At 43.7% G+C, this 144,179-nt stretch overlaps 2 protein-coding genes across 2 annotated transcripts; both read right to left on the bottom strand.

The window, feature by feature from the left end:
* Positions 1-15,873: 15,873 nt before the first annotated feature.
* Positions 15,874-24,887, bottom strand: CYP27B1 (cytochrome P450 family 27 subfamily B member 1). Its single transcript, XM_073576942.1, has 9 exons — positions 24,659-24,887; positions 21,060-21,250; positions 20,447-20,643; positions 20,134-20,334; positions 18,644-18,807; positions 18,260-18,426; positions 17,082-17,163; positions 16,782-16,979; positions 15,874-16,213 (listed from the first exon to the last, which is right to left on the bottom strand). The coding sequence occupies exons 1-9, from the start codon at positions 24,857-24,859 to the stop codon at positions 16,100-16,102; spliced, it is 1,515 nt and encodes a 504-aa protein (XP_073433043.1). The 5' UTR covers positions 24,860-24,887; the 3' UTR covers positions 15,874-16,099.
* A 4,499-nt stretch (positions 24,888-29,386) lies between these two features.
* LOC141091374 (uncharacterized) lies at positions 29,387-131,827 on the bottom strand. The gene is made up of 4 exons (XM_073576930.1): positions 131,725-131,827; positions 44,313-44,883; positions 43,294-44,202; positions 29,387-29,609 (listed from the first exon to the last, which is right to left on the bottom strand). Exons 1-4 carry the CDS (start codon positions 131,825-131,827, stop codon positions 29,387-29,389), a joined length of 1,806 nt encoding a protein of 601 aa, XP_073433031.1.
* Between the last annotated feature and the right edge of the window lie 12,352 nt (positions 131,828-144,179).

Here is a 144,179-nt window from a genome sequence, read left to right as displayed (position 1 = left end):
CCAACAACAGTGTGTGGCAACCTTGTGAAGACTTACAGAAAACGTTTGACCTCTGTCATTGCCAACAAAGGATATATCACAAAGTATTGAGATGAAATTTTGTTTCTGACCAAATACTTATTTTCCACCATAATATGCAAATAAAATGAAAAAAAAACAGACAATGTGATTTTCTGGATTTTTTTTCTCAGTTTGTCTCCCATAGTTGAGGTCTACCTATGATGTAAATTACAGACGCCTCTCATCTTTTTAAGTGGTGGAACTTGCACTATTGCTGACTGACTAAATACTTTTTTTCCCCACTGTATAATGACCACCTTATAGAAATAGTACTATAGTATACTAGGATATCATACTGCGTAGACAAAAGGTTATCTTAAATATAGGATTGAACTCACCCGAATAACCAGATATTCTTTAGGGAACCATGTATATAAACCTTTGTCCACACTGGAAAGTGGGTATCAACCTAAAGCATTCTCCTGACGTGTTTCTTCAAATAGATAGATTCATAAGGGGAGTCACATAGGTCCAAAACTTAAAGACCTATCATGCCTGTAAATGGCCAAAAGCACTCATGTATGCTGTGTTAATGAACTCACATACTTGTCGCTCTTTAAACCTTTGCGCCACAATGTCTTTGCCCATGGCATGTGACGTGCGTCCGGTTCATGGACCGCATATCCTGCTTATTGATACTCACATCCGGTCACTGGAACGCAAGGAATATCGGTGGCGACATGCAAAACATCATTTCTGGAAGATGCATTCAGAAGACAGCCTTGTAGCTAAATAATCTTGCTAAATCAGACTACAATCTACCTGAGGGCCAACCACGGGATTGTTCAAAGTCAGCCAAAGAAGAACCACAGGAAAGGGAAAACACTCTAGCACATAGCAATCGATTGATTCTGAGTGCTTGGCCCCTACCTGCAGATGTATTTCTCAAATGACCTGACTCAAGGGTGCAGAATCAATTGCGATGATAGGTATAGGTCTAGACAATTTATGAGAATTGAGAACCTGGTCCTGTATGAACTGGGTGTCAATAAGATTAAACCCCGCCCCACTGTTTAAAAAGGCTGAAATAACCACCCTATTTTCGTCAAAATGCATCTCAGCTGCTGAAAAGAATTGTGACCTACCCACAGAGGAAATATGTACAGCTGGTTTGCTAACCTCACCAAAACCCGGATTCCTTAGTTTTCCAGCGGCTGTTTGCGGTTACGTATGGATGGACGGGTACCAACAAAATGCACCTCCTTACCACAGAAAAAACAGACTCCCTCTTTGTACCGAACTGTAGAAGGACTGGTAAAACGAGCCTTCCCCTCAACTACATGAGTCCTTCGGAAGACTCAGCCCTATGCTCCATTGACCCCTGACCCATTGAAAATTGAGATGCCTCTTTATGGCTGTCATGTAGACGGCGGTCCACTCGGATAGCTAGAGACCTGGCCACCTTCAGGGAAACCGGGGTCTCATACAGAGCAAAGGCATCGTATACCCTCTCAGAAAGCCCCTGACAAAACTGACTATGGAGCATGGAGCCATTCCAAATAGTATGCATAGAGCACCCACGGAACTTGGAGTAATGCTCCTCCGCTGGCTGGTCACTCTACTAAAGCTGACATAGTTTAGACTCAGCCAGAGAGACACGTTCAGAGTTGTCATAGATAATACCCAGAGCCTGAAAAAATTCATTAACCATCTGAAGTTACTGGGAATCAAATGGGAGAGAAAATGCCCAAGCTTGAGGGTCACCCTGAAGAACAGAGATAAAGATCCCCATCAGTTGCTCCTCGGTACCCGAGGAGTGAGAACGTAATCTAAAATAAAGTTTGCAGGCCTCCCTGAAAACCATAAACTTTTCCCGACCCCCAGAGAACCTATCTGGCAATGCAATCTTGGGCTCCACCAGGGGTTGTACCCGGCGCTGAGCGCACTAAGCCAAGAGTCAATAGGTGCTGGCTGCAAAGCAACTGAGCGCAAGTCTTCAACCTCCAAGCAGAGTTGTTGCAGCTGCTCTGCCAGAGCATCCAGAAGAGCCATAATGGATTCAAAAAGGTACAGCCAGTGATAATGTCATGTAGTGGGCTGTGGGCACCTATCTGATCCCTCAAATTAGGGAAACCCTAGGCTATCCCTGTCCCTTGGATTACCCCGGATGGTGGAGACACCGGTGTCTCGTACCTTGCTATGCTGCTAGACAGAAAGGGGTAAACATGGATGAAAGAAAACTACAATCATACAAATACACTCACAAAGCAACAGTGTAGAAATCAAGGTAACAGTAGCAGGGGTATACCAAATGGGAAAGGCTTGGGATAGACACACAATACCAAACCCATGCAGATGTCATGTAAACTACACCAACTGACTGCTACTAATTCAGGACTCTCCTTCACCACTATCACTGGTGAAACTATCACTAGCAACTCTCAAGTGCCAGTGGCAAGCATGTATACCAGAGGGGAGTGGTCAACACACAACAGCGAAGACAGTTCAGGATGGAGCGCTCCAGGAGATCAACTGACCTGATTAACCCTTGCAATGACAGAGCAAGAAAAACCTGCACTCTTTATTTGGATGGTTAAGCAGTTTTAATCAGTGCAGGAGTTTGTGCAACAAAATGTTTCAATCTTCTGACCCCTCTTTGTCGCATTATCCCCATAACATACAGACTAAAGCTGTATCCCTCTGTCCTCTTTGCAACATGTTTTTTAATTTTCTTAAAGCCTCGCAAACAAAACAGCAACTGTACTGCTAAAGCTTCAGCCATCAGAGGCATATGGAGTGAAAATGAATTAAGACCGCCAATGGATTCTGGTTGTTACCACCAAACACCCTATCATCTTTTGCAGGAGGACTTTGGTACTTGTTCTATCCATTCTATTTTCCATAATGCTTGGTTTCAACCCTTGCTTTCTAATATTGTACTTCCTATGAAGAGAGAAGCTCTTTAAGAACTTTAGCCACTGATTAAAAAGAGTAATGTTGCCAACCTGGGTAGGGCCCCCCACTCAGCACTTTTCTCACATGAATCATCATGAAGAGCATGTACACATGCTAATTGTACAGTCTGTCATCATCTGCATCTTTAATCGGTCTGTTCTTAGAATCAATGGAGGTCCCAGCAACCATTTCTTTGCAATTAGTGATGTACGGTATGTGCTTTCATAAAACATATTCTTTGGAAAATCACAGCATAGAAACAATGAACACAGCCCATTGATGCATTTAGAAAGCAACAGATCAATAGGATTTAATATTTTAGTAATGCCTAAATTTACTCAAAACCTTGGAAAGTGGGTGTGACTGTTTTTAAACCCCAATATCCAATTCAGCATATCAGAACACCAAATGTCCTAGGAGCTGAGATGTAAGAAGCTGGTTGTGGAGATACTGCTTATATGGACTCAGTTTTCTGGATCGCTGCCAGGGTAGCATGGCATGATATTGAATTGTACTAGCTATATCTAACTACAGTAGAGTGCAAAGAAAAAAACCTAATATGTAAGATTGTATAAAAGTATATCCCCATTATGGCCACACAATATATTGCTAGTGATGATCGAGCACTAAATTGCTCGATTGCTCGGTACTCAAATCGAGCAGATCAGACGCTTGGATGGGTTTGACTCGACTAACAAATATAATGGAAGTCAATGGGAAATTCAACCATTTTTCTGGAAGACCCTAACTGGAGGGCTGGGGGGGCGGCAGGAAAATTGCTATAATGGATGGAAACAGAGCTCAAATTTAATGGGAGCAGCATGAGGGAGTTGACTGGACACATCTCTGACTCCCAGGTTGATGCAGGTGTAAGTTACTAGCAGGAACGCGGGATGCAGTGACGAGCAGGAGGAAGAACAAGAGTTAACGACTTTTATGCAGAGCTTAATCAGCAAACAATGCTCCACACAGGGAGTCCGCAGGTACACAATAATACAAAGATGAACAAAGTATATATAACGTTAATAACGATTGGTAAAGGTATGGATCAAATTATCAGTCTGTAGCTCCTGGAAGGTCAGGATTAAACGATCCCATGATGTCGACGCAGGTGAAACGAGAAGTCTCTGAAGCAATCCTGATGAAGTCGAAGCAATGTCTCTTGAACGAAACGGAGATTCCTGACTTTTCCAGGCAAGGGCTTCCACTTCTGATACATGGATTTTCATGGGGAGTAGAAGATGGAAAAACAAGTGGGCCACAAAGTTCCGGAAAGGAGGCTGCAGGGAGGCCTGCAGAGTCAGCGTGCTGCGCATGATCAGTCAGACACAGGGACGGATGCTGTCAAATTAGGACACGCAGGTATGGAAGTCTGCCAGGAACTCAGCGGTATCTCTACCCAGGCAATGCGTGTTTGGGAGGTTAACCTGTGGCGTGGGCAAGCTGAAAGGCAGGAAACCGTAATGGAGACGGAGTCAACCTTCTCCCTGCTTGTCCCCTGTATTTTCGCCAGAAGTCCCCCTTTTGCGTGCTCAGCTCTTTTTATCCCTACCCCACCCCCTGCAGTCAGGTGCCAAGGTCTGCTCCAGTCAGAAAGTGCTTCCCCCCCCGCAACAATGATGACAGCCCCAATGGTTCCAGCCCAGACACACAAGAAGCTGCCCCATCCCAGTCCAACTCCCTACATTCCTCCACTCCTTTCGCTCGCTATTCCACGGACAAGAATTTTCAAGAACTGTGTGGGGGCTTTCTTCTCTTCTGTATTTTCCATTGCCAGATAAATTGATCTTGCTCATAGCGATTGGGGGATTTGCCAGCGGTTGTATGTTCGGAGCGCTGTAAATTGGAAGGAGTAGTGGAGCCTTCCAGGGTGGTAGAATCTGTTGACACTGTCGGAGGCCAGGACGTGGCTGCACTCTCTGAGATATCTTCCTGGGGAATCCTGAGGGCCTGTTCTGAGCCTTCCTCATCGTCTTCTCCTTCTTTTTTAACAGGAACTGACTTGACTGCTTCTGGAATCTCTTCCACTTGTACTGGATCTTTGAAGCATGTTCCGGTGAACTACTTAAATGGCAGAATTTCTGTGTCTCTCAGATTGAATCTCATACACAGGGCCTTCAGAGCTGAGTTGCCTTTTTACCCGACAGGGGTCTTTTTCCCAGCGATTTTCCAGTTTGTCTCATGGATGTTTGTCTCGCACTAGGACACGGTCCCCAATTTGAAGGTCTGTTGCCCATGACGGAGTTCACCAAAAAGTACATTTACAAAATTTTATTAAGCCATGGACAACATATGGGAAAACAAGCAAATTAAAAACATCTAAAAGAGAAACCAATTATGGCCTACAAGAACCATACTCCAGCAACAGCCTATAATATGGCCATTGGAGATTCCAAAAATGGATGGTATGGCATATATCAGAATAGGGGGCAAAGCATGTAAACATGGACAATAATGTGCAACTGTGCCAAGTATCTAATAAGCACAAAAAACATATTGCATTATTGTATACATATTGACTTATTGTAATATCAATACTAAACTCTGCCTAGATGCCTCTAATCATAAACTTTCCCTCCACTGAAAGCAGGTAAAGGGAGTTTTACTACAGAAAGGAATATATTTAGCCCCGACAAGACCTGTTGTTATAACGGTGCAGAAGTAGTATACAAGTACTGCATTAGCAATATTAAACCCTGCCTAGGTGCCTATAATCCTAATTTTTCCTTCAGTGAATGCAGGTAACAGCAGTTTTACTACAGAAAGGAAAATATTTAGCTCTGAATACGGCCCTGACTGTTGTTTTAATGCTGCAGGAGTCGCATACAAGTACTGCAATAGCAATATTATTAAATCCTGACTATACAGTTAGGTCCATATATATTTGGACAGAGACAACATTTTTCTAATTTTGGTTCTAGACATTACCAGAATGAATTTTAATCAAAACAATTCAGATGCAGTTGAAGTTCAGACTTGCAGCTTTCATTTGAGGGTATCCACATTAAAATTGGATGAAGGGTTTAGGATTTTCAGCTCTTTAACATGTGCCACCCTGTTTTTAAAGGGACCAAAAGTATTTGGACAATTAACTCCAAGGCTATTTCATGGACAGGTGTGGGCAATCCCTTCATTATGTCATTATCAATTAAGCAGATAAAAGGCCTGGAGTTGATTTGAGGTGTGGTGCTTGCATTTGGAAGGTTTTGCTGTGAAGGAAACATGCGGTCAAAGGAGCTCTCCATGCAGGTGAAACAAGCCATCCTTAAGCTGAAAAAACCCATCCGAGAAATTGCTACAACATTACGAGTGGCAAAATGTACAGTTTGGTACATCCTGAGAAAGTCTTCTACACCAATCCTGCTCTCTCGCTGGTCCTGTCAGCGACTGACTAGTTTCTGGAAGGATCTCTTTAGCTCAGAACTAGCTCCTCCCACCAACTGTCACCTTTCTCACTCTGATTGGATGCATAACTATCACTCCACTACCTAAGCTGCTCCCACTCTACCTACCTTCTACAATAACCCCCCACACCCTTTCCTAGCCAGTCTGGGATTAGGCCATCCTCCCGAAGGGTACGCCCAGGTGCCCTGACTAGCTAATGTGTGTGTTGAGTGCAGTGTTAGGATTCCTGGGTGGTGCTCCCTCCTTACCTGAAGGTGTGATACCACACCTCTGGATGAGGTGCAGTACCTCTGTGGCGACTGGACCCTCAGGAGCGCCACAAAAGCACTGGTGAACTCATCAATGCAAAAAGACCTGGGCACCCACAGAAGACAACAGTGGTGGATGATCATAGAATAATCTCCATGGTGAAGAGAAACCCCTTCACAACAGCCAACCAAGTGAACAACACTCTCCAGGAGGTAGGAGTATCAATATCCAAATCTACCATAAAGAGAAGACTGCATGAAAGTAAATACAGAGGGTTCACTGCACGGTGCAAGCCACTCATAAGCATCAAGAATCAAAAGGCTAGGCTGGACTTTGCTAAAAATCATCTAAAAAAAAGCCAGCACAGTTCTGGAAGAACATTCTTTGGACAGATGAAACCAAGATCAACCTCTACCAGAATGATGGAAAGAGAAAAGTATAGCGAAGGCGTGGTACAGCTCATGATCCAAAGCATACCACATCATCTGTAAAACACGGCGGAGGCAGTGTGATGGCTTGGGCATGCATGGCTGCCAGTGGCACTGGGTCACTAGTGTTTATTGATGATGTGACACAGGACAGAAGCAGCCGAATGAATTCTGAGATATTCAGAGCCATACTGTGTGCTCAGATCCAGCCAAATGCAGCCAAACTGATTGGTCATCATTTCATACTACAGATGGACAATGACCCAAAACATAAAGCCAAAGCAACCCAGGAGTTTATTAAAGTAAAGAAGTGGAATATTCTTGAATGGCCAAGTCAGTCACCTGATCTCAACCCAATTGAGCATGCATTTCACTTGTTAAAGAATAAACTTCAGACAGAAAGGCCCACAAACAAACAGCAACTGAAAACCACCGCAGTGAAGGCCTGGCAGAGCATCAAAAAGGAGGATACACAGCGTCTAGTGATGTCCGTGAGTTCAAGACTTCAGGCAGTCATTGCCAACAAAGGGTTTTCAACCAACTACTAGAAATGAACATTTTATTTACAATTATTTAATCTGTCCAATTACTTTTGGTCCCTTTAAAAACAGGGTGGCACATGTTAAGGAGCTGAAACTCCTAAACCATTCATCCAATTTTAATGTGGATACCCTCAAATGAAAGCTGAAAGTCTGAACTTCAACTACATCTGAATTGTTTTGATTAAAATTCATTGTGGTAATGTCTAGAACCAAAATTAGAAAAATGTTGTCTCTGTGCAAATATATGTGGACCTAACTGTATCAATGCTCTAAACTACGCTCTCCCTCCTATATCAACTCTCTCTGAACTGCTTCCTAAACACAATGTGAATGATGCGATGCGGACGGCCAATCATAGGAGTGCCAGTTGCCAGTATGGCTACGGCATTACCGTGTATGGCGGGCAATCACCGCATGTTCATTGGCTGCCGAACAGGCAGGGCGGAGACTCGAGCATGGCGCTAGAGCACCAACAAAACTCGATCGAGTAACAAGTGTGCCTGAGCACCCCAAAGCTCAATCGAGTACCGAGCAGTGGCAAGCACTAGCTCTTCAATAATTATCCTATAATGCATTTTACACTGGAAGGCAACGTATGTATCAGACAAGTACTCTTCCCATTATTGTATATTAGTTTATAAAAAGTGTGTGGCTTTGTGCCCAGAAACAAAGAAAAGATGTAGAATTGTCAGACGTCAAACACTAGGTGAGAAGGTGTGGTACTTGACATGAAATGCCTAGGGCAATACAAAGTGTGAATTATTTCTAAATGCGTCATTCATTTCTCTTTACAAAGTTCAAGAAATGTCCTACACACTTTACCAGGTGATAAAAACTTGAATATTGTACAAAAGGATGAAAAAATGTCCTATTAGTGGATAATCCCTTTGAGGGCTTATTCTAACTTGTGAGAGACTCGCACGATTCTCATGCGAGTCTCTCGTATGAAAAGCTGGCACTGCCGCCGGCACTTGGATCGGAGCGTGCGCCTGTATAGAAATAAATGTAGCCGCACGCTCCGGTCCCAGTGCCGGCGGCAGTGCCAGGTTTTCATGCGAGAGACTCACACGAGAATCGTGTGAGTCTCTCGCAAGTCAGGGTGAGCCCTGAAAGGGATTATCCACTAATTGGACAACCCCTTCTTGAACTAAATGTTTGACCCTGATAAAATAAAAACCTATACTCACCTCCTGTGGTGGCGCCGTTCCAGTGGTGCCATCACTCGCGGTCCAGGAGCTCTTGCGCGGTGGAATGACACTTGGTGCCCGGCGCTCAATCTGTGCTGGCGTCATTGTCTCCACCTTCATACGATTGAATATGGTGAGGAAGTCAGAGATCAGCCTTGGTTTCATGCTCAATCTGTACGAAGGTGGAGATAGTGACGCCAGCGCTGATTGGGCCTTGGGAACCACGTGTCACAACATCGTGCAAGCGCCCCAGGGACAGCAAGTGCAGACACCTCTGGAATGGTGCAGGAATGGGAGGTTTTAGTTCAAGAAGGGGTTGTCTTAGTAGTGGACAACCCCTTTAACCCTTTCATGACCGGAGGTATTTTCAGTTTTGCGTTTTCGTTTTTTGCTCCCCTTCTTCCCAGAACCATAACTTTTTATTTTCCCATAAATATGGTCATGTGAGCACTTGTTTTTTGTGGGACGAGTTGCACTTTTGAACCACACCATTGGTTTTAACATATCGTGTACTGGAAAACGGGGAAAAAATTCCAAGTGAGGTGAAATTGCAAAAAAAAGTGTAATCCCACAGTTGTTTTTTGTTTTGCTTTTTACTAGGTTCACTAAATGCTAAAATTGACCTGCCATTATAATTCTCCAGGTCATTACGAGTTCATAGACACCATATATGTCTAGGTTCTTTTTTATCTAAGTGGTGAAAAAAAATTCAAAACTTTGCAAAAAAAAATAAAAAAAATTGTGCCATTTTCCGATACCCGTAGTGTCTCCATTTTTCGTGATCTCGGGTTGAGTGAAGGCTTATTTTTTGCGTGCCAAGCTGACGTTTTTAATGATACCATTTTGGTGCAGATACAATCTTTTGATCGCCCGTTATTGCATTTTAATGCAATGTCGTGGTGACCAAAAAACGTTATTTTATCATTTAGACTTTTTTTCTTGCTACGCCATTTAGCGATCAGGATAATTCTTTTTTATTGATAGATCAGGTGATTCTGAACGTGGCGATACCAAATATATGTATGTATGATTTTTGATATTGGTTTATTTTGAATGGGGCGAAAGGGGGGTGAGTTGAACTTTTATTTTTTTAACTTTTTTATATTTTTAAAAACCTTTTTTTCACTGTTGACATGCTTCAATAGTCTCCATAGGAGACTAGACACTGCCATAACCTGATCTACTCTGCTACATGCAGGCGATGATCAGATTGCCTGTTTGTTGCAGAATTGCTGACTTGCTATGCGCGCCGGCCACCGGGTGGCACTCATAGCAATCCATCTGTGACAACCATAGAGGTCTGCAGGAGACCTCTGGTTGTCATGCTGACCCATGTGTACAAACATATAGCGCTATTGCAAAGGTTTGAATTGGACTTAAGCTGCATTTTGTGATAGTCATCCGAATGTGCAATACCAGAACAGTTATGTATGTACTGTGGTGGATCTCATACATGATTGTGCTAAAATCCTCACTAATTCTTGTTTAAGTACAATTGGTGCTTACTGATACAGCAACGTCTAGGCCTAGGGTATTGCTGTCCCAGTGTGTACCACTGTATTTGCTTGTTTGTTTGTCCTTGCACTTTCACCTTATGATAGTCATTATAATTTTAAAGACATCAATTAAAAATTAGTTTTTATTCCAATACGCTATATATCCTAGTAAACTAAGTTGGCTATAATCATCTGCTGTATCTTACTATGGTATTGTGACTCCCAGCTCTTTGGGTCACTGAAATCAATCTCAAACACCTGTGAATTAGCTTGTCAGGTGAGCCCAAATAAAGGAAAACAATTTAAGAAGGACTTTATACAACAGGCCACAAATTTCAAGCAATATTGAAAAGAAAAAGGATCTGTTTGCCCAGGCGTTGTATAGAGGTCATAGAGACACGTGGAGGCCACACACGCTACTGAGCATCATTTCTTTGTCTTGAGGCATTTCCACTGAAGTTGGATCAGACTGTAATTTGATTTTCCAATTTGTTTTTAAGTATTTTTTCAAATTCATACCTCCATGTGATATTAATTTTGATTTACATTGATCATTTTTATGTTTTATTGTTCTCAACTCATTCCACTATGTAATGAATAAAGATTTGCAACTAGAATATTTCATTCAGTGATATCTAGGATGTGCTATTTCATGGTTCCCTTTATCTTTTTGAGCAGTGTAGTTTTTGTCCTTTTGTACACAAAGCTTATTTTGAGCCAGCAGCTGCTCTATATTTTTTTGGTCTACTACCCCCATATAGTTAAAAAAAAGTTTTCAAATTTCTTTTATATTAAACCAATTTTTGATTAAGCTTAATTTTCACTAAATTAAAAACATCAAGGTCAGATTTAAATAACCCTCTTGTGAGATGTTATTATCTCTTAGTTTTTAGGTCATCATGAATAAACTCTATTAGGCTGTCAATTCATTTTTATAAATACATGTTTTTGGCTATTGTATATTGCACAAACTCAATTGTGATTTTATATAGCAAATCCTGATATGAGCCATCAACAGAAAATTAGAGAATAATTAGAAAATTACTTGTTTAGCCCTTTACTATTAGAGCAGGAAATGTTGTGCTCTTATCATAAAGAGCTTAACATTTTGCTTTGGCTTCTTTTGTATTTGAATATACCTTTTGTTAAATCATTTTTAGCATTTATAAGACCAATTTGGCTTAAAGAGAAAATGTCCATGCTATGGCAGCTTCAGCCCAGATGTACACAGCAATACATCTCCTTTCTCCCATGTCAGAAAGTCAGAAAGTATATCTGTATAAATGTGAAAATGGAGGGGGGTGAATGGTACACCTCTTTACTTGCAACTCACCAAACACCAGGCATTTTGATTGTAGAGTTGGAGAGTTTTTGTTCCAAAGACTATTCAAAACAACTAAGGGTGAACATATCCTTACAGAGTTGTACTCTTATGTTTTCGCTGGCACATTCAGTAGGTGTGTGTTGGAGTTTGTTCTCATAACGTTTCCATTTTTGTGTTAGTTGAACACACCAGGAACATCATTTCTAGATGCCAACTTTCAGGATGAGGAAGTCTCTTTAAAATGAGGGCCTTTCTTAGTGCCCCCACTAAGTTCACGATAGGGTTGTAGTACTAGAAGTATTGTGGCACAGTCTATGTAGGGTTGAAATGTCTCCATATAACCATGAGTGTTTGGCACTTCTGTTGAGAGCATGCAATAAGTTCTTGAGAGGCAGACCTGTTGAGAAAATGGGAAATGGTTTTTGTCTACTTAACCGCCAAGTAGTTTGTCTGTAGACTTAGAGAGGGAAACAAGAGAGTGACTGCAGTCAGATGGGAGAGGAATCTGTCTGATTTCCATGTAATGACAGCGTGAAAGAGTGGGATAGATCTTAGAGAAGGGAGCCATCAAAAGGGTTCACTCACAAATAGATGATAAGACATAAAGGCTTATTATTTTAATTGTGTTAGAGGAGACATTGGCTTCTGTGGACTGGGCGATGATGGGACTATGGTTTAACTTGGATTCATTAAAGGAGTCTATGTCATGCTTTCAATGAAAGGGAACCTGTCATGCCCCCCAAGCATTTTTAAATAAAAGAGCCACTTTGTGCAGAACTAATGCTGCATTCTGTCAAGGTGGCTCTTTTATTTAGTGTCCCTTCCACCGTAGAAATAATCGTCTTTAAAATTGGTCAGACATACCTGAAGTTTGACCAGGGGGCAGGTCTTTCCCCCTCTGACACAGACGCCTCACATCCATCAGTCATTTCTTCCTTCAGTCTTTGCTCCGCCTCCTCAGCGTTCATTTGAAATCCTGGCGCCTGCGCTGTACTATATTTTCTTGGGCATGCACAGTTAGTGCTGCCCGTGCTCTCACATCACATCATGGCCTTCCTATCGCGCCTGCATGGACGTGCGGCCAGAGATCCTGCCCCACAGTCGCTTATGATTTATTCACACTGCGGGGCTGGGAATCTTGGGCATGAGAGCCGCAGAGAACTACTGCACATTCTGGCTAGCTGTGGGCTACTATTTTTCTCTGGGTCGCCCAATACCCATGGCCCCTTACCAACCTGAGAATACCAGCCCCCAGTTGTCTGCTTTAGTTTGGTTCGCTGTAAAAAGTTGGAGGGACCACATACCGTTTTTTAATTATTTATTTAAATAATTAAGAAAGATGGCATGGGGAGCCCTCTATTGTTGATAAACAGCCTTGCTAATGCTGACAGCTGAGGGTTGGAGCCCGCAGCTGTCAGTTTTCTCTGGTTGGTTATCAAAAATAGAGGGAAACCCCACGTCATTTTTTTTATATTTTTTCTACAGCGCAGGTGGTGCCTGATGAATACTCCCATCAGCCGTCCCTAGCTCTCGCTAGTAACAGTTGAATACAACTCTCAACATTGTCCCCTGCTAGCGCTGATCGCAGCTCAAGCAGGGGACAGTGATGTGAGCTGTCTTCTTCATCACCAGGCGCCAGGGAACTGTCCGAACAGTACCGCTGATTCCCAAGTGCCAGTATGTGTCACACTGATGACACGGGGATGTCATCCATGTGTCATCAGTATGCACGTGTGCGGGAGGTTTTGCTGCTACCGGATACACTGACGTCTGTAAAAACCCTTACTGAACTTGGTCATTTACCGAACTTTGGCCAACTTTTGTCGATTTTTAAGAAGAAAAGCTCGGGAATCTGAAAGTGCAACATTCGTGCCAAATTTGAGGGAAGGTTTTCTGATCAAGTTCCTTCCTCTCTAGTCCACACCAACCTCTCACAAAGTTACCAACTTCTCACAATTGTTCACACCTGCCCTCTGCACTTAACGTAACACATTTATTCAAGTGAATCTCCAGTTTGCCTATACTTTATTGTATTCCTGCCATTAGTGATTACCTTGCTGTAAGATACCAGACTTTATTTACATTTTTAATAGTTTCTGCTGCTAATCATTGCCCTGCTGGAAGATATCAAACTTTTTTTATTTTCTATTACATTGCTGTTCAACTATTGCTTGGTCAGAAGATACCAGACTGGATTCCTGTGATTAACCGCTTCCTTGCTGGAAGATACCAGCTTCCTGTATGGCTATTGTTCCTGTGAGTATCCACACAGCGTGCTCTGCTTCATCTGCGCTATCTGCTCTGCTTGTTTGTCTGCCATCCTGCTGTGCTGGTCCTCTCTGATCATCCCTCAAGAACAGCTCTGCTGCACTTTTGCCTTTGGTCTGTGCTGCTCACTAAAAGAACCCAAAACACTTATACAAATACTTCAGAAATCTTGCAGTTTCTACTGAATCTTTACATAATACTTTTCAGTAATCATTATTATTACAGTCAAGGTGACAATGAATGTTAATAGTTCTAAATACAGTACATTACAAAGGATCCAGCATTCACAATAGGTGATCACAGCTCACAGCTTACCTCCTCCCTTTCCCTTCATAATAACCTTTTGCCAGATCAGGGCAAGTCCCTTTTATACTTCTATGCAACTCAATAGGATCAGAGCTAGTCTATTACTGCTTGTGTCCATATGACTGCTGAAATAAACATCAAAGGTGTTGTACGGACTAAAACTCTATTTGACTGCAGACTTGTGAATCCTCACATAGCACGCACTGCACACTGTGAGTATTTTCAAGTGACGGCGTTGAGGGTGGGCAGTCATGGGACTGCAAGTATGCTTTATTCATACATCAGGCCACATCCTGACTAGACTGTTTCTGGCCTCACTCAATACACTTGCATTGTGAGAGACAAAGCCCATCTAGTTGGAATGTGGCCGAGAGTATGCATAGCTCATACTTGCCATCAGATGACCGCCATTACAGATGCTGACACCGGAGAATCATAACAGTGAACACGATGTAAGGATTCACAAGTCTGTAGTCACAAAGTCACTTCTTCACGGTCTTTAACTGATATTTAAGTCAAAGATCGTGTCCATGACTTTGATGCGGGCTCCAACGCTGAGCTGATATCTTTCCCCGCAATTGATTGCTGATTTGATCACGTGCCTTTAACAATAAGAGGCAATCAAAACATCACATCTGCCCTAAAATAGTAGCAATAAAATCGTCAGCTCAGGGCACAAAAAAAAAAATAAACACTCACGTATCCCCAGAAAAAATTCTTGCAAATTCTGAATTTTTTTTTCTCTACTTAAATAAAGAAAGAAAAAAGCTATAAATGTTTGGTATCTGCAAACTCATACTGACCTGGGGTGTCACATTGCTAGGTCAGGTTTACAATACAGTATAGTGAACATGGTAAGTAAAAAAACTATTGTGAATATTTCACCACACTTGGAATTTTTTCTTGTTTTCCAGGACACTATATGGTAAAAACAATTAAGAAATAAAAAAATGCACATATTTCTTATTGCTGCATTCAGAAATGTTCAATCTATCAAAATATAAAATATAAAACAAATCAATCAATCAGATCTGTGAACAGCTTAACGAGAAAAAAAAATTAACTCCAGAATTACATTTTTTTGGCCGCCACCACAATGCAATAAAATGCAATAAGAGGAGATTAAAACATCGTATCTGCACCAAAATAGTATTACTAAAAATGTAATCTCAGGGCACAAAAAATAAGCCATTACTAAACCCCATATCCCGAAAAATGGAAACACTACGGGTCTCGGAAAAACTTTTTTTCATACATATTTCGAGGGGTTTTTTTTCACCACTTAAATAAAAAATAAACTTTACATGTTTGGTAACTGTGGAAAATGGCCATGGCGAGCAGGGGATAAATAAAAGCCTCGTAAAACTCTTACCTTTTTTTGCATCTCAGTAAATATCAAGTTTGTGTTAAAATTCCCTTTTAAGTGTTTAAAAAGTTTTCAACAGCAACAAAAGTCAGATATATAAAATAAATATTTATTTGGACGGTATATAATAAATATATAAAAATACTTTTTTTAAAAAAACATTGACCAGAAATTATTGTATATTTGTCAAAAATTTGTGCAAAACACATAGAACTGAGCTTAACACGCTGACATGATGTTAATATCTATAAACAGATAAATAAATATATAATAAATGTTAATGTGACATATGCACAAAGCATTTTCTATAAAATCTGATTTACAGTTGAATTACAGACAGTGTGGAATGTTTTATATTATCAGTTGGTGATAAGCAAGCCAAGATATCCTAAGCCGCCCTCACACCACTAAGGTCATTGCTCTGTCATGGCCACTAACAAAAAGTCCATATGTATTTCTGTTACACTGTTCATGCTGGACTTTCCACCCTTTAATTTCTGATGAACATTAAACTTGGACAACTGCAAATGTTCTTGAGAACTTTTCACAAGTTTGATGAGAGGAAGCATGAAATTATCTCTCCAGAAATTGTAAGTTAATTTCTTTGTCCGGAACTAGAAGTGTTCTGGTCATGGGTTTCACCAAACATTCTGGATGTTCAGGTTTCACTTCAAAGTGGGTAAGAATCTGGAAAAGAGAGTATGAGAACATTAAACTAAGATAAATAAATTAATTAAGGGGGTTGTCTTATGAAAAGTTATCAAATGTCCACAAAATAATTGGCAAATCGGTGGAGATCTGATCACTTGGGCTCGCACCAATCTATGGGGAACATTTAACCAATCTACCTCACATTCTGTAGTGGTGATAAAAGTTCCCGTTTTTAGGTTGGAGATCTGGCTGGATGCAACATATACACTTGCTGTGGGAATCCTTCGTAACTATTAGGGTCAACCATAAAGATCTGCAGTGGAGGCTTGATGTAGCCTAGCCATGATACCAGTACCATTGATATTATAATGAGCTTCTCATAGAGACTCTTTTTTAATGATGGAGACATTTTATGGACTAATACATAATGTATTATTCCATAATATGTCTCCATCATAAAAATAGATAGTCCCAATGAGAAGCCCATAGGATTCACATCACTTCAGGACGCTGATGAAACTCCTGATTCTGATGAATATTTAGTAGATCAGCTCACACTGTACATGTGATTTCAATATGAGAACATTACAGTATTTCTACCCACCCTTGAAAGAGCAAGGTACACCTCTAGCTCAGCGATGCGTCTCCCAATGCAGCTTCTTTTGCCAAAACCAAATGGAATAGATGCGTATGGGTGGTGGGACTCATCTTTCTTCAGCCAGCGCTCAGGATGGAACTCATTAGGGTTGGAGAAGTACTTCTCATCTCTCGATGTGGCATAGTGGCAGAGTGTAATCAGTGTCTAAATGAAACACATTTTTGTTAATATCCTGATTAGAGTAAAACCCTAATTTGTGTGCATAGAAGAAGTATAGTAAAGAGGAGGCAACATGTATGAACTCACGTTCTTTGGTATGATGTACTCTCCTACTTGGATGTCTCTGTCTGATATAACCCGGGCATTGCCAGGAATAACTGGATAAAGCCTAGAAAAGATTTTAAGAAAACTTATATTTAAAGCAAAGTCATTTTTTTTCTGCTTAATATTTTCAAGAATGTTTAATTAAAGGGAATCTGTCACCCCATTTTTGGCCTATAAGATGCGGCCACAGCAATCAGGAGCTTATCTACAACATTCTGTAATACTGTAGATAAGCCCCTGATGTAACCTGAAAGATAAGAAAAACGAGTTAGATTATACTCACCCAGGGGTCTGGTCCAGTCCGGTCCGATGGGTGTCATCGTCCGGTCCGGCGCCTCCCATCTTCTAGCGATGACGTTCTCCTCCTTACTTCTGCTGTGGTTCCTGCTAAGGCGTACTTACTCTGCCTTGTTGAGGGCAGAGTAAAGTACTGCAGTGCGCAGGTGACAGACTTCTCTGACCTTTCCCGGCGCCTGCGCACTGCAGTACTTTACTCTGCCCTCAACAGGGCAGAGTAAGTACGCCTGCGCAGGAGCCGCGGCAGAAGTAAGAAGGAAGATGTCATCTCTAGAAGATGGGAGGCACCGGACCGGACCCCGACACCCACCACACCCGCCCCCGCTCCCTTGGTGAGTATCTACAGCTTTACAGAATGGTGTAGATAAGCCCCTGATGGCGGTGGCCGCAGCTCATAGGCTGAAAATGGGGTGACAGATTCCCTTTAAGGGTACGTTTCCACGTTCAGGATTTGCAACAGTTGTAACACTGTGTATTTATGCAGCGTCAAAAACATATTGGCCAGATGTTACAGCATAGTGGACAGGATTTCTAGAAATTCTATGTCCACTGTGCGTCTATGTGCACCCGCGGACATTGACATGAGGTGCGTTTTCAGATCCGCAGCATATCAATTTCTCTTGAGGGTATGCATGCGGATTTTCCCCATAGACCTGCATTAATGAGGGAAATCTGCGTGTGTAAAAAAAACTAAATGCGTGTTCACTAATTTGCATATTAGGTGCGGAAATGGTGCGGACATTCTGCAGCATCAAAACCGCAGCAGATCCTGAAAGTGGGAATGTACTCTAAGGGGTAAAACAATTGACAAAACTAGTACATAGAACAGCACATACAATACATATACTGGAGTGTAACTTTACCTTAGCACCTCTTTCACAATGACTTTCATTAGCGGCATCCTCGCAACATCAGCTGCTGTGGCAATATCTCGGCCTTGAAGAACATCCTGTATTTCTTGGTGCAGAGAGGCTTGTATTTTTGGATGTCGCGCTAATTCATAGAGACTCCAGGAAAGAGTACTGGAAATCTGCCAACAATCCAAAAAATAAACTTAAGCCACAATGCAATGTATAAAATGTTAATTAGTCATATGTTATAATAGCCATCATAGAACTTAATGTATACTCTAGTAGCTAACCACTGTCAATATATGCTTCACCTGAAATCTCATCACCCATCAGTAGTATCCTAACTTTTATTTGCTATTCAACAAAGCTATTATTCCGGTTATCATGCCAGCTTACCGTATCTACTCCGGCCAGAAGCAGCTCCGTCACATTGCCGTACACTGATTTCATGGGGATTTTCTCCTGAGCCAAATAATATGTCAGGTACTTTCCTTCTACTTTCTCCCCTCGGGACACTTTCTCAGCTACATCCGCCATTCTCTGGTCAATATGACCTTTAGCTGTAAAAGGAAATAGACAGGACCGATAAATTACATCTGCAGCCAGAATAACATCCTGAGATAATATATGATGATATTATTGGAAGACATTCTGTAAATTAATATATGAGGGGTTATCATTTAAAAAATGGACTAAATGTAATGCAGTGTAACAGGGGCCGACATATTAATGGTACAACCTGTGAAGGTGCGTAGGGGCCCAAGAGGTAAGGGGCCCGTTATCACCTTCATAGCAGGTGTAATTTTGCATTATAATGAACTATTTGACTGTAAAGGGCCCATATACTGTTCTTGCACAGGGGTCCTCTCCTGTCTGTGTCCACCAGTGCAGTGCAATAATACACAACCAGGTATGGTTATATCAGTATAGTCCAAGTAGCATCGTACACAGTTTTTAATGCTTAACCATGAAAGGTCAAAGAACGTAGGAAAGTATAAAGTGTCTGATGTAAAGTGATTTGTGGCCTTCAGGATCAAAATGAGGAACTTGCTTCAGACCTTGCAGGTGAGAAGACACACTCAGGATGTCCACTCAGTGACTTCATGTGGTCATACATCATATCTGACTCCCATGTTAACTTGCACTTCTCCTATTTCAATAATTCTTCTTACCCTGCCAGAAAGTCAGGAGGCCCCATACTTATTAGATCATTGGCTGGTCCCACCAAAAAAATGAAAGATTTGGTCAACTTTGGTCCAATGTGTAAATGATAACCCTGTAGTTGCCATTTTTCACTTTTCTATATGTTGTATATTCACTTTACTCACAGAATAGCTAATGTTGAAATTGATGTTTTAGTTACAGATCCTTCAAAGGTTACCATGACTTGTATAACACAACACTGGGATATTACAGCACAAAAAAGTGTATACACCTAACTTGACATTGGTCAATAATTTGAACAATTTTATCTTAATCCTTTTATGGGAGATAAATATTGCGTTTTATGGGTCATGATAACCTTTGCTACAACTTTTGCACATTATTAAGCATGTATGTAGAAGGATCAACTTTATTCTCATTTGCACAAGGAAAGACTAGAAGCAATGGGATGAAACTGAATGGGAAGAGACACAGATTAGATATTAGAAAAAACTTTTTGACAGTAAGAGTGATCAATGAGTGGAACAGGCTGCCACGAGAAGTGGTGAGTTCTCCTTCAATGGAAGTCTTCAAACAGAGGCTGGACAGACATCTGACTGGGATGATTTAGCGAATCCTGCTTTGAGCAGGGGGTTGGACCAGATGGCCCAGGAGGTCCCTTCCAACTCTACGATTCTATGATTCTATGATTCTATGATTCTATGTTGGAAAACAATCCTTACCAAAAGCAAACATGTAGTCCCAGGATTCACAGAATTTCTGCCAGGGCTTGCGAAAAATTTTGTGCAAAAATTTGGGCATAGCCATAGTTAGAAGGGTCATCACAAACATAGTGTTGATGGATTGTATGAACTTCTCTGTTTCTTTAGGAACTGTGGTCTCCAAACAGCCAATTCGAGATTCAAAAAGGACAGAAGAGATACCTAGAAAGAGGTGAACATCATAATTGAAGGCTGGGCAGAATTGTACTTGCTCTGTAAAATGTCAAGTCAGGTGTATTGATCTTGATATTAATCAGTAAGATCTAAATTTTACCTTCTAATCCGAACCTGTAAAATTCACTAGAGATGTCTTTGACAACACGTTGGGAATTTTGACTTCTCTGGTGTTTAAGTTTCTTTATCAAGTCTCCAACTACATCATTCAGAACATCGCTGTAAGCTTCCACCTCTTTAGGCTTCAACATGTGCTTCCCCAAAATGCTACGAAACTGCTGCCATTCCTCGCCCTCACTGCAAGGATGATATAGATAAAATGTCATAAAATACACCATGTATGTAGAAAAGACACAAGTATATACAGATAAAGTGTATGGTTAATGATATTCTTCAATCATATCATCAATATATTTTAAAACACCCTCAATTTAATACATGGTGGTTCTTTATTCAGGACTCAGGACCCAACGTAAAAAGAGCCTGCAAACAGTAGCTCTATAATGCACCCTGTAATGCTTTGATTATCCTGTGGGGGCACTGCAGGGAAATTATTCACTTGGTGCTGTGTTCCTTCAAACATTACTGTTGATTGCTGGGGGTCCTTTGTGATCAGCTTATTATCAGGAGACCCTTGCAACAGAAATTGATTGGCAAAAGGACATATCCCACTAACTCTTGGCATAATTCAGAGAATTTTTCTGGATACTTACGCTGTGAGTAGTCCATATGAATGTCCCCTGCACTGTCTGTAGTCTTTCCACGATGACAGATCTGAACGGATAGGGTGTTTTCCTTCTTGTCTTAAAACTTGTTCAATTAGTGATGGGTCAGCTACATGTACAGTCAGGATGGGACCAAAGCTTGCCTTCCATACTGGCCCATACTTGGCTTTTCCTTGCAACTGATGGAACACAGAAAGAAATAAGATATAGTTAGTGTTAGGCGTCAGGTTTCTGCGTCTGCTCTGCAGGAATCCAGAGCCTCACATTCTGCGGTCTCCTGCTGTCTATCTACTGCAGAGAAGATTTCTTTACAGCAGACCGTTCCAGAGACTAAGTTCCTCTGTGCTCCTACTGGGCATGCTCACGAGACGATCTCCCATTGGAGATCGGGAGTCATGTGCCCAGGTCCTGCTCCAGATCTCATTGGTCCATCTTGGAGATCAGGAAGGTCCCGCACGGCTATAAAAAGCGCGCATGACCGTTCGACCATGCGCTAGTATAGACTTTTCAAGCTAAATGTGTGAATGGTGACGGATGTATGACTCTGGTGACTGACTCATTTGAAACCCCTTCCCTCTGATATTACGCATGTGGATAGGGAATTAGTGCAGCAGTCAGCGCCAGTCAGTGGCAAGCCTTAGGCCACTGTGCACACCGCACCTCTACTCTAGCGTCCGACATTGCGCCTGCTTCCTAGCTTTGTCGACTAGCGGCTGTGTCCTACGCCGCGCTGCAGTTGCAGCCTTCCTTGGCGTCCGCAGCAGTGACGCCGCACACACGGTAGGTCTAGACGGACGCAGCTCCTCTGCCTTGGGTCCTGCTCCTGTGACCAGATAACGTGTGTGCATTTCCCTGTGGTCTGTGACACTATCAGGCTCAGCGTTTTTGTATGTTTATGTTGCGGCGCCTCTGTGTGTGAACAGAGTCCGCTTTGCGCACTTCGGGTGAAGTTGAACCCATGCGCATTATACCGCCATATTGCTCGTCTGCCATTACCTAGCAGCGGTGTAACATCTACTGCATGGTGGACACTGAGCGACGAACGCACTTTATTATTTATTTTTATTTAGTGCGTTCCGCCGTTCCTAACAGTTAGGATGTGTTATAAAGCTGTAAATTCATAGAATTCTCAATCACAGATCCAAAGCTGTGTATATTGGGTTAAGATGAAAATTTTTAACTTTTTGTGTGTTTGAATCACAGAAATTACACTATTTATATAACGGTACTTTTATTCGTTAATAATTGCAATTTTCCGAAATTATACTAATGTTTCACAGAAAACAAATAACACACTTGGCCCAATTAGGTCCTCAAGAACAATTGTGACAGGATATGGTCTGTAAAATGAGTAAGAAAGGTAAATGGAGGGGGGTGGGGGAACATCACTATACAAGTAACCTAATCTCACCCATGGCTAGCTGCGGAGGTTGGCACCCTGGTAACGCAGCTAGTGCCCACAGTCAATTATGGCTTTCCCTAATAGGCCCTATAATGTCCTGACAAAATGATCGAGGGGATCCTAATACTGCCATCTATCAACCTCAATAATTACACAAAAAGTCTCAATGACAACCCCAGTATTGAACCACTAGCTATATAAATATATAATCTATGACCACAACCACACAGTCTACAAATGAGGCCGAGTTCAGGTCCTGACATCGCAGTCCACACTAGGATTGTGAATGTCAGATGTGTGAGACCTGCCTTATATTGTACCGACCCAGAGTTTTACTGTAATTTGTATACACCTCCAGAGCTGAATTCACAATTCTCCATGATTGACCATAGCATTTCTTGCTGGCTCAATCTATTTGTGGACCATACTCTGGCATCTTCCATTACAGAAGGAGTCATCTTTACGCCAGAAATTACGGTAAGTATAATGTAAATAAAAAAAATGGATTTCACACTCCATTGTGTGAGCTCAGATAATTCTGTCGATAAGCCTGTCTACTGTTTCGAATAACTAGCAGAATTGTGAATGCAGCTCTGGGCTATAACACAGCTTATAGTTCATGAACAACATTAACACAGTTTCCAAATTTTGTACACACTAATATAATCTGTAAAATGTAGGGGGATAAATATATACTCTCTACACAGAAAAATGCAAACTGAGAGGGCACCACTATTATGCAGTGTGAATACATACTCTATGTTCTCAGTTGTCAGAAATGTGTTACAACACATGGCATTAGCTGGGAAGCCTTTAGTGACACAGCTAGGCGCTGTATTAGGCCATGGGAAGCCTTGTCCACTCACAAAGGTGCTGAAAGCTACTGCCACATTACACAACAAAACCCTCAATGAGCCCAGTTTACAAATATTCCAAATATTATTCTCATGATTATGTAGAAAGGAAACAGGAGATGACTCAAGACTGAGTATGACACAGTGTAGAGCCTGCCTGGTCTTAGCTCTGGGTCGCAGTTATTAAACTAGTGAGTAATGTACTCAGAGATGTCGAACTTTCATACAACTACCTACACGTCATTCACCTAATACATCTGGGGAATTAGGAACATCTTGGCCACTGAGCCAATGATTCATCCACCACGTTCTTACTGAGTCACCATACATAGGAAGGATGATGCGATAAGGCGCATCTTGTTGTAGTGCTACAACCTCTGTAGTAAAGCGCTAAATCTGCCATACACATCATAGTATAAGGTATAATACTGTACTGTGCAATCATTGTAGGATATATGACCCACATCATTTTAGAGAATACATTCTAACAAGAGATGCCAAATGGAGCCATGTGAACATTTTGATATTTGGGCATCAAATTGGCATCAGTTGCATAGATAGAACTGAAATATGAGATCAACTAAAAGAACAAGAGATATTGTAAAACTATATAACTAATGTGTAATAATGATTAAGGGATTATTCTCAAAATTGCAAGTTATCCCCTATCCATAGCATAAGGATTAAGTTGCTGATTACTGGAGCTTGACCTCTGGGACCCTCAGCGATCTTGTCATTGGGACTCTGGAACTTAAGAAAGGAGATCAGCAGCATCGTATTGAATGGAGCAGACGTGTGCATGTTCCACCCAATCCCCATTCATTGGCTATAGGAATTCTGGAAACAACAGTACTATAGACAATGAATAGAGAGGATATGCTGTGTGTGTACCTCTGCTTCAATCAAGACAGGAATACAAAACCCCATTCTCAGGATTACAACAGGTCCCAGCAGTCAGACCCCCAATGATCAGAAACTTAATCCCTAACATGTTACTTTGGGACCATCCCTTTAAATACATCAGGGGACAAAACTAATGCTGACATCTATGTATTCTAAGATAAGAATCTAATGCCAAATGTATTATTGTGCTTTCAGTCCCATAGTGTAATTAATATATTTCTATGTATATATTGATGACACTACAGGGCTGAAATCACAATAATACCTGTGGCATTAGATTCTTATCTTGGAATACATAGGTGTCAGCATTGGTTTTGTCCCCTGGTACACATTTGATTACTAGTGGTGTGAGCGCCCCTCAATAAACAGTCTGCGTGAACAATATCAATCTATACAGTCTACGTACAGCGTATATGAAAGCACCTTACCTGTAGCTCATGCAGCCGAGATAGCCCCCTCTTGAAGAATATGTCAGTCAAGAAGCTGGCAGAGGAGGGTCCGGGCACATCTGCTAGGGACTTGTGTCTTTTGATGATTTTCTCTGGATTTTTAAACATAGACTCCGCCAATAGCTCACTGAGGTTCCGGAATAGCGAAGTCCTATTGACCAGCTTGAGTGACTGTGCCATCCTGGGCAGTGAGGGGATGGTACCTGTGTGTGCGGCATCTTTCTCCCATGCCAACTCTCCTATTTATACTTAAGCAGAAACCATAATCCTGCTGTAAAATAGGCTGGAAAGGTTTAGAGAGAGCACACCCCTTCTCCTCATTATCACCCCCCTCCTTTTCAGAAGTTACATCATCCTACATGAGAAATACTATTCCTAGTAAGTTATTAATGGAGAGGGACAGGCTCAACAGCAGAGGCAGGAGGGGTTAATGCCCACCGCATGCCCTCCACGTGTGCGGCTTGTGACTGCCACAGTGTGCATAGAGGGGCAGAACACTAGTGGGATCTGCATTAACCATTAATGGAACTTACCAGCCATCACCTTCAGTCCAAAAACAAATTGAAATTTACTAGTTGACTCATTCCGTAATCAACGATGGTAACACGTACTGGGGATATCATGTATCTATGTCCATTTTGCCGAATGAAATGCGTTACGGTCTTCCAATATATCGTTATATATTACGGCAAACATTTAACATTATATAGTAACAACTTTCGGTTCCGGACAATCAGACTGCTTCATTCAGGCTCATAAACAGGTTCGGACTGGCCCATAGGGGAACAGGGGAATCCCCTGGTGGGCCCCGGTGCAGATCTGGGCCCCTAACACCACTCTATGGGCAGTACTTGGCATAATTCACATGATTTACTCTGTACAGAAAAATGCAGCATCTCATCATTCAGTAACCAAACTACCCAGGTTATTATTATTATAGAGATATAGGTAAATTTGTGAATTAGGGTAGTGTAATATTTGTATGTAAGTGAAAAGTGGGCCCCCAAAGTCAATGTTACTGGTGGTGGGCCCTTGACACCACAGTCCAACACTGCTCGTAAAGATATGAATGATATGACTTGCATTCTACTGATAAGTGTGACATGGTTCGGAGCCTAGTAATTAGTTTTAGTAATGTCCTCTCTAGAGACACAAATTATGTTATCTGGCTACTGATTTTGGAACATTGGTGTTCACAGTCACACTGGTCATACGAACCATCAGAGTAGATTTTGCTATGATCCCATTCGGATTGTTACTGATGCAATGATAGCACCTTGGGAATGGGAAGAAATCCTTCTGTCCATTACTTCTCAGGAGTATTAGGAAACGTAAAATGGTCATAGTCAGTGCGAAGATTATCATCAAACCAATTATATTCACATTTACGGAATCTCTGCCGATAGGAGAGAATTACAGATTGGTTAACCCTAGTCCAGTAAATAGAGGTTACTGCCCTCAGACAGACTAGGATCAGTGTCTGACCTGAATCAGTTCTGCTACAACAAGCCTTCAGCCTGTAGGGTTGTAGCTAGGGGTCCTTTTAAAAGATCGGATTAGTTAAGAAGTAGATTTCTGTAAACAAAAATGGCAAAACGCATTTTCACCCAGATTCCAAGAGTTTATGCCTTCTGGCTTAAAGCACTTTGAAAATTCTGCAATGTTTGCAATTTTAACCCTAGTTTAGATTGGTTCAATGGCAAAATTGACATAGCTGGGAAGGAGCTGAGGTAGTATGGGACGTAGCTACAGCCTTCCATCAAATTTCTCAAGAGTGGCGACATGTTTTAGGGTGGAAATGTTACTCCAACTGTAGTGACATTTCTGGTGAGGCGTATAGAGGTACATGCCACTGAAAAGAAGTGCCAAATTCATTAAGTAGGGAGCACATCTTAATGAACTGCACAAATCCTATTCCGGTACGACCCTCATTAAGGCTGATGTACGAAACACCAGTCTTAATGATTCAGGGCCTTTATGCTTCAGTCCACACTTGTGCATAAGTAGTCAGAGGCTTGAGGGCGGTAATACACACTAGGTGGCAGTATTACACTTGTCAGTGGCTCCTCGCTCCCGATGATGAAGAATTCTCCAATGACTTATAACACAACCTGAACTTATAAACTAGTTAGTGTTAATTTAGGGCAGACCAATGTTGACTTTACACAAACCTCAGAGCAGAGTTCTCCTCACACAGCTCTCAGGAGTCTGCACACAGGGCCAATAACTCATCATGAGTGACTTGGTGTATCAGGAGGAGGGTCACTCTTACATCCAGCCCCAAGAACCTTTCCATAACCAAACCCTCCTACTCAGTCCAGTACACTGCAGGACTAAACTTTCTATGCTACTGGCAGCCCCCCCCGTAGTCAGAATCAGCCATAGCGGGAGGGTCGCATGGTTATATAGACCGCGTTTTAAATCAATGATTCTCTTATTATCAGGGTTATTTCCCTCAGGAGCGGTCATTGAAGGGTTAAATGTATTGGTCAGCTGTATTTATCTGTAATTTTATCTGGTTATGACCGGTTTCTTGGCGCCGTTTTTAACGGGCTGGGATTGGTTAAAATGTTTTGGCGGTCATTTTAGTTGGTATATAAACCCCTGTGTTTAGTTTATTTACCTCAGCAGCGTGTTTCCTGTGAGGAGAGAAGATCCCCCACCCTCCCTCCCTAAATTTCTTATTTTTGTCGTGATGTTTTATTCTGAGGGAAAATCTCCCATTTTTATGGGAGGATTGTGTCTTGGAATGGTAATTTATGGTTATTTATATGGATTTATCTATTTAATACTTGGTGTTATTTATTATATTTCAACCCAAAAATAAAACTCATGGCCACTTTTTACCCATTACCGGATTGTCTGGTCTCTTTTATTATTAGTTCATAAGTCGGGCTTGTATAACCATGTACAGCCATCAGGATAGTCATTCTCTGGCTACTATCAAGTAGTCTAGCAGTGGATATTCCAGAGTAGAAGATTTTTAAACTTAATTTCCCAAGAATAGGGGGCTTTGCAATGCTGACAGCCCACACTGCTTCACTGACAACCTACATAGAATAGTCTGTGGCTAGAAAAACTCACAGGACAAAAGACCACATGAAAATTGCTGAGAGAAAAGATCATAGTCTCTTATACGCTCACTTGGAAAATGGAAAATGCCCACATGGAATGTGGCCCAAACAGAAAAATGCTAACAGAGTATTTTTGCCATGCTCGAATAATATGATGAAGTCCAGAAATGTAGAGATAAATTATGTACCTAGGAAGGGGCAGATGGGACAATTGTACAATGGGCAAGGGGGTGCAGGGTGCCACCCAGACAGCGGCATTTTGCCGCCACCCACTGCTTGAATTTGGCTATTCTCCAGCTGGTTATAAAATTTACACTCAGCTCTGAGGAGGTGTAAACTTCAGACTACCGGAATCCAATTGTACTTACAGTACGTCTTTCAGCCCTGACCACTGGCACTTTCATCTCAGGGTGGCATGGAGATCAGGTCAGCTGATCCTACTGCTGATACTGATGAGCAGAGGGGAAAATGTGTGAGGAGACAATATGGGGAAGAACAAAGGTGAATGTGTGAGGAGACAGTATGAGGTGGAGGGGGAAATGTGTGACGAGACAGTGTGTCGGGGAGGAATGTAATATGCAAGGAGACAATGCCTGATAGTGCCACCCTATTACAATATCAGACATAGTGCCCCATCAAACTTCCACTTACAGAGTCCTCACCCTCCCAGTAAGGCCGGGGTCACACTGGCGAGGAATACGGCCGAGTGAGAGGCGCTAAAAGCACGCATTAGACACGGACCAATGATTCTCTATGGGGTCCCTCGCACCAGCCGTATATTTCTCATCCGTATTCTACGCTCCGTGCCAATCGCAGCATGCTGCGATTGTCAGCGTACTACGCCCGTAGTACGCCAATGCAAGTCTATGGGTGCACAAAAAATACGGATTACACACGGACCACACATGTGACTTGCGAGAAATACGCACCCGGTGTCTTTTAGCAAAGCCGGCAATTCAGTGCACGATACAGTAAACTCACACTGACAGTTTTAATAAAGAAACGAATGAATAGATATAGACACATAGAATACATATATATATATATATATGCATTCTATGTGTCTATATCTATTCTTTGGTTTCTGTTATAAACCTTGTCATAGGGCTCCATTATATGTCCATTTTGCAAGCCTGCGAGGAAATCTCGCCATACGGATGCCATACGGATTACATACGGATGCTGACATGCGCAAAATACGCGACCACACCTTGATTACGGATGACTTACGGAGCACTGTTTAGGGGCCATTCATCCGTATTACGCATGTAAAATACTGACCGTATTTTGCGTTGGTTAGTGTGACCCCGGCCTTACTCTCCAAACCACAGATATGTGAAGATGCAAACAGAAATTTATAGAATTGTTTCTTACCTGACTCCACTGTTTTCATTTGAGTTTTTTCACAGTAGTGGTATAGACTACTACCCTAAAGCATCAATAATCTTGTATTTGGCTTGCCAAAATGATGACCCACTATGCAGCTTCTCCACAGGCTCCTTAACACTCACTTTGAATCCAGCCCATAGTCTACACTCCCTGATGAACAGGCCTGCAGCTCACAAACCCACCAGTAATGGACAAGCCAAGGTCCACCAAACTCATGAATTCTGGTGTAAACCTGCTTGAAATGTCACAAAATATGGCGCAAGAAATAGCAATTGTCTGGGATCTTTACGCCAGTCTCGGCCACCTCCGCCAACTTTTGGAAAGTGGGTGGAGCTTCACAAGGAGAGCGCTTTGCAAGGCAGTACAGCCAATTCATCATACTGAAGACCACAAAAGTGGCGTGAAATACAACAGAACTGTACTCCAGTCCATGACTAGCATACATTTCTTGTTGTTGTGCATAGCAGCTGAAAGATATAACAAATTCAATAGTAGGCGTATGCCTCATAATGAATTTGGCACATCTTACTCCAGCGCACTGTTTATCAAGCAGGGAGCGTAATGGTGGAGATCAGAACTACTAACACTAATTGCTTTCTTAATAAAAGTTCAATTACATGCAGTAATAATCTTTACGTGTACAGCTGGAAACGACAATCATTGGTTGTAACAGACTGACAACTGCTCTTAGTAATTGCTTGCGCTGATTAAACATTACAGCCAGCTTTTAATCAGTGATCATGAGAGATAATACATATGCACAAACACTTTATTTGTTATACTGGGATCTATATTCCACAGATGAGAAGCATTCCTGTTGTTGCAGGATTGCCTACTAAGGCCTCTTTCACACATCAGGTTTTCGCCGTCAGGCGCGATCCGGCGCTTTTGACAGAAACCGGATCCGGCGAAATGCAATGCCGGATCCGGTTTCCCCCCCATTGACTTGCATTTGCGCCGGATCGCGCCGTATGGCCATGCGTTTCATCCGGTTTTCGCCGGATCCGGCAATGTGTCGCGATCCAGCGTCTGGAAAAAACGGCTACTGTAACGTTTTTTGTCTCCGGCGAAAAAGCCGGACACGCCGGATCCGGCACGTCCGGCTTTTTCACACAATGAAAGCCTATGAGCGCCGCAATGCGCCTGATCCGGCGAAAGCCGGATCCGGTGGCCGGATCCGTTTTTTTTGGTCTGAGCATGCTCAGTAGCTCTGCCCACAAGACATATATAAAAGCAAGACAGTGGGACCCACAGCCACACCCAACATGCCACCCAACAACCAAGCGAAGCAGGAGAAGGCAGCAGCTGGAACACCACCCACAGGCATGGAGTGTGGCCACCAGGAAGACAGCACATCATCTTCTGGGAGCCCTCCCTCGCATCGTCAGCGTTTGACGGTAAGTTTTTATTTCCAAAATCCATCATCTCTGTAATATATGTCTATTTATTGCCTTTTATTTCAAAACAGGATTCACAAGATGAAGAGGAGCTCCCAGAAGAAGAAGGAAGGGGTGGACAGACACCTGGAGTGGGCTCACAATTGGTAAGTTTTTTGCATCAAACGCAGAAACACAACATCACACTACACACAACACATAGAAAACAATGTTCTGCAGACCACACACAGCAAACAAATGCCTACATCCAAAGACATAACATTTTTTGTTTTCTTCTCTAGTCTTCCCAATCTGGTGCTCGGCCAAGAGGTCCTCGCAGTGCCTCCCAGGGTCGTCGGCGACAGCAACGCGGCGGTCACCAGCGTGTAAGTATAAATATTTTTGCTTTGTTTTTTTGCACTTTTTATTTCATTTCTTTTGTGGAGGCTAATTATGTTATTTTTGTCTTTTTCTTTAACAGCCTTCACAGCGTGCTCCCGACTCTGACGGTGAGGATGGAGGACTCGATGTGGACCACCTCATCGATCTCGTCAGAGAAAGGGAGCCGCTCTGGAATATGGCTGACCGCCGCCACGCTGACCTTATCGTTACCCGACGACTCTGGGAGGAAATCTGTTCGCTCCTTGTGGGCCGCTGGGAGGACCTCGATGTTCGGGCCCAGATTAAAGAGCGTAAGTATATACAGTACCGGTTGCTTGATGTAAACCAGTGTTTCCCGAACTCCAGTCCTCGTGGTCCCCACGGATCATGTGTTCAGGATTTCTATTTACTATGGAAATCCTGAAAACATGACCCCTGGGGACCATGAGGACTGGAGTTTGGGAAACACTGATGTTGTATACTAACCACTTTGTCCTTTCTCGTTTCAGGGAACAGAATTGTGAATCGGTGGCGGTCTGTGAGGGATTGTTTCAAGAAGGAGTTCAATAAAGAGATGCGGGCCCTGAGTGGATCTGGAGGACGCAGGAGCAAGTACAAGTACGCAGAAGCCCTGTCGTTCCTCCGGGAAACAATGGTCACTAGAAGGTAAATATTACACACCACATGTGAAAAAAAATGTTAGATGTAAATTTTTTTTTTCAGCCAGGGCCATACCATGTCAGTATTTTAATTGTTTTTTTTTTTCTCTTTATTCCACAGCACGGTGAGCAGCACTCGGGAGCCTGCACGATTGGACCCTTCTGAGGCGATCCCTGAGGAGACCGGCACCGAGGGACACTTCGACCGCCCCGGTACATCTGCACCTTCCCAGCCTTCCCACACATTCGACCCATCTGTCCCATCCACCAGCACAGGAGCATCGTGGCCGCCTACATTACATGAAGCTGCTGGTGAGGAGATCGCTTTCCCTTTACCCCACCCTTCTGCCCCTGCCACCTCTAGTACACCTGCGGGTACTGGGCGGCAGCGGCAGAGGGGTCAGGAAAAGACTTATGCGCCAGAGTTCTTGCATCTGAATGCATCTTTCCAGAACTGTCTAAAAGTCTTGTCAGAGCAAATCTCCGCAGGCTATCAGCAGATCAACTCCAGCATTCTGGAGGTGAAGACACTTCTGCAAACCATGCATTCAGAAGCAAGATCTTCGCCAAACCACACCTTTTTCAGGTCTGTTGTGGAGCGCATGGAAACGCTCTCTCCTGCCCAGCAGATGCATGTAATGCATTCATGCCACGCTGCTCTCCAGCAAGTTACCTCCCAACCTCCTCCTCCCACCACAGTAGTTCCTCCACCTGCACCCCCTCCAGCCACTTTCCATCCTCCCCCTCCTATTACATCTACACCCCCTCCAGCCACTTTCCATCCTCCCCCTCCTATTACATCTACACCCCCTCCAGCCACTTTCCATCCTCCCCCTCCTATTACATACCATCCACCTCCCCAGCACCATCCACCTCCCCAGCACCATCCACCTCCCCAGCACCATCCACCTCCCCAGCACCAGCCACCTCCCCAGCACCAGCAACCTCCCCAGCACCAGCAACCTCACCAGTACCAGCAACCTCCACAGTACCTGCAAACTCCCCAGTACCAGCAACCTCCCCAGTACCAGACATCTCCCCACTTCCAGCAACCTGCCCCGTACCAGACATCTCCCCACTTCCAGCAACCTGCCCCGTACCAGACATCTCCCCACTTCCAGCAACCTGCCCCGTACCAGACATCTCCCCACTTCCAGCAACCTGCCCCGTACCAAACTCCTTCCCCATACAACTTGCCATCAACATCATCTGCTCCTACAGTCCCTGCCCAACCCTCCACTCCACCACCCACCACCTCTTGTGCTTCCCACATGTCTACCCATTCTGTAGTTTTTTCCACACCTTCACCTCTAACTGTTCCTTCCCCACCACGATCCCAGTCCTCTCTCCACACTCCCAGTGTCGAAGTGTCCCGCAGCCCCTACAGCAGTATTTCCACCACACACTACACAGATTTATAATGTGTGTATTTAAATAAAAATGACCAGTTTTATGGTTTCAGTTTTATAGTTTCAAAGCTTTATTAAACAAGTTTATTAAAATTTTAAAAAAGTTTACTTAAAAAAAACATTTTTCAATAAAAGTTAAATTATTTTACACTGGTTGTCTGTCATTTCTTTCTGCGGCGAAAAAGGTTAAATACAGGGTATTTAAAAGGTGAAATGGTATTCAAAACTAGGTATATAACTGTCGGTAAATTTTAGCTTTTTGCCACAGTTGTGTTCCTGGTTGTGTTTGAAGCAAAGTATTTCACCTAAAAAGTTGTGTTTATTGTTGGTGATTTCCTAACAATGTACACAACTTTTGTTAAAAGGTGAAATACTTTGCATAAAACACAACCAGGTACACACCTGTGGCCTAAAGCTAAAAATAGAGACCATGACAAGATAGCCAACTTTGGTTGGCAAAGGTATATACTGTTGGTACAGAAGGTACACAAGTTTGGTTAGGGCACAAATCTTTCACACTCTGTCATCCTGCCAGTGTACTCTGCCTTGAGGTGACATAAAGTATAGTGCAAAATTGTCCCTCATTACTGAAACCGTCACATAACTTCTAGTGGTAATGTCATGGTAATCTTGCAAGGTGGTTTCTTCAGAGGTGTCCTCAATGGAAATGGGTTCCTTGCAGATAACAAAATTGTGGAGTACCACGCACGCTTTGATCACCTCGTCCACAGTTTCTGTCTTGAGGTTGATCGCAGTCAATAGGACCCGCCATTTGGCTGTCAGAATACCAAAGGTACATTCAACCATTCTTCTTGCTCTTGTGAGGCGGTAATTAAAAATGCGTTTTGGTCTTGTCAATCCTCTGCTAGAGTACGGTTTCAAAAAGTGTTCTGACAGCTGGAAGGCTTCATCCCCTACACAGACAAATGGCATAGGTGGACCAGATGTTTGCGGCAGCGGTCTAGGTGGTGGGAACTGGAAGGTGTTTCCATACAGTTTACGCCCCATGGCAGACAGTTTGAAAACTTGAGAGTCATTGGAGCGGCCATAGGCCCCAATATCAACCGCAATAAATTTGTATTCCGCGTCAGCGATGGCCATGAGGACAATTGAAAAATATTTCTTGTAATTGAAATATTCCTATCCCGATCCAGCTGGCTTTACAATGCGGATATGTTTCCCGTCCACAGCGCCCAAGCAGTTTGGAAACTGACATATCTGTTGAAACTTGTCAGCAATTTCAATCCACCTCTCTGTTGTGGGCTCTGGTAAAAACTCTTCAGCTAAGGAGTCCCACAGTGCACGGCATGTGTACTTCACAATTCCAGATATGGTGGAAATCCCGAGTCTGTACTGGAAATGCAGTGACGAAAGGGATTCTCCACTTGCAAGAAATCTGTGGGGAATTAAAAAACAATAAATTAGTTTTAAATCACAGCATTACATACCAAAACTGACCTATAACACTTGGAGATACAAACTACCACCAACAAGATTGCAGTGAAAGTGTGAGCATATCCAATAAATGTGGCTTACCTTAAAGTCACCATCAGACGCTCTGCGGGTGAAACAGAGAAGCGGCAATAGGTGTCCGCTTTTCTTATGAGGTGCGCAATGCGCTCCACCAAGTAATCAAAATTCTCCATTTTCATCCTAACATATCCAAAAAATTTATCCGGGTTTCGTCTAAGGTCCATGCAGAGTGTAGAATAGACCCCACGCGTCATTCTCTTGGCTGTGATGGGGTGGATCCACAAACGTCGTCTACGATGCCTGATGCGCTGCTGTCTCGCTCTCTCCTTCTCCAGAACAATCACCCTCAAACGATTCGCCTCCGCTGTAAAATCCGCCAAATTCTTCAAAATATTTCCAATGACAACATCCATCTTCGCCAGTAACTTGCTCTTCTCTCCAACCTGCACTTTCTCCTCTACAACCTGTCAAAGAAGGGCTGTAGGAACATGCTATATATAGTTTTCCAGTAGCCAATCCCGTTCGGAAGGCCACAAGGTTCAATTTTAAAAAACGGATCCGGCGTAATCCGTCGAAAAACGGATAGAAAAACGGATGAACCGGATGAGACGGATCCGGTTTGTCTGTCAAGAAAAAGACGGATCCGGCAGAAAACCGGATCCGCCACATCCGGTTTTACGAAACATTTGCCGGATCCGGCGTTCCGGCACGACGCCGGATCGCGCCTGACGCCGAAAACCTGATGTGTGAAAGTAGCCTTATTGCCTGCTTAGGCTTCCTTCACACATCAGGTTTTTTCCAACAGGCAGGATCCTGCTATTTGTTAAAAAAACGGATCCCGCGAAAGCTGCTGCCGGATCCGGTTTTCTCTCATTGAATTGTATTAGCGCTGTATCATGCCGTATGGCCTTCCGTTTCTTCCAGTTTTCGCTGGCTAAATGTTTAATTCCAGCATCTGTAAAAAACATCTGGCGCTTCCGTTTTTTTTGCTATAATTGAAGCCTATGGGCGCCGAAATGCGCCGGATCCGGAAAAAGACGGATTCAGCCATTGGATCCTGTTTTTTAAGTCTGCGCATGCTCAGATTAGATTGGCCAGCCCCCAGGAAACAGATATAAACCTGCTAGACGAATCCGGTAGAAAAACAGATCCGTTTCTTCACTTCTCCAAAATTTATGCCGGATCCGTTTTTTTAACAAATAGCCGGATCCTGCCTGTCGGAAAAAACCTGATATGTGAAAGTAACCTTACAGAGTCATTCTCATGGCCATGGGATGCCGCACAGGATGGCTATGAATGCAGCCCAACACAGATTCCCAGTGAGCCACAGTGCTTAACTTTATAGTGAGCTGCAGGCCCAGTTTTTACAACTGCATGCACTTTCATTTTTGCAAATGCAACAATCAGTATTGAACGCCACTGAGGTAAAAAGCTGGATTAGGTCGGAGTGCTTGCCATCTTGTCCAACTTCTGTCATCATATCTGTGTGTCTGCAGCCTGTAATCTTTCCTCATCTCCACAGTCTAGGTGGGTGTATATTCAGCAGTCCCAGTGTCTTCTATGTGATGTATATAAAGCAGTCTCAGTGTACCCTATGTTATGTATATACAAGAGTCTCAATGTGTCCTATATGATGCATACAGCAGTCCTGGGGTATCTTATATAATGTATAAAGCATTCTCAGTGTATCCTATGTGATGTATATACAGCAGTCTCAGTGTATTCTATGTGATGTATATACATCAGTCTCAGGCTATTCTATGTGATGTATACACTAGTCTCAGTCTATCCTATGTGATGTATATACAGCAGTCTCAGTGTATTCTATGTGATGTACATAGTCTCAGTCTATCCTATGTGATGTATAGACAGCAGTCTCAGTGTATTCTATGTGATGTACATAGTCTCTGTATATCCTATGTGATGTCTCAGTGTCTTCTATGTAATGTATATGCAGCAGTCTCAATGTATTCTATGTGATGTATATACATCAGTCTCAGGCTATTCTATGTGATGTATACACTTGTCTCAGTTTATCCTATGTGATGTATATACAGCAGTCTCAGTGTATTCTACGTGATGTACATAGTCTCAGTCTATCCTATGTGATGTATATACAGCAGTCTCAGTGTATTCCATGTGATGTACATAGTCTCAGTATATCCTATGTGATGTATATACAGCAGTCACAGTGTCTTCTATGTGTTGTATATACAGCAGTCTCAATGTATTCTATGTGATGCATATGGTAGTCTCAGTTTATGCTATGTGATGTACATACAGCAGTCTCAGTGTATTCTATGTGATGTATATGGTAATCTCAGTGTATCATATGTTGTGGATGCTAATCAAGTCATGTAGCAGGCTGCCAACAGGTCGTCGGATGATGGGGCTACAGATGTGCTTTACACTGAGTATTCAGTCAAGGATTAAGACATGCCCCCTAACAAATCCATTTACTTCAATAATGGAAAAGAAATCCAAAGGATAAACGTTTGGACCAACTTTCACATCCCTTTCATCAGAATCCTTTTTACTGGACACAAAAGCATAGTTTGATGTGCATTATGTTGTAAATCTCTGTAAAATGTAAGCAATTTATAAAAGAAAAGGAGAGAATTATCCCCAGTTGCAAAATTTTGCAGGTGACCAGATGTCTCACATGACAAATTGAGCCTATTCCTCTTCTCTGAAGAGAAACAAAAAAGTAAATGAATACAAATATGTGATTGTGAACATAACATATTCCTGGGCCGAGTTCTGTAAATGGATTGTAATTTTTTGGTGCAACCGCTTATGTCCTTCTTTTTGCATCCGATTTTCTCTTTGATGTTGGAACGTTCACACTTTATTAAAGCTGCAGTAAAGAAAAATGTGGAGGAGCTTCCTGTCACCGCCAATGAGATGGCATCTTTCATTTTCAATGGGGAATTTTAAAAAAAGAGAACTGAAATCTGATTATTTCATTTGGATGACAACTCTAAACTTTCCTGACATGATTAATCTTACCCATGACAGAGAGAGCTCCAACTAATACTGTAACTTTAATGTCATATTTTATCTAGTTTTAGGAACCTTTTACTTGATTAAAATGACATTGTGAGTTATAATGAGGGTTATTTATAATTACTGGCCTAGAAAAAGAGGAAAACCTTGTCATTTGAAGCATTGTTTAGACACGTGATTTTAAGATGTTTTTAATATGGGTAGATTTTTGTGTCTGTTTTATGTGATGTGTGTGCTCCTCTTCTCCTCAGCGCCACCTTGTAACCAACTATATGTTCAATAAAGGTTTTTTACTTCACTATATCTACGTTATTATTTAGGACTAAAGAGTCTGGTTCTTTGTTTCTGATTGGTTTCTGTGTTTTCCCCCCAAAAAAAGTTTGTCCAGCAGATATATGTGTACATAATGATGTATTATATGATTTTGTATATAGATTCTTACATAAATTACTTACCTTGTTCAGGATTTGTTGTTTAATGCACCCATATATAAGTCTATGGGTACGTGAAAAACATTGGACTGCACTCAGATGACATCCGAGTGCAGTCCGATTTATGCAAACACAGAAACAATGGAGAAGATGGAGGAATTGAGCTCTCCGTCTTCTCCACTCCTGTGCTGTGATTCTCGCATGCGAGAGGATAGGATCACACCAAGATGACACTTGGTTCACAAAGTCTGAGAGAATCTACAGCCGTGTGAGCGAGCCCTTAAACGCATGCATGGGAAAACTGAGATTGGAAAAAAACTGAGAAATAAAAAACTCAAACTTTTTTTTTTGTTTGAAACGTTTCCTGTGTTGGATAATCATTGAGACATGGCTCATTAACAATGTCCTGTTTGGTAAGCATTGGTCCACATTGGGGTGCTGGCCACTGGGGGCTCCCCGCCCTGTGGTTACACTTTATGTTCGCAGGCCTATCAGGCCATAATTACGTCAGATGGGGCTTGTAACATCATACCAGAGTGGTGTCATTGCACCTCCTGTGACATGCTCTGCAGCTGTGGGCCTCTGTAGGGCCAGACGAAGGAGGAGGACAGAGCCACTTAGCGTGGGAGTGGGGACTTGTAAGAGATTGGGATTTTTTTAAACGGTAAAGCACTGTGGGGGCAAACCATGAGGGCTCAATGGGGCCATATAGGTGCCTACATTAATGTATGGGGCCAGAAATGGGGGACATTATAACAATATGAGAGCCACATAGGGGGCATTATTTATGGGGCACATAATTGAGGGACATTGCAATATAGGGGTCATAATTGGGGAACATGATTTATAGGGACCAGAATTGGTGAACATTATGACCATATGGAGCCAACATAAGAGACATAACATTTTGGTGCCAGAATTGGGTGACATTGTTACAATATGGGGGCCACATTGGGGGACATAACTTATGGGATCCAGAATTGGGGGACATTATTACTATAAGGGGACCACATAAGGGGGCAATGTTAATTGATGGGGTCAGAATTAAGGGATATAATTACTATATTGGGGCCATAAGAGGGACAGTAGCACATGGAGGCCACCTAGTGGAACATTATTAATATTTTGGGGCCATTTAGAAGGATGTTATTAGTATATGGAGGCTATATTGGGGAAGTTGTTAATGTATGGATCCGCATTGTGAATGTTAATAATATTTGGAACCACATCGGAGAATATCACTACAATTTTGGGCCCATGAAGAGGGACGTTACACCTGTATGGGGCACAATAGGTGGACAATATTACTATACTAGCTGAAGAGCTCGGCGCTGTCCAGGCATAGTAACTAACTACAGTTAGTTATAACAAATTATAATGATTATATCTATCTATATATATATAAAAGTGAATGTATGTATCTGTGTGTGTATCACCAACCAATCACGAAGTATCTTTCATTTCACCAGAGCTGTTTAAAAGAAGCTAAGCTGTGATTGGTTGCTATGAGCAACAGTTTTCCTTGCAACCAATCACTAAGCAAAGAAGCTGAGCTGTGATTGGTTTATATGAGCAATAGTTTTCTCACTTCACGACAACACCTCAGCAGACACTGCCATGGTGGGAAAAATCTAATATCCCCGGGAACATAAGCTCCCAGCCATTGTCTGCCCCCAGAAAGGAGCAGAGAGCACATGACAGAAATGAATCCTCCACTCCATGCCCATATACCCATCAGACATCCTCCATCCCGTAGACACATCTTCCCTCTTAAAGGGATCTCCGGTATGGAAGTTAGGATGTGGGATATTAGTGGTAGTAGTCCGGTGGCTCTGGCTGACGGGATGATGTGGGATATTAGGTGTAGTAGTCCGATGGCTCTGGCTGACGGGATGATGTGGTATATTAGTGGTAGTAATCCGGTTGCTCTGGCTGACGGGATGATGTGGGATCAGGGGCGGACCTACCGCCCGTGCAGACCGTGCATTGCACGGGGGCCCCGGGGGAGAGGGGGCCCCTCCAGCCTCCAGCACCGCATGGCTAATTATGTCAAAATTCAAATTAGCCATGTGTATTGAATTGAGGAGAGCAGCGCTGTGGGAGGCAAAGGGGCCCCTGTGAGGCAGGGCCGACTCCACACCCCCCCCGCTCCCCGCACTGAAGGAGGCAATGATGGAGCCTGGAGGAGAGAGTGCCAGCTGATGCTCCCTCTCCCATCATTCCACGCTCTGCCTCTGACACAGCGGGTGCGCGATGACGTCATCGCGCTCTCACTGTGTACCAGGCTGTGCAGGAGAGGAGACAGGAGCCGGGAGCAACGCAGTCACAAGGAGAAGGTGAGGAGTGTGTTGTTTTTTTTGTTTTTTTTAAATCAGTGTTAGGCTAATTTCACACTTGCTTTTTTTTCCAGCGCGTTTTTAGCGCAAAAAAACGCATAGAAAAAACGCATACAAATGCATACAAACGCTGCATTTTTTTCAAGCATTTTTATGCGCATGCAGGAAAAAAACGCATCGTTTTTGTGCGTTTGTATGCGTTTTTTGTGCGTTTGCGTTTTTTTACAGATTTTGGAAAAACCCCCCAAAAAAGAAAAAAAAAACATTCAACAACACACAAGACCAATGGGACTTCATTGTGGGTGTGGTATGTTAATATATAGACCCTGTCTACAGTATTCTTCACATTTGCTTGATTCTTCTCGTGACCATGGTTCTGCGCTGGAAGAGTTTTCACTTCAACTTGGATTTGGACATCGCGATGGCTCAGGCGTATGCAGTTGCTTGCCATGAACAAAGGAAGAGAGAGAGGCAGCAAAGACGGCAGCGGCGGCGTATGTGGATACATCCGATTGTTGAACTCCGGGAGAGCCGTGGGGCATACCACACCCTCTACAGCGAGCTCCAGGCAAACCCGGAGAAATTTACAGATTATATCCGGATGTCCCAAGAAAGTTTCAGGGATTTGCTTGCTCGTGTCCAACAATCCATCCGGAGACAGGACACACAGCTCCGTCGTGCGATTCCTCCTGAGGAACGGCTACTGGTGACATTACGGTATGTAATATTTAAAAACCAAGGGGTGCGGTCTGATGGGTTTTTTTTAAATTTAGTATTCAAAACCTTGGGTAATTAGTTTTCGTGAATGTACTAATATTTTATTTTATAGTTTTTTAAAATAATATACATAAATATTAATTTTACTTCTTTGTCTGTTCACAGATTCCTGGCGACTGGAGAAACCCTATCTTCACTACACTTCCAGTACCGTATTGGAATCTCTACCTTGTCTGGAATTGTTGCTGACACCTGCCGGGCTCTCTGGAATGTTCTTTGTCCAGAATGTATGCCCCTGCCCACCGCTGAAAAGTGGATGGAAATTGCTGACAAATTCTGGACAGTATGCAATTTTCCCAACTGTTTGGGAGCTGTTGATGGTAAACACATACGGATCATCAAACCCAAAAGAACGGGATCTGAGTACTATAATTACAAAAAGTACTTTTTAATAGTACTCATGGCCATTGCGGATGCCGGATGTATGTTTGTAGCAGTGGACATTGGAGCATTTGGCCGTGGTAATGACTCACAGGCTTTTAAAAACTCAGACATGGGCCGGAGGTTGTATGGCAACCAATTTAATTTCCCTATGCCACGGCCTCTTCCTCACACCGAAGCTCCGCCACTGCCCTTTGTAATGGTTGGCGATGAGGCTTTTCAAATGTGCGGAAACTTACTGAAACCCTACTCCAGCCGGGACTTGGACCACACCAAAAAAATATTTAATTACAGGCTGACCAGGGCCAGAAGAACTGTCGAGTGTGCTTTTGGGATTCTTGTCTCCAGATGGCGAATTCTGGGCACGGCCATTAATCTTAAACATGAAACAGTCGATGAGGTGGTGAAGGCCTGTGTGGTTCTACATAACTTTGTGATGGCTAAAGAGCACCCGACCTTTGAACTGGACGATGATGCTCCTAACCCATTGCCTGAATTCACTCAGCACACTCTCAGGTCATCCGTTGAAGTTGGCCAAATGAGGGACCAATTTGCGGCCTACTTTATTTCTGATGTAGGACGGGTGCACTGGCAAGATGAAATGGTGTAATTGTTTTTGTTTGTTTATGGTAATAAAAAACCTTATTTGATACCATTACTGAGTGCACTATATTTTTTAAACTCCAATTAAATAAAAAACTTCCCATGTATAACTGAATTTTTTGATGTTCACACACCTGGGCAGGTAAATACACATATGAGTTAAAATGCAGCATTGCTAGTCTGCGTGAAATATATTGGAACGAGCAAAGCTGCAGGCCATGAATCAGGAAACCAATTTTTTTCAAGAGAAAATTGTCCAACTAGTTGAAAAAAAAGTATGTGATTTTTTCAAAACCCAACCCTCAAAACCCAACCCCAATGAAAGTCAATGGGGAATACAAGTCAGCATTGAGTGGATGAATGTAATCAGCTCAATTCCAACTGTTATTTAAAATTGTGGTAGTGTAGAAATAGACAAGTTTCTAGAGTTATTACACTAGGCCTTGGAATGACTATACTAGGCCGTGGTATTTCAAATATGAGTATAGTAGGCCTTGGGCCTACTAGTATAGTCATATGTGAAATACCACGGCCTAGTATAGTCATACCAAGGCCTACTGTAATAACTCGATTTTTACCAACTAGGATCTTGTTTCACAAAAAACAAACTGGTGAAACTTTTTAAGAAAGAAACTTATTTTTTAGACAAGTTTCAACAGTTTGTTTTTCATGAAACCAGATCCAAGTTGGTAAAACTCGAGTTATTACACTAGGCCTTGGTATGACTATACTAGTCCGTGTTATTTCACATATGACTATACTAGGCCTTGGGTTGGTTTTTAACATGTATTTACCCATCAGTGTGTGTGAGCGGCGCAAACAACATTAATGAAACTTTGTAATGGTGAACCACAAATGTAAATTTATTTTTAATCACAAAAATAAACCAAAAAATTATTTTTTCCGGCGTTTGGGGCAGATGGTTTCAATTTGGGGGTGTGCAGGGAATATGCAACACTTGCTGTTGAAGACGGTGTTTGAGGGGAAGGGGCAACAAAACTTGTGGGGGAAGGTAGTCCAGTTAAGGGAATTAAACTAGGAACACGTGGAGGAGAGGAAATCTGTTCAGGTACATTTGTTGTAATGGCATGTCGCCGTAGGCTTGTGTGCCTGGACGACTTTGGCCCAATGCCCGCCTTGATTGATTTCGCCTTGAACTTGGGGCAAATATTGAGTGTAGGTCCCCCGTCTGCTGGGGTGGCTGCTGCTGCTGCTGAGGTGGCTGCTGCTGCTGAGGTGGCTGCTGCTGCTGCTGAGGTGGCTGCTGTTGCTGAGGTGGCTGCTGCTGCTGCTGAGGTGGCTGCTGCTGAGGTGGCTGCTGCTGAGGTGGCTGCTGCTGCTGCTGCTGCTCTTGGTTGGCAGTGCTCGTCCTTGCAGGAGGACTGGTGGCGGCAGTGATGGTCCAGGTTTGCGGAGTGGTGGTGGCAGGGCTACTACATGTTGTTGTAGCGGCAGGGCTGTTCCATGTTTGCCTAGTGGTGGCTGAGCTCCACGCATGCATGGGAGTGGCGGTGGTGCTCCAGACAGGAGCAGCGCTTGCCATGGTGGTGTCGGTGAAGTGACCAGCTGCACTCAGACTTGTGGTGGTGTAACGGTGGGTGTCCTGGCTTTGAATAGAGGTGTCCGTGCAGTGGTATGCAGCACAAGTCGGTAGTGAGGTGAAGCGAGTCAATGGTGGCACAGGTGGAAATGACACCACTGACTGCTGACCGTACCGATTATGCTGCATAGCCTGCAAGAAAGCATTGTTGCAGGCCTGCAGCACATTCAGCTGTTGCTCAGGACTAAGGTGTTCCGCCATGCCCTTTTCAATCTTACTAAAAAAATGGTGTGCTGGTCTGTTGAGGTCGGCCTCCAGACGGTCAAGGCGCTGTTCTACAGAATTGAAGCGGTGTTCAAAGTGGTTAAAACCACGTTCCATGAGTGCAAAACCGCTTTCAACTCTGTCAGACAGCGACTTGAGGCTGGAATTAAAGGCCTCGCTCAAATGCATAAACTCAGGCAAGACATTCCTGTCCAAGGCCCTCTGCCGCTGGCGGGTAGTGCCCGCATAACCAGTGGCAGAGACCTGGGACAGGGGAACACCTGATGGCCCAGCTTCCTGGTCACCAGCTGTGTGTGTGGCTGACCTGCAAGGTGCTTCATGGCTGTCGGATGGCTGGGACGGGTCAGAGGACGTCCGAGGAAGGACCGCTCCAGGGCCAGGTTGCAGGGTGCTGCTCCAGGTGCTGTGGAAGAAAGGAAAATCATTACTACCATGCCTTTACAAGAAGCATCAGCTGTGGATTAGAAAAACACAGATTAATAAAAATAAAACCCCAAAATTTATAATACTTACGATCTCGTGGCAAGGACCGGTCTTAGGAACTGCAACGCGTGATAGTGACGGTATCTAGTTCTGGTCCTTGACGCAGATCCACTGCGAACCTGGCCCTCAGCACGAACATCACTGTTGAAGCGGTCCTTGATCGAACGCCAACGTGTTCGGACTTTGTCCACTGTTGGGAAAAAAAAAACAGTGCCGTCAAGGACAACAGTCACTGCGGCACAATATAGCAATACAATACTCAAAGCAGTCACTGTAGAGCCCGATGACACTGTTGGGTTTCCTGCTAGAATATACCTAGCACGAAACCCCACAGTGCCGTCAAGGACAACAGTCACTGCGGCACAATATAGCAATACAATGCTCAAAGCAGTCACTGTAGAGCCCGATGACACTGTTGGGTTTCCTGCTAGAATATACCTAGCACGAAACCCAACAGTGCCGTCAAGGACAACAGTCACTGCGGCACAATATAGCAATACAATACTCAAAGCAGTCACTGTAGAGCCCGATGACACTGTTGGGTTTCCTGCTAGAATATACCTAGCACGAAGCCCAACAGTGCCGTCAAGGACAACAGTCACTGCGGCACAATACAGAGCAGGGAAATACTCACTAAACGCCTTTTTGGAGGATGCTGTGGCGCTGTCCCAGCCATCCATCAACGCTGCGGCCACCTCATTCCATAGCCGCCGGGTCACCACATTGTCCTTGTACAGCCGGTCACGGCTGTCCCACAACGGCGCACGCTCCTGGACCAGGCTGATGAGCTGCTCATTATCCAGGTAGACGTCTAAATCCCGTTGTGGAACCTAGACAAAACACATTCATTAGAATAATCAAATTTAAATTGAATAAAAAGTTACAAAAAAAAGAAACATAAAAAATAGTAAAAATAGAAGATAAAAAATAAAGAACATTACAAATCATTTGATACATACATTCCGTATCACCACCGGGACTTGGCTTCGCTGCTCCTGCTCTTCGCCCTCAGTAGTCCCGTCCGCAGAAGATGATGATGATGATGTCTTAAAAAAGTTGAAAAAAACGTAAGAGATTTGGAGTAGCAGCAGATATACTTACCAGATGCACGAAAATAATCTCCTCACGGTCTGCTTGCGCCAATTCCTGCCGCGATGGGGAATATTCGGATTCTGAAGACATACTGCATGTAAAAATAATAAAAATCATTAGTACATACATAATTTAAAAGGACAGGCATATAATGTAATATACTCACATTCTTGACGCTGATAGAAGATGGGTTCCTTGGTGACTGTCTGCTCTCCAATCTGTCAGTGTAGTAGTGGCAGAGTTTTGGCAGGCACCTCCTTTATATAGACTTTTTTTTTTTTACTTTAGAAGTTTATAACTAGTACAACAAGTGGACACCACCAAAAAAACGCAGCGCTACAAAAAACGCATACATGCGCATGCCAGTGCGCACGTATGCGCATCCATAGGCTATAATGGCCATTTTTAGCGCAAAACGTGCGCATACGTGCGCATGCGCTTTTTTGCAGTGTGGGGTGCAGCACGCAAGCATCCCATAAGCAAAGCATCACAGAAGATAAGCATCCAGCAAAACGGCAGTTATACATGGCATGGAATTAACATTCATCTTCTCTCTTCACACAGGTAATCAACTGAGCCACCCTGCATGTATTTACTCCATTCACTGCCAGCAAGCAGCCTGAATGATACAACTTCCCACCTCTGCTGCCTCTATTCTCTGCTGTAATATATCCAAATGGTAATCAACTGAGCCACCCTGCATGTATTTACTCCATTCACTGCCAGCAAGCAGCCTGAATGATACAACTTCCCACCTCTGCTGCCTCTATTCTCTGCTGTAATATATCCAAATGGTAATCAACTGAGCCACCCTGCATGTATTTACTCCATTCACTGCCAGCAAGCAGCCTGAATGATACAACTTCCCACCTCTGCTGCCTCTATTCTCTGCTGTAATATATCCAAATGGTACAACTCCATACTTCTGCTGCTTTACCATTTTGCTGCATATTTAAATGTGCTTGCTAAAGCTTTGGTATAATTCATTTGTTGCACTGTATGTAATACTTACTGCTTTAGATCTGTGACTGGGGCCTTTCTAGATCTTATCAGGTGGAAGGTGCTATAGCATTTTGCCACATCTTGGTCTAGTGCCTTTGATCATCTAACCATCCCCTGGTGTGCTGGCCCCAGCTGCCAAATTATACCCAACCAGCTCCCACAATCCCTCTGTCCTGACCCTGTAGTGTGGCCTATATATGTAGTAGTTGCTAAGGGGAAGCACGCAGTGTGGGGTACAGCACGCATGCATCCCATAAGCAAAGCATCACAGAAAATAAGCATCCAGCAAAACGGCAGTTATACATGGCATGGAATTAACATTCATCTTCTCTCTTCACACAGGTAATCAACTGAGCCACCCTGCATGTATTTACTTCATTCACTGCCAGCAAGCAGCCTGAATGATACAACTTCCCACCTCTGCTGCCTCTATTCTCTGCTGTAATATATCCAAATGGTAATCAACTGAGCCACCCTGCATGTATTTACTCCATTCACTGCCAGCAAGCAGCCTGAATGATACAACTTCCCACCTCTGCTGCCTCTATTCTCTGCTGTAATATATCCAAATGGTACAACTCCATACTTCTGCCGCTTTACCATTTTGCTGCATATTTAAATGTGCTTGCTAAAGCTTTGGTATAATTCATTTGTTGCACTGTATGTAATACTTACTGCTTTAGATCTGTGACTGGGGCCTTTCTAGATCTTATCAGGTGGAAGGTGCTATAGCATTTTGCCACATCTTGGTCTAGTGCCTTTGATCATCTAACCATCCCCTGGTATGCTGGCCCCAGCTGCCAAATTATACCCAACCATCTCCCACAATCCCTCTGTCTTGACCCTGTAGTGTGGCCTATATATGTAGTAGTTGCTAAGGGGAAGCACGCAGTGTGGGGTACAGCACGCAAGCATCCCATAAGCAAAGCATCACAGAAGATAAGCATCCAGCAAAACGGCAGTTATACATGGCATGGAATTAACATTCATCTTCTCTCTTCACACAGGTAATCAACTGAGCCACCCTGCATGTATTTACTCCATTCACTGCCAGCAAGCAGCCTGAATGATACAACTTCCCACCTCTGCTGCCTCTATTCTCTGCTGTAATATATCCAAATGGTAATCAACTGAGCCACCCTGCATGTATTTACTCCATTCACTGCCAGCAAGCAGCCTGAATGATACAACTTCCCACCTCTGCTGCCTCTATTCTCTGCTGTAATATATCCAAATGGTACAACTCCATACTTCTGCTGCTTTACCATTTTGCTGCATATTTAAATGTGCTTGCTAAAGCTTTGGTATAATTCATTTGTTGCACTGTATGTAATACTTACTGCTTTAGATCTGTGACTGGGGCCTTTCTAGATCTTATCAGGTGGAAGGTGCTATAGCATTTTGCCACATCTTGGTCTAGTGCCTTTGATCATCTAACCATCCCCTGGTATGCTGGCCCCAGCTGCCAAATTATACCCAACCATCTCCCACAATCCCTCTGTCTTGACCCTGTAGTGTGGCCTATATATGTAGTAGTTGCTAAGAGGAAGCACGCAGTGTGGGGTACAGCACGCAAGCATCCCATAAGCAAAGCATCACAGAAGATAAGCATCCAGCAAAACGGCAGTTATACATGGCATGGAATTAACATTCATCTTCTCTCTTCACACAGGTAATCAACTGAGCCACCCTGCATGTATTTACTCCATTCACTGCCAGCAAGCAGCCTGAATGATACAACTTCCCACCTCTGCTGCCTCTATTCTCTGCTGTAATATATCCAAATGGTAATCAACTGAGCCACCCTGCATGTATTTACTCCATTCACTGCCAGCAAGCAGCCTGAATGATACAACTTCCCACCTCTGCTGCCTCTATTCTCTGCTGTAATATATCCAAATGGTACAACTCCATACTTCTGCTGCTTTACCATTTTGCTGCATATTTAAATGTGCTTGCTAAAGCTTTGCTATAATTCATTTGTTGCACTGTATGTAATACTTACTGCTTTAGATCTGTGACTGGGGCCTTTCTAGATCTTATCAGGTGGAATGTGCTATAGCATTTTGCCACATCTTGGTCTAGTGCCTTTGATCATCTAACCATCCCCTGGTGTGCTGGCCCCAGCTGCCAAATTATACCCAACCAGCTCCCACAATCCCTCTGTCCTGACCCTGTAGTGTGGCCTATATATGTAGTAGTTGCTAAGGGGAAGCACGCAGTGTGGGGTACAGCACGCAAGCATCCCATAAGCAAAGCATCACAGAAGATAAGCATCCAGCAAAACGGCAGTTATACATGGCATGGAATTAACATTCATCTTCTCTCTTCACACAGGTAATCAACTGAGCCACCCTGCATGTATTTACTCCATTCACTGCCAGCAAGCAGCCTGAATGATACAACTTCCCACCTCTGCTGCCTCTATTCTCTGCTGTAATATATCCAAATGGTAATCAACTGAGCCACCCTGCATGTATTTACTCCATTCACTGCCAGCAAGCAGCCTGAATGATACAACTTCCCACCTCTGCTGCCTCTATTCTCAGCTGTAATATATCCAAATGGTACAACTCCATACTTCTGCTGCTTTACCATTTTGCTGCATATTTAAATGTGCTTGCCAAAGCTTTGGTATAATTCATTTGTTGCACTGTATGTAATACTTACTGCTTTAGATCTGTGACTGGGGCCTTTCTAGATCTTATCAGGTGGAAGGTGCTATAGCATTTTGCCACATCTTGGTCTAGTGCCTTTGATCATCTAACCATCCCCTGGTGTGCTGGCCCCAGCTGCCAAATTATACCCAACCAGCTCCCACAATCCCTCTGTCCTGACCCTGTAGTGTGGCCTATATATGTAGTAGTTGCTAAGGGGAAGCACGCAGTGTGGGGTACAGCACGCAAGCATCCCATAAGCAAACCATCACAGAAGATAAGCATCAAGCAAAACGGCAGTTATACATGGCATGGAATTAACATTCATCTTCTCTCTTCACACAGGTAATCAACTGAGCCACCCTGCATATATTTACTCCATTCACTGCCAGCAAGCAGCCTGAATGATACAACTTCCCACCTCTGCTGCCTCTATTCTATGCTGTAATATATCCAAATGGTAATCAACTGAGCCACCCTGCATGTATTTACTCCATTCACTGCCAGCAAGCAGCCTGAATGATACAACTTCCCACCTCTGCTGCCTCTATTCTCTGCTGTAATATATCCAAATGGTACAACTCCATACTTCTGCTGCTTTACCATTTTGCTGCATATTTAAATGTGCTTGCTAAAGCTTTGGTATAATTCATTTGTTGCACTGTATGTAATATTTACTGCTTTAGATCTGTGACTGGGGCCTTTCTAGATCTTATCAGGTGGAAGGTGCTATAGCATTTTGCCACATCTTTGTCTAGTGCCTTTGATCATCTAACCATCCCCTGGTGTGCTGGCCCCAGCTGCCAAATTATACCCAACCAGCTCCCACAATCCCTCTGTCCTGACCCTGTAGTGTGGCCTATATATGTAGTAGTTGCTAAGGGGAAGCACAAAGTGTGGGGTACAGCACGCAAGAATCCCATAAGCAAAGCATCACAGAAGATAAGCATCCAGCAAAACGGCAGTTATACATGGCATGGAATTAACATTCATCTTCTCTCTTCACACAGGTAATCAACTGAGCCACCATGCATGTATTTACTCCATTCACTGCCAGCAAGCAGCCTGAATGATACAACTTCCCACCTCTGCTGCCTCTATTCTCTGCTGTAATATATCCAAATGGTAATCAACTGAGCCACCCTGCATGTATTTACTCCATTCACTGCCAGCAAGCAGCCTGAATGATACAACTTCCCACCTCTGCTGCCTCTATTCTCTGCTGTAATATATCCAAATGGTAATCAACTGAGCCACCCTGCATGTATTTACTCCATTCACTGCCAGCAAGCAGCCTGAATGATACAACTTCCCACCTCTGCTGCCTCTATTCTCTGCTGTAATATATCCAAATGGTAATCAACTGAGCCACCCTGCATGTATTTACTCCATTCACTGCCAGCAAGCAGCCTGAATGATACAACTTCCCACCTCTGCTGCCTCTATTCTCTGCTGTAATATATCCAAATGGTACAACTCCATACTTCTGCTGCTTTACCATTTTGCTGCATATTTAAATGTGCTTGCTAAAGCTTTGGTATAATTCATTTGTTGCACTGTATGTAATACTTACTGCTTTAGATCTGTGACTGGGGCCTTTCTAGATCTTATCAGGTGGAAGGTGCTATAGCATTTTGCCACATCTTGGTCTAGTGCCTTTGATCATCTAACCATCCCCTGGTGTGCTGGCCCCAGCTGCCAAATTATACCCAACCAGCTCCAACAATCCCTCTGTCCTGACCCTGTAGTGTGGCCTATATATGTAGTAGTTGCTAAGGGGAAGCACGCAGTGTGGGGTACAGCACGCAAGCATCCCATAAGCAAAGCATCACAGAAGATAAGCATCCAGCAAAACGGCAGTTATACATGGCATGGAATTAACATTCATCTTCTCTCTTCACACAGGTAATCAACTGAGCCACCCTGCATGTATTTACTCCATTCACTGCCAGCAAGCAGCCTGAATGATACAACTTCCCACCTCTGCTGCCTCTATTCTCTGCTGTAATATATCCAAATGGTACAACTCCATACTTCTGCTGCTTTACCATTTTGCTGCATATTTAAATGTGCTTGCTAAAGCTTTAGTATAATTCATTTGTTGCACTGTATGTAATACTTACTGCTTTAGATCTGTGACTGGGGCCTTTCTAGATCTTATCAGGTGGAAGGTGCTATAGCATTTTGCCACATCTTGGTCTAGTGCCTTTGATCATCTAACCATCCCCTGGTGTGCTGGCCCCAGCTGCCAAATTATACCCAACCAGCTCCCACAATCCCTCTGTCCTGACCCTGTAGTGTGGCCTATATACAGTGGGGAAAAAAAGTATTTAGTCAGTCAGCAATAGTGCAAGTTCCACCACTTAAAAAGATGAGAGGCGTCTGTAATTTACATCATAGGTAGACCTCAACTATGGGAGACAAACTGAGAAAAAAAAATCCAGAAAATCACATTGTCTGTTTTTTTTTCATTTTATTTGCATATTATGGTGGAAAATAAGTATTTGGTCAGAAACAAGCAATCAAGATTTCTGGCTCTCACAGACCTGTAACTTCTTCTTTAAGAGTCTCCTCTTTCCTCCACTCATTACCTGTAGTAATGGCACCTGTTTAAACTTGTTATCAGTATAAAAAGACACCTGTGCACACCCTCAAACAGTCTGACTCCAAACTCCACTATGGTGAAGACCAAAGAGCTGTCAAAGGACACCAGAAACAAAATTGTAGCCCTGCACCAGGCTGGGAAGACTGAATCTGCAATAGCCAACCAGCTTGGAGTGAAGAAATCAACTGTGGGAGCAATAATTAGAAAATGGAAGACATACAAGACCACTGATAATCTCCCTCGATCTGGTGCTCCACGCAAAATCCCACCCCGTGGGGTCAGAATGATCACAAGAACGGTGAGCAAAAATCCCAGAACCATGCGGGGGGACCTAGTGAATGAACTGCAGAGAGCTGGGACCAATGTAACAAGGCCTACCATAAGTAACACACTACGCCACCATGGACTCAGATCCTGCAGTGCCAGACGTGTCCCACTGCTTAAGCCTGTACATGTCCGGGCCCGTCTGAAATTTGCTAGAGAGCATTTGGATGATCCAGAGGAGTTTTGGGAGAATGTCCTATGGTCTGATGAAACCAAACTGGAACTGTTTGGTAGAAACACAACTTGTCGTGTTTGGAGGAAAAAGAATACTGAGTTGCATCCATCAAACACCATACCTACTGTAAAGCATGGTGGTGGAAACATCATGCTTTGGGGCTGTTTCTCTGCAAAGGGGCCAGGACGACTGATCCGGGTACATGAAAGAATGAATGGGGCCATGTATCGTGAGATTTTAAGTGCAAACCTCCTTCCATCAGCAAGGGCATTGAAGATGAAACGTGGCTGGGTCTTTCAACATGACAATGATCCAAAGCACACCACCAGGGCAACGAAGGAGTGGCTTCGTAAGAAGCATTTCAAGGTCCTGGAGTGGCCTAGCCAGTCTCCAGATCTCAACCCTATAGAAAACCTTTGGAGGGAGTTGAAAGTCCGTGTTGCCAAGCAAAAAGCCAAAAACATCACTGCTCTAGAGGAGATCTGCATGGAGGAATGGGCCAACATACCAACAACAGTGTGTGGAAACCTTGTGAAGACTTACAGAAAACGTTTGACCTCTGTCATTGCCAACAAAGGATATATCACAAAGTATTGAGATGAAATTTTGTTTCTGACCAAATACTTATTTTCCACCATAATATGCAAATAAAATGAAAAAAAAAACAGACAATGTGATTTTCTGGATTTTTTTTTCTCAGTTTGTCTCCCATAGTTGAGGTCTACCTATGATGTAAATTACAGACGCCTCTCATCTTTTTAAGTGGTGGAACTTGCACTATTGCTGACTGACTAAATACTTTTTTTCCCCACTGTATGTAGTAGTTGCTAAGGGGAAGCACGCAGTGTGGGGTACAACACGCAAGCATCCCATAAGCAAAGCATCACAGAAGATAAGCATCCAGCAAAACGGCAGTTATACATGGCATGGAATTAACATTCATCTTCTCTCTTCAAACAGGTAATCAACTGAGCCACCCTGCATGTATTTACTCCATTCACTGCCAGCAAGCAGCCTGAATGATACAACTTCCCACCTCTGCTGCCTCTATTCTCTGCTGTAATATATCCAAATGGTAATCAACTGAGCCACCCTGCATGTATTTACTCCATTCACTGCCAGCAAGCAGCCTGAATGATACAACTTCCCACCTCTGCTGCCTCTATTCTCTGCTGTAATATATCCAAATGGTACAACTCCATACTTCTGCTGCTTTACCATTTTGCTGCATATTTAAATGTGCTTGCTAAAGCTTTGGTATAATTCATTTGTTGCACTGTATGTAATACTTACTGCTTTAGATCTGTGACTGGGGTCCTTCTAGATCTTATCAGGTGGAAGGTGCTATAGCATTTTGCCACATCTTGGTCTAGTGCCTTTGATCATCTAACCATCCCCTGGTGTGCTGGCCCCAGCTGCCAAATTATACCCAACCAGCTCCCACAATCCCTCTGTCCTGACCCTGTAGTGTGGCCTATATATGTAGTAGTTGCTAAGGGGAAGCACGCAGTGTGGGGTACAGCACGCAAGCATCCCATAAGCAAAGCATCACAGAAGATAAGCATCCAGCAAAACGGCAGTTATACATGGCATGGAATTAACATTCATCTTCTCTCTTCACACAGGTAATCAACTGAGCCACCCTGCATGTATTTACTCTATTCACTGCCAGCAAGCAGCCTGAATGATACAACTTCCCACCTCTGCTGCCTCTATTTTCTGCTGTAATATATCCAAATGGTAATCAACTGAGCCACCCTGCATGTATTTACTCCATTCACTGCCAGCAAGCAGCCTGAATGATACAACTTCCCACCTCTGCTGCCTCTATTCTCTGCTGTAATATATCCAAATGGTAATCAACTGAGCCACCCTTCATGTATTTACTCCATTCACTGCCAGCAAGCAGCCTGAATGATACAACTTCCCACCTCTGCTGCCTCTATTCTCTGCTGTAATATATCCAAATGGTAATCAACTGAGCCACCCTGCATGTATTTACTCCATTCACTGCCAGCAAGCAGCCTGAATGATACAACTTCCCACCTCTGCTGTCTCTATTCTCTGCTGTAATATATCCAAATGGTACAACTCCATACTTCTGCTGCTTTACCATTTTGCTGCATATTTAAATGTGATTGCTAAAGCTTTGGTATAATTCATTCGTTGCACTGTATGTAATACTTACTGCTTTAGATCTGTGACTGGGGCCCTTCTAGATCTTATCAGGTGGAAGGTGCTATAGCATTTTGCCACATCTTGGTCTAGTGCCTTTGATCATCTAACCATCCCCTGGTGTGCTGGCCCCAGCTGCCAAATTATACCCAACCAGCTCCCACAATCCCTCTGTCCTGACCCTGTAGTGTGGCCTATATATGTAGTAGTTGCTAAGGGGAAGCACGCAGTGTGGGGTACAGCACGCAAGCATCCCATAAGCAAAGCATCACAGAAGATAAGCATCCAGCAAAACGGCAGTTATACATGGCATGGAATTAACATTCATCTTCTCTCTTCACACAGGTAATCAACTGAGCCACCCTGCATGTATTTACTCCATTCACTGCCAGCAAGCAGCCTGAATGATACAACTTCCCACCTCTGCTGCCTCTATTCTCTGCTGTAATATATCCAAATGGTAATCAACTGAGCCACCCTGCATGTATTTACTCCATTCACTGCCAGCAAGCAGCCTGAATGATACAACTTCCCACCTCTGCTGCCTCTATTCTCTGCTGTAATATATCCAAATGGTAATCAACTGAGCCACCCTGCATGTATTTACTCCATTCACTGCCAGTAAGCAGCCTGAATGATACAACTTCCCACCTCTGCTGCCTCTATTCTCTGCTGTAATATATCCAAATGGTACAACTCCATACTTCTGCTGCTTTACCATTTTGCTGCATATTTAAATGTGCTTGCTAAAGCTTTGGTATAATTCATTTGTTGCACTGTATGTAATACTTACTGCTTTAGATCTGTGACTGGGGCCCTTCTAGATCTTATCAGGTGGAAGGTGCTATAGCATTTTGCCACATCTTGGTCTAGTGCCTTTGATCATCTAACCATCCCCTGGTGTGCTGGCCCCAGCTGCCAAATTATACCCAACCAGCTCCCACAATCCCTCTGTCCTGACCCTGTAGTGTGGCCTATATATGTAGTAGTTACTAAGGGGAAGCACGCAGTGTGGGGTACAGCACGCAAGCATCCCATAAGCAAAGCATCACAGAAGATAAGCATCCAGCAAAACGGCAGTTATACATGGCATGGAATTAACATTCATCTTCTCTCTTCACACAGGTAATCAACTGAGCCACCCTGCATGTATTTCCTCCATTCACTGCCAGCAAGCAGCCTGAATGATACAACTTCCCACCTCTGCTGCCTCTATTCTCTGCTGTAATATATCCAAATGGTAATCAACTGAGCCACCCTGCATGTATTTACTCCATTCACTGCCAGCAAGCAGCCTGAATGATACAACTTCCCACCTCTGCTGCCTCTATTCTCTGCTGTAATATATCCAAATGGTACAACTCCATACTTCTGCTGCTTTACCATTTTGCTGCATATTTAAATGTGCTTGCTAAAGCTTTGGTATAATTCATTTGTTGCACTGTATGTAATACTTACTGCTTTAGATCTGTGACTGGGGCCCTTCTAGATCTTATCAGGTGGAAGGTGCTATAGCATTTTGCCACATCTTGGTCTAGTGCCTTTGATCATCTAACCATCCCCTGGTGTGCTGGCCCCAGCTGCCAAATTATACCCAACCAGCTCCCAAAATCCCTCTGTCCTGACCCTGTAGTGTGGCCTATATATGTAGTAGTTGCTAAGGGGAAGCACGCAGTGTGGGGTACAGCACGCAAGCATCCCATAAGCAAAGCATCACAGAAGATAAGCATCCAGCAAAACGGCAGTTATACATGGCATGGAATTAACATTCATCTTCTCTCTTCACACATGTAATCAACTGAGCCACCCTGCATGTATTTACTCCATTCACTGCCAGCAAGCAGCCTGAATGATACAACTTCCCACCTCTGCTGCCTCTATTCTCTGCTGTAATATATCCAAATGGTAATCAACTGAGCCACCCTGCATGTATTTACTCCATTCACTGCCAGCAAGCAGCCTGAATGATACAACTTCCCACCTCTGCTGCCTCTATTCTCTGCTGTAATATATCCAAATGGTAATCAACTGAGCCACCATGCATGTATTTACTCCATTCACTGCCAGCAAGCAGCCTGAATGATACAACTTCCCACCTCTGCTGCCTCTATTCTCTGCTGTAATATATCCAAATGGTAATCAACTGAGCCACCCTGCATGTATTTACTCCATTCACTGCCAGCAAGCAGCCTGAATGATACAACTTCCCACCTCTGCTGCCTCTATTCTCTGCTGTAATATATCCAAATGGTACAACTCCATACTTCTGCTGCTTTACCATTTTGCTGCATATTTAAATGTGCTTGCTAAAGCTTTGGTATAATTCATTTGTTGCACTGTATGTAATACTTACTGCTTTAGTTCTGTGACTGGGGCCCTTCTAGATCTTATCAGGTGGAAGGTGCTATAGCATTTTGCCACATCTTGGTCTAGTGCCTTTGATCATCTAACCATCCCCTGGTGTGCTGGCCCCAGCTGCCAAATTATACCCAACCAGCTCCCACAATCCCTCTGTCCTGACCCTGTAGTGTGGCCTATATATGTAGTAGTTGCTAAGGGGAAGCACGCAGTGTGGGGTACAGCACGCAAGCATCCCATAAGCAAAGCATCACAGAAGATAAGCATCCAGCAAAACGGCAGTTATACATGGCATGGAATTAACATTCATCTTCTCTCTTCACACAGGTAATCAACTGAGCCACCCTGCATGTATTTACTCCATTCACTGCCAGCAAGCAGCCTGAATGATACAACTTCCCACCTCTGCTGCCTCTATTCTCTGCTGTAATATATCCAAATGGTAATCAACTGAGCCACCCTGCATGTATTTACTCCATTCACTGCCAGCAAGCAGCCTGAATGATACAACTTCCCACCTCTGCTGCCTCTATTCTCTGCTGTAATATATCCAAATGGTACAACTCCATACTTCGGCTGCTTTACCATTTTGCTGCATATTTAAATGTGCTTGCTAAAGCTTTGGTATAATTCATTTGTTGCACTGTATGTAATACTTACTGCTTTAGATCTGTGACTGGGGCCCTTCTAGATCTTATCAGGTGGAAGGTGCTATAGCATTTTGCCACATCTTGGTCTAGTGCCTTTGATCATCTAACCATCCCCTGGTGTGCTGGCCCCAGCTGCCAAATTATACCCAACCAGCTCCCACAATCCCTCTGTCCTGACCCTGTAGTGTGGCCTATATATGTAGTAGTTGCTAAGGGGAAGCACGCAGTGTGGGGTACAGCACGCAAGCATCCCATAAGCAAAGCATCACAGAAGATAAGCATCCAGCAAAACGGCAGTTATACATGGCATGGAATTAACATTCATCTCCTCTCTTCACACAGGTAATCAACTGAGACACCCTGCATGTATTTACTCCATTCACTGCCAGCAAGCAGCCTGAATGATACAACTTCCCACCTCTGCTGCCTCTATTCTCTGCTGTAATATATCCAAATGGTAATCAACTGAGCCACCCTGCATGTATTTACTCCATTCACTGCCAGCAAGCAGCCTGAATGATACAACTTCCCACCTCTGCTGCCTCTATTCTCTGCTGTAATATATCCAAATGGTAATCAACTGAGCCACCCTGCATGTATTTACTCCATTCACTGCCAGCAAGCAGCCTGAATGATACAACTTCCCACCTCTGCTGCCTCTATTCTCTGCTGTAATATATCCAAATGGTAATCAACTGAGCCACCCTGCATGTATTTACTCCATTCACTGCCAGCAAGCAGCCTGAATGATACAACTTCCCACCTCTGCTGCCTCTATTCTCAGCTGTAATATATCCAAATGGTACAACTCCATACTTCTGCTGCTTTACCATTTTGCTGCATATTTAAATGTGCTTGCCAAAGCTTTGGTATAATTCATTTGTTGCACTGTATGTAATACTTACTGCTTTAGATCTGTGACTGGGGCCTTTCTAGATCTTATCAGGTGGAAGGTGCTATAGCATTTTGCCACATCTTGGTCTAGTGCCTTTGATCATCTAACCATCCCCTGGTGTGCTGGCCCCAGCTGCCAAATTATACCCAACCAGCTCCCACAATCCCTCTGTCCTGACCCTGTAGTGTGGCCTATATATGTAGTAGTTGCTAAGGGGAAGCACGCAGTGTGGGGTACAGCACGCAAGCATCCCATAAGCAAACCATCACAGAAGATAAGCATCAAGCAAAACGGCAGTTATACATGGCATGGAATTAACATTCATCTTCTCTCTTCACACAGGTAATCAACTGAGCCACCCTGCATATATTTACTCCATTCACTGCCAGCAAGCAGCCTGAATGATACAACTTCCCACCTCTGCTGCCTCTATTCTATGCTGTAATATATCCAAATGGTAATCAACTGAGCCACCCTGCATGTATTTACTCCATTCACTGCCAGCAAGCAGCCTGAATGATACAACTTCCCACCTCTGCTGCCTCTATTCTCTGCTGTAATATATCCAAATGGTACAACTCCATACTTCTGCTGCTTTACCATTTTGCTGCATATTTAAATGTGCTTGCTAAAGCTTTGGTATAATTCATTTGTTGCACTGTATGTAATATTTACTGCTTTAGATCTGTGACTGGGGCCTTTCTAGATCTTATCAGGTGGAAGGTGCTATAGCATTTTGCCACATCTTTGTCTAGTGCCTTTGATCATCTAACCATCCCCTGGTGTGCTGGCCCCAGCTGCCAAATTATACCCAACCAGCTCCCACAATCCCTCTGTCCTGACCCTGTAGTGTGGCCTATATATGTAGTAGTTGCTAAGGGGAAGCACAAAGTGTGGGGTACAGCACGCAAGAATCCCATAAGCAAAGCATCACAGAAGATAAGCATCCAGCAAAACGGCAGTTATACATGGCATGGAATTAACATTCATCTTCTCTCTTCACACAGGTAATCAACTGAGCCACCATGCATGTATTTACTCCATTCACTGCCAGCAAGCAGCCTGAATGATACAACTTCCCACCTCTGCTGCCTCTATTCTCTGCTGTAATATATCCAAATGGTAATCAACTGAGCCACCCTGCATGTATTTACTCCATTCACTGCCAGCAAGCAGCCTGAATGATACAACTTCCCACCTCTGCTGCCTCTATTCTCTGCTGTAATATATCCAAATGGTAATCAACTGAGCCACCCTGCATGTATTTACTCCATTCACTGCCAGCAAGCAGCCTGAATGATACAACTTCCCACCTCTGCTGCCTCTATTCTCTGCTGTAATATATCCAAATGGTAATCAACTGAGCCACCCTGCATGTATTTACTCCATTCACTGCCAGCAAGCAGCCTGAATGATACAACTTCCCACCTCTGCTGCCTCTATTCTCTGCTGTAATATATCCAAATGGTACAACTCCATACTTCTGCTGCTTTACCATTTTGCTGCATATTTAAATGTGCTTGCTAAAGCTTTGGTATAATTCATTTGTTGCACTGTATGTAATACTTACTGCTTTAGATCTGTGACTGGGGCCTTTCTAGATCTTATCAGGTGGAAGGTGCTATAGCATTTTGCCACATCTTGGTCTAGTGCCTTTGATCATCTAACCATCCCCTGGTGTGCTGGCCCCAGCTGCCAAATTATACCCAACCAGCTCCAACAATCCCTCTGTCCTGACCCTGTAGTGTGGCCTATATATGTAGTAGTTGCTAAGGGGAAGCACGCAGTGTGGGGTACAGCACGCAAGCATCCCATAAGCAAAGCATCACAGAAGATAAGCATCCAGCAAAACGGCAGTTATACATGGCATGGAATTAACATTCATCTTCTCTCTTCACACAGGTAATCAACTGAGCCACCCTGCATGTATTTACTCCATTCACTGCCAGCAAGCAGCCTGAATGATACAACTTCCCACCTCTGCTGCCTCTATTCTCTGCTGTAATATATCCAAATGGTACAACTCCATACTTCTGCTGCTTTACCATTTTGCTGCATATTTAAATGTGCTTGCTAAAGCTTTAGTATAATTCATTTGTTGCACTGTATGTAATACTTACTGCTTTAGATCTGTGACTGGGGCCTTTCTAGATCTTATCAGGTGGAAGGTGCTATAGCATTTTGCCACATCTTGGTCTAGTGCCTTTGATCATCTAACCATCCCCTGGTGTGCTGGCCCCAGCTGCCAAATTATACCCAACCAGCTCCCACAATCCCTCTGTCCTGACCCTGTAGTGTGGCCTATATACAGTGGGGAAAAAAAGTATTTAGTCAGTCAGCAATAGTGCAAGTTCCACCACTTAAAAAGATGAGAGGCGTCTGTAATTTACATCATAGGTAGACCTCAACTATGGGAGACAAACTGAGAAAAAAAAATCCAGAAAATCACATTGTCTGTTTTTTTTTCATTTTATTTGCATATTATGGTGGAAAATAAGTATTTGGTCAGAAACAAGCAATCAAGATTTCTGGCTCTCACAGACCTGTAACTTCTTCTTTAAGAGTCTCCTCTTTCCTCCACTCATTACCTGTAGTAATGGCACCTGTTTAAACTTGTTATCAGTATAAAAAGACACCTGTGCACACCCTCAAACAGTCTGACTCCAAACTCCACTATGGTGAAGACCAAAGAGCTGTCAAAGGACACCAGAAACAAAATTGTAGCCCTGCACCAGGCTGGGAAGACTGAATCTGCAATAGCCAACCAGCTTGGAGTGAAGAAATCAACTGTGGGAGCAATAATTAGAAAATGGAAGACATACAAGACCACTGATAATCTCCCTCGATCTGGTGCTCCACGCAAAATCCCACCCCGTGGGGTCAGAATGATCACAAGAACGGTGAGCAAAAATCCCAGAACCATGCGGGGGGACCTAGTGAATGAACTGCAGAGAGCTGGGACCAATGTAACAAGGCCTACCATAAGTAACACACTACGCCACCATGGACTCAGATCCTGCAGTGCCAGACGTGTCCCACTGCTTAAGCCTGTACATGTCCGGGCCCGTCTGAAATTTGCTAGAGAGCATTTGGATGATCCAGAGGAGTTTTGGGAGAATGTCCTATGGTCTGATGAAACCAAACTGGAACTGTTTGGTAGAAACACAACTTGTCGTGTTTGGAGGAAAAAGAATACTGAGTTGCATCCATCAAACACCATACCTACTGTAAAGCATGGTGGTGGAAACATCATGCTTTGGGGCTGTTTCTCTGCAAAGGGGCCAGGACGACTGATCCGGGTACATGAAAGAATGAATGGGGCCATGTATCGTGAGATTTTAAGTGCAAACCTCCTTCCATCAGCAAGGGCATTGAAGATGAAACGTGGCTGGGTCTTTCAACATGACAATGATCCAAAGCACACCACCAGGGCAACGAAGGAGTGGCTTCGTAAGAAGCATTTCAAGGTCCTGGAGTGGCCTAGCCAGTCTCCAGATCTCAACCCTATAGAAAACCTTTGGAGGGAGTTGAAAGTCCGTGTTGCCAAGCAAAAAGCCAAAAACATCACTGCTCTAGAGGAGATCTGCATGGAGGAATGGGCCAACATACCAACAACAGTGTGTGGAAACCTTGTGAAGACTTACAGAAAACGTTTGACCTCTGTCATTGCCAACAAAGGATATATCACAAAGTATTGAGATGAAATTTTGTTTCTGACCAAATACTTATTTTCCACCATAATATGCAAATAAAATGAAAAAAAAAACAGACAATGTGATTTTCTGGATTTTTTTTTCTCAGTTTGTCTCCCATAGTTGAGGTCTACCTATGATGTAAATTACAGACGCCTCTCATCTTTTTAAGTGGTGGAACTTGCACTATTGCTGACTGACTAAATACTTTTTTTCCCCACTGTATGTAGTAGTTGCTAAGGGGAAGCACGCAGTGTGGGGTACAACACGCAAGCATCCCATAAGCAAAGCATCACAGAAGATAAGCATCCAGCAAAACGGCAGTTATACATGGCATGGAATTAACATTCATCTTCTCTCTTCAAACAGGTAATCAACTGAGCCACCCTGCATGTATTTACTCCATTCACTGCCAGCAAGCAGCCTGAATGATACAACTTCCCACCTCTGCTGCCTCTATTCTCTGCTGTAATATATCCAAATGGTAATCAACTGAGCCACCCTGCATGTATTTACTCCATTCACTGCCAGCAAGCAGCCTGAATGATACAACTTCCCACCTCTGCTGCCTCTATTCTCTGCTGTAATATATCCAAATGGTACAACTCCATACTTCTGCTGCTTTACCATTTTGCTGCATATTTAAATGTGCTTGCTAAAGCTTTGGTATAATTCATTTGTTGCACTGTATGTAATACTTACTGCTTTAGATCTGTGACTGGGGTCCTTCTAGATCTTATCAGGTGGAAGGTGCTATAGCATTTTGCCACATCTTGGTCTAGTGCCTTTGATCATCTAACCATCCCCTGGTGTGCTGGCCCCAGCTGCCAAATTATACCCAACCAGCTCCCACAATCCCTCTGTCCTGACCCTGTAGTGTGGCCTATATATGTAGTAGTTGCTAAGGGGAAGCACGCAGTGTGGGGTACAGCACGCAAGCATCCCATAAGCAAAGCATCACAGAAGATAAGCATCCAGCAAAACGGCAGTTATACATGGCATGGAATTAACATTCATCTTCTCTCTTCACACAGGTAATCAACTGAGCCACCCTGCATGTATTTACTCTATTCACTGCCAGCAAGCAGCCTGAATGATACAACTTCCCACCTCTGCTGCCTCTATTTTCTGCTGTAATATATCCAAATGGTAATCAACTGAGCCACCCTGCATGTATTTACTCCATTCACTGCCAGCAAGCAGCCTGAATGATACAACTTCCCACCTCTGCTGCCTCTATTCTCTGCTGTAATATATCCAAATGGTAATCAACTGAGCCACCCTTCATGTATTTACTCCATTCACTGCCAGCAAGCAGCCTGAATGATACAACTTCCCACCTCTGCTGCCTCTATTCTCTGCTGTAATATATCCAAATGGTAATCAACTGAGCCACCCTGCATGTATTTACTCCATTCACTGCCAGCAAGCAGCCTGAATGATACAACTTCCCACCTCTGCTGTCTCTATTCTCTGCTGTAATATATCCAAATGGTACAACTCCATACTTCTGCTGCTTTACCATTTTGCTGCATATTTAAATGTGATTGCTAAAGCTTTGGTATAATTCATTCGTTGCACTGTATGTAATACTTACTGCTTTAGATCTGTGACTGGGGCCCTTCTAGATCTTATCAGGTGGAAGGTGCTATAGCATTTTGCCACATCTTGGTCTAGTGCCTTTGATCATCTAACCATCCCCTGGTGTGCTGGCCCCAGCTGCCAAATTATACCCAACCAGCTCCCACAATCCCTCTGTCCTGACCCTGTAGTGTGGCCTATATATGTAGTAGTTGCTAAGGGGAAGCACGCAGTGTGGGGTACAGCACGCAAGCATCCCATAAGCAAAGCATCACAGAAGATAAGCATCCAGCAAAACGGCAGTTATACATGGCATGGAATTAACATTCATCTTCTCTCTTCACACAGGTAATCAACTGAGCCACCCTGCATGTATTTACTCCATTCACTGCCAGCAAGCAGCCTGAATGATACAACTTCCCACCTCTGCTGCCTCTATTCTCTGCTGTAATATATCCAAATGGTAATCAACTGAGCCACCCTGCATGTATTTACTCCATTCACTGCCAGCAAGCAGCCTGAATGATACAACTTCCCACCTCTGCTGCCTCTATTCTCTGCTGTAATATATCCAAATGGTAATCAACTGAGCCACCCTGCATGTATTTACTCCATTCACTGCCAGTAAGCAGCCTGAATGATACAACTTCCCACCTCTGCTGCCTCTATTCTCTGCTGTAATATATCCAAATGGTACAACTCCATACTTCTGCTGCTTTACCATTTTGCTGCATATTTAAATGTGCTTGCTAAAGCTTTGGTATAATTCATTTGTTGCACTGTATGTAATACTTACTGCTTTAGATCTGTGACTGGGGCCCTTCTAGATCTTATCAGGTGGAAGGTGCTATAGCATTTTGCCACATCTTGGTCTAGTGCCTTTGATCATCTAACCATCCCCTGGTGTGCTGGCCCCAGCTGCCAAATTATACCCAACCAGCTCCCACAATCCCTCTGTCCTGACCCTGTAGTGTGGCCTATATATGTAGTAGTTACTAAGGGGAAGCACGCAGTGTGGGGTACAGCACGCAAGCATCCCATAAGCAAAGCATCACAGAAGATAAGCATCCAGCAAAACGGCAGTTATACATGGCATGGAATTAACATTCATCTTCTCTCTTCACACAGGTAATCAACTGAGCCACCCTGCATGTATTTCCTCCATTCACTGCCAGCAAGCAGCCTGAATGATACAACTTCCCACCTCTGCTGCCTCTATTCTCTGCTGTAATATATCCAAATGGTAATCAACTGAGCCACCCTGCATGTATTTACTCCATTCACTGCCAGCAAGCAGCCTGAATGATACAACTTCCCACCTCTGCTGCCTCTATTCTCTGCTGTAATATATCCAAATGGTACAACTCCATACTTCTGCTGCTTTACCATTTTGCTGCATATTTAAATGTGCTTGCTAAAGCTTTGGTATAATTCATTTGTTGCACTGTATGTAATACTTACTGCTTTAGATCTGTGACTGGGGCCCTTCTAGATCTTATCAGGTGGAAGGTGCTATAGCATTTTGCCACATCTTGGTCTAGTGCCTTTGATCATCTAACCATCCCCTGGTGTGCTGGCCCCAGCTGCCAAATTATACCCAACCAGCTCCCAAAATCCCTCTGTCCTGACCCTGTAGTGTGGCCTATATATGTAGTAGTTGCTAAGGGGAAGCACGCAGTGTGGGGTACAGCACGCAAGCATCCCATAAGCAAAGCATCACAGAAGATAAGCATCCAGCAAAACGGCAGTTATACATGGCATGGAATTAACATTCATCTTCTCTCTTCACACATGTAATCAACTGAGCCACCCTGCATGTATTTACTCCATTCACTGCCAGCAAGCAGCCTGAATGATACAACTTCCCACCTCTGCTGCCTCTATTCTCTGCTGTAATATATCCAAATGGTAATCAACTGAGCCACCCTGCATGTATTTACTCCATTCACTGCCAGCAAGCAGCCTGAATGATACAACTTCCCACCTCTGCTGCCTCTATTCTCTGCTGTAATATATCCAAATGGTAATCAACTGAGCCACCATGCATGTATTTACTCCATTCACTGCCAGCAAGCAGCCTGAATGATACAACTTCCCACCTCTGCTGCCTCTATTCTCTGCTGTAATATATCCAAATGGTAATCAACTGAGCCACCCTGCATGTATTTACTCCATTCACTGCCAGCAAGCAGCCTGAATGATACAACTTCCCACCTCTGCTGCCTCTATTCTCTGCTGTAATATATCCAAATGGTACAACTCCATACTTCTGCTGCTTTACCATTTTGCTGCATATTTAAATGTGCTTGCTAAAGCTTTGGTATAATTCATTTGTTGCACTGTATGTAATACTTACTGCTTTAGTTCTGTGACTGGGGCCCTTCTAGATCTTATCAGGTGGAAGGTGCTATAGCATTTTGCCACATCTTGGTCTAGTGCCTTTGATCATCTAACCATCCCCTGGTGTGCTGGCCCCAGCTGCCAAATTATACCCAACCAGCTCCCACAATCCCTCTGTCCTGACCCTGTAGTGTGGCCTATATATGTAGTAGTTGCTAAGGGGAAGCACGCAGTGTGGGGTACAGCACGCAAGCATCCCATAAGCAAAGCATCACAGAAGATAAGCATCCAGCAAAACGGCAGTTATACATGGCATGGAATTAACATTCATCTTCTCTCTTCACACAGGTAATCAACTGAGCCACCCTGCATGTATTTACTCCATTCACTGCCAGCAAGCAGCCTGAATGATACAACTTCCCACCTCTGCTGCCTCTATTCTCTGCTGTAATATATCCAAATGGTAATCAACTGAGCCACCCTGCATGTATTTACTCCATTCACTGCCAGCAAGCAGCCTGAATGATACAACTTCCCACCTCTGCTGCCTCTATTCTCTGCTGTAATATATCCAAATGGTACAACTCCATACTTCGGCTGCTTTACCATTTTGCTGCATATTTAAATGTGCTTGCTAAAGCTTTGGTATAATTCATTTGTTGCACTGTATGTAATACTTACTGCTTTAGATCTGTGACTGGGGCCCTTCTAGATCTTATCAGGTGGAAGGTGCTATAGCATTTTGCCACATCTTGGTCTAGTGCCTTTGATCATCTAACCATCCCCTGGTGTGCTGGCCCCAGCTGCCAAATTATACCCAACCAGCTCCCACAATCCCTCTGTCCTGACCCTGTAGTGTGGCCTATATATGTAGTAGTTGCTAAGGGGAAGCACGCAGTGTGGGGTACAGCACGCAAGCATCCCATAAGCAAAGCATCACAGAAGATAAGCATCCAGCAAAACGGCAGTTATACATGGCATGGAATTAACATTCATCTCCTCTCTTCACACAGGTAATCAACTGAGCCACCCTGCATGTATTTACTCCATTCACTGCCAGCAAGCAGCCTGAATGATACAACTTCCCACCTCTGCTGCCTCTATTCTCTGCTGTAATATATCCAAATGGTAATCAACTGAGCCACCCTGCATGTATTTACTCCATTCACTGCCAGCAAGCAGCCTGAATGATACAACTTCCCACCTCTGCTGCCTCTATTCTCTGCTGTAATATATCCAAATGGTAATCAACTGAGCCACCCTGCATGTATTTACTCCATTCACTGCCAGCAAGCAGCCTGAATGATACAACTTCCCACCTCTGCTTCCTCTATTCTCTGCTGTAATATATCCAAATGGTACAACTCCATACTTCTGCTGCTTTACCATTTTGCTGCATATTTAAATGTGCTTGCTAAAGCTTTGGTATAATTCATTTGTTGCACTGTATGTAATACTTACTGCTTTAGATCTGTGACTGGGGCCCTTCTAGATCTTATCAGGTGGAAGGTGCTATAGCATTTTGCCACATCTTGGTCTAGTGCCTTTGATCATCTAACCATCCCCTGGTGTGCTGGCCCCAGCTGCCAAATTATACCCAACCAGCTCCCACAATCCCTCTGTCCTGACCCTGTAGTGTGGCCTATATATGTAGTAGTTGCTAAGGGGAAGCACGCAGTGTGGGGTACAGCACGCAAGCATCCCATAAGCAAAGCATCACAGAAGATAAGCATCCAGCAAAACGGCAGTTATACATGGCATGGAATTAACATTCATCTTCTCTCTTCACACAGGTAATCAACTGAGCCACCCTGCATGTATTTACTCCATTCACTGCCAGCAAGCAGCCTGAATGATACAACTTCCCACCTCTGCTGCCTCTATTCTCTGCTGTAATATATCCAAATGGTAATCAACTGAGCCACCCTGCATGTATTTACTCCATTCACTGCCAGCAAGCAGCCTGAATGATACAACTTCCCACCTCTGCTGCCTCTATTCTCTGCTGTAATATATCCAAATGGTAATCAACTGAGCCACCCTGCATGTATTTACTCCATTCACTGCCAGCAAGCAGCCTGAATGATACAACTTCCCACCTCTGCTTCCTCTATTCTCTGCTGTAATATATCCAAATGGTACAACTCCATACTTCTGCTGCTTTACCATTTTGCTGCATATTTAAATGTGCTTGCTAAAGCTTTGGTATAATTCATTTGTTGCACTGTATGTAATACTTACTGCTTTAGATCTGTGACTGGGGCCCTTCTAGATCTTATCAGGTGGAAGGTGCTATAGCATTTTGCCACATCTTGGTCTAGTGCCTTTGATCATCTAACCATCCCCTGGTGTGCTGGCCCCAGCTGCCAAATTATACCCAACCAGCTCCCACAATCCCTCTGTCCTGACCCTGTAGTGTGGCCTATATATGTAGTAGTTGCTAAGGGGAAGCACGCAGTGTGGGGTACAGCACGCAAGCATCCCATAAGCAAAGCATCACAGAAGATAAGCATCCAGCAAAACGGCAGTTATACATGGCATGGAATTAACATTCATCTTCTCTCTTCACACAGGTAATCAACTGAGCCACCCTGCATGTATTTACTCCATTCACTGCCAGCAAGCAGCCTGAATGATACAACTTCCCACCTCTGCTGCCTCTATTCTCTGCTGTAATATATCCAAATGGTAATCAACTGAGCCACCCTGCATGTATTTACTCCATTCACTGCCAGCAAGCAGCCTGAATGATACAACTTCCCACCTCTGCTGCCTCTATTCTCTGCTGTAATATATCCAAATGGTACAACTCCATACTTCTGCTGCTTTACCATTTTGCTGCATATTTAAATGTGCTTGCTAAAGCTTTGGTATAATTCATTTGTTGCACTGTATGTAATACTTACTGCTTTAGATCTGTGACTGGGGCCCTTCTAGATCTTATCAGGTGGAAGGTGCTATAGCATTTTGCCACATCTTGGTCTAGTGCCTTTGATCATCTAACCATCCCCTGGTGTGCTGGCCCCAGCTGCCAAATTATACCCAACCAGCTCCCACAATCCCTCTGTCCTGACCCTGTAGTGTGGCCTATATATGTAGTAGTTGCTAAGGGGAAGCACGCAGTGTGGGGTACAGCACGCAAGCATCCCATAAGCAAAGCATCACAGAAGATAAGCATCCAGCAAAACGGCAGTTATACATGGCATGGAATTAACATTCATCTTCTCTCTTCACACAGGTAATCAACTGAGCCACCCTGCATGTATTTACTCCATTCACTGCCAGCAAGCAGCCTGAATGATACAACTTCCCACCTCTGCTGCCTCTATTCTCTGCTGTAATATATCCAAATGGTAATCAACTGAGCCACCCTGCATGTATTTACTCCATTCACTGCCAGCAAGCAGCCTGAATGATACAACTTCCCACCTCTGCTGCCTCTATTCTCTGCTGTAATATATCCAAATGGTAATCAACTGAGCCACCCTGCATGTATTTACTCCATTCACTGCCAGCAAGCAGCCTGAATGATACAACTTCCCACCTCTGCTGCCTCTATTCTCTGCTGGAATATATCCAAATGGTACAACTCCATACTTCTGCTGCTTTACCATTTTGCTGCATATATAAATGTGCTTGCTAAAGCTTTGGTATAATTCATTTGTTGCACTGTATGTAATACTTACTGCTTTAGATCTGTGACTGGGGCCCTTCTAGATCTTATCAGGTGGAAGGTGCTATAGCATTTTGCCACATCTTGGTCTAGTGCCTTTGATCATCTAACCATCCCCTGGTGTGCTGGCCCCAGCTGCCAAATTATACCCAACCAGCTCCCACAATCCCTCTGTCCTGACCCTGTAGTGTGGCCTATATATGTAGTAGTTGCTAAGGGGAAGCACGCAGTGTGGGGCACAGCACGCAAGCATCCCATAAGCAAAGCATCACAGAAGATAAGCATCCAGCAAAACGGCAGTTATACATGGCATGGAATTAACATTCATCTTCTCTCTTCACACAGGTAATCAACTGAGCCACCCTGCATGTATTTACTCCATTCACTGCCAGCAAGCAGCCTGAATGATACAACTTCCCACCTCTGCTGCCTCTATTCTCTGCTGTAATATATCCAAATGGTAATCAACTGAGCCACCCTGCATGTATTTACTCCATTCACTGCCAGCAAGCAGCCTGAATGATACAACTTCCCACCTCTGCTGCCTCTATTCTCTGCTGTAATATATCCAAATTGTACAACTCCATACTTCTGCTGATTTACCATTTTGCTGCATATTTAAATGTGCTTGCTAAAGCTTTGGTATAATTCATTTGTTGCACTGTATGTAATACTTACTGCTTTAGATCTGTGACTGGGGCCCTTCTAGATCTTATCAGGTGGAAGGTGCTATAGCATTTTGCCACATCTTGGTCTAGTGCCTTTGATCATCTAACCATCCCCTGGTGTGCTGGCCCCAGCTGCCAAATTATACCCAACCAGCTCCCACAATCCCTCTGTCCTGACCCTGTAGTGTGGCCTATATATGTAGTAGTTGCTAAGGGGAAGCACGCAGTGTGGGGTACAGCACGCAAGCATCCCATAAGCAAAGCATCACAGAAGATAAGCATCCAGCAAAACGGCAGTTATACATGGCATGGAATTAACATTCATCTTCTCTCTTAACACAGGTAATCAACTGAGCCACCCTGCATGTATTTACTCCATTCACTGCCAGCAAGCAGCCTGAATGATACAACTTCCCACCTCTGCTGCCTCTATTCTCTGCTGTAATATATCCAAATGGTAATCAACTGAGCCACCCTGCATGTATTTACTCCATTCACTGCCAGCAAGCAGCCTGAATGATACAACTTCCCACCTCTGCTGCCTCTATTCTCTGCTGTAATATATCCAAATGGTAATCAACTGAGCCACCCTGCATGTATTTACTCCATTCACTGCCAGCAAGCAGCCTGAATGATACAACTTCCCACCTCTGCTGCCTCTATTCTCTGCTGTAATATATCCAAATGGTACAACTCCATACTTCTGCTGCTTTACCATTTTGCTGCATATTTAAATGTGCTTGCTAAAGCTTTGGTATAATTCATTTGTTGCACTGTATGTAATACTTACTGCTTTAGATCTGTGACTGGGGCCCTTCTAGATCTTATCAGGTGGAAGGTGCTATAGCATTTTGCCACATCTTGGTCTAGTGCCTTTGATCATCTAACCATCCCCTGGTGTGCTGGCCCCAGCTGCCAAATTATACCCAACCAGCTCCCACAATCCCTCTGTCCTGACCCTGTAGTGTGGCCTATATATGTAGTAGTTGCTAAGGGGAAGCACGCAGTGTGGGGTACAGCACGCAAGCATCCCATAAGCAAAGCATCACAGAAGATAAGCATCCAGCAAAACGGCAGTTATACATGGCATGGAATTAACATTCATCTTCTCTCTTCACACAGGTAATCAACTGAGCCACCCTGCATGTATTTACTCCATTCACTGCCAGCAAGCAGCCTGAATGATACAACTTCCCACCTCTGCTGCCTCTATTCTCTGCTGTAATATATCCAAATGGTAATCAACTGAGCCACCCTGCATGTATTTACTCCATTCACTGCCAGCAAGCAGCCTGAATGATACAACTTCCCACCTCTGCTGCCTCTATTCTCTGCTTTAATATATCCAAATGGTACAACTCCATACTTCTGCTGCTTTACTATTTTGCTGCATATTTAAATGTGCTTGCTAAAGCTTTGCTATAATTCATTTGTTGCACTGTATGTAATACTTACTGCTTTAGATCTGTGACTGGGGCCCTTCTAGATCTTATCAGGTGGAAGGTGCTATAGCATTTTGCCACATCTTGGTCTAGTGCCTTTGATCATCTAACCATCCCCTGGTGTGCTGGCCCCAGCTGCCAAATTATACCCAACCAGCTCCCACAATCCCTCTGTCCTGACCCTGTAGTGTGGCCTATATATGTAGTATTTGCTAAGGGGAAGCACGCAGCGTGGGGTACAGCACACAAGCATCCCATAAGCAAAGCATCACAGAAGATAAGCATCCAGCAAAACGGCAGTTATACATGGCATGGAATTAACATTCATCTTCTCTCTTCACACAGGTAATCAACTGAGCCACCCTGCATGTATTTACTCCATTCACTGCCAGCAAGCAGCCTGAATGATACAACTTCCCACCTCTGCTGCCTCTATTCTCTGCTGTAATATATCCAAATGGTACAACTCCATACTTCTGCTGCTTTACCATTTTGCTGCATATTTAAATGTGCTTGCTAAAGCTTTGGTATAATTCATTTGTTGCACTGTATGTAATACTTACTGCTTTAGTTCTGTGACTGGGGCCCTTCTAGATCTTATCAGGTGGAAGGTGCTATAGCATTTTGCCACATCTTGGTCTAGTGCCTTTGATCATCTAACCATCCCCTGGTGTGCTGGCCCCAGCTGCCAAATTATACCCAACCAGCTCCCACAATCCCTCTGTCCTGACCCTGTAGTGTGGCCTATATATGTAGTAGTTGCTAAGGGGAAGCACGCAGTGTGGGGTACAGCACGCAAGCATCCCATAAGCAAAGCATCACAGAAGATAAGCATCCAGCAAAACGGCAGTTATACATGGCATGGAATTAACATTCATCTTCTCTCTTCACACAGGTAATCAACTGAGCCACCCTGCATGTATTTACTCCATTCACTGCCAGCAAGCAGCCTGAATGATACAACTTCCCACCTCTGCTGCCTCTATTCTCTGCTGTAATATATCCAAATGGTAATCAACTGAGCCACCCTGCATGTATTTACTCCATTCACTGCCAGCAAGCAGCCTGAATGATACAACTTCCCACCTCTGCTGCCTCTATTCTCTGCTGTAATATATCCAAATGGTACAACTCCATACTTCGGCTGCTTTACCATTTTGCTGCATATTTAAATGTGCTTGCTAAAGCTTTGGTATAATTCATTTGTTGCACTGTATGTAATACTTACTGCTTTAGATCTGTGACTGGGGCCCTTCTAGATCTTATCAGGTGGAAGGTGCTATAGCATTTTGCCACATCTTGGTCTAGTGCCTTTGATCATCTAACCATCCCCTGGTGTGCTGGCCCCAGCTGCCAAATTATACCCAACCAGCTCCCACAATCCCTCTGTCCTGACCCTGTAGTGTGGCCTATATATGTAGTAGTTGCTAAGGGGAAGCACGCAGTGTGGGGTACAGCACGCAAGCATCCCATAAGCAAAGCATCACAGAAGATAAGCATCCAGCAAAACGGCAGTTATACATGGCATGGAATTAACATTCATCTCCTCTCTTCACACAGGTAATCAACTGAGACACCCTGCATGTATTTACTCCATTCACTGCCAGCAAGCAGCCTGAATGATACAACTTCCCACCTCTGCTGCCTCTATTCTCTGCTGTAATATATCCAAATGGTAATCAACTGAGCCACCCTGCATGTATTTACTCCATTCACTGCCAGCAAGCAGCCTGAATGATACAACTTCCCACCTCTGCTGCCTCTATTCTCTGCTGTAATATATCCAAATGGTAATCAACTGAGCCACCCTGCATGTATTTACTCCATTCACTGCCAGCAAGCAGCCTGAATGATACAACTTCCCACCTCTGCTTCCTCTATTCTCTGCTGTAATATATCCAAATGGTACAACTCCATACTTCTGCTGCTTTACCATTTTTCTGCATATTTAAATGTGCTTGCTAAAGCTTTGGTATAATTCATTTGTTGCACTGTATGTAATACTTACTGCTTTAGATCTGTGACTGGGGCCCTTCTAGATCTTATCAGGTGGAAGGTGCTATAGCATTTTGCCACATCTTGGTCTAGTGCCTTTGATCATCTAACCATCCCCTGGTGTGCTGGCCCCAGCTGCCAAATTATACCCAACCAGCTCCCACAATCCCTCTGTCCTGACCCTGTAGTGTGGCCTATATATGTAGTAGTTGCTAAGGGGAAGCACGCAGTGTGGGGTACAGCACGCAAGCATCCCATAAGCAAAGCATCACAGAAGATAAGCATCCAGCAAAACGGCAGTTATACATGGCATGGAATTAACATTCATCTCCTCTCTTCACACAGGTAATCAACTGAGACACCCTGCATGTATTTACTCCATTCACTGCCAGCAAGCAGCCTGAATGATACAACTTCCCACCTCTGCTGCCTCTATTCTCTGCTGTAATATATCCAAATGGTAATCAACTGAGCCACCCTGCATGTATTTACTCCATTCACTGCCAGCAAGCAGCCTGAATGATACAACTTCCCACCTCTGCTGCCTCTATTCTCTGCTGTAATATATCCAAATGGTAATCAACTGAGCCACCCTGCATGTATTTACTCCATTCACTGCCAGCAAGCAGCCTGAATGATACAACTTCCCACCTCTGCTTCCTCTATTCTCTGCTGTAATATATCCAAATGGTACAACTCCATACTTCTGCTGCTTTACCATTTTTCTGCATATTTAAATGTGCTTGCTAAAGCTTTGGTATAATTCATTTGTTGCACTGTATGTAATACTTACTGCTTTAGATCTGTGACTGGGGCCCTTCTAGATCTTATCAGGTGGAAGGTGCTATAGCATTTTGCCACATCTTGGTCTAGTGCCTTTGATCATCTAACCATCCCCTGGTGTGCTGGCCCCAGCTGCCAAATTATACCCAACCAGCTCCCACAATCCCTCTGTCCTGACCCTGTAGTGTGGCCTATATATGTAGTAGTTGCTAAGGGGAAGCACGCAGTGTGGGGTACAGCACGCAAGCATCCCATAAGCAAAGCATCACAGAAGATAAGCATCCAGCAAAACGGCAGTTATACATGGCATGGAATTAACATTCATCTTCTCTCTTCACACAGGTAATCAACTGAGCCACCCTGCATGTATTTACTCCATTCACTGCCAGCAAGCAGCCTGAATGATACAACTTCCCACCTCTGCTGCCTCTATTCTCTGCTGTAATATATCCAAATGGTAATCAACTGAGCCACCCTGCATGTATTTACTCCATTCACTGCCAGCAAGCAGCCTGAATGATACAACTTCCCACCTCTGCTGCCTCTATTCTCTGCTGTAATATATCCAAATGGTACAACTCCATACTTCTGCTGCTTTACCATTTTGCTGCATATTTAAATGTGCTTGCTAAAGCTTTGCTATAATTCATTTGTTGCACTGTATGTAATACTTACTGCTTTAGATCTGTGACTGGGGCCCTTCTAGATCTTATCAGGTGGAAGGTGCTATAGCATTTTGCCACATCTTGGTCTAGTGCCTTTGATCATCTAACCATCCCCTGGTGTGCTGGCCCCAGCTGCCAAATTATACCCAACCAGCTCCCACAATCCCTCTGTCCTGACCCTGTAGTGTGGCCTATATATGTAGTAGTTGCTAAGGGGAAGCACGCAGTGTGGGGTACAGCACGCAAGCATCCCATAAGCAAAGCATCACAGAAGATAAGCAACCAGCAAAACGGCAGTTATACATGGCATGGAATTAACATTCATCTTCTCTCTTCACACAGGTAATCAACTGAGCCACCCTGCATGTATTTACTCCATTCACTGCCAGCAAGCAGCCTGAATGATACAACTTCCCACCTCTGCTGCCTCTATTCTCTGCTGTAATATATCCAAATGGTAATCAACTGAGCCACCCTGCATGTATTTACTCCATTCACTGCCAGCAAGCAGCCTGAATGATACAACTTCCCACCTCTGCTGCCTCTATTCTCTGCTGTAATATATCCAAATGGTAATCAACTGAGCCACCCTGCATGTATTTACTCCATTCACTGCCAGCAAGCAGCCTGAATGATACAACTTCCCACCTCTGCTGCCTCTATTCTCTGCTGGAATATATCCAAATGGTACAACTCCATACTTCTGCTGCTTTACCATTTTGCTGCATATATAAATGTGCTTGCTAAAGCTTTGGTATAATTCATTTGTTGCACTGTATGTAATACTTACTGCTTTAGATCTGTGACTGGGGCCCTTCTAGATCTTATCAGGTGGAAGGTGCTATAGCATTTTGCCACATCTTGGTCTAGTGCCTTTGATCATCTAACCATCCCCTGGTGTGCTGGCCCCAGCTGCCAAATTATACCCAACCAGCTCCCACAATCCCTCTGTCCTGACCCTGTAGTGTGGCCTATATATGTAGTAGTTGCTAAGGGGAAGCACGCAGTGTGGGGCACAGCACGCAAGCATCCCATAAGCAAAGCATCACAGAAGATAAGCATCCAGCAAAACGGCAGTTATACATGGCATGGAATTAACATTCATCTTCTCTCTTCACACAGGTAATCAACTGAGCCACCCTGCATGTATTTACTCCATTCACTGCCAGCAAGCAGCCTGAATGATACAACTTCCCACCTCTGCTGCCTCTATTCTCTGCTGTAATATATCCAAATGGTAATCAACTGAGCCACCCTGCATGTATTTACTCCATTCACTGCCAGCAAGCAGCCTGAATGATACAACTTCCCACCTCTGCTGCCTCTATTCTCTGCTGTAATATATCCAAATTGTACAACTCCATACTTCTGCTGATTTACCATTTTGCTGCATATTTAAATGTGCTTGCTAAAGCTTTGGTATAATTCATTTGTTGCACTGTATGTAATACTTACTGCTTTAGATCTGTGACTGGGGCCCTTCTAGATCTTATCAGGTGGAAGGTGCTATAGCATTTTGCCACATCTTGGTCTAGTGCCTTTGATCATCTAACCATCCCCTGGTGTGCTGGCCCCAGCTGCCAAATTATACCCAACCAGCTCCCACAATCCCTCTGTCCTGACCCTGTAGTGTGGCCTATATATGTAGTAGTTGCTAAGGGGAAGCACGCAGTGTGGGGTACAGCACGCAAGCATCCCATAAGCAAAGCATCACAGAAGATAAGCATCCAGCAAAACGGCAGTTATACATGGCATGGAATTAACATTCATCTTCTCTCTTAACACAGGTAATCAACTGAGCCACCCTGCATGTATTTCCTCCATTCACTGCCAGCAAGCAGCCTGAATGATACAACTTCCCACCTCTGCTGCCTCTATTCTCTGCTGTAATATATCCAAATGGTAATCAACTGAGCCACCCTGCATGTATTTACTCCATTCACTGCCAGCAAGCAGCCTGAATGATACAACTTCCCACCTCTGCTGCCTCTATTCTCTGCTGTAATATATCCAAATGGTAATCAACTGAGCCACCCTGCATGTATTTACTCCATTCACTGCCAGCAAGCAGCCTGAATGATACAACTTCCCACCTCTGCTGCCTCTATTCTCTGCTGTAATATATCCAAATGGTACAACTCCATACTTCTGCTGCTTTACCATTTTGCTGCATATTTAAATGTGCTTGCTAAAGCTTTGGTATAATTCATTTGTTGCACTGTATGTAATACTTACTGCTTTAGATCTGTGACTGGGGCCCTTCTAGATCTTATCAGGTGGAAGGTGCTATAGCATTTTGCCACATCTTGGTCTAGTGCCTTTGATCATCTAACCATCCCCTGGTGTGCTGGCCCCAGCTGCCAAATTATACCCAACCAGCTCCCACAATCCCTCTGTCCTGACCCTGTAGTGTGGCCTATATATGTAGTAGTTGCTAAGGGGAAGCACGCAGTGTGGGGTACAGCACACAAGCATCCCATAAGCAAAGCATCACAGAAGATAAGCATCCAGCAAAACGGCAGTTATACATGGCATGGAATTAACATTCATCTTCTCTCTTCACACAGGTAATCAACTGAGCCACCCTGCATGTATTTACTCCATTCACTGCCAGCAAGCAGCCTGAATGATTCAACTTCCCACCTCTGCTGCCTCTATTCTCTGCTGTAATATATCCAAATGGTACAACTCCATACTTCTGCTGCTTTACCATTTTGCTGCATATTTAAATGTGCTTGCTAAAGCTTTGGTATAATTCATTTGTTGCACTGTATGTAATACTTACTGCTTTAGATCTGTGACTGGGGCCCTTCTAGATCTTATCAGGTGGAAGGTGCTATAGCATTTTGCCACATCTTGGTCTAGTGCCTTTGATCATCTAACCATCCCCTGGTGTGCTGGCCCCAGCTGCCAAATTATGCCCAACCAGCTCCCACAATCCCTCTGTCCTGACCCTGTAGTGTGGCCTATATATGTAGTAGTTGCTAAGGGGAAGCACGCAGTGTGGGGTACAGCACGCAAGCATCCCATAAGCAAAGCATCACAGAAGATAAGCATCCAGCAAAACGGCAGTTATACATGGCATGGAATTAACATTCATCTTCTCTCTTCACACAGGTAATCAACTGAGCCACCCTGCATGTATTTACTCCATTCACTGCCAGCAAGCAGCCTGAATGATACAACTTCCCACCTCTGCTGCCTCTATTCTCTGCTGTAATATATCCAAATGGTAATCAACTGAGCCACCCTGCATGTATTTACTCCATTCACTGCCAGCAAGCAACCTGAATGATACAACTTCCCACCTCTGCTGCCTCTATTCTCTGCTGTAATATATCCAAATGGTAATCAACTGAGCCACCCTGCATGTATTTACTCCATTCACTGCCAGCAAGCAGCCTGAATGATACAACTTCCCACCTCTGCTGCCTCTATTCTCTGCTGTAATATATCCAAATGGTACAACTCCATACTTCTGCTGCTTTACCATTTTGCTGCATATATAAATGTGCTTGCTAAAGCTTTGGTATAATTCATTTGTTGCACTGTATGTAATACTTACTGCTTTAGATCTGTGACTGGGGCCCTTCTAGATCTTATCAGGTGGAAGGTGCTATAGCATTTTGCCACATCTTGGTCTAGTGCCTTTGATCATCTAACCATCCCCTGGTGTGCTGGCCCCAGCTGCCAAATTATACCCAACCAGCTCCCACAATCCCTCTGTCCTGACCCTGTAGTGTGGCCTATATATGTAGTAGTTGCTAAGGGGAAGCACGCAGTGTGGGGTACAGCACGCAAGCATCCCATAAGCAAAGCATCACAGAAGATAAGCATCCAGCAAAACGGCAGTTATACATGGCATGGAATTAACATTCATCTTCTCTCTTAACACAGGTAATCAACTGAGCCACCCTGCATGTATTTACTCCATTCACTGCCAGCAAGCAGCCTGAATGATACAACTTCCCACCTCTGCTGCCTCTATTCTCTGCTGTAATATATCCAAATGGTAATCAACTGAGCCACCCTGCATGTATTTACTCCATTCACTGCCAGCAAGCAGCCTGAATGATACAACTTCCCACCTCTGCTGCCTCTATTTTCTGCTGTAATATATCCAAATGGTAATCAACTGAGCCACCCTGCATGTATTTACTCCATTCACTGCCAGCAAGCAGCCTGAATGATACAACTTCCCACCTCTGCTGCCTCTATTCTCTGCTGTAATATATCCAAATGGTACAACTCCATACTTCTGCTGCTTTACCATTTTGCTGCATATTTAAATGTGCTTGCTAAAGTTTTGCTATAATTCATTTGTTGCACTGTATGTAATACTTACTGCTTTAGATCTGTGACTGGGGCCCTTCTAGATCTTATCAGGTGGAAGGTGCTATAGCATTTTGCCACATCTTGGTCTAGTGCCTTTGATCATCTAACCATCCCCTGGTGTGCTGGCCCCAGCTGCCAAATTATACCCAACCAGCTCCCACAATCCCTCTGTCCTGACCCTGTAGTGTGGCCTATATATGTAGTAGTTGCTAAGGGGAAGCACGCAGTGTGGGGTACAGCACGCAAGCATCCCATAAGCAAAGCATCACAGAAGATAAGCATCCAGCAAAACGGCAGTTATACATGGCATGGAATTAACATTCATCTTCTCTCTTCACACAGGTAATCAACTGAGCCACCCTGCATGTATTTACTCCATTCACTGCCAGCAAGCAGCCTGAATGATACAACTTCCCACCTCTGCTGCCTCTATTCTCTGCTGTAATATATCCAAATGGTAATCAACTGAGCCACCCTGCATGTATTTACTCCATTCACTGCCAGCAAGCAGCCTGAATGATACAACTTCCCACCTCTGCTGCCTCTATTCTCTGCTGTAATATATCCAAATGGTACAACTCCATACTTCTGCTGCTTTACCATTTTGCTGCATATTTAAATGTGCTTGCTAAAGCTTTGGTATAATTCATTTGTTGCACTGTATGTAATACTTACTGCTTTAGATCTGTGACTGGGGCCCTTCTAGATCTTATCAGGTGGAAGGTGCTATAGCATTTTGCCACATCTTGGTCTAGTGCCTTTGATCATCTAACCATCCCCTGGTGTGCTGGCCCCAGCTGCCAAATTATACCCAACCAGCTCCCACAATCCCTCTGTCCTGACCCTGTAGTGTGGCCTATATATGTAGTAGTTGCTAAGGGGAAGCACGCAGTGTGGGGTACAGCACGCAAGCATCCCATAAGCAAAGCATCACAGAAGATAAGCAACCAGCAAAACGGCAGTTATACATGGCATGGAATTAACATTCATCTTCTCTCTTCACACAGGTAATCAACTGAGCCACCCTGCATGTATTTACTCCATTCACTGCCAGCAAGCAGCCTGAATGATACAACTTCCCACCTCTGCTGCCTCTATTCTCTGCTGTAATATATCCAAATGGTAATCAACTGAGCCACCCTGCATGTATTTACTCCATTCACTGCCAGCAAGCAGCCTGAATGATACAACTTCCCACCTCTGCTGCCTCTATTCTCTGCTGTAATATATCCAAATGGTAATCAACTGAGCCACCCTGCATGTATTTACTCCATTCACTGCCAGCAAGCAGCCTGAATGATACAACTTCCCACCTCTGCTGCCTCTATTCTCTGCTGTAATATATCCAAATGGTACAACTCCATACTTCTGCTGCTTTACCATTTTGCTGCATATTTAAATGTGCTTGCTAAAGCTTTGGTATAATTCATTTGTTGCACTGTATGTAATACTTACTGCTTTAGATCTGTGACTGGGGCCCTTCTAGATCTTATCAGGTGGAAGGTGCTATAGCATTTTGCCACATCCTGGTCTAGTGCCTTTGATCATCTAACCATCCCCTGGTGTGCTGGCCCCAGCTGCCAAATTATACCCAACCAGCTCCCACAATCCCTCTGTCCTGACCCTGTAGTGTGGCCTATATATGTAGTAGTTGCTAAGGGGAAGCACGCAGTGTGGGGTACAGCACGCAAGCATCCCATAAGCAAAGCATCACAGAAGATAAGCATCCAGCAAAACGGCAGTTATACATGGCATGGAATTAACATTCATCTTCTCTCTTCACACAGGTAATCAACTGAGCCACCCTGCATGTATTTACTCCATTCACTGCCAGCAAGCAGCCTGAATGATACAACTTCCCACCTCTGCTGCCTCTATTCTCTGCTGTAATATATCCAAATGGTAATCAACTGAGCCACCCTGCATGTATTTACTCCATTCACTGCCAGCAAGCAGCCTGAATGATACAACTTCCCACCTCTGCTGCCTCTATTCTCTGCTGTAATATATCCAAATGGTACAACTCCATACTTCTGCTGCTTTACCATTTTGCTGCATATTTAAATGTGCTTGCTAAAGCTTTGGTATAATTCATTTGTTGCACTGTATGTAATACTTACTGCTTTAGATCTGTGACTGGGGCCCTTCTAGATCTTATCAGGTGGAAGGTGCTATAGCATTTTGCCACATCTTGGTCTAGTGCCTTTGATCATCTAACCATCCCCTGGTGTGCTGGCCCCAGCTGCCAAATTATACCCAACCAGCTCCCACAATCCCTCTGTCCTGACCCTGTAGTGTGGCCTATATATGTAGTAGTTGCTAAGGGGAAGCACGCAGTGTGGGGTACAGCACGCAAGCATCCCATAAGCAAAGCATCACAGAAGATAAGCATCCAGCAAAACGGCAGTTATACATGGCATGGAATTAACATTCATCTTCTCTCTTCACACAGGTAATCAACTGAGCCACCCTGCATGTATTTACTCCATTCACTGCCAGCAAGCAGCCTGAATGATACAACTTCCCACCTCTGCTGCCTCTATTCTCTGCTGTAATATATCCAAATGGTACAACTCCATACTTCTGCTGCTTTACCATTTTGCTGCATATTTAAATGTGCTTGCTAAAGCTTTGGTATAATTCATTTGTTGCACTGTATGTAATACTTACTGCTTTAGATCTGTGACTGGGGCCCTTCTAGATCTTATCAGGTGGAAGGTGCTATAGCATTTTGCCACATCTTGGTCTAGTGCCTTTGATCATCTAACCATCCCCTGGTGTGCTGGCCCCAGCTGCCAAATTATACCCAACCAGCTCCCACAATCCCTCTGTCCTGACCCTGTAGTGTGGCCTATATATGTAGTAGTTGCTAAGGGGAAGCACGCAGTGTGGGGTACAGCACACAAGCATCCCATAAGCAAAGCATCACAGAAGATAAGCATCCAGCAAAACGGCAGTTATACATGGCATGGAATTAACATTCATCTTCTCTCTTCACACAGGTAATCAACTGAGCCACCCTGCATGTATTTACTCCATTCACTGCCAGCAAGCAGCCTGAATGATACAACTTCCCACCTCTGCTGCCTCTATTCTCTGCTGTAATATATCCAAATGGTACAACTCCATACTTCTGCTGCTTTACCATTTTGCTGCATATTTAAATGTGCTTGCTAAAGCTTTGGTATAATTCATTTGTTGCACTGTATGTAATACTTACTGCTTTAGATCTGTGACTGGGGCCCTTCTAGATCTTATCAGGTGGAAGGTGCTATAGCATTTTGCCACATCTTGGTCTAGTGCCTTTGATCATCTAACCATCCCCTGGTGTGCTGGCCCCAGCTGCCAAATTATACCCAACCAGCTCCCACAATCCCTCTGTCCTGACCCTGTAGTGTGGCCTATATATGTAGTAGTTGCTAAGGGGAAGCACGCAGTGTGGGGTACAGCACGCAAGCATCCCATAAGCAAAGCATCACAGAAGATAAGCATCCAGCAAAACAGCAGTTATACATGGCATGGAATTAACATTCATCTTCTCTCTTCACACATGTAATCAACTGAGCCACCCTGCATGTATTTACTCCATTCACTGCCAGCAAGCAGCCTGAATGATACAACTTCCCACCTCTGCTGCCTCTATTCTCTGCTGTAATATATCCAAATGGTAATCAACTGAGCCACCCTGCATGTATTTACTCCATTCACTGCCAGCAAGCAGCCTGAATGATACAACTTCCCACCTCTGCTGCCTCTATTCTCTGCTGTAATATATCCAAATGGTACAACTCCATACTTCTGCTGCTTTACCATTTTGCTGCATATTTAAATGTGCTTGCTAAAGCTTTGGTATAATTCATTTGTTGCACTGTATGTAATACTTACTGCTTTAGATCTGTGACTGGGGCCCTTCTAGATCTTATCAGGTGGAAGGTGCTATAGCATTTTGCCACATCTTGGTCTAGTGCCTTTGATCATCTAACCATCCCCTGGTGTGCTGGCCCCAGCTGCCAAATTATACCCAACCAGCTCCCACAATCCCTCTGTCCTGACCCTGTAGTGTGGCCTATATATGTAGTAGTTGCTAAGGGGAAGCACGCAGTGTGGGGTACAGCACACAAGCATCCCATAAGCAAAGCATCACAGAAGATAAGCATCCAGCAAAACGGCAGTTATACATGGCATGGAATTAACATTCATCTTCTCTCTTCACACAGGTAATCAACTGAGCCACCCTGCATGTATTTACTCCATTCACTGCCAGCAAGCGGCCTGAATGATACAACTTCCCACCTCTGCTGCCTCTATTCTCTGCTGTAATATATCCAAATGGTACAACTCCATACTTCTGCTGCTTTACCATTTTGCTGCATATTTAAATGTGCTTGCTAAAGCTTTGGTATAATTCATTTGTTGCACTGTATGTAATACTTACTGCTTTAGATCTGTGACTGGGGCCCTTCTAGATCTTATCAGGTGGAAGGTGCTATAGCATTTTGCCACATCTTGGTCTAGTGCCTTTGATCATCTAACCATCCCCTGGTGTGCTGGCCCCAGCTGCCAAATTATACCCAACCAGCTCCCACAATCCCTCTGTCCTGACCCTGTAGTGTGGCCTATATATGTAGTAGTTGCTAAGGGGAAGCACGCAGTGTGGGGTACAGCACGCAAGCATCCCATAAGCAAAGCATCACAGAAGATAAGCATCCAGCAAAACGGCAGTTATACATGGCATGGAATTAACATTCATCTTCTCTCTTCACACAGGTAATCAACTGAGCCACCCTGCATGTATTTACTCCATTCACTGCCAGCAAGCAGCCTGAATGATACAACTTCCCACCTCTGCTGCCTCTATTCTCTGCTGTAATATATCCAAATGGTAATCAACTGAGCCACCCTGCATGTATTTACTCCATTCACTGCCAGCAAGCAGCCTGAATGATACAACTTCCCACCTCTGCTGCCTCTATTCTCTGCTGTAATATATCCAAATGGTAATCAACTGAGCCACCCTGCATGTATTTACTCCATTCACTGCCAGCAAGCAGCCTGAATGATACAACTTCCCACCTCTGCTGCCTCTATTCTCTGCTGTAATATATCCAAATGGTACAACTCCATACTTCTGCTGCTTTACCATTTTGCTGCATATTTAAATGTGCTTGCTAAAGCTTTGGTATAATTCATTTGTTGCACTGTATGTAATACTTACTGCTTTAGATCTGTGACTGGGGCCCTTCTAGATCTTATCAGGTGGAAGGTGCTATAGCATTTTTCCACATCTTGGTCTAGTGCCTTTGATCATCTAACCATCCCCTGGTGTGCTGGCCCCAGCTGCCAAATTATACCCAACCAGCTCCCACAATCCCTCTGTCCTGACCCTGTAGTGTGGCCTATATATGTAGTAGTTGCTAAGGGGAAGCACGCAGTGTGGGGTACAGCACGCAAGCATCCCATAAGCAAAGCATCACAGAAGATAAGCATCCAGCAAAACGGCAGTTATACATGGCATGGAATTAACATTCATCTTCTCTCTTCACACAGGTAATCAACTGAGCCACCCTGCATGTATTTACTCCATTCACTGCCAGCAAGCAGCCTGAATGATACAACTTCCCACCTCTGCTGCCTCTATTCTCTGCTGTAATATATCCAAATGGTAATCAACTGAGCCACCCTGCATGTATTTACTCCATTCACTGCCAGCAAGCAGCCTGAATGATACAACTTCCCACCTCTGCTGCCTCTATTCTCTGCTGTAATATATCCAAATGGTACAACTCCATACTTCTGCTGCTTTACCATTTTGCTGCATATTTAAATGTGCTTGCTAAAGCTTTGGTATAATTCATTTGTTGCACTGTATGTAATACTTACTGCTTTAGATCTGTGACTGGGGCCCTTCTAGATCTTATCAGGTGGAAGGTGCTATAGCATTTTGCCACATCTTGGTCTAGTGCCTTTGATCATCTAACCATCCCCTGGTGTGCTGGCCCCAGCTGCCAAATTATACCCAACCAGCTCCCACAATCCCTCTGTCCTGACCCTGTAGTGTGGCCTATATATGTAGTAGTTGCTAAGGGGAAGCACGCAGTGTGGGGTACAGCACGCAAGCATCCCATAAGCAAAGCATCACAGAAGATAAGCATCCAGCAAAACGGCAGTTATACATGGCATGGAATTAACATTCATCTTCTCTCTTCACACAGGTAATCAACTGAGCCACCCTGCATGTATTTACTCCATTCACTGCCAGCAAGCAGCCTGAATGATACAACTTCCCACCTCTGCTGCCTCTATTCTCTGCTGTAATATATCCAAATGGTAATCAACTGAGCCACCCTGCATGTATTTACTCCATTCACTGCCAGCAAGCAGCCTGAATGATACAACTTCCCACCTCTGCTGCCTCTATTCTCTGCTGTAATATATCCAAATGGTAATCAACTGAGCCACCCTGCATGTGTTTACTCCATTCACTGCCAGCAAGCAGCCTGAATGATACAACTTCCCACCTCTGCTGCCTCTATTCTCTGCTGTAATATATCCAAATGGTACAACTCCATACTTCTGCTGCTTTACCATTTTGCTGCATATTTAAATGTGCTTGCTAAAGCTTTGGTATAATTCATTTGTTGCACTGTATGTAATACTTACTGCTTTAGATCTGTGACTGGGGCCCTTCTAGATCTTATCAGGTGGAAGGTGCTATAGCATTTTGCCACATCTTGGTCTAGTGCCTTTGATCATCTAACCATCCCCTGGTGTGCTGGCCCCAGCTGCCAAATTATACCCAACCAGCTCCCACAATCCCTCTGTCCTGACCCTGTAGTGTGGCCTATATATATAGTAGTTGCTAAGGGGACGCACGCAGTGTGGGGTACAGCACGCAAGCATCCCATAAGCAAAGCATCACAGAAGATAAGCATCCAGCAAAACGGCAGTTATACATGGCATGGAATTAACATTCATCTTCTCTCTTCACACAGGTAATCAACTGAGCCACCCTGCATGTATTTACTCCATTCACTGCCAGCAAGCAGCCTGAATGATACAACTTCCCACCTCTGCTGCCTCTATTCTCTGCTGTAATATATCCAAATGGTAATCAACTGAGCCACCCTGCATGTATTTACTCCATTCACTGCCAGCAAGCAGCCTGAATGATACAACTTCCCACCTCTGCTGCCTCTATTCTCTGCTGTAATATATCCAAATGGTACAACTCCATACTTCTGCTGCTTTACCATTTTGCTGCATATTTAAATGTGCTTGCTAAAGCTTTGGTATAATTCATTTGTTGCACTGTATGTAATACTTACTGCTTTAGATCTGTGACTGGGGCCCTTCTAGATCTTATCAGGTGGAAGGTGCTATAGCATTTTGCCACATCTTGGTCTAGTGCCTTTGATCATCTAACCATCCCCTGGTGTGCTGTCCCCAGCTGCCAAATTATACCCAACCAGCTCCCACAATCCCTCTGTCCTGACCCTGTAGTGTGGCCTATATATGTAGTAGTTGCTAAGGGGAAGCACGCAGTGTGGGGTACAGCACACAAGCATCCCATAAGCAAAGCATCACAGAAGATAAGCATCCAGCAAAACGGCAGTTATACATGGCATGGAATTAACATTCATCTTCTCTCTTCACACAGGTAATCAACTGAGCCACCCTGCATGTATTTACTCCATTCACTGCCAGCAAGCAGCCTGAATGATACAACTTCCCACCTCTGCTGCCTCTATTCTCTGCTGTAATATATCCAAATGGTACAACTCCATACTTCTGCTGCTTTACCATTTTGCTGCATATTTAAATGTGCTTGCTAAAGCTTTGGTATAATTCATTTGTTGCACTGTATGTAATACTTACTGCTTTAGATCTGTGACTGGGGCCCTTCTAGATCTTATCAGGTGGAAGGTGCTATATCATTTTGCCACATCTTGGTCTAGTGCCTTTGATCATCTAACCATCCCCTGGTGTGCTGGCCCCAGCTGCCAAATTATACCCAACCAGCTCCCACAATCCCTCTGTCCTGACCCTGTAGTGTGGCCTATATATGTAGTAGTTGCTAAGGGGAAGCACGCAGTGTGGGGTACAGCACGCAAGCATCCCATAAGCAAAGCATCACAGAAGATAAGCATCCAGCAAAACGGCAGTTATACATGGCATGGAATTAACATTCATCTTCTCTCTTCACACAGGTAATCAACTGAGCCACCCTGCATGTATTTACTCCATTCACTGCCAGCAAGCAGCCTGAATGATACAACTTCCCACCTCTGCTGCCTCTATTCTCTGCTGTAATATATCCAAATGGTAATCAACTGAGCCACCCTGCATGTATTTACTCCATTCACTGCCAGCAAGCAGCCTGAATGATACAACTTCCCACCTCTGCTGCCTCTAATCTCTGCTGTAATATATCCAAATGGTACAACTCCATACTTCTGCTGCTTTACCATTTTGCTGCATATTTAAATGTGCTTGCTAAATCTTTGGTATAATTCATTTGTTGCACTGTATGTAATACTTACTGCTTTAGATCTGTGACTGGGGCCCTTCTAGATCTTATCAGGTGGAAGGTGCTATAGCATTTTGCCACATCTTGGTCTAGTGCCTTTGATCATCTAACCATCACCTGGTGTGCTGGCCCCAGCTGCCAAATTATACCCAACCAGCTCCCACAATCCCTCTGTCCTGACCCTGTAGTGTGGCCTATATATGTAGTAGTTGCTAAGGGGAAGCACGCAGTGTGGGGTACAGCACGCAAGCATCCCATAAGCAAAGCATCACAGAAGATAAGCATCCAGCAAAACGGCAGTTATACATGGCATGGAATTAACGTTCATCTTCTCTCTTCACACAGGTAATCAACTGAGCCACCCTGCATGTATTTACTCCATTCACTGCCAGCAAGCAGCCTGAATGATACAACTTCCCACCTCTGCTGCCTCTATTCTCTGCTGTAATATATCCAAATGGTAATCAACTGAGCCACCCTGCATGTATTTACTCCATTCACTGCCAGCAAGCAGCCTGAATGATACAACTTCCCACCTCTGCTGCCTCTATTCTCTGCTGTAATATATCCAAATGGTAATCAACTGAGCCACCCTGCATGTATTTACTCCATTCACTGCCAGCAAGCAGCCTGAATGATACAACTTCCCACCTCTGCTGCCTCTATTCTCTGCTGTAATATATCCAAATGGTACAACTCCATACTTCTGCTGCTTTACCATTTTGCTGCATATTTAAATGTGCTTGCTAAAGCTTTGGTATAATTCATTTGTTGCACTGTATGTAATACTTACTGCTTTAGATCTGTGACTGGGGCCCTTCTAGATCTTATCAGGTGGAAGGTGCTATAGCATTTTGCCACATCTTGGTCTAGTGCCTTTGATCATCTAACCATCCCCTGGTGTGCTGGCCCCAGCTGCCAAATTATACCCAACCAGCTCCCACAATCCCTCTGTCCTGACCCTGTAGTGTGGCCTATATATGTAGTAGTTGCTAAGGGGAAGCACGCAGTGTGGGGTACAGCACGCAAGCATCCCATAAGCAAAGCATCACAGAAGATAAGCATCCAGCAAAACGGCAGTTATACATGGCATGGAATTAACATTCATCTTCTCTCTTCACACAGGTAATCAACTGAGCCACCCTGCATGTATTTACTCCATTCACTGCCAGCAAGCAGCCTGAATGATACAACTTCCCACCTCTGCTGCCTCTATTCTCTGCTGTAATATATCCAAATGGTAATCAACTGAGCCACCCTGCATGTATTTACTCCATTCACTGCCAGCAAGCAGCCTGAATGATACAACTTCCCACCTCTGCTGCCTCTATTCTCTGCTGTAATATATCCAAATGGTAATCAACTGAGCCACCCTGCATGTATTTACTCCATTCACTGCCAGCAAGCAGCCTGAATGATACAACTTCCCACCTCTGCTGCCTCTATTCTCTGCTGTAATATATCCAAATGGTACAACTCCATACTTCTGCTGCTTTACCATTTTGCTGCATATATAAATGTGCTTGCTAAAGCTTTGGTGTAATTCATTTGTTGCACTGTATGTAATACTTACTGCTTTAGATCTGTGACTGGGGCCCTTCTAGATCTTATCAGGTGGAAGGTGCTATAGCATTTTGCCACATCTTGGTCTAGTGCCTTTGATCATCTAACCATCCCCTGGTGTGCTGGCCCCAGCTGCCAAATTATACCCAACCAGCTCCCACAATCCCTCTGTCCTGACCCTGTAGTGTGGCCTATATATGTAGTAGTTGCTAAGGGGAAGCACGCAGTGTGGGGTACAGCACGCAAGCATCCCATAAGCAAAGCATCACAGAAGATAAGCATCCAGCAAAACGGCAGTTATACATGGCATGGAATTAACATTCATCTTCTCTCTTCACACAGGTAATCAACTGAGCCACCCTGCATGTATTTACTCCATTCACTGCCAGCAAGCAGCCTGAATGATACAACTTCCCACCTCTGCTGCCTCTATTCTCTGCTGTAATATATCCAAATGGTAATCAACTGAGCCACCCTGCATGTATTTACTCCATTCACTGCCAGCAAGCAGCCTGAATGATACAACTTCCCACCTCTGCTGCCTCTATTCTCTGCTGTAATATTTCCAAATGGTACAACTCCATACTTCTGCTGCTTTACCATTTTGCTGCATATTTAAATGTGCTTGCTAAAGCTTTGGTATAATTCATTTGTTGCACTGTATGTAATACTTACTGCTTTAGATCTGTGACTGGGGCCCTTCTAGATCTTATCAGGTGGAAGGTGCTATAGCATTTTGCCACATCTTGGTCTAGTGCCTTTGATCATCTAACCATCCCCTGGTGTGCTGGCCCCAGCTGCCAAATTATACCCAACCAGCTCCCACAATCCCTCTGTCCTGACCCTGTAGTGTGGCCTATATATGTAGTAGTTGCTAAGGGGAAGCACGCAGTGTGGGGTACAGCACACAAGCATCCCATAAGCAAAGCATCACAGAAGATAAGCATCCAGCAAAACGGCAGTTATACATGGCAGTTAGTCAGGGCAGGAGTCAGGTAACCCACACTTTGCTCTCCCCTTTAAACATGTGCTTTATTTTTATCCTCCTGTGTTCCCTTGCCATCCACATTTATCACCCTATCCCCCCTCCATCACGACTCATACACATCAGCCCCTCTATACTTCCTTCTCCCATGTACAGCTCCCACACACTCCTCACCTTCCTGAGAAACCTCAGCCAATCTTGCCCAAACACATCGCAGAAAAAAACTACTTACAATTTCAACAACTATTGGCTCTTTATCTTCCTTCTCCTACTGATTTCAGGGGACATCTCCCCCAACCCTGGTCCACCATCCCCCAACCTCAACCCCTACCCTACCTCATATCGAAACCACAATAATCTGATTAACATTACTTGCACTCCCTCATCTCAATCTTTTAATTGTGCCCTCTGGAATCCACGGTCTGCTTGTAGCAAGCTTCCTTTCCTACACAACTACTTTCTGAACAACTCTCTTAATCTGTTGGCCCTCACTGAAACCTGGATTCAGGATACTGACACTGTCTCTCCTGCTGCCATTTCCTACGGTGGCTTACAATTCTCTCACTCCCCGACACCCACAAACAGACCTGGTGGTGGAGTTGGCATACTCCTGTCCCCACAATGCACTTTCCAGGTCATCCCCCCCAGTCCCATCACTCTTATTCCCTTCTTTTGAGGTCCACACCATCAGGCTCTTCCGTCCCCTCTCCCTCAGGGTAGCGGTCATATACCGGCCCCCAGGCTCACCCACCCACTTCCTTGACCACTTTTCAGCCTGGCTGCCACACTTCATGTCCTCAGAACTACCAACCCTCATCCTGGGAGACTTCAACATCCCCATTAACAGCCCTAATTCCACATCTGCATCCCAGCTTCTATCACTAACCACCTCTCTAGGCCTCTCACAGCTTTCAACCTCTGAGACACATAAGGACGGTAACACCCTTGATCTGGTCTTCTGCCGGCTCTGTTCAATCTCCCACCTAAACAACTCACCGCTTCCACTCTCTGACCACAACATTCTCTCCTTCACGCTCACACATCCTCGCCCACCCCAGCTCATTCCTACCTACCACACAGTCAGAAATCTACAAGCTATTAACCCTCAGACACTTTCAGATTCCCTACACTCATCTCTGTCCCCAATCTCCTCTCTTTCCTGTCCTAATCTGGCTGTTCATCACTACAATGACACTCTTAGAAGCACCCTTGACCAAGTAGCTCCCCTCACCCTCAGAACCTCCAAACACAGTAAAACAGCCCTGGCTCACATCGCAAACTCAACTTCTCCAGCGATGCTCCAGGAGTGCTGAACGCCTATGGAGAAAAACCCGCACACCAGAAGACTTCACCCACTTCAAATTTATGTTAAGAACCTATAACGCTGCCCTTCACCTTGCCAAACAGACCTACTTCACCACCCTGATCTCCTCACTAACCAACAACCCCAAGAAACTTTTTGACACTTTTTACTCCCTCCTCAGGCCAAAAGCACAAGCCCCTATCACAGACATTTGTGCTGATGACCTGGCCTCCCACTTTACAGAAAAAATAGATAATATCCGTCAAGAAATCTGCTCCCAACCACCAAGTGCTGTGACTCCCATCCCTTCCTACATCTCCCCTGGCTCACTCTCCACATTTGAACCCATCACAGAAGAAGAAGTCTCCAGACTCCTCTCTTCTTCTCGTCCGACTACATGCACTACCGACCCCATTCCCTCACATCTCCTCCAGTCTCTCTCTCCAGTCGTCACAACCCACCTAACTACAATCTTTAATCTCTCCCTCTCCTCGGGCATTTTCCCATCCTCCTTCAAACACGCCATCGTTACTCCATTACTAAAGAAACCTGCTCTCAACCCATCCTGCACAAACAACTACAGACCAGTCTCCAATCTCCCCTTCATCTCTAAACTTTTGGAACGCCTAGTTTACTCCCGCCTTACCCGTTACCTCTCCATTCACTCCCTTCTAGACCCTTCACAGTCCGGCTTCCGCCCCCTACATTCGACTGAAACTGCACTCATCAAAGTGACCAATGACCTTCTGACAGCAAAACGTAACGGTGACCACTCTCTGCTCATTCTTCTTGACCTATCTTCAGCTTTCGATACTGTTGACCACCATCTCCTACTCTCTAGGCTCCAGTCACTAGGCATTAAGGACACTGCACTCTCCTGGTTCTCTTCCTATCTCTCTGACCGCTCCTTCAGTGTTTTGTTCTCTGGCTCCACGTCATCTCCTCTTCCTCTTGCTGTCGGGGTACCTCAGGGCTCATTCCTTGGCCCCCTTCTTTTCTCTCTCTACACGGCCCCAATTGGACAGACCATCAGCAGATTTGGCTTTCAGTACCATCTTTATGCTGATGACACACAACTATACACGTCTTCCCCCGACCTTACCCCCGCTGTACTACAGAACGCCAGTGACTGTCTGTCCGCAGTCTCCAATATCATGTCCGCTCTCTATCTGAAACTCAACCTCTCCAAAACTGAACTTCTTCTGCTCCCGCCGTCTACTAACCTCCCTAAATCTGACATTTCCCTCTCCGTGGGTGGTACCACAATAACACCCCGGCAGCAGGTGCGCTGTCTGGGTGTTATGTTTGACACCAATCTCTCCTTCACATCCCATATACAATCCCTTGCCCGCTCCTGCCGCTTACACCTGAAGAACATCTCTAGAATCCGCCCTTTTCTCACTATGGAAACAACAAAAACCCTCACTGTTGCATTGATCCACTCTCGCCTAGATTACTGCAACGCTCTATTAATTGGCCTCCCCGTCACTCGACTATCCCCTCTCCAGTCCATATTTAATGCAGCGGCCAGGATCGTCCATCTGGGTAATCGGTACTCGGACGCGTCCGCTCTTCGCCAGTCCTTACATTGGCTGCCCATTCATTATAGGATCCAATTCAAAGTACTTGTTCTCACCCACAAAGCTCTCCACAGTGCGGCACCCCCTTACATCTCTTCTCTCATTTCTGTCTATCGGCCTAGCCGATCGCTGCGCTCTGCAAACGACTTTCGACTAACCTCTGCACTAATCCGTACCTCCCACTCCCGACTCCAAGACTTCTCCCGTGCTGCTCCTATCCTCTGGAATGCTCTACCCCAAGAAATCAGGACTATCCACAATTTGCATAGTTTTAGGCGCTCCCTCAAAACACACCTGTTCAGAGCGGCCTATCACATTCACTAATCAAAGTCATTCTCTGTGTAAGTGTGCGTGTGTAGCCCATTCACTATCTCCATCCATCCTTCACTCCCGCAAGATGGCTGGACCTTCATTGTAAATACACCATTGTAAATACACACCTGTACTCTGTATCTCCCCCACCTCATTGTAGATTGTAAGCTCTCACGAGCAGGGTCGTCTTATTTCGTCTTATTTTGCTTTAATTATTGTATTGTTAGCGTTGTTACTTATGACTTGTGTTTTGAAACTGTTAAACTGTAAAGCGCTGCGGAATATGTTGGCGCTATATAAATAAAGATTAATATTATTATTATTATTATTTGCAGGACCAAAAAATGCAACATGTAGCGTCTGTAAAATACAAACGCACACCCCAAAAAAACGCAGCGCATGAAAATCGCATACGTGCGCATGCCAGCGCGCAGGTATGCGCACCCATGTTAAATATAGGGGAAAAAACGCATGCGCACGTATGCGTTTTTTTCAAGCGCAAAAAACGCAAATGTGAAACCAGCCTTAGTACTGGACTATGGGGTCTTGCGGCGGGGGCTATATATCATGCTGGGCTGTATTATACCATGCTGGGCTGTTATACCATGCTGGGGGGGCTATATACCATGCTGGGCTGTATCATACCACGCTGGGGGGGCTATATACCATGCTGGGGGGGCTTTATACCATGCTGGGCTGTATCATACCATGCTGGGGGGGCTATATACCATGCTGGGCTGTATTATACCATGCTGGGTGGGCTATATACCATGCTGGGCTGTATTATACCATGCTGGGGGGCTATATACCATGCTGGGCTGTATCATACCATGCTGGGGGGGCTATATACCTATATACCATGCTGCACTGTGGGGCCATGCTGGGGGGGCTGTATACCATGCTGGGGGGCTATATACCATGCTGGGCTGTATAATACCATGCTGGGGGGGCTATATACCATGCTGGGGGGGCTATATACCATGCTGAGGGGGCTATATACCATGCTGGGCTGTATTATACCATGCTGGGGGGCTACATACCATGCTGGGCTGTATTATACCATGCTGGGGGGGCTATATACCATGCTGGGCTGTATCATACCATGCTGGGGGGACTATATACCATGCTGGGGGGGCTACATACCATGCTGGGCTGTATTATACCATGCTGGGGGGGCTATATACCATGCTGGGCTGTATTATACCATGCTGGGGGGCTATATACCATGCTGGGCTGTATTATACCATGCTGGGGGGGGCTATATACCATGCTGGGCTGTATCATACCATGCTGGGGGGGCTATATACCTGTATACCATGCTGGACTGTGTGGCCATGCTGGGTGGGCTGTATACCATGCTGGGGGGGCTATATACCATGCTGGGGGGGCTATATACCATGCTGGGCTGTATTATACCATGCTGGGGGGCTATATACCATGCTGGGCTGTATTATACCATGCTGGGGGGGTATATACCATGCTGGGCTGTATCATACCATGCTGGGGGGCTATATATCATGCTGGGCTGTATCATACCATGCTGGGGGGGCTATATACCTATATACCATGCTGGACTGTGGGGCCATGCTGGGGGGGCTGTATACCATGCTGGGGGGCTATATACCATGCTGGGGGGGCTATATACCATGCTGGGGGGCTATATATTATGCTGGGCTGTATCATACCTTGCTGGGGGGCTATATACCATGCTGGGGGGCTATATACCATGCTGGGGGGCTATATACCATGCTGAGGGGGCTATATACCATGCTGGGCTGTATTATACCATGCTGGGGGGGCTACATTACATACCATTCTGGGCTGTGTTATACCATGCTGGGGGGCTATGTACCATGCTGGGGGGGCTATATACCATGCTGGGCTGTATCATACCATGCTGGGGGGGCTATATACCATGCTGGGCTGTATTATACCATGCTGGGGGGGCTATATACAACGCTGGGCTGTATTATACCATGCTGGGGGCTACATACCATGCTGGGCTGTATTATACCATGCTGGGGGGCTATATTCCATGCTGCGGGGGCTATATGCCATGCTGGGCTGTATCATACCATGCTGGGGGGCTATATACCATGCTGGGGGGCTATATACCATTCTGGGCGGTATTATACCATGCTGGGGGGGGCTATATACCATGCTGGGCTGTATTATACCATGCTGGGGGGCTATATACCATGCTGGGCTGTATTATACCATGCTGGGGGGGCTATATACCATGCTGGGCTGTATTATACCATTCTGGGTGGGCTATATACCATGCTGGGCTGTATTATACCATGCTGGGGGGGCTATATACCATGCTGGGCTGTATTATACCATGCTGGGGGTCTATATACCATGCTGGGCTGTATTATACCATGGTGGGCTGTATACCATGGTGGGCTGTATACCATGGTGGGCTGGGCTATATACCATGTGGTGCTGGGATATATACTATGCGGCTGTGTTATATACCATGGGGGGTACATTTTACATTATATTATATAAGGGGAGGCTGTGTTACATAATATGGGGGGCTACATTATATTCTCTGGGGAGGTGGGCTGTATTATATTCTATTTGGGGCTACATTATAGTCTATAGGGGGGCTGTATTATATATATTATATTCTATGGGGGCTGCATTATATGATATGAGGAGGGCTACATTGTATTCTATGGATGGGGCTACATTATACTATATAAGGGGCTGCATTATATCCTATGAGGGGGTTGCCATATATTCTATGGAGGGGCTGCATTATACTATATGGGGGGACTGCATTATATTCTATTGGGGGGTTACATTATGTTCTATACAGATATTATATCCAGCCCTGCATAGCCTCAATATTAGATAACAACAAATAACAAATAACTTTGTTGCCCTATGAAGGGTTGGGGGGGCCCAAAAAATTTCTTGCACAGGGGCCCACTACAGTCTGTGTCCACCCCTGTGTGGGATATGTGGGGCAGCATAGTGACTCAGTGGTTAGCACTGCAGCCTTGCAGCGCTGGAGCCCTGGGTTCGAATCCCACCAAGGACAACATCTGCAAGGAATTTGTATGTTCTCCCTGTGTTTGCGTGGGTTTCCTCTGGGTACTCCGGTTTCCTCCCATATTCCAAAGACATACTGATAGGGATTTTAGATTGTGAGCCCCATCAGGGACAGTGATGATAATGTGTGCAAATTGTAAAGTGCTGCGAAATATGTTAGCGCTATATAAAAATAAAGATTATTATTATTATTTATTATTAGGGGTAGTTGTCTGGTGGCTCTGGCTGAAGGGATGATGTTGGATATTAGGGGTAGTAGTCCGATGGCTTTGGCTGACGGGATGATGTGGAATATTAGGGGTAGTAGTCCGATGGCTCTGGCTGACGGGATGATGTGGAATATTAGGGGTAGTAGTCCGGTGGCTCTGGCTGACAGGATGATGTGGAATATTAGGGGTAGTAGTCCGGTGTCTCTGACAGGATGATGTGTGATATTAGAGGTAGTAGTCCGGTGTCTCTGACAGGATGATGTGGGATATTAGAGGTAGTAGTCCGATGGCTCTGGCTGACGGGATGATGTGGTATATTGGGAGTAGTAGTCCGGCGGCTGTGACGGGATGATGTGGGATATTAGTGGTAGTTGTCTGGTGGCTCTGGCGGACGGGATGATGTAGAAGTGTGAGAGATGTGGGGAGGGTGCTCTAAAAGTCATCAGCCATAGATATCTGGGTTACATTTTGCAGAGATGAGTCGTGGCTGGAAGAAGAATATGCAATTTATTCCATTTTTGACCCTGCTTTTCTTGTCTCTTGTTGGTGTGTCTTGCTTTAAATAAAGCTGCTTTATTTTTGATACTTCATTTTTTTTTGTTTTGATAAAACTTTATTGACATATTCAGATGCGGATTACATGCAATTTTTATGTGTTTCCAACTCGCATGTGCATTTTTATCCAGTCGATTATCTGTATGAAATGTAAGTCTGTAGGCATATTTTTTTTAAAAAAGCACAAGATTTCTATAAATCCCAACCACTTTCATTGAACTTTAAGACACTGTGCTTTTGCAAGAAAAACCATACCGAAAGCTCATCGTGGGAACTAGACTGAATTTTTTTTTTTAAAAAAACTAATATTTTAGAAGACAATTATGTCGATGTAGAATTTTGGGGTAGTTAAAATTTAAAGGTGCTTCCCAGTAAACTCGAGGCATTATCAGTTCCTGAAATTGTGTCTGGTCATTACAGAATGAATAATCCACCAACTAAGAAGAGGTTTAGAAGCATCTGGTCTTAGAGACCTGTCAATGTTGTAGCGCTGTCAGGGATCATTGAACGTCAGCTCCACAGCTCCTCCGACTGTGGGAACTGGAACAGCTGCTGAGTCTGCCACCGATGAGAATGTTCTAAGATTCAGAAGGCAAATCATGTTTTCCATTAAATAACTCATTGGATCCAAACTGAAGATGTTTATTCTAGAATAATAGGAGGATAAATCTGTTTACCATAGAAGATATGTGTATACGGAGAATAAGAGATTTCTTCAGGAAAGTGCACAATTGTTCAGAGTAACACCACGGGACCCATAAAATAAGCCTGGCAATAACTACTAAGCTGCTGAGTCCCACAGTCATTTCAGATTCACTTTCTTATTACAAATTGCAGATCTAACACTTTTTCTACTTCTTTGTGTTTATGATGATGAAATATTTGTCCATCTGAAATTAGCTGTAAAATTAGATATAATGTTATCAAAGCTGCCGGCTCGCAGGAGGCAGTATTCTGGCCTACAGACAAATGTTTTACAAGCTCGTATATTATTTTCAGCCTCTGGAGTCATTTGTAATAAAAAGAAAAAACTAACTGATTCAATGTAACTAGGGGGATCCTTTCCTTTTTTTTTTTTTTTTTTTTAGAAATTTTATTGAGCAGAATGCAATAGGTTGCATTCATATAGTGACAGTTAATCAGTTGTTAGTGGTCGTAACCAATGATACCTAAGCTACTGCAATGCCCTACACATGTGATAATAGACATAGTGAATCAGAAGAACTATACTACATTTCTAATAATTATTAAACAGCGACATATTGGGATAGGAAAAGATCGGATATTGGGATAGGATCTTGGAGATGAGAATACCCCTTTCATTTTTGACTAATCAGAAGCTTTCATCTCTTACACTGCTCTGATAATTGGATGCTGCACTGTGATTGGTTGTTGCAGGCAACTACATTTTTCTTTTAGACAGTTATGAAAAATTTGATATACCGGCTATCAGTTACAGCCAGTTACTGGCTTCAACGGTTGTTTATGTATGTTTAGTAGATAAGTGTAAGGAGGTGGCAGGGAACCTCATGTGCCTCCTCTCCCCTGGACACTGTTCGCATGATTACATCAGGCACCTCATTGTTCATGTCAAATGTAATGTTTTTGTACTGTGATGTCATGTATATGTCATGTACTGTTTATATGTTTAGGATTAGGGATAGAAGTTAGCATAGAGTATAGCGGGGTTACAGGGGGCACATTAGAGAATAGGATAGATAATAGTGTTAGTTTAGGTTCAGGCAGCAAGGGGTTATTCAGTGGGCAGGAGTTAGAGCAGAGCAGCACAGAGCAGGGAGGTATAGGACAGGTACATCCTGAATAGAGGGAGAAGCCCAGGCAGCCTGTCCCGGGCAGGTTGTGTGAGAAGCAGTGGAGCAGTCAGGAACTGGCTGTGGGGATAAGTCTGCTACGGCAGTAAGGGGCCCCATGCAGAGAATAGTGCAGTCTGGCACCAGCTCAACAAGACCATCCCCAGGAAGGATCCTTGGTCTTAGACCAGGGTGGGTGCAGCTGAGATGGTGTTCCCGACACCATTCCCAATTGGAACCGGATGAGGGGCTGACAGGGAGCTGGTGAGATGGAAGGAACAGATGGGACACCGACTGTCCAGAGATGCTGCCCGGATGGCAGGGAAAAGGAAGGCACGGACAGAACAGAGTTTGACTAGAGGTACGGCAGCGAATCCCGGGAGGAAAGAGAGAGACTACAGAAAGAATAGCGTCTGCCTGGAAGGCTGGGAAAGTGCAGAATATGTGGCTCTGTGTGAATTGTGCTGCCAAGGTGATGTGTGCCCTTTTCATAAGTAAAGTTGAACTGTTGGAAAAAGACTGTGATTCTGAAGTATTTTGTGGAACTGGGAAGTCAGGAGCCAGAGTGCAAGAACTGGAAGCAACTCTGACAGTAACCGTAAGTGTTCTGCTGTGCACACTGCACCTGCAGCAAAAGGGACATTGTGTTTTATCTGTGGGGCACCAGGGTGTGGGAACCATTCAGCCCATTGCCATGACTACCACCCTGTCCACCTTACAGAATTGGCATAGTCGGCAGGATTGTGATGCCTTGAGTACAGAGAGCGGAGGAGCCTTGAAGATGGCAAAGATGGTGGCTGTGAGAGAGTTAAAATGGCGCTGAACACTGACATGAAGATGGCGGTCAGTGGTGCGAAAGCTGAGAGTGGTTCCACCCACTGTTCCCTGTTGAAAGGAACAGAGGCCACTATCTGCAGACCGGATATAACTTTAAGAGAAATGTACTATCTTCCAGGTGCAAAAATTAAAGATGTGTCTGACAGGATATCAGGACTCTTCAGACCTACCCATTCTTGCTATTACATGTGGGGACAAATGACACCGCAAGAAATGACCTGAAAACCATCTGCAGAGACTTTGAAGACTTAAGGGCATGTCACACTAAGAGATATCACTAGCAATATCGCTATAACTTGTGACGTTATAGCGATATTGCTAGCGATATCGCTGTGTCTGATACTTACCTACGACCCGCTCCCCCACTGGTTATCACTGATCGCGTGAGAACAGGCTGGACTGTTTCTCGTCGTCAGCTTCCTGCGGCGCTTCCTGCTGTGACGACGAGCGACGCGTGGAGCCGGGCGGGAGGACGCAGGATCGCCTGGTGTGACAGGTAAGTAGCGACCCCCGTCCCCATTGATGACGCTAGTGAGATCTGCCTGTGTGGCAGCTCACTAGCGACCACTTAGCGATGCACCAGCGATCCTGACCGCGTCATATCGCTGGTCGGATCGCTGGTGCATCGCTAAGTGTGACAGCACCTTTAGGCAAGAAAGTGAAAGAACTGGGAGCGCAGGTTGTCTTCTCTTCCATCCTCCCAGTGGATGGTCATGGAACAAGGAGGTGGAATAAGATTCTGCAGGTGAACAAATGGCTACGTCGATGGTGCCGTCAGCAACGATTTGGATTTATGGATCACGGAGTGAATTACCTTTACGATGGACTACTTGCTAGAGATGGGGTGCACCTTACGAAGACTGGAAAACAAGTATTTGGAAGTCGCCTTACTACACTTGTAAGGAGAGCTTTAAACTAGAACAACGTGGGAAGGGAAGCAAAAGACCAGAAAAAGCCATACACCTGACAAATGCTATTGAGAACTCTGCTATTAGAAGTGGAAAGGAAGAACAAAGACAAAAGAATCTAATTAATACAAATATTGGAGAAAGAGAAACCAATCACAAACTAAAATGTTTCTATACTAATGCACAAAGCATGAGCAACAAACAAGGAGAATTGGAACTACTAACACAGGAAAAGAAATATGATGTCATTGGAATCACTGAAACTTGGTGGGACAATACACATGATTGGAATACAAGACTAGAAGGATACAACTTATTTGCAAGAAACAGACTTGATAAACAAGGAGGAGGTGTCGCATTGTATGTTAGAAACGCGTATATCTGCACAGAGATTGAAGCTTCAGAGACCGGGAGTTCTGTGGAAACTGTTTGGGCAAGGACAGAACAATGGAAAGGACACCATTGTAATCATTTGCTACAGGCCGCCTGTGCAAGCTGAAGATATGGATGAACTCTTTATGCATCAAATGGCTAAGTTCTCCAAAAAATATGACATAGTTGTCATGGGAGATTTCAGCTATCCAGACATTTGTTGGGAATCTCTCTCAGGCAAAACTAATAGGTCAAGGAAATTCTTATCCTCTCTTGCTGATAACTTTATCTTCCAAAAGGTAGGGGAGAAAACAAAGGGAACTGTTACCTTGGATCTTATCCTTATAAACAAGGAGGAAATGGTTAAGGAGGTAAAAGTGGCTGGGACCCTAGGAGGTAGCGACCATTCTATTTTAGAATTTTGGATAACTAGAGGAGGAAGACCTGTGAAGACTCAGACGTCAAGGTTAGATTTCAGAAAGGCAGATTTTAAGGGATTCAGAAAGAGAATTGAATTGGAGGGATCCAATGGCTGGATATCCTTAAAGACAAAAATGTCCAGGAAGGATGGGAAATCTGAAAAAATGAAATTCTCAAAGCACAAATGTTAACAATTCCGAAAAAAGGGAAGAATAGGAAGCATTTAAGGAAACCTGGATGGATGAACACAGAACTTAAGCACATGCTAAAAAGGAAGAAAAAAATGTTTATAAAATGGAAAGAGGGAGGCATATCTAAAGAAGAATATAATGCTGTCTGCAGAACCTGCAGGGTACAAATCAGATTACTAAAGCTGACAATGAATTGAGGCTTGCAAGAGATGTCAAAAGCAATAATAAAGGATTTTGGGGATATGTCAAAAGTAAAAGAAAAGTCAAAGATGCTATAGGATTTTTACAGGATGAAAATGATGAAATGGTAAGACAGGATGTTGAGAAGGCCGAACTTTTAAATTCCTATTTTGCATCTGTTTTCTCTCGAAAGGAAATGTAACATCAACTGTTCTTCACTGTCCTATTAAGGGAATAGAAGAATCCAGGATATCTATAAACAGAAAGATAGTGAGGAAACACTTAGCTAACCTAAATGAATTCAAGTCTCCAGGTCCAGATGAATTACACCCCAGAGTACTGAAGGAGCTAGCAGAAGAAATTTTTGAACCCCTCTCCATAATCTTTGAAAATTCTTGGAGAACAGGAGAAGTCCCAGAAGACTGGAGAAGAGCAAATGTTGTTCCTATCTTCAAAAAGGGGAAGAAGGTGGACCCAGGCAACTATAGGCCGGTGAGTCTGACTTCTATACCAGGAAAGATCTTTGAACAAATTATTAAACAACATGTATGTCAGTACCTAGATAAGAATGAAGTGATTAAACAGAGTCAGCATGGGTTTGTAACTAATAAGTCATGTCAGACTAACTTAATTTCCTTCTATGACGGAATCACTGATTGGGTGGATCAAGGAAATGCTGTAGATATAGTATATCTTGACTTCAGCAAAGCATTTGACAAAGTATCTCATACACTCCTTATTGAAAAAATGACTAAGTATGGAATGGACAAGGCAACTGTTAGGTGGATTCATAACTGGCTTAGTGATCGGACCCAAAGAGTGGTCGTAAATGGCTGCACATCCAGTTGGAAGAATGTCTCAAGTGGGGTACCACAGCGCTCTGTCCTGGGCCCTGTATTGTTCAACATCTTTATCAACGATTTAGATGAAGGAATTGAGGGTAAACTGATTAAATTTGCTGATGACACAAAGCTAGGAGGGATAGCTAATACTAGAGAAGAGAGAGAGAGGATTCAAAAAGATATAAATAAACTGGAGAAGTGGGCAGCAACTAACAGAATGGTTTTTAACAGGGAAAAATGCAAAGTACTACATCTGGGCAATAAAAATGAAAAAAGCATATACAGAATGGGAGGAATAGGGCTAAGCAACTGCACATGTGAAAAAGACTTGGGTATACTAATAGATCACTGACTGAATATGAGTCAACAGTGTGATGCAGCAGCAAAAAAGGCAAATGCAATTCTAGGATGTATTAACAGAAGCATACAGTCTAGATCACGTGAAGTCATTATTGCCCTCTACTCCTCTTTGGTCAGACCTCATCTGGAATATTGTGTCCAGTTTTGGGCACCACATTTTAAAAAAGACATCAACAAACTGGAGCAAGTTCAGAAAAGAGCGACCAGAATGGTGACCGGTCTGCAAACCCTGTCTTAAGAGGAAAGGTTGCAGGATTTGGGAATGTTTAGTTCGGCGAAACAGCTGTCTGTGGATGGATACCATGTTTTGGCATAGGTGGTTTCCTTCATTGGAGACTGCCCTTCCTGTGGTTGTTCCTTCCTGGGGAAAGACCTGGCTAGTCATTGCTTGCGTTGAGAACATGAGATGGTGTCTCCGCGGCTTGTGTTTTGCATGTTTTTGCATATTTCCCAAAATGGATGGGGGCAGTGCTCTAGAATCACTGCGTTGAGAAACATGTGATGGTGTCTCCGCAGTGTTGGATGTTGATCTCCATGAGTTCATTCATCCTCATTTTTCACAGTCTTTTACTAGGCATTGCTCCTACCAGCCAGTTTCCTACTCCACACTGATGAGGGGCAATACCCCGAAACAGCTGTCTGTGGATGGATACCATGTTTTGGCATAGGTGGTTTCCTTCATTGGAGACTGCCCTTCCTGTGGTTGTTCCTTCCCGGGGAAAGACCTGGCTAGTCATTGCTTGCGTTGAGAAAATTGTGATGGTGTCTCCGCGGCTTGTGTTTTGCATGTTCCTACAGCAAGAGAGACTCGGTGGGTGAAGAACGTTATTGAGGAGAAGAAGTGGAAGGAGCGCTGAATTGTAAAGGAACTGCGGCGTCCCGGTGGAGGAGCTGTGCCCGGCTGGATGATCCGCGGCCTGCTGAGATATTTTAACCATACCCAAGGGTATGGATTCATACAGGAGGACGGGACCCAGGACAAAGTGGATGTGAATGTCGGGTCCATTATGCACAGTGGTCCCTTGCAAGAGTGGGACCAGCCTGGGTGCCTTACATAAACACTGACACCAGTGATTGGCTTCAGCTGTCAGGTGATTGATAAATGAGATGTCATCACTTTCGTGACTGGAACATTAGAATGGTGGCATTGGAGTGGCAGGAGATTCAAGGGGTAGAGTAATGCCTATTTCTCTACTTTGTAAGTTCTCCTACCCTTGGTCAAAGTTTGTAAAAATTATGAAAAATTAATTTAAAGGATATCCCAAAAATAAATTGTAGATGTGGATGCCACAAATGGGAGCCATATCTATCTTGAGAACAGGGACCCATTATGCGCTCATTTGGTAGAGAGGTGACCAGACATATTAGACACATTAGGACTCTGTTGCAGAGATAAATGTGCATAGGTCCCATTGGTGGGTTACATATCTACTGATCATTTACAGCATAACTCATAAATGTAGGACATGGAAATGCCACTCTAATATTTAAAAAGTATGCAGTAAGTTTCCTCAAATGGTGGCTACAGACAACCAGATATTTCATTAGCAATATTACTACATTTGTGAATTGTTGGATAGAAGAAATTGTGGGCAAAAAGCAAAAAAAAAAGGGGGCTGAATGCAATGCTAAGCAGGGGGTTGTAAATTTTTGCAGGCAAATAAACAAAGCAGATACGAGGGACTAAAAGGCCCCATACACAATAATTAGCTGTTGGTGAATGATTGGTGCGACAACTACCATATCTCTTCAGATTCCTCCATACACAAGATCACTCACTCTGCTGAGCACTCCAGTGTTGTCTACAAGATGTCCCCGTCGGTCTCACTGATGGCTAGTTTCGCCAAGAACAAAAGGAACGGCAGTCTGAAATCAGACATGCCGTTTCCTTATCTCCCCTGACATCATCTGTGAGAGGAGAGTTGTTGGGTGCCATACACATTAGCCTGACGGCCGAGCTCACTGATATTGGTGGGTTTGGCCGATGTTAATCTAATGTGTATGGTGGTATAAGTTTGATCTAAACATATAGTCAATGCTTGAGGAGGGGCAAAAGGCAAACAAATTAAGCAGGTGGCCATATAAAACTGGTCATTATAGCCATGCCACGTGCTAGGTAAAGAAAACACGAAGAATAGTCTGTGCTGAAGCCAGGACACAAGAACAGCAGTAGTTATGATTTCATCATAAAGATGGGGATGGTTTCATCACTGAGCCGAGTGGCACACAGGAATCCGTGCATGAGAGCAGTGTCCTGTGGAAGTCCTAAGGTTGACATGACTGGCAATTTACTCTTACCTCCGCCATATGTTCCAGCAAGTAATGTATACAAACAGAGATTAACTATTAAACAGCGCAGGTAAAAGATCACAACCTTTAGCTGTTGTATTAGGGCAAGAGTATAATCTTCCTCAATGATTACTGTGCTCAGAAAGAACATTTAAGTTCAATGGCCACCAGGAAAATGAACTTTACTTCTTAGAGGTCCCAAAAGATTTTACAAAGAGCAGAGAAATATCTTCATCTTATAGAGCAGGATTAATAATTGATTTAGGAGAAAGGCAATAGAGATCTGTGGTGTCCCGGATTTTGATAAATAATGGCAGATCTCATTTACATACAGTTAAGTCGCGTTCACATGTTTAGTATTTGGTCAGTATTTTACATCAGTATTCGGGAGCCAAAACCAGGAGTGGGTGATAAATCCAGAAGTGGTGACGTGTTTCTATTATACTTTTCCTCTTACTGGTGTAAAATATTGACTAATTACTGTATGAATGTGTGAATGTGGCCTTAGTCTGTCTGGATTTTGCAGAAGAAAATAGCACAGAAGATTTCTCAGTTCTGACAATCATAGTGAAGGTTGCATTCGTAATCAGCTATAAATACTATTTTAAATGAGTTTGGCTCCATTAGCTCATAGTCTGTTGGCTCCTTAATGATAGCTGCAGATGAAGTCCAATCGTAGAGTTAGTAGTTACTAACTACTTGCCCATTGTGCGCAGCGCTGATCCCTACTGGGACAAAATCATCACATACCGCTACTGCTGGTCACTCAGTGGCTTCCGCTGATGTCACATCAACAGTGCAGCGGCTTCTCTTCCACTCTGCTCTGTTGACGGGGATTGACTACTGACGTCATATTGATTGACAGCCAGCTCCCTGCTGCATAACTGCAGGGAGCTGGCTATCAGTCAGTATGACATGTGCAGCCTGTCAACAGAGCAACCCGGAAGAAGAAGAGCTGCTCTGTTGATGTGGATCAGTTGAGTCGCCGGCAGGAGCAGTCGGTGACTGCTCTGAGTTGGCTCAGGGTAGAACAGGCAGCTAAGTGCCCCTAGCCGCAATCTTCCTGTTAGTTTTTAGGCCCATAGGCCCAGAAGAATTTAGTTATAGGGGTTGTCCACTAATTGACAACCCCTTATTAATGAAAAAAAATTTGATGCCTCCTAGATGGGCTTAGTTCCTTCATACTCCCTCGCTGGTCTACTGGGATCAACAATCTAATTTGATAAAGGCCAGGAGAACATTATTTGCCTGCCTGTATCGTGCAGTTTGGTGGCGTAGGAATAATGCCATGTGGTTTTCTTCAGGGATTGATCTAGGGCTCTAGGCCTTTTAGTTCAAGTGAAAGAATATGTTAATGCTTCTGCATACCAAGACATTTTAGACATTTGTATGCTTCTCTCTTTGTGGGAAGAGTTTCGGGATATGCTCTTTTTTGTTCCAGCACAAAGCAAGGTCCATTAAGGCATTGTTGGGCGAGTTTGCTGTGGAAGAACTTGACTGGCTAAACAGAGCCCAGATCTCAACCCATCAAATACCTTTGGAATGAGCTTAAATGGAGATTGTGAGCCAGGTCCTCATATTCAACATCAGTGTTTGACCTAAAAAATGATTTTTTTTTGGATGAAGGTGAAACAATTCCCACAGATACAGTCCAAAATCTTAGAGAAAGTCTTCCCACAAAAATGCATGCTGTTAAAGCTGCAAAGGCGGAACAAACTGCCTATGGATTTAGAATGGGATGTCATAAAAGCTCCTTGGAAGGGTAATGTGTAAACGTTCCAGCACTTTTATCCATTTTGAAATACTGTATGTATTTCTCTATAAACTAACCACAAATTACTCACCCACTTCATCATTAAAGAAGGAACAATAAAAGCTAAAAGCAGCCCGAATACTCATTACTATAGTACTACAAGTGGTCTCTGTAGAAGCCCAGCAGTTCATTACCCAATGACACAGGCATTTCGAATAATGACTGAGGAAACCAAACACTGATTCTTCCAATACAGAACAGTAAAAGTAAATAGAATAGCGGTGCAGCGTCTTTATGGGAAAATAGAGCATCAGTTTGTATAGATAATTAGGTTGCACAGGTTCCTGAGATCCATAGCGTAAAAAAAAGGCTTCAAAAGATAGGATCTTGTCAGAGGAGAACATTTAATAATGTAGTGGAGAGAAAAACACTGTGGATGACAATTTAAAAACTGATATCCAATACTCCAAACTACCAAGGATGCGGTAATTAACCCTTTCACGCAAGAGCCTGTTTACATTTTCATTACCAAACAAATGTTTTCAATTCTTCTCAGTGTCACTTTATGCGGTAATAATAATTCTGGAACACTTAAGTGATTCTAAATTCCCTGTCACACAATAGCGAGATCGCTGATTTTGTGACCCAACAGCGATCTCTCCAGCAATCTCGCTGTGTGTGACATGTATCAGCAACCGACCCCCCTCGCCGGGTATTGCTGATCGTGCAGGAATGTCCTGGGCCATTTTTTAATCGTTGGTCTCCCCCTGGCCAGCACGCATCGCTGCATGTGGCAGCGGGAGACCAACGATCAGCAAGCTCCCAGCGCTGTAAGAAGACGCTGGGAGCTGGTATCCAAGGTAAACATCGGGTAACTAAGCACGCGCGTCGCTTAGTTACCCGCTGTGTGCCTTGGATACCTGCGTGCTCGCGCTGGGAGTTGGTATTCAAGGTAAACAGCGGGAAACTAAGTCACACGCGCGCTTAGTTACCCGATATTTACCTTAGATACCAGCGTCCTCGCTGGTCCTGATCGCTGGTGAGATCTGCCTGTTTGACAGCTCACCAGCGATCATGTAGCGAGGCACCAGCGATCCTGGCAAGGTCGTATCATTGTCGGGATCGCTGGTGCATCGTTTAGTGTGACGGGACCCTAAGATTGTTCTTTTTGTGACCCCCTTATACTTCATGTTACTAGTATATTTTTTGCATTTATTTATGAAAATGTCAGAATTTTTGCCAAAATTTTGAAAATTTTGCAATATTCAAACTTTCAATTTTTATTTCTTTAAAAGGAATCTGTCACTCCATTTTAACCCTATCAGCTGCCGGCACTGCCTGAAACCTTGAAAGATAAGAAAAACGAGTTAAATTATACTCACCGGGGGGGCGGGGGCGGGTGCGGTGGTTGTCGCGGTTCGGTCCGGCGCCTCCCATCTTCATAGGATGTCGTCCTCCTTCTTACTTCTGCCACGGCTTCGGCGCAGGTGTACTTCTCTGCCCTGTTGAGGGCAGAGTAAAGTACTGCAGTGCGCAGGCGCCGGGAAAGGTCAGAGAGGTCCGGCGCCTGCGCACTGCAGTACTTTACTCTGCCGCATCAGAAGTAAAAAGGAGGACGGCATCGTATGAAGATGGGAGGCGCCAGACCGGACAGCAACACCCATCGGGCCGGAACGGACCCCCGAGTGAGTATAATCTAACTTGTTTTTATTATCTTTCAGGTTACATCGGGGGCTTATCTACAGCATTACAGAATGCTGTAGATAAGCCCCTGATGGCGGTGCCGGCAGCTGATAGGGCTAAAATGGGGTGACAGATTCCCTTTAAACTAGATTGTTATATCACACAAAATAGATAATAAATAACATTTCCCACATGTCTACTTTACATCAGCATAATTTTTTAAACATATTTTTTTATTTTTAATGGAAAGTTAAAAGGGATAAAAGTTAAGCCATTTCTCATTTTTCCAACAAAATGTACAAAACCAATATTTTTAGTGACCACATCACGTTTGACGTGACTTTGAGGGGCCTATGTGACAGAAAATACCCAGTTGAAAATAGACCACATAATTTGTTGTGCAGTTTCTCCTGAGAACACAAATACCATACACACATGTGGTCAAAATTGTTGATACCCTTCATTTAATGACAGAAAAACCCACAATGGTGACAGAAATAACTTGAATCTGACAAAAGTAATAATAAATCAAAAATCTATAAAAATGAACAAATGAAAGTCAGACATTGCTTTTCAACCATGCTTCCACATTTTTAAAAAAATAGAACTCATGAAATAGGCCTGGCCAGAAATGATGGTACCCTTAAATTAATATTTTGTTGCACAACCTTTTGAGGCAATCACTGTAATCAAATGATTCCTGTAACTGTCAATGAGACTTCTGCACCTCTCGACAGGTATTTTGGCCTCCTCAAGAGCAAACTGCTCCAGTTGTCTCGTGTCTGAGGGTTGCCTTTTCCAGACGGCATGTTTCAGCTCTTTCCAAAGATGCTCAATAGGATTTCAGGGCTCATAGAAGGCCACTTCAGAATAGTCTAATGTTCTCCTCTTGGCCATTCTTGGATGTTTTTAGCTGTGTGTTTTGGGTCATTATCCTGTTGCAAGACCCCTGACCTGCGACTGAGACCAAGCTTTCTGACACTGGGCAGCACATTTCTCTCTAGAATCCCTTGATAGTCTTAAGATTTCATTGTACCATGTACAGATTCTAAACAACCTGTGCCAGCTGCAGCAAAGCAGCCCCAGAACATAATAGAACCTCCTCCATGTTTCACAGTAGGGACAGTATTCTTTTCTTGATATGCTTCATTTTTCCATCGTTGAACATAGAGCTGATGTGCCTTGCCAAAAAGTTCCATTTTTGTCTCATCTGTCCATGGGACATTCTCCCAGAAGCTTTGTGGCTTGTCAACATGTAGTTTTACAAATTCCAGTCTGGCTTTTGCATGATTTTTTTTCAACAATGGTGTCCTCCTTGGTCGTCTCCCATGAAATCCACTTTGGCTCATACAATGATGGATGGTGCGATCTGACACTGATGTTCCTTGAGCTTAAAGTTCACCTTTAATCTGTTTAGAAGTTTTTCTGGTCTCTTTTGTTACCATTAGCATTATCCGTTTGTTTGATTTGTCATCTATTTTCCTCCTGCGGCCATGTCCAGGGAGGTTGGCTACAGTCCCATGGAGCTTAAATTTCTGAATAATATGTGCAACTGTAGTTACAGGAACATCAAGCTGCTTGGAGATGGTCTTATAACTTTTACCTTTAACATGTTTGTCTATAATTTTCTTTCTAATCTCCTGAGACAACTCTTTCCTTCGCTTCCTCTGGTCCATGTTGAGTGTGATACACACCTTGTCACCAAACAGCACAGCGAATATCTGTAGCCCTCTATACAGGCCCACTCACTGATTCCAAGATTGTAGACACCTGTGATGCTAATTAGTGGACACACCTTCATTTAACATATCCCTTTTGTCACATTATTTTCAGGGGTACCATCATTTCTGTCCAGGCCTATTTCATGAGTTTTATTTTTTTTTTAAATTCTGTGCAAGCATGGTTGAAAAACAATGTCTGACTTTCATTTGTTCATTTTCATAGATTTTTGATTTATTATTACTTTTGTCAGTGTCATATCCTCACTAAATGAACCAGGATTCATGTAGCTTAACAAGCAGCTAAACCGCTATACCGGGGTCCAATAAGGGAGACTGTAGTTGAATCTGTGCTTTATTGAACATAGGGTATATTGATGTGGTGAATCAGCGATGCTCACGCAAGGGGAGTAGAGGAAATGAGATGTTCACAAAATGCAGGCTTGATATAAAATGGAGAACTGGAGGGAGAAATGGGGGCTGGACTTAACCATGATGCTTTGCAACTTACCAGGGGGCTTTGCAAACCTTCCCAAAATGCATTGTAAAGAGAGGAAAATAAAATTCAGGAAGTACAATGCATAATAATCATGCAGTTATGACTTTGGTCAGTAGATGGAGCCAAAAACAATGAAAATATTAAACTATATAGAAACCTGTACATTCTATACATACAGCAACTCATTGTATGTTGTTAAATAAACAAGTAGACAGTCAAAGATCATGAATTATGTCAGAGACAGAGCACTCCCCGTCTGGCATCAAACGGATGTCACCATTCTTATTCTCCGAAGGCAACAATAGGACCAGCTCAGTTACTGGTCTGGAGAACGTCTTAAGTTCATCCCCTTTGGCCATCCTAAGTTCGACTATGTGGACGTTGCCATCTGTACTCGGGAATGTTGCAGTCACTAGTCCAAGTGACCACTGGTTCCGATGGGCCTGACAGTCTTTAGCAAGGACGAGGTCACCAATCCTCAGATTAGGTCTGGTAGACTGCCACTTCGTCCGTGGCTGTAGGGTAGACAAATACTGTTTGCGCCACCTGTCCCAAAATGTATTGGCAAGACTTTGTACCTGTCTCCGCTGGTGCTTGTAGAGATCCTTAGCATCGAATCCTCCTGGAGGGGCACTGGATAGTCCTGTTTTCTGGGTGAGGAGAGTAGCTAGAGTCTTTGTATGACGTGTAGACCCCTGAGGGCGGATTTCAGCACCTGAATCCTCTCTCACAAGTTCAAAGGTGTCTGGACAACGTTCCTCAGTGTACAATAGTTTGTTTTTTTAAATTCGTTTATTAAACCATAAACAGGTGTACAATATACATACTGGTATATAATGTTAAGCAAAATACAAAAATATACACATGTTTCACACGACATTGAAATGTGAGGCAAAATGTGCATACCAGTTGTATACAAAATAAAGCAAAATATAATGTCAATTAAATCACAATGGTCTTGTGTTATTACTCGAGTGATGAAATCTACCTAACTTCTAAACCGAACCTACACCTACAAGAACATAAACTATTCCGCAGCCTACTTCCACACAATTAGCTATTTATTATGTGACATCTCCACTCTAAAAATTGAGGTGAGAGGAATTCCACCTCTCCCAAACCTTTTCAAAACCCTCTGTTTTGATATAACGTGCGTTCATATGGGATAATCGAATTCACTAAATTGATTCTGGACCCTAGAGATGGAGATGAACCTCCCATCCACCGCAATGCCAGTATCTTTCGTGCCATAAACAGTGTCTCCTGTAGGAAAATCCCAACATATTGACCCCATATCTCCTCATCCCATACTCCAGACAGACAGACCAGTGGTTCAAGGGGGACAGGAATTTGTACCAGAGATGTCAATAATGATGTCACCTCCCTCCAAAATTGTGCAACGATAGGACAGTACCAGATCATATGAATAAAGTCTGCATCTAATGAATGGCATCTCAAACATTCCGATGATTGGTATCGGCCTATCTTGAAGAGTCGAGTTGGAGTCAAATATGATTGATTTATAATATATAATTGTATCATCCTGTTATTAACAGACGGAGATATGGGTCGCCCTCACATCCAGGGCTGTGGGGTACTCGGTACTGGGCCGGCATCAGGGGGATGTATCACAGCAGCGGTGACCCGGTCCGTGGCCCTGGGCGCCCAAATCAATGGCGGTTGTTGTTGGTAATGTAGTAGTCCGTGACGCCACCTGTGGTGTTCGGCAAGTGGGATGTTAGGCCGACGCTGCATGCAGATCCTCTGGGGCTGGAGGTGTATTGCAGTCTAGATGGTGTAGATCCCCACAGGTGAAGCTGTAATCCCAGGGCAGTGTAGGTAAAATAGATGAATAGAGGCGCAGGCGGTGTGGAAACTGGTATCCAGATGTAGCAGTGCAGAGTGTGCTGGCACAAGAATGAATGGAGGACACCAGGGCTTGCAGTTACAACGCTTTACTCACAGTCAGTAGTGCACACAGGTGCCTGCCTCCATGCTGTGTCCTCCGGGTCAGAGACTCAGTCAATCCCTAGGCAAGATGGAAGGCTCCTCTCCAACTCTCCGCCAACATGTACCTTTCTGAACGTCTCCTCTATTGCGCCTTTAAGTGTGAAGATCTCCTAGCACTAAGTTACGCTGGAGTTCCTCCTGACAGATGTTCCTGTGTTCTCTACTCGTACGGCAGACAGCTGTAGCCTGCTTTGGGGACTCCCTTCTCCTGAGTCCCGGCTCTCTATACAGATGCTGTTGAGCTCCAAGTCTTAGATGGGAGTAATGCATTTACAGCCAACTACTCCACCGGTGTCTGCTGCAGAACCATAAGTGTCCATACAATCTCGGGGACTGGGCCCCGGCCTTGCGCTGAGAACCTATAGGCAGGGTTCCTCTTCCAACCCACATCTCCTCTCTGTTCTCTCTACTCCTTCGATCCGTACTTGTCTCTCTTTCTTATGGAAGCTTAGGTTACGGTTCTATGTCTTTCTCCTTTCTCTCCTTTCCCGTGTCAGCTGGCTGAGGTCACTGAGGCAGCTGCAGCACTCCTTCCTCCATCCCTTCTTCCAGGGATCCTCACTCCTCTCGGAGTGTCCTATTACTCCGCCGACCTTCTATCTGACTTCAGACTGGCCCCTAATCCTACACTTTCCCAATCTTTTATATGCCTTAACTCCACCCACCTCCCAGCACGTCCAGTGTTCCAAGCAGGGAACCCCCAAAGGTGCTCTGCTACTCTCTAAGTACAAAGCCGCTTGTGGATGTGCAGAACTACCCTGTGTGTGTGGGGTGCGGGTGTTGGAGCGTGGAAAGGAGTTCTCACCTTACCTGGATGGTGGGGCACTACACCTTAGGAGAAGGTGCAGTACCTCTGTGGCGACCGAATTTCAGTGGCGCCACATACACCCTGATTGTTGACTCCAGAATTTCTTCCCACTCCTCTCCCCGTGTATCTGGGATGAGCCTTTCCCATTTCCTTCTAACTGAGTCAGTGTACAATAGTTTTGTTCCTGAGAGCCATGTTGTGCTCTCTAGTTGACTTGCGTCAACTGCTCTAGTTGCATGATCTGCAGGGTTTTGGTCCGTGGGGATGTAATGCCACTGTTTTGGATGAACTGATCTCCTAATTCGTAGCACTCTGTTGTTGACATAAGCATAGAATCGCCTGGTTTCATTGTGGATGTATCCCTGGACTACTTTGCTGTCTGAGTAGAACTTGGCTTGTGTCAGGTCGATATCCATCTCGGATGCGATGAACTTTGCTAACTCGACGGCTAAGACTGCAGCACAAAGTTCTAACCTTGGTATAGTGTGCTCTGGTTGTGGAGCAAGTTTGGCCTTCCCCATAATGAATCCAATGTGGCTCTGACATTTGGAGTCCACAGTTTTGAGATAAGCAACAGCAGTAATTGCTTTGACAGAAACATCTGCAAATACATACAGTCTTTGGCTCTGTATCTCTGTAGACGGCACAGGGGTGTATGGCCTTGGCACATTCAGGTTGGAGAGGGTTGCTAAAGAGTTCTTCCACACTTCCCACTGGATTCTCTTATCAGGTGGCAGAGCTGCATCCCAGTCAGAAGTCTCCTTAGTTAAGTCTCTTAGTATGGCTTTGCCTTGTATTGTAACAGGAGCTGCAAACCCCAGGGGATCTTACAGACTGTTGATGGTAGACAGGACATCTCTGCGTGTGAAAGGCTTTTCTTCCTGGCTGACCTGAAAGGTGAAAGTATCTGACTGTAGATTGCAGAGAAGCCCGAGGTTGCGTTTCATTGGTGTGGGGTCTGACCCCAGGTCCACGTCTCTGAGACCATTACACAAGTCTTGTGAAGGGAATGCTTTCATGAGTTCTTGGATGTTTGAGGCTATTTCGTGAAGCCTGAGGTTGGAGCAAGCAAGCATCTCTTGGGCTCTCCTGAGAAGACTGATGGCAGTCTCATTTGAAGGCATGGCTTTCAGACAGTCGTCAACATAAAAGTATTTTTCTATGAATTGCCTGACATCTGATCCATATTCTATTTCTCCTTCTAGAGCTGACCTTTTGAGTCCATAAATGGCGACTGCAGAAGGGCTATTGCCAAAGATGTGCACTCTCTTGCGGTACTCTGTGACTTCTTTAATGTAGTAGGATCACTGTCTCTGTACCAGAAGAATCTTAGGAAGTTCCTGTCTCTCTCTCTCACAAGGAAACAATGGAACATTTGTTGGATGTCTGCGATGAAGGCAATGGAATCCTTACGGACGTGCATAAGTGCTCCCAGCAGTTTGTTATTGAGGTCTGGTCCTGTCAATAGAACATCATTCAGGGAGAGATCATCAAACTTAGCACTGGAGTAAAACACCACTCTAATCTGGCCCGGTTTCTTAGGGTGGTATACTCCAAACATGGGTAGGAACCAGCATTCTTCTGAATCTTTGAGAGTGGGAGCTAGTTCTGCATGGCAGTTCTCAAATATCTTTGACATGAATGAGAAAAAGTGACCTTTCATCTCTGGTTTCTTCTGCAGATTATGTTTAAGAGAGGAGAAATGTTTTAATGCCTGATCTCTGTTGTTTGGTAGACATGGTCTGTGGGTTTTGAAGGGAAGAGGTGCGACCCAGCTGTTGGTCTCATCTTTTATGAGCCCCTTGTCCATTACCTCTAAGAACAGCTTATACTATACCGACATTGCTACTTGGTTGTCTTGCTTAGTTCTTTGGAAGACTGTGCACCCCAACTGATCCTCATAGCTTCCTGACACCATACTGCTGTCATGAGTAAAGTCTATTAAATGATTGGGCAGTTGGATGCTGTGTGGTAGTTCCTTGACATGGAACTCGTTGTTGCAAGGCTGAAACAGAGATGGGCGTCCTTTCTCCAATATATTTGTTAGCATACTTGTCACAGAATATGGGGCGTGCATGTGTCCCAAGCATACATTTCCTACTATGACCCATCTTAGGTCTAGCCTTTGGGCCTAAGGAGCATTGTGGAGTCCATTGATATGACTTCTCACTTTATGAACCTGTAGGATATCTCTTCCCAACAGCAATATTATCTGTGCCTGAGGGTCGAGTTCTGGTATAAGGTGTGCTATGCATTTCAAGTGAGCATGATGGATTGCCACATCTGGTGTAGGGATTTCAGATCTGTTGTCTGGGATCTGATTACACTCGCTGATTGTAGGTAGTTGTAGGCAGAATTGTCCGTCTAAGGACTCAATTTTGAAGTCAGTGGCTTTCCTGCCTGCTGTTGTCACAGTACCTGCACATGTCTTTAATGAGTAAGGAGTGCTTGGTCCTTTGAAGTTGAATAGGTCAAAGAATGTTGAGCTAGCCATGGATCGATTACTTTGATCATCCAAGATAGCATACAGTCTCACAGCTTTGTCTCTATGACCCTTTGGGTACACTCTGACGAGGCATATTTTTGAACAAGACCTACTGTCTATTGTCCCTTTACAGACTTCAGTACATTGTGAAGTGATCTCTGGTGTAGCTGCATCAGTGCTCCTTTCCTCCCCGCCATGCTCACTGTCAGCTGGCGTGTTTTGTGCACTCCATGGAGCTGGGTCACGGTGTAGGGCAGTGTTGTGATCTGTGGTGCCACATTCTGTGCATTTTACACTGACCTTAAAATCCTTGGCGAGATGAGTGGTGGATGAGCAGCACTTGTAGCAGATACCATTCTCTTTCAGGAAGCTTCTGCGATCTGGCATAGATTTTCCTCTGAAGCCTCTGCATTTCAGGAGAGGATGAGGCTTCTGATGAAGCGGGCACTGCTTGTCAGGGTCCTGCACCTTTGTCTCTGATTGAGAGTGGCCAGCAGACCTGTAATTGGAACTTGGAGAAGAAACATAAGTCTTTTGCACTGCCACAGATGTTCTGCGTGGATTTGCAGCTGGTGGTTTTGCGGCATATGACGTTGCAAAGTCAAAGCTGGGATCATTTCTGATTGTTGCTTGTTCGTGTATAAAGTCTACAAAAACGGAGCGGAGAAGGGAGGGAATGAAACACTGTGTTTGTATTTGTACGTGGAACCACGTGTGAGCCGCCTCTCCTGTAGATTGTAGGGCAACTTTTGCACTATAGGGTTAACACCTTTGACTGTGCCAAGGTATGCAAGTCCTTGTAGGTCACCTACACATTTGGCAACTAGGACCTCCTGTAGCAGGTCACCTAGCTCTCCAAGTTTTGGGAGACCTTTGTTAGATATTTTAGGAAAGTCATTGATTCTTTTGAACAAGGCTCTCTCTATTACCTCTGCAGAGCTGTAACACTCTCCGTACAGGAGAACACCAATGTGGCTAAATAAGGATGTAAAAAGGGCAATAAATAACAAGAACAAGGCATTTAAGAAGCTAAAACAAGAAGGCAATGAAGAAGCATTAAAAAGTTATAGAGAAAAAAATAAAATGTGTAAAAAACAGACACATTTAGCAAAAGTGGAAACTGAGAGAGTCATTGCTAAGGAAAGTAAAACAAACCCCAAACTAATCTTTAATTATATAAACAGTAAAATGATTATAATTGATGGTGTCGGCCCTTTAAAGAACAATGAGGGTGAAATCATAGAGAGCGATGTGGGAAAAGCAAATGTTTTAAATACTTTTTTTTCAACAGAGTTCACACAGGAAAAGGATTTGCCAGGGGAAATGCAGAGTGATAATGTAAACTCCCCATTAAGTATTACCTGCCTAACCCAGGAAGAAGTGCAGAACCGCCTTAGTAAGATTAAAATTGACAAATCACCAGGCCCTGATGGCATTCACCCTCTGGTATTAAGGGAGTTAAGTGACGTGATAGACAGGCCTCTATTCCTTATATTTAAAGACTCTATAGAAACAGGGTCTGTTCCTTTTGATTGGCGGCAAGTAAATGTGGTACCAATTATCAAAAAGGGGTGTAAAAGGGAACCTGGAAACTATAGGCCGGTAAACTTAACATGTGTTGTGGGTAAAATTTTTGAAGGGTTTCTAAGGGATACCATTATGGAATATCTCAATGTTAATAAATGTTTAACTCCATATCAACATGGATTTATGAAGGATCGCTCCTGTCAAACTAACCTGATCAGCTTCTATGAGGATGTAAGCTCTCAAAAGGACCAAGGAGAATCATTGGATGTCATTTATCTCGACTTCTCTAAAGCATTTGACACTGTCCCACATAAAAGATTGGTAAGTAAGATGAGAAAGCTTGGGCTAGGGGAAAATGTGTGTAGATGGGTAGGTAGCTGGCTTAGTGATAGAAAACAAATAGTGGTTATTAATGGCGCATACTCAGATTGGACCAGGGTTACTAGTGGGGTACCACAGGGTTCTGTATTGGGCCCCCTACTATTTAATATATTTATTAATGATCTAGTAGATGGCTTACACAGTAAAATATCAGTATTTGCAGATGATACAAAACTATGTAAGGTAGTTAACACAAAGGAGGACAGTTTGCAACTACAGATAGATTTGAGTAAATTGGAGAATTGGGCTGAAAAATGGCAAATGAGGTTTAACACAGATAAGTGTAAGGTTATACACATGGGAAGGAGAAACAGATGCTACAATTACTTACTAAATGGGAAACTGCTGGGGAAATCAGACATGGAAAAAGACTTAGTCATCTTAGTCAATAAGTAGCTAAATTGGAGTGCCCAGTGTCAGGCAGCTACCACCAAAGCAAATAGGGTCATGGGATGCACTAGAAGAGGTCTGGGGACACGAGATGAAAACATAATTCTCCCTCTGTACAAATCACTAGTCAGACTGCACTTGGAGTATTGTGTGCAATTTTGGACGCCGGTGCTCAAGAAAGACATTACTGAACTTGAAAGGGTTCAAAAGCGGGCTACTAAAATGATAAATGGAGTTAGTTCACTACAATACCCAGAAAGGCTATCAAAATTAGGTCTATTTACTCTAGAAAAGAGAACACTTAGGTGAGACCTAATATATATGTACAAGTATATCAGAGGGCAATACAGAGATCTCTCCAATGAACTGTTTGTACCAAGGACTGTGGCAAGAACAAGGGGGCATTCTCTTCGTTTGGAGGAAAGACAATTTCTGCACCAGCATAGAAGAGGGTTCTTCACGGTAAGAGCAGTGAGGCTCTGGAATTCTCTTCCTGAGGAAGTGGTGATGGCCAACTCACTGAATGAATTTAAGAAAGGAATGGATGCTTTTCTTGTGAGTAACAGTATGGAAGGTTACGAATAACATAATATTATAGGTAGATGGTTGACCCAGCTTAGGGGAAGGAATTTTTTTCCCTATGGAGAAAATTGGCTTCTACTCTGTGGGTTTTTTGCCTTCCCCAGGATCAACAATGCAGAACAGCTGCACTAAAAATAGGCTGAACTAGATGGACATAAGGTCTTCCTTCAGCCTTCAAAACTATGTTACTGTGTTACTCATCCAGCCTCTTCCAGATCTCTTTAAGGCCGATTTGAGGGTGGTTTATAATAATGTCTCTGATCCTTACTGCATGTTTGACTGACTCTTCTCCCAGGTATTTCACTAAGAGGTGTATCTCTTCCCTGTGTTGTAGCCCCAAGTCTCTAATGACATTTTGGAAGGAAGATTTCCAAGCTCTGTAACCTTCAGCGTGGTCAGTGAATTTCATGAGTCCCTTGGCAACCGGATCACGTTGTGAGATGAGCTAAGCAAATTCTGATGTGAACCGGTTGTCAGCAGAGTATACTGGTGATGGGTCACCATGATAGTGGTATGAGGTGCGTTCATACCTGTTAGTATTCTCTTGGTGGCGCCAGCCAGTGTCATATTGCTTCGATCTGACGTGTGGTGTGTCAGCAAGGTGATTCACGTTGGTTACCTGGCGAGGGGTAAGGTAGACATTAGCAGAGTTGTTTTGCTCCACGTTTTCCTGGAGCTGAGCCTCATGATGACTCTCATTCTCTTCACTGGATATGTCGTGATCTTGGTTATAGTTTGGATCAGGAAGTTCATTAACATATTGAGATGTGCATTGTGATGAATCTTGCAGAGGCAACTTCAGACTTGATGTACTGCTACGGCTCTGCTCAGCTGTCTACTTTTCAGAGGTGCACAAAACTGCAGAGGAGAGCACTTTTATGCACGCTTGAAAAGACGGACACCACCAGATCATAGGACAGACAACATCCAAAGTGACTTAATTTGCGCAGTATACGGAATCTTCTGCTGGGGTTCAGTCTGAATAACATATTTCAGAGATTTACACAGAAACTCCAGTGTAAGTGCTCAGTGCAGAGTGCAGGATAAATGTAAGCCGAGCCTTACTGTGATCTTTGCAGAATAAACAAATCAACAACAGGTGAAGAATTGGATGTATTTATTTTTAATGCCGTTCCTAGAGCCATATAAGTGATTAGATGACTTTAATCTCTCGGTCTGTGCAATATCAGGTTTATTTTGTTTTTTTTACGTTTGACTGCTGTCACATACTAAAAACAGCTTTCTATACAAAAAAAAAGTTTTCCCTCGCCGTATTTTGAGAGCTATAATTTTTAGCTGTTTTTGCCAACAGATACATGTGAAGGCTTGTTTTTTGCAGGACGAGTTGACATTTCTATTGGTACCATTTTCAGGCACATAATATTTTTAGAACGCTTTCTATTCAGATTTTTGGGAGGCAGAAAGAACAAGAAACAGCAATTCAGGAATTTTTTTGTGGTGTTTTTATACCGTTCACCATGTGTTAAAAGTGATAAGGCATGTTTATTCTTCGAGTCAGTATGAATACAAAGATACCACATTTACTGTATATTATTTTTTTTAAATGTTTTGCTTCTTTTACACAATAAAAACTATTTTATAGAAAAACAATGTTTTTGCATTGCTATATTCACTGGGTTAACATCATCAGGACCTGAGTCGATCAGGTCCCGATGATTTTGCCATTCATTGCCTATCATGCTGCCTGGATTCCCAGTGCATGAAGGACTCTGGAGATCCTGAGCAAAACAAGACTGCTGACCATAGTGAAATATCTGCACTTCACAAGGCTCAGCAAACACCGTTTATTTACCGTCGGTGGTCATGAATTGGTTATGTTCTCTACTATGCTAGACAAACAAGGAACTAATGAACTAACAAAATTAAGCACAGGCGAGCACAGATCTAAGGGGTTCCCAACATATGAACAAAATGCATTGTGCTGTTCGTCTAGTAATAGTCCTTTAGAATAAATAATCAGGATGAGGGACTACAGTAACCCCAGCCCCATCAAACACCCTCTGTCCACATTCCTAGTGTTGAGTGACAGCATTATCTGCATACATTGTATAAAGATATCCATCACTCAAATGAGAAACTTACCCCTTACCTGTATGAGAATTGAAGCGTGCTCTGCCCTTCTTTACATTTGCCGGATTTTGAATTAGGGTTCATATCCAAGTGTGAGATCCATAGCTGGACATTCACCAAATACATTTTTTTGATGTCAGATTGACAAGCCATGAAATTGTTTTCTTTTGCTCTAAATAAAAACTTCTGTAAAGTCACGTGCACACTTTCAGTATTTGATGAGTTTTCTACCTAAGTATTTGTAAGCCAAATACAGTATTACATGGTTTCTGACACAATTTGGTGGTATATAACAGTAAAAAAAATGTTTCAAAGTTTTGATTGTTCCTACACATTTCTTACCCATACCCTATTCTACATTTTTGTGATATACGGGTTGGGGAATGATTTGACAGAAGCTGGCAATTGAATTAGCAGCTATTCTGCTATGAAGGACTCTGTGAAATATATATATATATATATATATATATGTGTCTCAATGACATGTATATGTGTGTATATATATATATATGTATTCTATGTGTATATATCTATTCTTTCGTTTGGATTTGAAAACCTGTCATTGGGCTCCATTATATGTCCGTTTTGCAAGCCTGCGAGAAAAAATCGGTATACGGATGCCATACGGATTACATACTGATGCTTACATGAGAAAAATATGCGGCCACACCCTGACAACGGATGACATATGGAGCACTATTTAGGGACCATTTATGCGTATTACGGACGTAAAATACGGTCCGTATTTTTCTACCTTGTGTGTGACTCCAGCCTTAAGTATTTTTGACTTGCAGATTTGGTGCAGAAAATAATCTGCAGCATGTCAATTCTCTGTGGGTTTTTGCCCTGCGTTTGTCAACATTCTCTTCACTCAAATCAATAAAAATCCTGCCAAGAGATGTAGAAATGGTGCAGAAATTTTACTTCACATATGCACATACTGTACCCTTTATTGGTATTATATTGTTCACCCATAGACCACTATTCCATGGTCTTGGTATAACACCCTCAACAGTGCACAGCCTTTATGAGTCTAGGAGTACGAATACATGACAATTCATACAGAATGTGTATGAGGCCATCCTTTATGTCTAATACAGGGTGTATCTAAGTCCCTCTTAAAAAAATCTGTTTTGGTTTACTTAAACTATATTTTTTACATCCTTTTTAACACTAAAACTACCGGAGGGGTCATTTTGACCCTTTTGCTATTTCTTTTTCCTATAATTTCTAACATTTTAACAAATGAGTTCTGACTTTTTGTGGCTTTTATTTATTCATGGTAGTGTATATTTTAGGACACAAAAATGAATTGTAACTTCTTCAGGGGCCCGGATTTTACAATTTATACCTATAAGTACTGAAGGGGTCAATTTGACCCCATACATAAAAGCAGTAGTAGGCAAGTCACCTAATATTACAGAGTACAGAAAATCACAGTGCTTCTCCCTAGTTGTAGAGTGTATTTGTATCTTTGCATATCAGGGATGATTCAGCATTTTGTTTTGTCTAAACTTGTCTGAACATGTTTGATCCTTGTCTCTTGTAGCAATTTCTGTCTGCACTTCAGTTGCAAACATTACAGTTGAAGCTACAACTCTGCATGTTTGTACAGTGTCGTTTTATTACTTCTGCGATCTTACAAGTCCCTTTTTCGACGTATATTTGAAGCATGAGTAAGCAGAGGGGTCTGACAAGTGATGAAATTTTGAAATGTCTTCAGAATTTATCTGAAAATGAGTCAGAAGAAGTGGCCCATCATCCGCAATGTCTGAACCACAAACAATAGGACAAGAAATCCGCAAGCATCGAAAATGTGGAGTTGGAAGATACAACGAAAACAAAACAACTAAAACTTGCGCAAGCTGTAGCAAACCAGTTTGTGGAAAATGCACTGGGAAAGTGGAAGAAAGTACTGTTTGTGTTAACTGTTGGACACCGCATGCTATGACCATGTAAAAGGAAAATGCGTGCTGTACTTGATCTTAAAGGGAAGGTGCCGCAATTTTATATAATTTGCAAAAAAAAGTAAGTAACAAAACATGTTGTTAAAGCAAATGTTGTACTAACTAGGATTAATGGTTTGTTTGTAATAATGTTTTAATGTAGCCACTGGGCGCTGCCATCTTGATTTGCAGATCTGTGGAGGACTCATACAGTCTGCAAATATGGCCGTCCCTGGACATAGGAGACTGCGGTCGGCTCCCGACCCCACCATGCAGCCTCATTAGCAGAGAACTGGGCCCGCCCCTGTGGGCTGCACCATTCACTGCTGTAGGTGTGGCTGGGCGCCATTTTACTATAGACCAGTGCTATCTGCTGAGCTCCACTTTCTGCACCGTGCTTCCTGCTCCAGCTCCACTGTCCTCCTGCTCTTTCTCCGCCTCCTCACTCACACACAGCCCCAGTGATCTCTGGTAATCTGACACCTTTGCTTTTATGGCTGTCTGAGGAGGACAGTGACATATATAGCCCATAGTCTAGTGTATAATGGGGGGGCTGGAAGTTTCACCAGTGTGGGCATATCTGTAATAATGTCTCCTGTGATACTGCCTGCTGAGCCGTGTATCTAATCCTCTCCTGTATGATACTGACTGCTGAACCGTGTATCTAATCCTCTCTTGTGTGATACTGACTGCTGAACCGTGTATCTAATCCACTCTTGTGTGATACTGACTGCTGAACCGTGTATCTAATCCTCTCCTGTGTGATACTGTCTGCTGAGCCGTGTATCTAATCCTCTCCTGTGTGATACTGTCTGCTGAGCCGTGTATCTAATCCTCTCCTGTGTGATACTGTCTGCTGAGCCGTGTATCTAATCCTCTCCTGTGTGATACTGACTGCTGAGCCGTGTATCTAATCCTCTCCTGTGTGATACTTTCTGCTGAGCCGTGTATCTAATCCTCTCCTGTGTGATACTGACTGCTGAGCCGTGTATCTAATCCTCTCCTGTGTGATACTGACTGCTGAACCGTGTATCTAATCCTCTCCTGTGTGATACTGTCTGCTGAGCCGTGTATCTAATTCTCTGCCGTGTGATACTGCTCTCCTGAAATACTCTGTGCTGCTGTCACCCTGCTGGTTTTAAGTGTGATCTACATGGTGGTATTGTGTATGATCTATATGGCGGCATTGTGTGTGAAGTATATGGCGGTATTATTTGTGATCTGCTAAAAGGGGACCCATTCTAGGGTGGTTCTGGCTGAGCACCTGCACACGGGTCAGGGGTAATAGGTGCAGTCAGGGGAGGGCTGGTGAAGCAGCTGAAGAGAGGGGTCTCATTTTTATCGTTACTGTATGGCTCCATTCCCCCCCAGCCTGCTTCCCTGCGTCACACCGGACTGCGCCTGTCGCCTCGCTTTCACACATCACCAGGACAGGATCTGAGGAGGGGAATGGGGTCTTTGCATGCAAAATCTGGATCAGAACAGGCCATCAATCAGCAGAAATGCTTCCTGGATTTCTGTGCTGCTGTCTCCCTGCTCCTCCCCCATATATCTCCCTCTGTGCCCCCCATAGACCTGCACACTGCTCTCCTGAAATACTCTGTGCTGCTGTCACCCTGCTCCTCTCCCATACATCTCCCTCTGTGCCCCCATAGACCAGCGCACTGCTCTCCTGAAATACTGTGTGCTGCTGTCACCCTGCTCCTCTCCCATACATCTCCCTCTGTGCCCCCCATAGACCAGCGCACTGCTCTCCTGAAATACTGTGTGCTGCTGTCACTCTGCTCCCTCTACCATATATCTCTCTGTGTGCCCCCCATAGACCAGCACACTGCTCTCCTGAAATACTCTGTGCTGCTGTCACCCTGCTCCCAGAATCCTTGCTGCCTGCCATCCTTGGTGACCGAAGACCCCATTCCTCTCCTCAGATCCTGTCCTGGCGATGTGTGAAAGCGAGGCGACAGGGGCCTGATATATGGTGGAAGGAGCAGGGTGACAGCAGCACAGAGTATTTCAGGAGAACAGTGGGCTGGTCTTTGGGGGGGTCACAGAGGGAGATATATGGTGGAGGAGCAGGGTGACAGCAGCACAGAGTATTTCAGGAGAGCAGTGTGCTGGTCTATGGGGGGGTCACAGAGGGAGATATATGGTGGAGGAGCAGGGTGACAGCAGCACAGAGTATTTCAGGAGAGCAGTGTGCTGGTCTATGGGGGGCACCCTGTTCGGTGCCAGGGATTGTACATAGAGCGCTGTGTTATATACACATGGATGGACCGTCTGCTTATCTGCTCCACAGAAATCCAGGAAACATTTCTGCTGATTGGTGACCTGTTCTGATCCAGACTTTACATGAAAAGACAGTCAGTAACTTTGCAGGCCCCATCAAAATGGCTGCTCACTGTGTTCCTAAATGTCATCCTCTCTTTTCCCTTAGCAAGCACCCAGTAGGGGAGGAGAGGAGTGACACCACACCCATGTCAGCAGATTCCGCCCATACAGTGTCCATTTTAGGGCATGATCATATATCAAAATCAAACATCATGGACACTGTACGCCCATAATTACTGCTGGACAGTAATGTGAGCTAGTTGTACACTAGGTTTTTGTGCCAAATTTCAGTAACTGCTCTCCCTAGTGTTAACAAGTGGAAATGCCAAACTTTTTAAAATTATTTTTCATATTTTACAAAATTAAAAACAAATGATAATATTTTTTAAGAAAATGTAAACATTAATTCTTTACATTTTTTCAATTGCTGAAAAAAATTTTTTGGGATGGCACCTTCCCTTTAACACTGTTCCTACTAAGTTAAAATAAATGTTCTTTAATTTGTTGGCAACAAAAAAGTTATTTTTACTCCAGAGTCAGTACTTTTGAATGGGGGTCAAAATGACCCCTAATGGTAGTTATAGGTATTATGAAACATGCGCTAGTTCAAGTGTTAAATTCGGCCTTATATACAAGTCATTGCACTGGAAAAAATGTTTTTTAATTTTTTTACCTGTAAAATGCAATTTCTTGTTGATTAAGATTGTTCTATTGTCACTCCTTATTATTAATTTTTATCGGATAGCACTCAATGTTATTCAATGGGGCAGTGCAAATGACCGTTTTTGTTCACTGTCAGAATCTGTCTGTGAAAAAAATTGCAGCATGCTACGATTTCACTCTGAAATCGGATAGTTGTGAGAAATAAAATCAGAGACCATACGGAGTCACAGATCGGCATCTGCTAATGATACTTCACAATTAAACTGTAAAAGGTCCTATAAATAATAGCTGCTGAGTAAAAAACGGATTGTATACGGAGTGCACACAGATGACAAGTGAGAATAAAATCTTCCTACTTTTCTGGATGGAAATAAGACCGATTTTTTATACTGTCGTGTGACTCTAACCTGGACAACTTTTCAGAATCAAGTGGACTTGTTAGAGTTATGTAACGTATCAGAGTATTTATTTTTCCCTCTTGCTCCTCAAATTCTTATTTCCAAGGGCTTTGTACCCTTCAATCACCACCAGCAGAATTAAAAAAAAAAAAGTCTAATTTTACTGAGCCATAAAGGAACGGTGTCAATATTATGCCAGCTTTTCTACCATCCCTCAGTGCTCTGCAGTTATTCGCTGAAGCTGCACCTCGGAGATTTCCTGCTCTGTCGTTTCCCCCGCATTCACTCTGTACATAATAATGGTGATGGAGACCTCTGTGTTCCAAACTTTCTTCTAGATTTGGTCCAGAAAGCAGAAAACAAGAAAAAGAAGCCTCCGTGATGTTACAGAATGGGACCTCTTTTTGGAAACTTATCTATATAACCCTGTAACATGGGCAATGCATAGTTTCTTTGGTATTAAGGACATATCAGCTCACATTTATTAATCGATTTATGACAGTTTTACTCATCAAAAAAATCATTTTGTCTGAAAAAGTCACAATTTGGCCAAGTAAAGTCCAAAATCTTCCCCTAAAAAATTCCTTTCTATAGCTTGCTTGAGCTGGAAACCATGTTGTAGTCAGATTTGGTACAAAACTGAAACAAATATTAGTTCATATAGCGGGTGAAATACTGTATTTTTCAGACTATAAGACGCATCGGACCATAAGACGCATTGGCAGGTTCAGCGGTGCTCAGTGGTACGTTGCCAAGATCTCAATCTGCGCATGCACCGCCTCTGGCGGCCATTTTCCCCGAGGCCACCGCATCGCAGCAATGGAAGTGCGGGGGCTCCGGGCTTTCAGAAAATGTCGGCAAAGCACCCGCACCACCAAACAATGCCGAATACTGCCGCACTAGGCTCGGATGGGAGTGAGACCATCGCCCTGCAGCGTCAGACCACCACAGAATCGCCCGACTCACCAGATGTCGGTAAAACCCATCCAATCCACAAAAGCAAAGAAATCACACCATAGATGTCCATAAGTTTTGTTTAATAATGAGAATTCACACAGGAAAAAGTATTAAACACACTTACTGAAATTTAATTTATACTTTGTACAAATGCCTTCGATGGTGATGACAGCTTCAATGCCTCCTGTATAGAGAAACTAGTCGCATGCATTGCTCAGGTGTGATTATAGCACATTCTTCCACATAAACATTCTTCAAATTCTGAAGGTCCCGTGGGCTCCTATGAAATCTGAGCTTTAATTTCTTCCATAAATTTTATATTGGATTCAGGTCAGGTCATTGGCGGACCCATTCTAGCAGCTTTTTTTTTCCTGAAACCAATTGAGAGTTTCCTTGGCTGTGTGTTTGGGATCATTGTCCTTCTAAAATATCCACCCTCGATTTATCTTCATCATCCTGGTAGATGGCAGCAGATTTTTATAAAGAATGTGTCAGGACATTTGTCCATTCATCCATCACTAAACTAATTATCAAAGTCACTAAAGAAGACTCAAAGTCTCCAAAAGCTCAATTTAAACAACAGACAAAAAGGCAGCAGCACTTACCTGACCAGATCTTGGAACAAATGCACTACAGGGTGCAGCCAGCCCATAAAGCAAGATGTCAGCAACACAGGCGGAAAATACCAGATCAACAGCCACTCTCCACTTACCTATTCCTGGAGGGGGTGACTGCCCAGTATACAATTGCAAAATAAAGCATAGGGTGCTGTTCACACAAGGGTACTGCATAGTGTCTGGTTCACAGCCTATTAGTCATGCCCCTACTTTTCCATTAGGTGGGCTGGCCAGCACACTCTCAATGCATCATAGTGTGAACACCCCTCATGTGAGACCAGACGTGTTTGGGCTTGGCTGCAGGCCCGGATTGGTAATATGCCCAACCGGGCATTTTCCCGCTGGGCCGCTGTCATGTGGGCCGTGGGCGGCAGCGCCCACTCATCTGGCCGTCTGCCAGTTGATGCAGCCACTGGCCTTGCCGTTGTTCCTGCTGCCGGCCCTCTGCGGGCACGGCGGTTATAGTTTCCAACCCTCCCGGGATTTTTCTATCCCACACTGCAGGGAGATAAGCCGCCACACATCCCACCCTTGCCCTAGCATGAGACCCCCCCGCAGCCACTCATAGCGTCGCTTGCCTGCTCTCTTCTCTGCACACAGGACCTGTGATGAGGTCACAGGAGGGGAGGAGTCAGGGGTCACATGATCAGGAGCCTTTGTCCAGACCCCTGATCATGTGACCCCTAACTCCGCCTCTCCTGTGACCTCATCACAGGTCCTGTGCGCACAGCCCTGCCTCTTGGTGTCTGCAGGACTCTGCTGTGCTGGTTGTCATGGTGCTGGATGAGAGAAGTATGTGTGGGGTCAGGAGGGGTTTACAGGCTAGATGTAGCAGAGCTGTGTGTGTATGAGGTGTACGGAGTGGAGCCGTGTGTATGAGGTGTACGGAGAGGACCATGTATGTATGAGGTGTACGGAGCTGAGCCGGATGTGTACGAGGTGTACGGAGAGGAGCCGAGAGTATGAGGTGTACAGAGAGGAGCCGCACGTGTACGAGGTGTACAGAGATGAGCCGCGCATGTACGTTGTGTACGGAGCGGAGCCGCGCGTGTACGAGGTGTATGGAGCGGAGCTGCGTGTGTATGGGGTATATGGAGCGGAGCCATGTGTGTACGGAGTGGAGCCATATGTGTACGGGATGTATGGAGCAGAGCCAAGTGTGTATGAAGCATACAAAGCGGGCTTTTCCCACGGACACAGGAGTACACGGCGGAGCCCCGAGGAGCATTTTAAAACTCACACATGACGTTCCATCGGAAGTGATGTGCTGGCAGCTGACCGGAAATGAGGTAATTTCATGAGGAGATTGTGACGGAACTAGGAATGCTTCAGATCCATCACCATGTCCTCCTCCGACAGCGCAGGCAGCAGGATCGCCTTGGAATCGGGGATGCCGGCCATGTGAGCGGATCATGATATGTCCTGCATCGGGAGACTCAGGTGGGCACTACAATGGGAGCCGAGCTGCTATAGTATCTTTATAGAATCTTTCTTTATTTATTTCTTTCTCATTCTCTGTTCTGTATTTCCCTAATTTTCTTTCTCTCTCTGTTCTTTCTTTCTCTCTCTAATCTTTCTTTTTTCTCTCTCTCTGTTCTTTCTTGCCCCTCTTTCTTTCTTTTTCTTTCCTCTCTTTCTTTCTCTCTGTTCTTTCTTTTCTTTACTTCTTTCTTTCTCTCTCTCTGTTCTTTCTCTGTCTCTCTGTTCTTTCTTCTTTTTCTCTCTGTTCTCTTTCTCTCTCGCTCTCCTTTCTCTCTCTGTTTTCTTTTTTCTCTCTCTCTGTTTTCTCTCTTCCTTAGTGCCAGTCAGTGTGCCCATAATGCCAGCCACTGTGCCCTCAGTACCAGTCAGTGTGATCAGCAGTGCTAAATGGGTGTGGTTGGGCGTGGACATGGGTGTGACTAGTTGCGAAGTGGATGTGGCCGGGGCGTGGCCTAAAATTTGCAGCTGCGCGCAGCGCAGTCTTTGTCCCTCTTTCCCTTCTTCAAAAGTTGGGAGGTATGATAGGGGCGGCTATGACCAGGGGGTCTGGTTGCCCAATGGATAGCAGTTCTGCCAAGAATTCTGTCACCATGCGTACAAAAAGAGACAGAGCTTTGGGAGGAGTACTGTACCTAAAAGCAATAAATAGGACTGAGCTGAAATACTGGGCACAGCTCTGACTACATGTTATATAGTCGTGTTAATCTCCTCTCACTTCTTGTAACCTACAAGTGTACAAAGATGTTATATAGTCACCATGTGACTAGTGGGCCTGTGTAACTTCAAATGCCAGGGCTGAATTTTAGTCCCAGTCCGGCCCTGCTTGGCTGCACCCAGAAAAATATAGTGCAAAAAATACAAAAATAGTGAGGTATTAGTTGATATTTTGGCCAAAATACGTAAGCTCGTAAACCGTGCCAAGGGTCCCCACGCTTACGAGTCCTTACACTAAACTAAGTAGCAAAGCCCTAAAGAAGACTTAAAGTCTCCAAAAATTCAATTTAAACAGCATCCTTCCTTTAAACATATGAAGTTTGCCAGTGGCGTATGCTGAAAAATAGCGCCATATGATGATGCTCCCACCTGCAAACTTCACTGTTGGTACAATGTTTTTGGGGTGATAAGCAGTGTCTTTTGGCTTCCTAACATGGTGTGTATTATGGCATCCAAATAGTTCAATTTTGGTCTCATCTGACCAGACTATATTCTCCCAGTATTTCACAGACTTGTCTAAATGTTGGTGAGCAAACCTTAAACGCGCTTGAACATGCTTTTTGTTAAGCAATGGAGTCTTACATACAGGCCATGGTGGTTGAGTACATTACTTATAGTTTTCTTTGAAACTATTATACCTGCTGATTCCAGGTCTTTCTGTATCTCTCCACAGGTTGTACTCGGCTCTTGGAAAACTAATCTTCACTCCTCTCTCTGAAATCTTGCAGAGAGCACCTGGTCAAGGCCAGTTTATGGTGAAATTATGTTCTTTCTACTTCCAGATTGTGGCCCCAACAGTGATCAATGGAGCCTTCAGTAGCTTAGAAACCAATGCTACCTTCACCCGCTGAAGCTTTGGTAGATTATATTTTTAGACTTTTGAGCAGCGTTGCTGTTAAAGGGAACCTGTCATCAGTTTTGGTCGATATAAGTTACGGTCATCACCTTTCAGGGCTGATATACAGCATTCTAAGAGTAGAAAAATAACAGTATACTCACCTGTGGGGCGTTCCTGTTCAAGGGGTGTCACTCTTCTTCGTCCAGCGCCTCCCATCATCATGAGAGGCTGTCCTTTCTTTGTGTTGCGCTCCTGCTCAGGCATATTTCTCTACCCTGTTGAGGGCAGAGCAAAGTACTGCAGTGCGCCGGCACCAGGAAAAGTCAGAGAGGCCCAGCACCTGTGCACTGCAGTACTTTGCTGTGCGCTGAACAGGTCAGATAAGTACGCCTGCGCAATAGCACGATGCCAAGGAGACTATGTGGATGATGCAGGGACGCGTCATCCACATGAAGCAAGCAGGAAGAAGATGGGAGGCACTGGACCAAGAGCAGCGACACCTCTCGGACTGGACCGCCCCGCGGGTGAGTATAATAAAAGTTATTTTTCTTCTCTTCCAGGTGAGGTTGGGGGCAGAAATACAGAATTATTGAATGCTGTATATCATCCCTGAAAGGCGGTGGCCGTAACTCGTATCGGCCAAACATGGTGACAGGTTCCCTTTAATATCATCAAATCTAATTGCATCTTATTGCATTCGATATTTGCACAGTAGGTGGCTATTAATATAGCCAAAAATATAGTGATTGCCTTTCTAGGTAATATATGAAATATTTTATTTAATAAAGAAGGAAACTCCACATTAATGGAGGTGAAAGGTAACTTGAAGGGAAGTAGTTTACATTCCTGCTTATTGTAAAGGGATTAATAGTTAAACATCTGAACATGTGTCGTGCTATGTGGAGCATGACTCGATCGCTCCACAAGTGCTGGATTCTTGGAAAGAAACCATTTTTCAATGTTAACATTCTGTTCTTAAATGATAATTTTGCTGTGACAGCAAGTCAGATTTCTTTTGAAAAACTTTGGCTTATTGCTATTTCACAGAGTAGAAACTTTCGTCTGCTGTGACTGTGTTTATTCCCGGGATTACACAGCGCAATTGTGGTTGTTAAATCACTTCTGATCAGCTAAATGCAAGTCAGTCAGTGTCTATTTAATGTTCTGCTTAGACTGGCCGACCAGACTTCTAATCGCACGGAACAGTCATTCATATGACTGTTCTGTACCCATACAATTTCATGTTATCGTGAACATATTTACTCATTACACAGGACAATGTGCTACCGATAATGATGATTTTTAAGCCAATATTATTTATATATGTGCTGATAAAGTATTTGCTTATTTTGCCCTGGTTAAGCACAGAGGCTTTTTTCAGGTGGTTTAGTAGGAGTGTGGTAAAAGAATGGTATTGATAGTCATTTCCTCTTTGTAGACACTGAGACACTTTATTTTTGAGATGTGAGAAAACAATTCAGTTTAGTGGACCATTGATTTATATGCACTGAGGCACTTTATTAATTAAGGGGAGGGAAGATTTCATTATAATGAGTTGTCGTCATTTGTATGACCATCTATTTATACACCCCCTTCAAGTGGTCTGTCTTTGTGAATTTCTTTTACTTATTTTTCTGGTGTCCTGTAGGAATGATATCCCTCAACTTTGTGATTTAAGCAGTTGTTTTGCCAAGTCTTTTCTGGATATGAGGCATCTTTTTATTTCTGTATGCTTACAGTGTCTTGTGAAAGTATTCGGCTCCCTGGAATTTTTCAACCTTTTCCCACATATCATGCTTCAAACATAAAGATACCAAACGTAAATTTTTGGTGAAGAATCAACGAGTGGGACACAATTGTGAAGTTGAATTAAATTTATTGGTTATTTTAAATTTTTGTGGAAATTCAAAAACGTAAAAGTGGGGCGTGTAATGTTATTCTACCCCTTTAACTTAATACTTTGTTGCACAACCTTTTGCTGCAATTACAGCTGCAAGTCGCTTGGGGTATGTTTCTATCAGTTTTGAACATTGAGAGACTCAAATTCTTGCCCATTCTTCCTTGGCAAACAGCTCAAGCTCAGTGAGGTTTGATGCAAATCGTTTGTGAACAGCAGTTTTCAGCTCTTTCCACAGATTCTTGATTGGATTCAGGTATGGACTTTGACTTGGCCATTCTCACACCTGGATTTGTGAACCATTCCATTGTAGATTTTGCTTTTTTGTTTGGGATCATTGTCTTGTTGGAAGACAAATCTCCATCCCTGTCTCAGGTCTTTTGCAGACTCCAACAGGTTTTCTTCAAGAATGGTCCTGTATTTGGCTCCATCCATCTTCCCATCAATTTTAACCATCTTCCCTGTCCCTGCTCAAGAAAAGCAGGCCCAAACCATGATGCTGCCACCACCATGTTTGACAGTGGGGATGGTGTGTTCAGAGTGTTGAGTTGTGTTGCCTTTACGCCAAACATATCGTTTGGCATTGTTGCCAAAAAGTTTGATTTTGGTTTCATCTGACCAGAGCACCTTCTTCCACGTTTGGTGTGTCTCCCAGGTGGCTTGTTGCAAACTTTAAACTTTTTATTGATATCTTTGAGAAATGGCTTTCTTCTTGCCACTCTTCCATAAAGGCCTGGTTTGTGCAGTATACGACTGATTGTTATTCTATGGACAGACTGTCCCACCTCAGCTGTAGATCTCTGCAGTTCATCCAGAGTGATCATGGGCCTCTTGGCTGCATCTCTGATCAGTCTTCCCCTTGTTTGAGATGAAAGTTTAGAGGGACAGCCGGGTCTTGGTAGATTTGCAGTGGTATGATACTCCTTCCATTTCAATATGATCGCTTGCACAGTGCTCCTTGGGATGTTTAAAGTTTTGGAAATCATTTTGTATCAAAATCCGGCTTTAAACTTCTCCACAACAGTATCACGGAACTGCCTGTTGTGTTCCTTGGTCTTCATCATGCTCGCTATGCTTCAAACAGAACGCTGAGACTATCACAGAGCAGGTGCATTTATACGGAGACAGGTGGATCTTATTTATCATAATTAGTCATTTAGGACAACATTGGATCATTCAGAGATCCACAATGAACTTCTGGAGTGAGTTTGCTGCACTGAAAGTAAAGGGGCCGAATAATATTGCACACCCCACTTTTCAGTTTTTGAATTTCCACAAAAATGTAAAATAACCAATAAATTTCATTCAACTTCACAATTGTGTTCCACTTGTGAATTCTTCACCAAAAATTTACATTTGGTAACTTTATGTTTGAAGCATGATATAAACAGAAAGATAGTGAGGAAACACTTAGCTAACCTAAATGAATTCAAGTCTCCAGGTCCAGATGAATTACACCCCAGAGTACTGAAGGAGATAGCAGAAGAAATTTTTGAACCCCTCTCCATAATCTTTGAAAATTCTTGGAGAACAGGAGAAATGCCAGAAGACTGGAGAAGAGCAAATGTTGTTCCTATCTTCAAAAAGGGGAAGAAGGTGGACCCAGGCAACTATAGGCCGGTGAGTCTGACTTCTATACCAGGAAAGATCTTTGAACAAATTATTAAACAACATGTATGTCAATACCTGGAAAAGAATGAAGTGATTAAACAGAGTCAGCATGGGTTTGTAACTAATAAGTCATGTCAGACTAACTTAATTTCCTTCTATGACGGTATCACTGATTGGGTGGATCAAGTAAATGCTGTAGATATAGTATATCTTGACTTCAGCAAAGCATTTGACAAAGTCTCTCATACAATCCTTATTGAAAAAATGACTAAGTATGGAATGGACAAGGCAACTGTTAGGTAGATTCATAACTGGCTTAGTGATCGGACCCAAAGAGTGGTCATAAATGGCTGCACATCCAGTTGGAAGAATGTCTCAAGTGGGGTACCACAGGGCTCTGTCCTGGGCCCTGTATTGTTCAACATCTTTATCAATGATTTAGATGAAGGAATTGAAGGTAAACTGATTAAATTTGCTGATGACACAAAGCTAGGAGGGATAGCTAATACTAGAGAAGAGAGGGAGGATTCAAAAAGATTTAAATAAACTGGAGAAGTTGGCAGCAACTAACAGAATGGTTTTTAACAGGGAGAAATGCAAAGTACTACATCTGGGCAATAAAAATGAAAAAAGCATATACAGAATGGGAGGAATAGGGCTAAGTGACAGCATATGTGAAAAAGACTTGGGTATACTAATAGATCACAGACTGAATATGAGTCAACAGTGTGATGCAGCAGCAAAAAAGGCAAATGCAATTCTAGGATGTATTAACAGAAGCATACAGTCTAGATCACGTGAAGTCATTATTTCCCTCTACTCCTCTTTGGTCAGACCTCATCTGGAATATTGTGTCCAGTTTTGGGCACCACATTTTAAAAAAGACATCAACAAACTGGAGCAAGTTCAGAAAAGAGCGACCAGAATGGTGACCGGTCTGCAAACCCTGTCTTATGAGGAAAGGTTGCAGGATTTGGGAATGTTTAGTTTGCAAAAGAGAAGACTGAGAGGAGACTTAATAGCTGTCTACAAATATCTAAAGGGCTGTCACATTGTAGAAGGATCAACTTTATTCTCATTTGCACAAGGAAAGACTAGAAGCAATGGGATGAAAGTGAATGGGAGGAGACACAGATTAGATATTAGAAAAAACTTTTTGACAGTTAGAGTGATCAATGAGTGGAACAGGCTGCCACGAGAAGTGGTGAGTTCACCTTCAATGGAAGTCTTCAAACAGAGGCTGGACAGACATCTGACTGGGATGATTTAGCAAATCCTGCTTTGAGCAGGGGGTTGGACCAGATGGCCCAGGAGGTCCCTTCCAACTCTACGATTCTATGATTCTATGATTCTATGAGGGAAAAGGTTGAAAAGTTCCAGGGAGCCGAATACTTTCGCAAGGCACTGTATGTGTTTAATAAAATTGATTTTTTTTTTTTATACATACACTACAGTGCCTTTTGTGATGTGTGAGAAAGGTAATGTGACTATATTGTCTATCGACTTGTATACAGTGGGTACTGAAAGTATTCAGACCCCTTTAAATTTAAAATGTTTCACTGCTTCACTGCAGCCATTTGGTAAATTCAAAAAAGTTCATTTTTTTCTCATTAATGTACATTCTGCACCCCATCTTGACTGAAAAAAACAGGAATGAAGAAATTTTTGCAAATTTATTAAAAACAAAAACTGAAATATCACATGATCATAAGTATTCAGATCCTTTGCTCAGACACTCATATTTAAGTCACATGCTATCCATTTCCTTGTGATCCTCATTGAGATGGTTCTACGCCTTCATTGGAGTCCAGTTGTGTTTAATTAAACTGATAGGACTTGATTTGTAAAGGCACACACCTGTCTATATAAGACCTCACAGCTCACAATGCATGTCAGACCAAATGATAATTATTAGGTCAAAGGAACTGGCCAAGGAGCTCAGAGACAGAATTGTGGCAAGGCACACATCTGGCCAAGGTTACAAAAGACTTTCTACAGTACTCAAGCTTCCTAAGAGTGCAGTGGTGTCCATAATCCTTAAATGGCAGAAGTTTAGGACGTCCAACCAAACTGAGCAATTGTGGAAGAAGAGCCTTGGTGAGAGAAGTAAAGAAGAACCCCAAGATCACTGTGGCTGAGCTCCACAGATGCAGTAGGGAGATGGGAGAAAGTTCCACAAAGTCAACTATTAGTGCAGCCCTCCACCAGTTGGGCCTTTATGGCAGAGTTGTCCGACAAAAGCCTCTCCTCAGTGCAACACATATGAAAGCCCGCATAGAGTTTGCTATAAAACACATGAAGGACTCCCAGACTATGAGAAATAAGATTCTCTGGTCTGATGAGATGAAGATAGAACTTTTTGGTGATAACTCTAAGCGGTATGTGTGGAGAAAACGAGGCACTGCTCATCACCTGCCCAATACAATCCCAACAGTGAAACATGGTGGTGATAGCATCATGCTATGGGGGTGTTTTTCAGCTGCAGGGACAGGATGACTGGTTGCAACTGAAGGAAACACGAATGCGGCCAAGTACAGAGATATCATTTATGAAAACCTCTTGCAGAGTGCTCTGGACCTCAGACTTGGCCGAACGTTCACCTTCCAACAAGACAATGACCCTAAGCACACAGCTAAAATAACAAAGGAGTGGCTTCAGAACAGATCTGTGACCATTCTTGACTGGCCCAGCCAGAGCCCTGACCTAAACCCAATTGAGCATCTCTGGAGAGACCTAAAAATGGCTGTCCACCAACGTTCACCATCCAACCTGGTGGAATTGGAGAGGATCTGCAAGGAAGAATGGCAGAGGATCCCCAAATCCCAGTGTGAAACTATGCAATACTGAGCAAAAGGTCTGAATACTTATGACCATGTGATATTTCAGCTTTTCTTTTTTAATAAATTCGAAAAAATGTCTTCATTTCTATTGTTTTCCAGTCAAGATGGGGTGCAGAGTGTACATTAATGAGAAAAAAAAAATTAACTTTTTTAAATTTACCAAATGGCTGCAATGAAACAGAGTGAAAAATTTAAAGGGGTCTGAATAGTTTCTGCACCCACTGTATATACAAACAGTATGATGTCCCCACAAACAGTATGCTGTCCCTACACAACCTCCCTACACCGTATGGCATCACCACAAAGCCTCACTACACAGTATTATGTCCCCACACAGCACCCCATGCAGAAAGATATCCCACTACAGCCGCCATTTTTACATAGTATTGTGTCCCTGCATAGCCCTCTTACACAATGTTATGTTCCGACGCAGCTTCTTTCTCAGAATACTGTCCCTACACCCACTCAGAATGATGTCCTCACAGAATCCCCTTACACAGTATTATGTCCCCATACAGCCCCCTTACACAGTATTAGATCCCAACTCAGCCACCCACACAGCTCTGTTACACAGTATTATGTCCCCATACAGCCCCATTACACAGTATTATGTCCCAACACAGCTCCCTTACACAATCTCTGCACATTGCTGCAGAATATAATGGCGCTATATAAATAATAGAAAATAAATAATGGTAGGTTGATCTCATCTATTCAAATAGGATGACTAACAGTGGAAGACTGCATGAGCTGTAATCCAGTTGTATGAATGGGTTTTAAAAACTTTACTATTTCTGAAAGTGGGAAGATTCCCCGTTGTTCCAGAAATATGAAACTGGGAGTTGCAGTTCCATTAATCCTCATTTTGTCTCATGTTAATCCAATCACAAACCACAGATTCATTATAAGAATATGATCACTTCCTCTCACCATGACATCGCTATGAGCCATATTACCAAGTAGTAGGATTGTGGTTTGTAACTGATATATTGTCAGTAGACACAAGATGCCATATCTAACATGTATAGGAACACAAATATTTAATGCACGTGTGTCTCAGCCATACAGCGCATGCAGAGCGCACTTTACAGGAAGTCTATGCACTAAAGTCAATCTTATGTATCTGTAAATAGGGATAAAGTTAGCGTCCTTCTAGAATACAGCATCCGGCCATTTTCACACGGCGGTATTTGTCAGCATTAGGAGTAGAAATTACTCAGATAAAAACTTTACATTAAGTAGATAAATTTCTCTTGGGCCCAGTCCTATATTTAGCTTACAAATACTGATGCCAAATACTGAACAAAAACCTGACATGTAAAAAGTGGCCTTATAACATACACTAAAAACCATAAAATGCAAAAATAATCACTTCTGAATATGCTTTTTTCAACGTGATTCTTTTTCCAAAACTATAATGCAATTTTACATAACTACCAAAAAAATCTCCAATCCTGTACAATTAAAGGGAATGTGTCATCTGAAAAAGAGCTGTTTTTCAAATCAAGTATTTATGGTAAATGTAATTTTTTTTTAAATGTTTATTTTTTTCCATTTGCTATACATATTAGACAAAAAAATCAGAAATTATTTTAGTGTCTCATTATCATCACAGACAGGATTGCAATAAAAGGTAACGCCTCTATATACAGCAGATAACACATGATCCATCATTCACAATAGGTGATGTCACATCTCACCTCCTCCTACTCCTGTTCAATGACTGATAACACCTCTATATACAGTTAGACCATAACACAGGATCCACAATTCACAATAGGTAATCTCACAGCTCACTTCCTCCCCATCCTTTCACAATGTCCATTGCAGGGAAAACAGCATATTCATTTAATACTTCAATGCAATGTAGTAGAGTCTGAGTCAGTCTATTGCTGCTAAAGTAGCTGTCCGATAGGTAAGAAAATATTTTAAAGTATAGATAATGAAAACAAACAAACAAACAAACTATATATATATATATATATATATATATATATATACACTGCTCAAAGAAATAAAGGAAACACAAACAGCCTGTTATTACTGGAATAGTGTTCTCTTTATTTTTTTTGAGCAGTATATATATGTATATACATACATACATATATTAACACACTGTGACAAAGTTACTAGTAAAGATCTGGAGGAGAGATATGTTTCACTGTGCTTAATGGCATCAGTGATGTGAAACCCAGAGATTTTCCTCCAGCACATTAGGTGTTGCGAGGGGGTTAACAGCTTAATAGCTAATTTACATAATGAGCTGGGTTTTTGTGGACAATCAACTCCAGAGACAGTCTTGGTTCAGTAGGGCTGGAGAAAGGATCTCCAGTGGTTTGTGTCCTGAGGAGGAAAGACTGAACCTGTGTTGCTCCAGAGTGGGCAGCTTCCCGCAAACGTATCGACTATGCTACTGCATTTTTAATTATTGCGTTCCTGTTTTGGCCAAAGGCCTATGTTTACTTTACCCTTCATGTTGGTGAGGCACAGCCTGTAGAACCACTGGAGCGTGACTCAGTTCAGTGGCGGAGGCGGGGGAGAAACTACCCAGATTTGTATGAATCACCAGGTCAGTCTTAGGCCGCGCGCTTGCGGGAGTCAGTGGAATGGTGTGGGACGGATTTCCAGTGACAGGAGTGAGTGGGCACACAGCTACTTGTTGCTCACAGTCAGGGAGGCTGGGGGACTACAGCGCAGGCCAGAGCTATCACGTCGCTTCCAGGAGAGTGAACCAACCTTCTCCCCCTGCGCACTCTGTCTTCCCGCCAAGTGTCCCGCTTTCCAGCGCGCTGTCCTTTTTATCCCTGACATGCCCCCTACTGTCGAGTGCAAAGGTCTTTCCTGGTCAGGAAGCTTTCCCCCTGGCAACAATGGTGACAGCCCCGACAGATCCGGAACCAGCGCAGGAGAGGTACCACCGGTCCGGTCCATCTTCCTACACTACCTCTGTGTACCGCTGAGTGAGTTGAAGGGTCCCAAGTGGTGGAGAATGCTGGCAACATTACGGGAACACTAGTGGCAACTGTGGTCAAACGGCATGTCCTGGGTAAAGGCAGCCATAAGCCAGGAGATGACAGACAAGATGGAGGACCTGATTAAGCATCTGGTGAACGCGCAGAAGCAGCAATATCTGGCACATCAGGAGACGAGTACGCTGCTTATTCAGCAGATGCAAATAGGAGTAGCAAAACCAACATGACCAGTTCAGACAACAACAGCAGATTAAGTTGCTTGCTGAGGCAATTCATGGGAGACTGGAAGCTCGTTTCACAAGTCCAGGTGATGACACATACGTCCGGAAGGCAAGAGGTGATAAGAGCAATGCAGAAAATGAAGCCGGGTGATGATGTAGAGGCAGAGCGGGAGAAGCTGACCACAGAGCAGTGGACTGAAGTGCTGGCCCCCTATCTGACTGGCAAACCCTAGAAAGCTTATTATGACTTGGCCTTACAAGATGCCCGGGAATATGCCAAGTTAAAAACAGAGATATTGGCATGCTCAGGGGTCAGAATGTCTGTCAGAGCCCAAAGGATTCTTCACTTGGCAAATTATGGGGACAAACCTCCCTGCTCTCAGATGTTTGACTTATTGCATTTGGTTCAGAAATGGTTGCAGGCAGAATCCTCCACTCCAGCCCAGATGGTTGCGCGGGTGGTCATGGACAGATTTATTCACTCCCTCCCCAGGCTGGTGCAGATCTAGTGCCCAGGGAGACCCCCAGAATGCAGATGACCTGGTGAGCCTCGTAGAAAGATACCAGGTGATCGATAGGTCCCTAAGAAAGCCGGGGGGTGGTGCATCTCCATACAGGGGTGCACAGCGGGAGCCTGAATTCCAAAAGAGGGGTAGCAGAGCCACCACTGGGGGAAGTCTGAGGTCCCAAGGAGTTGCTGAGGGGTTGCTAAAGGTTGCTGGTAAAGACCTGGTCAGCTGGAGGTGCCACAGCTGACCAGGTCTTTAACAGCAGGATTTTGGGGATATGTTAAAAGTAAAAGAAAAGTCAAAGATGCGATAGGATTTTTACAGGATGAAAATGATGAAATGGTAAGTCAGGATGTTGAGAAGGCCGAACTTTTAAATTCCTATTTTGCATCTGTTTTCTCTCAGAAAGGAAATGTAACATCAACTGTTCTTCACTGTCCTATTAAGGGAATAGAAGAATCCAGGATATCTATAAAAATAAAGATAGTGAGGAAACACTTAGCTAACCTAAATGAATTCAAGTCTCCAGGTCCAGATGAATTACACCCCAGAGTACTGAAGGAGATAGCAGAAGAGATTTTTGAACCCCTCTTCATAATCTTTGAAAATTCTTGGAGAACAGGAGAAGTCCCAGAAGACTGGAGAAGAGCAAATGTTCCTATCTTCAAAAAGGGGAAGAAGGTGGACCCAGGCAACTATAGGCCGATGAGTCTGACTTCTATACCAGGAAAGATCTTTGAACAAATTATTAACCAACATGTATGTCAGTACCTGGATAAGAATGAAGTGATTAAACAGAGTCAGCATGGGTTTGTATCTAATAAGTCATGTCAGACTAACTTAATTTCCTTCTATGACAGAATCACTGATTGGGTGGATCAAGCAAATGCTGTAGATATAGTATATCTTGACTTCAGCAAAGCATTTGACAAAGTATCTCACACAATCCTTATTGAAAAATGACTAAGTGTGGAATGGACAAGGCAACTGTTAGGTGGATTCATAACTGGCTTAGTGATCGGACCCAAAGAGTGGTCGTAAATGGCTGCACATCCAGTTGGAAGAATGTCTCAAGTGGGGTACCACAGGGCTCTGTCCTGGGCCCTGTATTGTTCAACATCTTTATCAACGATTTAGATGAAGGAATTGAGGGTAAACTTATTAAATTTGCTGATGACACAAAGCTAGGAGGGATAGCTAATACTAGAGAAGATTGAGAGAGGATTCAAAAAGATATAAATAAACTGGAGAAGTGGGCAGCAACTAACAGAATGGTTTTTAACAGGGAAAAATGCAAAGTACTACATCTGGGCAATAAAAATGAAAAAAGCATATACAGAATGGGAGGAATAGGGCTAAGCAACAGCACATATGAAAAAGACTTGGGTATACTAATAGATCACAGACTGAATATGAGTCAACAGTGTGATGCAGCAGCAAAAAGGCAAATGCAATTCTAGGATGTATTAACAGGAGCATACAGTCTAGATCACGTGAAGTCATTATTTCCCTCTACTCCTCTTTGTTCAGACCTCATCTGGAATACTGTGTCCAGTTTTGGGCGCCACATTTAAAAAAAGACATCAACAAACTGGAGCAAGTTCACAAAAGAGCGACCAGAATGGTGACCGGTCTGCAAACCATGTCCTATGAGGAACGGTTGCAGGATATGGGAATGTTTATCTTGCAAAAGAGATGACTGAGAGGAGACTTAATAACTGTCTACAAATATCTCAAGGGCTGTCACATTGCAGGAGGAACATCTTTATTCTCATTTGCACAAGGAAAGACTAGAAGCAATGGGATGAAACTGAATGGGAGGAGACACAGATTAGATATTAGAAAAAACTTTTTGACAGAGTGATCACTGAGTGGAACAGGCTGCCACGAGAGTTGGTGAGTTCTCCTTCAATAGAAGTCTTCAAACAGAGGCTGGACAGATATCTGTCTGGGATGATTTAGCGAATCCTGCTTTGAGCAGGGGGTTGGACCAGATGGCCCAGAAGGTCCCTTCCAACTCTACGATTCTATGATTCAGTCTTGGACACATAGTGGCCCATTGTCCTATGTCTTCTGAGCAGATGGATTGCAGCCTAGGCAGGCACTGCTCGTACTATGCTTATCCCGCTTGCAGTGTGGACTATCAGCCCGGAGAGGGGCCACAGTCATGTCCCGTGACCATAAATGGGGTGCTGGTGTCAGGACTTTTGGGAGTTTGTTATCCCTGATAAGGGCCACACTCCCCCACCAGTTGATCCCAGGAAAATACATGGGCATCCGCTATATCCATGGGGATGTGCCAAGGACTACTCCATTGCCAGGGTGTCAATAAAAATGAGCCAGGGTACTGAGTCACGTGTGGTCAGGGTTGTTAAAGACTTACTACACCCCATGATAATCGGGTGGGACTTCAGCCTGTTTTGGGACTTTTGGAGGAACGCCTGGGTTTTAAGTAACTCAGACAGGAGCCAGCTCAACCCTGATGAATCACCATCGCAGTCGGTTGTGGATGAGTTCCCCTTGTGTGTCCTGGCGGGTGAAGAGGATGAGACGGTGGCCAGTGAGG

The sequence above is a fragment of the Dendrobates tinctorius genome, unplaced genomic scaffold (genome assembly GCF_039654945.1).
Source record: "Dendrobates tinctorius isolate UK_male_01 unplaced genomic scaffold, ASM3965494v1 ptg000051l, whole genome shotgun sequence".
In the NCBI taxonomy this organism is placed as follows: domain Eukaryota; kingdom Metazoa; phylum Chordata; class Amphibia; order Anura; family Dendrobatidae; genus Dendrobates; species Dendrobates tinctorius.
This window is presented reverse-complemented; position numbering and strand designations above follow the sequence as displayed.

What these genes read in the sequence shown, in the direction of transcription:
- LOC141091374 (XM_073576930.1), bottom strand. Translation starts at nt 131,827, where the DNA reads ATGCCTGAGCAGGAGCGCAACACAAAGAAAGGACAGCCTCTCATGATG. An exon ending in CCGGTCCTTGCCACGAGATC is followed by an intron (nt 44,203 to 44,312) that starts GTAAGTATTATA and finishes TTTCTTCCACAG; the next exon opens with CACCTGGAGCAGCACCCTGC. An exon ending in CAGCAGCAGCCACCTCAGCA is followed by an intron (nt 29,610 to 43,293) that starts GCAGCCACCTCA and finishes TATATCTTTCAG; the next exon opens with CTGCTATGCACAACAACAAG.
- CYP27B1 (XM_073576942.1), bottom strand. Translation starts at nt 24,859, where the DNA reads ATGGCACAGTCACTCAAGCTGGTCAATAGGACTTCGCTATTCCGGAAC. An exon ending in TTACAGGTTCGGATTAGAAG is followed by an intron (nt 20,335 to 20,446) that starts GTAAAATTTAGA and finishes ACCTCTTTCTAG; the next exon opens with GTATCTCTTCTGTCCTTTTT. An exon ending in AGTACATCATACCAAAGAAC is followed by an intron (nt 16,980 to 17,081) that starts GTGAGTTCATAC and finishes TGTTTCATTTAG; the next exon opens with ACACTGATTACACTCTGCCA.